At 53.9% G+C, this 117,894-nt stretch overlaps 14 protein-coding genes, 2 long non-coding RNA genes and 1 other non-coding gene across 21 annotated transcripts; 8 read left to right on the top strand and 9 right to left on the bottom strand.

Moving 5' to 3' along the window:
* The first annotated feature begins 1,536 nt into the window (after positions 1-1,536).
* SYVN1 (synoviolin 1) lies at positions 1,537-9,122 on the top strand. Of its 3 annotated transcripts, none has more exons than XM_047691704.1 (16): positions 1,537-1,678; positions 2,526-2,674; positions 2,921-3,013; positions 3,104-3,256; positions 3,398-3,446; positions 3,875-3,978; positions 5,010-5,136; positions 5,235-5,334; positions 5,423-5,488; positions 5,584-5,700; positions 5,810-5,973; positions 6,249-6,377; positions 6,471-6,623; positions 6,700-6,886; positions 7,651-7,802; positions 7,884-9,122. In XM_047691704.1, exons 2-16 carry the CDS (start codon positions 2,543-2,545, stop codon positions 7,988-7,990), a joined length of 1,833 nt encoding a protein of 610 aa, XP_047547660.1. In that variant the 5' UTR covers positions 1,537-1,678; positions 2,526-2,542; the 3' UTR covers positions 7,991-9,122. The 3 variants fall into 3 exon arrangements, with proteins under 3 accessions (XP_047547660.1, XP_047547658.1, XP_047547659.1); XM_047691702.1 differs by having other exon boundaries at positions 1,538-1,678; positions 6,468-6,623; XM_047691703.1 differs by having other exon boundaries at positions 1,644-1,866; positions 6,468-6,623.
* Positions 4,620-14,781, top strand: FAU (FAU ubiquitin like and ribosomal protein S30 fusion). 2 transcript variants are annotated; one of them, XM_047691708.1, is made up of 5 exons: positions 4,620-4,642; positions 13,177-13,259; positions 13,350-13,494; positions 14,364-14,419; positions 14,607-14,781. In XM_047691708.1, the coding sequence occupies exons 2-5, from the start codon at positions 13,185-13,187 to the stop codon at positions 14,730-14,732; spliced, it is 402 nt and encodes a 133-aa protein (XP_047547664.1). In that variant the 5' UTR covers positions 4,620-4,642; positions 13,177-13,184; the 3' UTR covers positions 14,733-14,781. The 2 variants fall into 2 exon arrangements, with proteins under 2 accessions (XP_047547664.1, XP_047547663.1); XM_047691707.1 differs by lacking the exon at positions 4,620-4,642 and adding an exon at positions 12,772-12,914.
* Positions 9,031-12,725, bottom strand: MRPL49 (mitochondrial ribosomal protein L49). Its single transcript, XM_047691705.1, has 4 exons — positions 12,568-12,725; positions 11,425-11,575; positions 10,458-10,582; positions 9,031-10,335 (listed from the first exon to the last, which is right to left on the bottom strand). The coding sequence occupies exons 1-4, from the start codon at positions 12,643-12,645 to the stop codon at positions 10,189-10,191; spliced, it is 501 nt and encodes a 166-aa protein (XP_047547661.1). The 5' UTR covers positions 12,646-12,725; the 3' UTR covers positions 9,031-10,188.
* A 3,112-nt stretch (positions 14,782-17,893) lies between the features above and the next one.
* Positions 17,894-19,350, top strand: ZNHIT2 (zinc finger HIT-type containing 2). Its single transcript, XM_047690316.1, has one exon. The coding sequence runs from the start codon at positions 18,110-18,112 to the stop codon at positions 19,301-19,303; it is 1,194 nt and encodes a 397-aa protein (XP_047546272.1). The 5' UTR covers positions 17,894-18,109; the 3' UTR covers positions 19,304-19,350.
* A 158-nt stretch (positions 19,351-19,508) lies between these two features.
* On the bottom strand, positions 19,509-23,970 carry TM7SF2 (transmembrane 7 superfamily member 2). Its single transcript, XM_047690314.1, has 10 exons — positions 23,759-23,970; positions 23,164-23,360; positions 23,027-23,081; positions 22,467-22,661; positions 22,284-22,387; positions 20,968-21,087; positions 20,713-20,881; positions 20,396-20,476; positions 20,187-20,309; positions 19,509-19,883 (listed from the first exon to the last, which is right to left on the bottom strand). Exons 1-10 carry the CDS (start codon positions 23,808-23,810, stop codon positions 19,723-19,725), a joined length of 1,257 nt encoding a protein of 418 aa, XP_047546270.1. The 5' UTR covers positions 23,811-23,970; the 3' UTR covers positions 19,509-19,722.
* Positions 23,971-24,114: 144 nt separating this feature from the next.
* Positions 24,115-42,281, bottom strand: VPS51 (VPS51 subunit of GARP complex). The gene is made up of 10 exons (XM_047690313.1): positions 41,881-42,281; positions 41,267-41,396; positions 27,908-28,054; positions 27,602-27,821; positions 26,786-27,503; positions 26,184-26,399; positions 25,779-25,997; positions 25,273-25,394; positions 25,093-25,180; positions 24,115-24,501 (listed from the first exon to the last, which is right to left on the bottom strand). Exons 1-10 carry the CDS (start codon positions 42,103-42,105, stop codon positions 24,241-24,243), a joined length of 2,346 nt encoding a protein of 781 aa, XP_047546269.1. The 5' UTR covers positions 42,106-42,281; the 3' UTR covers positions 24,115-24,240.
* A 1,042-nt stretch (positions 42,282-43,323) lies between these two features.
* LOC125078169 (uncharacterized) lies at positions 43,324-44,419 on the bottom strand. The gene is made up of 2 exons (XR_007120810.1): positions 43,981-44,419; positions 43,324-43,770 (listed from the first exon to the last, which is right to left on the bottom strand). It is a non-coding gene; the product is annotated as an uncharacterized LOC125078169 (long non-coding RNA).
* A 928-nt stretch (positions 44,420-45,347) lies between these two features.
* On the top strand, positions 45,348-46,809 carry TMEM262 (transmembrane protein 262). Its single transcript, XM_047690320.1, has 3 exons — positions 45,348-46,351; positions 46,457-46,556; positions 46,663-46,809. Exons 1-3 carry the CDS (start codon positions 46,178-46,180, stop codon positions 46,737-46,739), a joined length of 351 nt encoding a protein of 116 aa, XP_047546276.1. The 5' UTR covers positions 45,348-46,177; the 3' UTR covers positions 46,740-46,809.
* On the bottom strand, positions 46,616-50,865 carry ZFPL1 (zinc finger protein like 1). 2 transcript variants are annotated; one of them, XM_047690318.1, is made up of 9 exons: positions 50,723-50,865; positions 50,251-50,360; positions 49,847-49,958; positions 48,489-48,682; positions 48,300-48,372; positions 48,081-48,227; positions 47,742-47,865; positions 47,004-47,234; positions 46,616-46,754 (listed from the first exon to the last, which is right to left on the bottom strand). In XM_047690318.1, exons 2-8 carry the CDS (start codon positions 50,350-50,352, stop codon positions 47,048-47,050), a joined length of 939 nt encoding a protein of 312 aa, XP_047546274.1. In that variant the 5' UTR covers positions 50,353-50,360; positions 50,723-50,865; the 3' UTR covers positions 46,616-46,754; positions 47,004-47,047. The 2 variants fall into 2 exon arrangements, with proteins under 2 accessions (XP_047546274.1, XP_047546273.1); XM_047690317.1 differs by lacking the exon at positions 46,616-46,754 and having other exon boundaries at positions 46,785-47,234.
* Positions 50,866-50,965: 100 nt separating this feature from the next.
* Positions 50,966-57,703, top strand: LOC125078167 (sororin-like). The gene is made up of 6 exons (XM_047690319.1): positions 50,966-51,140; positions 51,345-51,439; positions 51,517-51,582; positions 51,681-51,716; positions 55,612-56,049; positions 56,219-57,703. Exons 1-6 carry the CDS (start codon positions 51,095-51,097, stop codon positions 56,297-56,299), a joined length of 762 nt encoding a protein of 253 aa, XP_047546275.1. The 5' UTR covers positions 50,966-51,094; the 3' UTR covers positions 56,300-57,703.
* A 6,898-nt stretch (positions 57,704-64,601) lies between these two features.
* On the top strand, positions 64,602-66,315 carry LOC125079893 (glutamine synthetase-like). The gene is given in 3 exon segments (XM_047693614.1): positions 64,602-64,610; positions 65,195-65,963; positions 65,966-66,315. Coding segments are annotated over 3 exon segments (930 nt in total). The 3' UTR covers positions 66,118-66,315.
* A 6,171-nt stretch (positions 66,316-72,486) lies between these two features.
* Positions 72,487-82,904, top strand: NAALADL1 (N-acetylated alpha-linked acidic dipeptidase like 1). The gene is made up of 18 exons (XM_047692637.1): positions 72,487-72,682; positions 72,769-72,941; positions 73,030-73,151; positions 73,479-73,601; positions 75,335-75,618; positions 75,716-75,820; positions 77,861-77,946; positions 78,064-78,183; positions 79,219-79,304; positions 79,388-79,451; positions 79,537-79,604; positions 79,833-79,924; positions 80,006-80,096; positions 81,376-81,457; positions 81,544-81,717; positions 81,792-81,879; positions 81,988-82,080; positions 82,421-82,904. Exons 1-18 carry the CDS (start codon positions 72,489-72,491, stop codon positions 82,605-82,607), a joined length of 2,232 nt encoding a protein of 743 aa, XP_047548593.1. The 5' UTR covers positions 72,487-72,488; the 3' UTR covers positions 82,608-82,904.
* Positions 82,850-85,256, bottom strand: SAC3D1 (SAC3 domain containing 1). Its single transcript, XM_047692638.1, has 2 exons — positions 84,478-85,256; positions 82,850-83,457 (listed from the first exon to the last, which is right to left on the bottom strand). The coding sequence occupies exons 1-2, from the start codon at positions 85,049-85,051 to the stop codon at positions 82,955-82,957; spliced, it is 1,077 nt and encodes a 358-aa protein (XP_047548594.1). The 5' UTR covers positions 85,052-85,256; the 3' UTR covers positions 82,850-82,954.
* Positions 85,257-85,765: 509 nt separating this feature from the next.
* Positions 85,766-97,898, bottom strand: SNX15 (sorting nexin 15). Its single transcript, XM_047692639.1, has 8 exons — positions 97,551-97,898; positions 91,991-92,026; positions 91,529-91,649; positions 90,270-90,385; positions 90,004-90,151; positions 89,536-89,679; positions 86,622-86,873; positions 85,766-86,323 (listed from the first exon to the last, which is right to left on the bottom strand). Exons 1-8 carry the CDS (start codon positions 97,647-97,649, stop codon positions 86,217-86,219), a joined length of 1,023 nt encoding a protein of 340 aa, XP_047548595.1. The 5' UTR covers positions 97,650-97,898; the 3' UTR covers positions 85,766-86,216.
* On the bottom strand, positions 92,276-92,378 carry LOC125080263 (U6 spliceosomal RNA). Its single transcript, XR_007121286.1, has one exon. It is a non-coding gene; the product is annotated as a U6 spliceosomal RNA (small nuclear RNA).
* Positions 97,899-100,514: 2,616 nt separating the features above from the next.
* ARL2 (ADP ribosylation factor like GTPase 2) lies at positions 100,515-106,686 on the bottom strand. The gene is made up of 5 exons (XM_047692977.1): positions 106,541-106,686; positions 103,675-103,785; positions 103,411-103,573; positions 101,836-101,916; positions 100,515-100,968 (listed from the first exon to the last, which is right to left on the bottom strand). The coding sequence occupies exons 1-5, from the start codon at positions 106,603-106,605 to the stop codon at positions 100,834-100,836; spliced, it is 555 nt and encodes a 184-aa protein (XP_047548933.1). The 5' UTR covers positions 106,606-106,686; the 3' UTR covers positions 100,515-100,833.
* Positions 106,687-106,808: 122 nt separating this feature from the next.
* LOC125079403 (uncharacterized) lies at positions 106,809-108,309 on the top strand. Its single transcript, XR_007121109.1, has 3 exons — positions 106,809-107,318; positions 107,891-107,946; positions 108,128-108,309. It is a non-coding gene; the product is annotated as an uncharacterized LOC125079403 (long non-coding RNA).
* Positions 108,310-117,894: the final 9,585 nt, after the last annotated feature.

Here is a 117,894-nt window from a genome sequence, read left to right as displayed (position 1 = left end):
AAGCCAGGGCAGGGGTGGAGGACTACGAACACCAAAATTTAAAAAAAAAAAAAAAAAAGATATTTCAGCTGGAGACCAGACCTGGGAGTCATCAGCACCTGGGTGGGAGTATGGAGTCCACAGGAGCAGAGGGCATTATGCAGAGAAAACAGACAGAAGGGACCAATATGGACACCAATATCTAGGACAGACGAGATAGGACAGAGGAGAGGGTCGGATGCACAGCCAGAAAGAAAAGCAGAGGCCTGTGGGATCACAGAATCTCAGGTATGAGACTTCTTGGGAGAGAGGTCGAGTCAGGCAAGAAGGGAAAGTTGACCGCTGGATGCAGTCACCACAAAGTAACACACGGCCTTGTCGGGGAGCCAACTCTGTAACAGGTTACAGGCTAAACTTGTCAGGCCAATTCAGGAGGTGATGAAGGTGGCTGAGGCCAACAGGATGGGAATTTAGCGTCAGACAGACCCCAACGCCAATCTGGGAACAGTTCTTGTTAAACCTCTGAACCTCCATTAAGAATGGAGAATGGCACCTCGTAGCCCATACGCTTTGGTGACTGATTGCTACACGAGACAGAAGAAATGCAAGATACAAATTGGGTGTACTGGCTTCATTCTGTCAATGAGCAGACTGGCTTGGCTGCGATTGAGACACAAACTGAAATAATGCGCAGCCCGAGACCCGTGGTAGCTGCGGTTATGGCCGGGGAGCGGACAATACAAGGCGGAGCTGTACGCACAGGGAAACTGAAGTCGATCCCTTTGCATAGAACACTCTTCCATATCAGCCGGTGTTAAAGATCTGCCTTCTTAGTCCTAGACACAACAGCTTGCGCCTCTCTTTTGTGGCGCAGCAAACGTTCCCCTTGGGCAGACACAGATCACCCGCTCACGGACTGTGCACCCCTCCACCCCACCCCTCCCAGCCAGCTGTCAGCCCACCCGGCTTGGACCTAGACCTAGGCAACGCTGCCTTTAGTACCTAGCAACCACTCACCTGCTACGCTCTCTCCATAGGCCGGCCAGTCTCCTTCCTTTTTCTTATTGGTCCGCGTAACTCTATCTCGGCCAATTAGCAGCAGCCACGGGGACCCAACACACTCCCACACAATTTGGGGGTGATCAAGGAGGAGCAAGTTTTTCTTTTCTGAACCTAGTTCTCCAGGAAAGCATCTGATTTGCTGTGAAATCTTCTGGAGTGAGACTCTAAGACATTTTATTTCTCTTAAGCCCGTAATGTCTGTCCCTGGCACACTCCCCCCCCCTCCAAATGGTACGGCCCGCACAAAGCCCCGCCTTCCTCCCCTCCCTGAGAGCCCGAGTCCTCCTCTAGGTTGAGTCCACTCCGAGACGGAGACGATACCATCTGGGACTAACAGTCGGGGGGACTCCAGCCACCTGCCGGGCTGCCCTATTCCGCTGCGACCACCTCTCGCATCTCTTGCTCCGGCCGTGGGCGCGACGCCTGGGTACAGTGGTGGGACCACCGCTGTCGGCCCCACGGAGGGTGCGCGTTGCGGCCAACGTAAGGGTGCACTTGGTACGACCCACTCGGCGCCACGCCGGAAGTGAGGTGTCTCACTCCCGAAGTTCCGGCTCGTAGGGGGTGGGCTGTGTTGTTAACCCGGGCCGCCTCCGCAGTCGCGGGGATCGAGCGGGCTCGCGGCGGTGGGCTCCTGGTGAGTCGGCCGGGGTCGGGCCCGGGTTGTGGTTGGGAGTCGGGACCTGGGCCCTCCCCTTGAGGGCTCCGGGGTCGGCGCGCCCCCTAAGCCCCGCTCGCGGCTTGTCAGCTGGTCGTGGACCTCAGGCGCCCGCTCTTCAGAGGCCGGGCCCCGCCTGCGACGCTCGCAGCTCCTGGCGATCACAGGTGCGGGGGCGCCCCGGGTCCCTCTCCGTGTCGCCGCTGCATCCCGGCGATCGGCCGTTTCTCCGCTGCCCCCGGGTGGACACTGCCCCGGGGGTTGAGGGGACGCCAGGGTTCCAGGCTGACGTATCCTGCCCGCTCCCGCGGGGCGCGCGTGGCCGCTGCCCACCCTGGCCGAGCTGTCACCGGCGCTGTCGCCTGCCCACCTGCGCCCCCCAGCGCCTGGCTTCTCCCGATCCAGGCGGCACGTTCCTGCTTCTGGAGGTTTCTGCGTGTGCATCCTCCCCATCATCTTCACTTTAGAGGCTGTGGTAGCGGTTCCCTCTCCTGCAGCACGTTTGTTTCTCCTCGTGCCTCCCTAGAGGCGGCGGCTTGGCAGGCGGCGTGGAAAGCTCTAGATTTGAAACAAGACTGACCCAGGCTCCAGGCCTTGCGTCAGTGGGCTCGCTTAACTCCATTTTCTTATTTGTAAAATGGGGGCGCGTATGCTGTTCTTGAGGTCATGATTGTGAGGGTGAGGCGAGGCGGGGTTTTTTGTGTTTTTGTGTTTGGTTTTTTTTTTTTTTTTTCACTCCTATTTGGTGACACTGCGTGTCGGGCAGGGGGCTGGGTTTGCACGGTGTACGCATCACACAGGTGATTCCTTCCCTTTCCCCACGCAGGTCTCCAGGCCAGGGCAATGTTCCGCACCGCAGTGATGATGGCGGCCAGCCTGGCGCTGACCGGGGCCGTGGTGGCTCATGCCTACTACCTCAAGCACCAGTTCTACCCCACTGTGGTGTACTTGACCAAGTCCAGCCCCAGCATGGCAGTGAGTTCCGGGCTGGGGGGGGGGGGGGGGGGGGGGGGGGGATCTCCCTGGGCGGGGAGGCGGAGTCTGCTTGAGGCAGGGGCGGAGTTAGAGGTCAGGTAAGTGGGAGAAAGGCCAAATAGCCCACTAGCTGCCTGCCTTTGAATTAATTGGGATGGGAACATTGCGGGGGGGTTCCCGAATGAGGAGCCCCAGACATAGCAGAGCAGAAAGTGACCTCAAACCATAGCTTCTTCTCACTCCTAGGTCCTCTACATCCAGGCCTTTGTCCTTGTCTTTCTCTTGGGCAAAGTGATGGGCAAGGTGTTCTTTGGACAGCTGAGGGCAGCAGAGATGGAGGTAAGATGTTTTTGACTCCAAAAGCGAGGGGCAGGGAGCTGGACAAGCAGAGTGTCTTGAGGTCCTCATCATTCCTTGTCCACCCCCCAGCACCTTCTGGAACGTTCCTGGTATGCTGTCACTGAGACTTGTCTGGCCTTCACCGTCTTTCGGGACGACTTCAGCCCCCGCTTTGTTGCACTCTTCACCCTCCTGCTCTTCCTCAAGTGTTTTCACTGGCTGGCTGAGGACCGTGTGGACTTTGTGAGTTGGGTCGAGGGCATTCTCCGGAGCAGATGGGAGCCAGGGATTGGCTTGGTGGGTGGGCTTGGGCAGGGAAGTCCGGGGTGGGGATGTGGGGTAAGCCCCGGCTTTCCTGATGGGCCCCTTTCTGCTCTGCCTCAGATGGAACGCAGCCCCAATATTTCCTGGCTCTTCCATTGCCGCATTGTCTGTGAGTGAGAGCCCTGGGAGGGGAGGGGAGGGGAGGGGGCTGGAGGGACGAGAGGCTCCGTGGACGATCAGAACATGACAAGTCACTAACCGTGGTCCTGTACCCTAGAGCACAGGCATCCCCCTTGACCCACAGCTGTACAGGAAAGATAAATTGGGAAGTTAATTTGCATCATCTCTGTCCTGTTCCACCCCAGGGCTCCTCAGCTGCCCAGCCCCGAAGCCCTTGGCCTCCTCACCTGGAGCTCGGGCCGCTCTAATACCCTCCTAGGCAAAACTGCAGTTCCCAGGGGGCTGGGGTTGGTGGAGTGTAGCGCCTGACTAGATGGCGAGGGCCATGGTGGGCCGGAGGGTGGGGTCTTACAGCAGGAGGTGGCCATCAGGCCCGGTGCTGACCCCACCAACCCCCCATTTGGGGGGTCCCCACAGCCCTCATGTTCCTCCTGGGTACCCTGGACTTCCTCTTCGTCAGCCACGCCTATCACAGCATCCTGACCCGCGGGGCCTCTGTGCAGCTGGTGTTTGGCTTTGAGGTAAAACCGCCTGAGGTAGCACCGAACGTGCCTCGGATAACCCAACAAACCCCTCCTGAGCACCTCTTCTGGGGCCGGGCTGGGCATCCGTCGGCATCAGCTCCCACCTTGCACACACGCACACCCAGGAGAGCAGGAAAGTGCGGAGGGAGGAGCGTGGGGAGGAGCAGCTCCAACCTGGAGCCCTGGGAGGGCCTCCTGGACGTGGTGGCCCGAGGAGTGGGCTGCTGCCCGCCGCAGGAATGAGCTTGACCAACAGCGGGGTGAGGAGGGGTGCTCGGTGCCGACGTTCCCACTGGTTGAGCGCTCACTTGGATGCTAGACCCTGTGCCGAGCACTCGACCTGTCGCTTTTCGTCGGCAAAGGAATGTCGTTAGAAAGGGACAGTTAGGGGCGCCTGGGTGGCTCAGTGGGTTAAAGCCTCTGCCTTCAGCTCAGGTCATGATCCCAGGGTCATGGGATTGAGCCCCGCATCGGGCTCTCTGCTCAGCGGGGAGCCTGCTTCTTCCTCTCTCTCTCTCTGCCTGCCTCTCCGCCTACTTGTGATATCTCTCTCTGTCAAATAAATAAATAAATAAATAAAATTTTAAAAAAAAAAAGAGAGAGGGACAGTTAAGGGGCGCCTGGGTGGCTCAGTGGGTTAAAGCCTCTGCCCTCGGTTCAGGTCATGGTCCCAGGCTGCTGGGATCGAGCCCCGAATCCGGCTCTCTGCTCAGCAGGGAGCCTGCTCACCCCACCCTCTGCCTGTCTCTCAGCCTACTTGTGATCTCCGTCTGTCAAATAAATGAATAAAATCTTAGAAAAAAAAAAAAAGAAAGAAAGGGACAGTTAATTCTGTCATTGGACAGACAGGCTGCCAGGGTTGGAGAGGTCTGGTGAGTCACCAGAAGTCCCAGCAGCCCGGGAGTGGAGGAGCTGGGGGGTGACAAGTCCCTGTCCATCGCTGCGCTCTGCCCTGCGGATGCCCGGCCCCAGCCTTATGTGGCTGCCGCCAGGGGGTGCCGTGTGCTGACGGCCCCCTCCTCCCGCAGTACGCCATCCTGATGACTATGGTCCTCACCATCTTCATCAAGTACGTCCTGCACTCCGTGGACCTCCAGAGCGAGAACCCCTGGGACAATAAGGCCGTGTACATGCTCTACACGGAGCTGTTCACAGGTGAGAAGAGCCTGGGCCTCCTGGACCCGGACCAGCGTCCCCGGCCCTGCCTCCCAGGCCCTGTGACTGCTGCTCTCTGCACTTCTCCTTGCCCCCAGGCTTCATCAAGGTTTTGCTGTACATGGCTTTCATGACTATCATGATCAAGGTGCACACCTTCCCTCTCTTTGCCATCCGGCCCATGTACCTGGCCATGAGGTACGCCCAGCCCAGCCCTCCCTGCCCCCGACCCACACCTGATCCTCTGTCCCCCCTCACCCAGCGTTCACCGCACCTGGTCTTGCAGGCAGTTCAAGAAGGCTGTGACGGATGCCATCATGTCCCGCCGCGCCATCCGTAACATGAACACACTGTAAGTGGGCTGGACTGGCTGCTGTCCCGAGCTCTGCCCCTGGTTCCCCCGACTCCGCCTCTGGTCTTGACCTAGCCTTGGCCTGTCCTCACTAGGTATCCAGATGCCACCCCAGAGGAACTCCAGGCGATGGACAACGTGTGCATCATCTGCCGAGAAGAGATGGTGACGGGGGCCAAGAGACTGCCCTGCAACCACATTTTCCACACCAGGTGGGGGGGGGTGCCCAGGGAGCCTGACATTGGGGGAGAGGCTCTGGAAGGCTCTGGAAGGCTGCCCCCCGGGGATCTGCGGACCATTGCCTTATCTTCGTCCCCCTAGCTGCCTGCGCTCCTGGTTCCAGCGGCAGCAGACCTGCCCCACCTGCCGCATGGACGTTCTCCGGGCATCACTGCCGACCCAGTCACCTGCGCCCCCGGAGCCTGCTGAGCAGGGGCCACAGCCAGCCGCTCACCCCCCACCACTCCTGCCGCAGCCCCCCAACTGTGAGTGGCCCCCTCATTTGGCCATTCAGCACACCCTGTTCTGAGCTGGGTATGGGAAACACGAGGTGAATCAGACTCTCTGCCCTCCAGGAGCTCAGTCTGGGCAGGGAAGGGGGTCATAGGAAGAGACATCGAATGGCTCGTAGTCATGGGTCATCAGTGCTGAGTTCAGACGGGCCCTTGGGAGCAAAGACAGGGTTCCTAACAGCCCCGCGGGTGGGACTTGCATCTGTCTCACTTGGATCTTCTCTCACTACCCTGTTCTCTCTCTGCAGTCCCCCAGGGCCTCCTGCCTCCCTTCCCCCCAGGCATGTTCCCGCTGTGGCCCCCGATGGGCCCCTTCCCACCTGTCCCACCTCCCCCCAGCTCAGGAGAGGCTGGGGCCCCTCCGTCCACCGGTGCAGGTGAGTCTGTCCAGGAATGCGACAGCCAAGGGGTGGGAGGAATGGAAGCGGAGGCCTCTTAACACTCGCCAAACTGTTCTTACCCTTCGGCAGCCCTTCCTCGGCCCAGTGGAGCCGCCACAACCACAGGGGCTGCTGCGGCCCCGGCCCCAGCCCCTGGCTCCGCCCCCGCCCCCGAAGGCGGCCCCGCCCCAGGCTTCCCCTTCCCTCCCCCCTGGATGGGCGTGCCGCTGCCTCCGCCTTTTGGTAAGCCGGACAACGGGCGGGGTTGATGGGGAGGAGGGATCGGTGGGACCCAGGCTGAGCCTCGGCCTCTCTCCAGCCTTCCCCCCCATGCCCGTGCCCCCCGCGGGCTTTGCCGGGCTGACGCCGGAGGAGCTGCGGGCTCTGGAAGGCCACGAGCGGCAGCACCTGGAGGCCCGACTGCAGAGCCTGCGCAACATCCACACGCTGCTGGACGCCGCGATGCTGCAGATCAACCAGTACCTCACCGTGCTCGCCTCCCTGGGGTACGTGCGCGGCCGCCACGGAGGGCCCCCGGCCGGGGTTGCCTCCGCCCACCTATCTGTAGGCAGACCAGCGGCTCCAGGTTCTCGAGGCCTCTGCCCTCTTGCTGCAGAAGGCCTGCCTGGGTCTCAGGAGGGCTGGCGGTTAGTAGGGCGCGGACTTCAGATGCCGTTCCTTCGGGTCTTCCTAAAACCGGGCGACTCCTGGTTCTCAGTGCTCAGTTCATCACGGGGCCCTTCTCGCAAGTGGTGACCCTGTGCCTTAGAACCACTGGCCCTGATCTGAGTCAGCAAATATAAAGGCCCCTAGAAGCACCCCGCCCTAAGTTCAAGTCCTGGTCACGCCACTCACTTGCCTGGAGACCACTATCGCCTTATTTTAATAAGTCCCGCCCATAGGTCACGTGCAGAGCGCCCAGCAGGGGGTGGGGGTGGGGGAGGGCACAGGCTTGGCTGGGTGCTGGAGTCAGAGATTTGAGTGGGGTTTTGTTCAGGGGAAAGTCTGCGGGTGTCCCTTGGAGCCTGGCACCCCGCAGTCTCAAACAAGGCCACCACCAGTGCTCGCCCGCAGGTGGCTTATGGCCCCTCTGCGGTGTGGGCCCACGAGGACTCCCACAGCATGTGTTCGCCTGTGTCTGCTGTTCCCTTGGGCCTCAGACGTCCCTCAGCGCTGATGCTACCCTGCAGGGCTCATAAGGGGCAGACAGATCTGCCCAGTCGTGCCAGGATGTCAAGGCCTCACCTGCCCCTTCTCCTTCTCTTCCCAGACCCCCCCGACCTGCTGCCTCAGTCAGCCCCACTGAGGAGACTGCCCCGGCGGTGGTCACTGCTGCCTCCCCCACCAGCATCCCCAGCTCTGAGACCACCACCCCCTCCCCTGGAGCCTCCCCACCAGCCCCTGAGCCTGAAAAGCCTCCAGGTAGTCTCGGTCAGCCTGGGGGTTGGGATGGGGAGTGGGGAAGGAACTTCTCTGGGTTCCACTTCTGAACTCTGTCCCCAGCTCCTGAGTCACTGGGCACGGAGGAGCTGCCTGAGGACGGGGAGCCTGATGCAGCAGAGCTCCGCCGCCGCCGCCTGCAGAAGCTGGAGTCCCCTGTTGCCCACTGACACTACCCCAGTCCTCCCCCTGCCTCCACTCTCTCGGGCAGCCCTTGCTGTAACACATCCTGCCACCAAGTGCCCGCTCCCTCTCCGTGTGCACCAGGGAGTAACGACCCCCAGCTCTGAGAGAAAGGAGGAGGCATCCCCTAGGCCAAGTGGAAAGACGCCTGAGGCCCCAGTTGACTCCAGCCCTTCCAGTCCCGGGCAGCCATGGGGATCTTGGGTCCATTCCAGCCTCCCTCTCCCCCCCCCCCCTTCAGCCTGTTCTGCTGGGGCCGTGAAGGCAGGAAGGCAGTCTCTGAGAAGCCCTCTCCCCCTCCCCCCTCTCTGGGAGAAGGGGCAGCCCCTCCAAGGCCCACTTGTGTGTGTGTGTGTTTGTGAAGTCACTTCCGTGCTAAACAGTATTAGCGTCCCAATCCCATGTGGAAACTTAAGGGGCTGGAGGCAGGCCAGGAACTTGCTCCCTGGGCCACCCACCAAGATTGGTACTGCTGTCCCTTTTCTTACGCTAAACTCCCTAGAGGCCCTTCGTGATGGTGGCTGTGTCACTCATGCCCTGTGATGTTTCCGTGTCTTACTGGCAACCGCCCAGCGCAGGGAGAGGCCTGCCTCGGGCTGGAGGAGCAGGGGGGCAGCACTGAGATGCCCTGCCCCTCTCCCCAGGGCCCCTTCTTCCTGCTGTCTATCAAGTGAGACCATTCCTGATCTCACCCAGCAACCACTGCCCAGCCTTGCGCCAGGCTGAGGGCCCGTGCGTCCGCTCCTGAACCACTGCAGGCCCCAGAATCTGTGGAAGCCACTTCTGGACTTACAGAATGTCTCTCGGGTTCAGAAGAATTGGAACTACTTCCCTGCTGTTGTCTTTTGGCTTAAATTTTGTCTTTGAACTTGAATGCTTGACCCTAGGAAAGAGGAGCAGGAGTGTCTGGCTCCTGGGCTTTCCAGTTTAGAAAAGGCACTGGGCCAGGTAGAGACCACAGGAGCTGAGGCCCGCCTGCCCTTGTCTTTTTTTCCCCCTCAGTTCTGTGTTACAAGAGTTGCTGGAGACCATTTCAGATGATTATTTAATTTGTAAATATTGTACAAATTTTAATAGCTTAAATTGTATATACAGCCAAATAAAGACTCGCCTTAGTGACTGGTAGAGCTGGGTTTCATGGGAACAGCATGCCAGGCTGCTGCTGCTTGCTCGGGCTGTCGACTTGAGAATCCCCAGGGGCATGGGTTTCGTTAGACAAGTCATTAACTGTTACGGAGCTATCCCCATTTTCCATATGAAGAAACTGAGCCCCAGAGAAATTCAATTCCCTGCCTTAAAAGACAAGTAGGGGAGCCAGGCTTTGAGGGTGGGAACTCAGGCCTCTGACCTTTGTAACTCCCTAGGATGGGGCAAGTGTGAAGGTTCATTGGCTGGGGGGTGGGACGGGATGGCAGGGGCAAAAGGCCAGCATCTTTCTTCCTGCAGAGCCCCTGTCTAGCCTTGATACCAGGCCACCAGGGAAGGCAGGCTGGGAGCTCCCGAGCACCCCCTTGTGGAGGCACCAACTCAAGCTAATCACTCAGCATCCCGGAGCTGGAGATGCAGTCAGGCCCAACTCTCCCAAGAATGGAGCCCAGGCAAGAGGCCTTCTACTTCTCCACGGGTAAAAGGAATGAGTTCAGGGGCTGACCAGGGCCCTCTAATGCCTATGCCCCGTGGTGACTTTACTCGGAGCTGAAGACCTCCGGGAACCACACCCGAGTCCTGTGTGTTCTCCACAGCCGCCACCGAACCAGGTCTGGCCCAGAGCAAGGGCTTGAGAGCTCTACAGCAGTGAGGGTGTGAAGGCCAAGGAAGACACGTTCTCAGTGGGTCTACTCTGCGCTACCCGCCCCTCAACTGGGTTGGGCTGTTACTTCCACCGGTCAACAACCTCCAGAATCTGAACAGTGAGCCCAGTGAGCTCCACCAGAGGCAGGGGCCCCACCGGCAGGCAGCCCTCCCCGCTGCGGGCATCTGTGGAGAGGGTCACGTTCCCCCTCAATGTGAGCGAGGCCTGCTCTGAAGCCCTTTAGCCTGGCTGCGCCCTGCCCAAGCTCTTAGCCCTGGCATTTATACCTTTTGTCCTAGTTGCTCCAACAGCCACCTCACTCCTCCCGAGACACCCCGCCCCCCAGACTCTAGTCTGGTGGGGATGCTATCATGCAGGCTGCTTGGCTGGGCCTCAGAAGCCCTTCTCCAGGAGCCAGGCTTTGAGCTGCTGGTCGAAGTAGCCCTTGATGCGCAGGGTACCTGTCACCTCATTGACCTGGGTGACCGGTGTCTTCCCCAGCAGTGGACTCAGAAAATCTTCCACATCTTTCTGCAGGGCCTGAGGAGGAGAGGGAGGACGATGACACATCAAGCCTGGTCAGATCATCCCCTCTTATAAGACTCCCATCCCTCCAGCCCCGAAAGGGTTAGTATCAGCCCCCAACCCATGTCCTCACTTACCCAGATGTCCCCCTCCACCTTCCGGATGACAGTCATCTGGCGGTTGCCATGTGTGATGTCCTTGTAGACAGGGATGTTGTGCATTCGAGAGCGCCGCACCAAGTAGGGCAGGTCGGGTGGGGGGTCTGTTACATGTAAGAACAGTGAGAAGCCAAATATCCGCAGGCTTTATGCCCCCAGCTGATGCACTTCCCCCGTGTACAGAGAAATCAGTGCACCCGATGGCAAAGCCACCTCTTGATTTCAGGTAAGAACAACTGCTCTTTCCCTAAACTGAAGCCAAGACCAGCTGCTTCGCCCTGGTAACCTCCCAGGCCTAGCACAGGGCCTGGCAGTAGAAGATGCTCAAGGAGAAACGAAGTTAGGGCCACGCCTCCCTATATCTTTAGGTCCCCATCTGGGGCCAATCTTTGCACTTCTCCCCTGGGTCAGGGAGGCTAATAGCAATCTCTGACACAAAGAAATGGGGGTTTACAGCACTGAACACCTGCCTACCACATGCTGGGCTCTGTACTAAGTGTTTTATGTACCGAGCAGATTATCTCCATCTTGCTGAAACTCCATATGGGAGAGGCTAAGTGACCAACTCGTGATCACACTGGCAATGAACAGCAGAGCCAAATTTGAACCCAGAAATGCCCAACTCCCAAGCTGTGTTCTCAAAGATGGTACAAGGTCTACAACTGGGGTGGGAGTGGGGGTCCCAGCTCTTAGGTCTTCTCTCTATGCTTCACTTCTCCGGAATGGGAAGACTTCATCCCAACAGTGTGGATGGATGGGTACCAGTAAAATAGGGCTGCCTTCCCAGGCCCTTCCTTTAACACGAGACAGATGCTAAGCCCTGAGACACCTCAACACGAGTCCTGAACCCACTGGGGAATCCAGAGCCTCAATTGGGTTGGTAGACCAGTAGGGAGAGGAAGGTTTCCCCCTATAAACCTCAAGCCATCCCGATCGCCCAGCTCACCTCTGGGTGGCTGCCAACCACTGGGAGTGGGATAGTGTTCATGCTTCGGTGGCTTTGGGATGCTGGTAGCGGGTAACAGGCGCTCCACAAAATGGTATTCATCCACAGACTCCACAAAGCTGGGGTAATCAGGAGGCTCCTGGGTTTGGCTCTGAGGCCAAAAACAACAACAAACAACTATGAGCCCACCCACTACACACCCACCCATCAAAGGAGAGGTCACAAGTAGGCAGAGAGGCCGGCAGAGAGAGAGGGAGGGAAGCAGATTCCCCGCTGAGCAGAGAACCCAGTGCCAGGCTGGATCCCAGGACCCTGGGATCATGACCTGAGCCGAAGGCAGAGGCTTTAGCCCACTGAGCTACCCAGGCGCCCCAAATAAATAAATAAATAAAATCTTGGAAAAAAAAAAAAAATGTCAATTTACTGTTAAGTCTGACCGACTAAAATTTTTCAGTATTTTAAAGCTTCCCCTAAACGTTCTACTGAAATATTCTAGTTCTGGATTAGGCACTTTCAGCAATCGTGATAATCCCACTCACAATCACCCGATGTGACCCTCGCTTACCTGGAACATTCTGGCCTCATATAAACACCCCCAGGCAATGGATGGACTAAATGTATTACGGGTATTTTGACTGAATTCTTACAATGACACAAGTTAGGTATTTTACTACCCCCTTTTTCCATGTAGGAAAAATTAAGACATTAACAAACCATCTACCTAAGGTAACTCTCCGCAAACTGTCCTCCCATTCTCCAGCCTGAAGAATCTTTTTGGACACTTTTCCCAAAAGATACCCTGGAGTCCTGATAGGCCCGGGGTTACGAGAAAAGGGAAGCAGATTGGAGTGGACTGTATATCATGAACTCTAGGTTCCCATTACTGTCGCCAATAATCTGGGGCCGACCACTACCCTGTGGAACGTTATCCCTTTTAAAAAATTAGCCGGAGTCGATGGGCAGCCCCTCCCAGTTCTGACTAACCCAAATGGTCCGCCAATCAGGTTCTAAGCCCCAAACACCGAGGCGCACTACAGGTCTTGCACCTTGCCTCTATCTCGTATCTGAGCTCCAGGGTTACAGGAGTAACAGTGAGACTCAACGCAGCACTCTACTCCCCATCTCCAGGCTCAGCGTTCTCACCAGCTGCCGTAGCCCGCAGCCCCGCTGGACGCCGGTTCTCCATCCTCTCAGCGTAGCGCGGAACATGGCCGCTGCCATCTTGAACTTCTCCCGTACACCGGTCTTCTGCGCGCGCAACCGGCCAGGTCCCTCCCCTTCGTGGGCGCGCTCCCGGGACCGAAAGAACGCTTGCGCAAAGCGTAAAGAGGCGGAGCTAGAACTGCTGTGGGCGGTACAAAAGCCAAAGGCTCTAGCGGTCGCCCAGCAGTGACGTGGCACGCAGCAGGCGGTGTGGACGTGCGCGCCCCTGCTTCTTCCTCTTTCTCGACTCCATCTTCGCGGTAGCGGCTGCGGTGCCCGCGGTTCGGGTAAGATTTGGGTCACCGCTGGATCTGGAGGGCCTAGTAGCAGGTGGGCCGCGAAGTCAGAGGGCGCGGGAAAAACAGGGGGAGAGGCTGTGTTCTGAGGGCCAGCTTCCGGTCCCCACCCGACCTCCCTGGCAGGCCCGGCCTTACCCACGTGAGATCCCGCGACCACCTATATCCCAGCGCGATCGGTGCCGGTCCGCTGCCTTCCCCCGACCCCCTTTCTCCCAGAGCATTCTTCTCTTACGAGCCATTCTTTCGTCAGTCGTCAACATGCAGCTCTTCGTCCGCGCCCAGGAGCTACACACCCTCGAGGTGACCGGCCAGGAGACGGTCGCCCAGATCAAGGTAAGGCTGCGTGGTGCTTCCTGGGCACCGTCCTTTTGTGTTCTTCAGTCTCTCTCCGCGGGAACGCTGATGAGTCTTATTTTACCGTAGGCTCATGTAGCCTCGCTGGAGGGCATCGCTCCTGAAGATCAAGTCGTACTCCTGGCAGGCACGCCCTTGGAGGATGAGGCTACCCTAGGTCAGTGTGGAGTGGAGGCACTGACCACCCTGGAAGTAGCCGGCCGCATGCTTGGAGGTGAGTTGGGGAGCATTGTACTTTGAAATGTCTGTAAACTCATAATATGGGTGTAGGGTGTGGGGTTCAGTGTTCTAACCCCAGGGTGGTGGTTCCTGTTTATCTTTCTCATTAAGAGGTCCATGGGAGACTGAGCTGGAGCCTAGTTCTGTTTCAATTACTTATTAGCCCCTTGTTTGCTCACTGAAATCAAGTCCAACTGGATTTCTCAAGGTGCTTTTCAGTTCTTGTTTAAAGTCGGTCTGGAAGATACTGAAGTGAAACCCTGGAACATATTGTACTAAACACTCTTGGTCAGAGGTCATATCTCTGCACCTTTGTTCTCAGCCCCTGTTGGTCCCTGTTGGTTTGTTTGTTTATTTATTTATTTATTTATTTTTTTAAAGATTTTATTTATTTATCTGACAGAGAGAGATCACAAGTAGACGGAGAGGCAGGCAGAGAGAGAGAGAGGGAAGCAGGCTCCCTGCTGAGCAGAGAGCCCGATGTGGGGCTCGATCCCAGGACCCTGAGATCATGACCTGAGCTGAAGGCAGCGGCTTAACCCACTGAGCCACCCAGGCGCCCCTATTTATTTATTTTTTAAAAGATTTTATTTATTTATTTCACAGAGAGAGATCACAAGTAGGCAGAGAGGCAGGCAGAGAGAGAGAGAGGAGGAAGCAGGTTCTCCGATGAGCAGAGAGCCCGATGCGGGACTCGATCCCAGGACCCTGAGATCATGACCTGAGCCGAAGGCAGCGGCTTAACCCACTGAGCCACCCAGGCGCCCCCCTGTTTATTTTTAAAGGCTTGAGTTGAGGAAGAAAGGATTCTGCCCGGTAGGGCCTTCTTGCTCTCCTGTGTTCTGATCTCCTTTCCCACCACAGGTAAAGTCCACGGTTCTCTGGCCCGTGCTGGGAAAGTAAGAGGGCAGACTCCCAAGGTAGGTGACTGTATTAGTGGTGTTATTTAGAGTTTGGGTTTTTGTTTTTTGTGTGCAGGTTTGGTTTTGTTTGTTTGTTTTTAAGCTAAGCCAAGACCTTTGGTCTTTCTTCTGTTTGCCTTCTCCCTCCCTGGAGGTAAGACTGAGGGATGGTATGGGAGGTCTGATTATCCTTCCCTTTTCCCAGGTGGCCAAACAGGAGAAAAAGAAGAAGAAGACAGGCCGAGCCAAGCGGCGGATGCAATACAACCGGCGCTTTGTCAATGTTGTGCCCACTTTTGGCAAGAAGAAGGGCCCCAATGCCAACTCTTAAGTCCATTGTAATCCTGGCTCTCCCCTAATAAAGCCTCTTAGTTCAATCATTTCATTGTTTCATCTTAACGTGCAGGGAGGGCCTCAGGAAGATACTTGTTTGGGTATCTTATAGGGCTGGTGGTGTGTTCATTAGAACAATGAGGCCTGGTTCTGGTTTCTTGGCACTGTCAGGTTGGAAGAGACGGGCCTTGGGTTGGGGAAGCAGTGGTAAACTGTAGGGAAAGGGTTACCATGAAAATTGGTAACTCCAGATGGCAGCTCTTCAGATGGAAATTGGGGATTTCCTAATCCAAATAACTTGATAAGTCTCCCAAATCACTTTTTACTGCTTTGGTTTTTTGTTTTCAGTATTTTATCTATTTATTTGACAGAGATCACAGGTAGGCAGAGAGAGAGAAGGAAACAGGCTCCCCGATGAGCAGAAAGCCCAATGTGGGACTTGATCCCAGGACCCTGAGATTATGACCTGAGCTCAAGGCAACGGCTTAACCCACTGAGCCACCCAGGCACCCTTGTTTTTTGTTTTTTTTTAAGGTGTGTTTTTGTGTTTTTGTTTTTGCTTTTGTTTTTAAGATTTTATTTCTTTATTTGTCAGAGAGAACACAAGCAGGCAGAGTGGCAGGCAGAGGCAGAGAGAGAAGCAGGCTCCCCGTTGAGCAAGGAGCCTGATGTGGGACTTTATCCCAGGACCCTGGGATCATGACCTGAGCCCAAGGCAGCGGCTTAACCAACTGAGCCCAGGCGTCCCTGTTTTTTAAAGTTTATTTGAAAGGGAGCAGGGGAGGGCAGAGGTGGAGAATCTTTGCAACACACCCCTGCCCCAGCTCCATCCCAAGCTTGGGGTTCTACACAGAGCTCCATCTCAAGATCTGAGCTGAAACCAAGTCAAGACATTTAACTGAATAACCCATCCAGGCACCCTGTTCTTGTTCTTCAAACAGAGGAGATAAGAATCCTTGTTGTGGGAGGATTATGGAGGCATCAGCAGAGAAATTTGGGTAGAAGATATATCAGGGAAGGGCTGTCTGACTTTTCCTGAACTTGGAACCAGCTATGGCCTTAGTGGAGTCCAGGGCACAGGTCCAGTATGTTCCTACTTGAGAAAATATGGGTCACCCCTATTGGGGGGAAGTCAGTGGTGCAGTCCCTGAAAGAGAATTCACCCAAGGCAGAACAAAGGAGATGAAATTTATTGAATACACAGCAAAAGAGCAGTGGGCAGGACAACAAAGGAGAGACTGCCAGGAGGCAGTGGTCGGGGGGCTGAGGTTAAGGGGGAGGGGGAAGAGTTAAGGGACCTTGTGGAACTTTACTTTTTTTAGTACCTGTGCATGGTTGTAAGCAGCCTGTTGCTCAGCTAGGACTTAGGGCTATTTCGAGGTGGACCTGTTTGCAGTCAGCCCGGTGGCGGCTGTAGGCCCTTTTATTTTACCTTACTGGGACTTCATTGCCCATGCCTGTTCTCTGAAAGTGGCTGTCACAGACAGCCTTGCCTGATGACCTTGGCATGATGGTGACCTTGTTTGTAGCTCCGCCTGTCTGGCTAACTTCATTAATGAAATCACAGCTCAGGTTGGTGGGTTGGTTGGTAGTGTTCCTGGGAGTGGATTCTCTGGGCTTGATTCAAAGTTCCCCTAGCAACATCGGCACCTACCCATTTTGTGAAGGTTTTCGAACCTGCTGGTTCTCGAAATACAGTATAACATGAGGTGAAGACCTTGTATCTAGACTTGGACTGCCTTAAGTTTGAATCCTTGCTTCATTTATTTTCCGACTCTCCAAACTTAAAATGACTTAATTTCTGCTCTCATGTCTTGAGAGTTGTGAAGAATATAAAGGATGTGGGGCACCTGGGTGGCTCAGTGGGTTAGCCCGCTGCCTTCGGCTCAGGTCATGATCTCAGGGTCCTGGGATCGAGTCCCGCATCGGGTTCTCTGCTCAGCGGAGATCCTGCTTCCCTCTCTCTCTCTCTGCCTGCCTCTCCATCTACTTGTGATCTCTCTCTGTCAAATAAATAAATAAAATCTTAAAAAAAAAAAAAGAATATAAAGGATGTGAAGGTCTTAGGTCACCTGCCACATAGGAAGTGTGCAAGGCTACAGGCTCTTTTTATCTCTAGTAATCTTTAGGAAAAGTCAGTCACCTCCCTTCTAGACATTTGGTTCTTGTGGGTTAAGTGAAGAAGATAGTTAACAAGTGGTAGAGTCTCAAAGAAAGTAAGGAGGGTGTTGCAAAGAAAGAGGGAAGGTTGGGGATGGACTGTGTGCAAAGGTGTGTGGTTTTGTCAGACCTGAACAGGAGTTCGGTTTTGAGTCCAAGTGCAACAGAGGGTCACCAAGTACAGGGAAGGGTTTAAGTAAGGGCCTGATGTGATCTGACTTGTGATCCAGTGCTTCGTCTGGCTGGTTTCTCTGAATGGCTGGCAAGAAAGGGAACCAGATAAGGAACTAGAAACTGAAACTGCCAGTAGTAATGGGATGTGGAAAACAAGCGGACTTGAAGGTCTTCAAATCCATCCAGATCTTGATAGGATTCAAGATCCATCCAGATCTTGATAGATGATCCATAAGGAGATAAATACAAGGGATTGTGAAGGCAGAACTTACTGGGGGTGGGACTAAAGAAACAGCTCTCTTTTCATGGGTGCGATGGTCCAAGTCCTGGGGGCCGTAGCATGGTTTGTGTGGGTTATCACCCCCCACTCTACAAACTAAGCTTCATCAGGACAGGGACCCCATCTTTGCTGCTCAGTGTGTTTCTGGCACCCAGTATGGATTCTGCACTTTAAAATTGGACGAACGATAGATTTGGAGGGGAAATCAAACAGGAGTTCAGATACCTGTTAAAGGTTTCTTTCTTCTCAAGAGGGGAAATGCCTCCAACACACACATAGAGTCTAGACCAAGGAGTCCATCTTCACCCTTTTTCTGCACTCCCCTTTGTGTCTGTGTCCCCTAGTAGAATAGCTGCCCTTCCAGTGGAGGGAGGCATCGCATCCCCCATAGGCCTGGGGCATTTAGGGGCCTTTGAGGGGATGCTTCGAGAAGATCCATTTCCGCCAGGTAAAGCACCGTGCTTCAAGGGAACCACTAGGGGGCGAGCTGGTACCAGCGAAGCAAGGGCCTCGGGCACCGGCCCTCGCTCCCTCACCGCGCAGGGCGAGGCCGGGGCGTCCCGACCCACTCCTGCGCCTCCTCAAGAGCTGTTTGACAGTGGGGGCGGGGCTTGGCTTCCGAGGGTAGGCGGAAGTTGCCGAAAGGCCTCGGGGGCTTTACGCTCCGTCGGCCTCGCAAGGAGGCGGAAGTAACCGATTAGCACCGGAAGTTGTCCGGGGCTGCCTGCGCTTGTTCGCAAGTGCGCGGGGCGCCAGTTGCCATGGAGCCGGCCGGGCCTTGCGGTTTCTGCCCCGCGGGGGAGGCCCAGCCCTCGCGCTACACCTGCCCGCGCTGTAACGTGCCCTACTGCTCGCTGCGCTGCTATCGGGCGCACGGCACCTGCGCCGAAGACTTCTACCGGGACCAGGTGCTGGGAGAGCTCCGCGGCCGCAGCGCCTCACCCAGCCGCCTGGCCGGCGCCCTACGGCGGCTGCGGCAGCAACGCGAGACCGAGGATGACCCCGAGGACGCGGGCCTCAAGCCTGGCCCGGCGCCAGGTGGCCTCACCAGGCTCTGGGAGCTGCTGGCGCCGGCCGAGAAGGCGGCCTTCGAGCGGCTGCTGAGCCGTGGCGAGGCCGGGCGGCTGCTGCCCCCGTGGCGGCCGTGGTGGTGGGGCCGCGGGGCCGGGCCGCGGCTTCTGGAGGAGGTGGATGATGCCGCGGGCCGTGACCCTACGGAGCTGGAGCCCACCCCCGCGAGGACCCCACCGGAACCCGCGAAGGAAGCCGCCGCCGAGCCCTTTCTCGAAGACGCTCCCGAGGCCCGCTCGCCCACCGTGCCCTCCCGGATCCCCACGCTGGCCAGCCTGAGCCGCAGCCCGCCCTCGCCGCTCGTGCGCTTCCAGCTGCCCAACGTGCTGTTTGCCTACGCGCACACTCTTGCCTTGTATCACGGCGGCGACGATGCGCTGCTCTCCGACTTCTGTGCCACGCTGCTTGGCGTGTCGGGAGCACTGGGTGCGCAGCAGGTCTTTGCCTCTGCCGAGGAAGCCCTGCAGGCCGCAGCCCAGGTGCTCGAAGCAGGCGAGCATCCTCCCGGGCCCCTGGGCACACGGGGCGCCATGCGCGAAGCTGCCCGCATCCTGATGGGCAAAGGCCCGGCAGACCAGAAGGGCTACACGCTGGCAGCACTGGGGCACCTGGCACAGACCCTGGGCCGGGCCCGGAAGCGAGCCGTGACCACAGAGGAGCGAGATCGCCTCTACCGGGCGCGGAAGAAGTGCCAATTCCTGTTGGCTTGGACCAATGAAAATGAGACGGCCCTCACGTCGCTGGCTCTGGACTGTGCCAGGGCCCATCGAGCCCATGCTGTGGCGGCAGAGGAGGTGGCAGCCCTCACCGGGGAGTTGGAGCGGCTTTGGGGAGGCCCCTTGCCACCTGCGCCAAGAATTCTCATCGAGGAACTCCCGGGTTGATCTGGGATCTCCCTGTCTTTAATAAAGCTGTGACTGGTCTGCCCTGTCAGCAGTGCCTGCTTCTGACCCACAGCTGCTGTCCACCCACCCCCACCCCCAGCATCCCCAGACTCTCAAGCCCAAAAGCCACCTCTCAGCTTGTCCTGGATCCGAGCTGACCCAGCCAATTTTTAAACACCCTGGCCCCAGAAAGGGAGGGAAGTGGTACCATGGCTTCCAGATGTTTATCCAGGAGGAAGAGCAGCACCTCCACTCCCATTGTTGGGCACTGGCTGCATTTCTTCTTGCTCCAGAGCCCTTGTCCCAGACTGTTCGTCCCTGCTTGCTGGAGCTCAGAGCGGCTCAGGGCCCAGGCTCCCGGTGCTGGCTGCACTGACAGACGGGTGGGCACCTGCCCTGCCTGGGTGAGCAGAGCCACTTCAGTAGACGTAGGGCAGGATTCGGTAAGGCACGCGCCGGCAGTACTCACGCCAGGCCAGGCCGTACTTCCGCAGGCACTGCTGCTCGTCCCGGGCCTCGCGGTGCACCAGCAGTGCCGTGAAGTAGAGGACGTAGAAGTAGGGCAGCAGGTGGGACACTCCTGTGGGGAAGTGGAGGCTGTGACTGCCCAGCAGCCCCCCAGTTCACAAAAGTTTCCCCATCAAATGGCTCACAGGGACACGGGCTCCTTTGGAAGGTCTGCAGCGCCGTGCTGGCTCGCAAGCCTGGCATGGAGGCCCGCCCCCTGCCACTCACGGAGTCCTCCCAGCTCCCTGACCCCTCCCTCCGCTAGGGGATGGGACATCCCCGTTCTCACCTCCACACCCAGACGGGGCATCCTGTGGTCACCACCTCTGTCCCCCTCATGTGTGGTCCCCATCCCGTGCCCCCCCAAGCCACTCACCACAGGGCAAGGACCAGGCCAGAGCCATGATGAGGTCTCCAAGGTAGTTGGGATGGCGGACCATACCCCACCACCCAGACACCAGCAGCTGTCGCCCCGTGGCTGTGGGGATGGTCTCAAGGCCTGGGGGAAGACAGGAGTGGGATGGGGGAACCGGCAGGAGGCCAGCTGCACTGCTTCGCTCATGGCTTCCTGGCAGCCCAGCTCACCAGCCACTCTGGGGTCAGAAGGGTTCTTCCGGAAGGTGTTCTTCTGGGAATTGGCTCCGCGGAAGATGTAGTAACCAACAGCTAGGAGAAGGCATGGGCAAGTGGTCAGGGTCGAGGTTTAGAGCCTTCTAGGTGACCCTGACCATCCACCCGCAGCCCAGACTCCATTCGCCTGGAGACCTAGGACCCAGCCCTTCCCCCAAACACACCCCCATCCCCACCCCTGTGTTAGAGGAGCACCTGAGGTTTAGTATCAACAGGGTGCTGAAGAAAAGGCAGGAATGAATGAAAGGGGGAGGAGCCCCGTCCTGACTAACCATTCAAGAGGCAGATGACAGAAGCCATGGGCAGCCCCAGGGGCTGCGGGTGGTGGAGCAGGAACTGGGCCTGCAGGCTGTAAGTGAAGGGGACCCACGCCAGGTCCCCAAAGGCCAGCATGAAGCCAAACCCATCGTGCGTGATGTCCATGGTGGTGAGGACGGCCTCCTGCAGGGATGGGACCCAGACACACCCGCTTAGTCCCCATGAGGTCCTCAAATCCCTCCCTGCCTCTTGGCCTGGTCCAGCCTCACCTCGTGCCAGAGAGCATCGGCCACATAGAGTAGCTGGAAGCCATTGACCAGCCACATGGCCAGTGAGGGAGTCCCCCGAAGCTCTGCTTCCTGCATCAGCAGGCCCAGGTTGATGAGGACCTGGGGACGTGGGAGAGGGGGGACAGGGCAGTCTGTCTCCAGCCCACCTCCACGGAGGTGGCAGCACCTGGGGGGGCAGTGGCCAGCCTTTCCCCTTATCTCTCTCTCGGCTCTCGGCCACTAAGTCCTCGGCCCTTTGCTGAATGGATCCAGCCCCTGTATCCGGGGCAAAGACTGCCACGGTTGCTTCCAGAGGGGCTCCCTGCCCATGGGCTCTCGCCTTGTCCTGTAATGTTCCTTTGAGGAGAGCAACATAGAAAGCCACTGGACATGTCAGGCTTGGTTTTAAATCTCCGCTTTCCCACTTGGGCAAGTTGCTTTCCCTCTCCAAAGGCTCCTTCCCCCCACGCCATGTGGTAAATGGAGTTAATCATGAACCTGCCTCACGTTGCTGTTGGATTTGTTGACACGAGGCATGTTCCTGGCTCACAGTAAATGCACATGAGTAAACCCATTCTGGTAGCGCTGGGTTGGCGCTGTCACTAACGTTACCACTTCTAACCCTCACCAGAACCTTCGCAGGAAGTTCTCACTTTATCCCATCTTACACGTGGGGAAATCGCCTTGGAGGCCAGGGTGCAGATCCACGGTGGACCCTTGGCCTCCTCTCACCTCTAGTCTCCAGGGTGACATGAGGGACGTTGCCCGAGACCCTTGGGGAAGCTGGGACCACAGTCCAGCATGGGTGATTATAACCCATAACCACAGTTGGCATGTCCTCAAGGCCACTAGTGATGGAGAGCTTGCTACGCCCAATGATCAGTCTCAAGTTCTATGCCACTAGGACCAGCAGGTGGCATAGCATCAGCCTCTCCTGTCCTCAAAATAGAGTTTGAGCTTGATTTATTTAAAGTCGCACCTGCTCACCTAACTCCCTCCATGCTTTTTCTCCCTAGCACATAGCACCCCTGCCGTGCTGTACAGATTTCACTTATGTTTTGTCTGTTTTTCCTCGAGTGTAGGCTCCATGAGGACCGAGTTTTGTTTTTTGGGGTTTTGTTTTTTTGCTTTCCTATAACTTTCTCTCTCTTTTGTCTCCTTGTACCTGGAGTAGTGTCCAGGGCACTCAACCAGTATTTGTGGGATGAATGATTAATGGTTTTTTTCTGTGCAGTAGTGGCCTGGCCCTGCCCTGCTCAAACACTGCTTCCCCACCCCGCCCCTCCTCCTGGCCCACATAGCCATGCCTAGCATACCCAGCCGATGAGGCCAGGCCGCAGTTCACAGAAATATTTGAAGTCGAAGGACCAGATGCGCGGGTTGAGCTCCCGTCCCAGGAAGAAGTCGTAGATGGGATTGCCTGGAGAACAACGGAGCCTGAAGACGCGAGCGAGCACCCGCATCTGCTTCTGTCTGCACCCTACTGGGACCCCTCTCACCTGAGTTCCCCCCAGGCGCCAGGGCTGAGGCAGGGGCCACCAGAGCCTTCAGATAGAGAAGGAGGCTGAAGATGAAGGCCGTGAGGGTGGCTGCAAAGGCCAAGGGCAGGAGCATTTCTGGGAGCGCCCCCAGAGGCAGCCCAGCGCACACAGCCAAGCCCACCAACAGGGCTGTCAGCACCAGGGCCTGGAAGCCTGAAACCAGTACACAATGAATCCTGGGGGCTGCGCCTCTACACCTGTGCCCTCGCCGCCCCCCCAACACACAGACACAGTCCAAAGCCCAAGGAGGTCAATGACCTTGCCCTTGGCTTTCAGGGGGTCACCCCAACCACTGCTCTGGTGCATAGAGGAAGAGCAAATGCTGCGGGTAGGTGTGGAAGAACAAGGGACATGGAGAGGAACACTGAATCCCCCAAGGCTACCCCGGGCACACAGCGTAACACAGGCATCTAACGGAGCTTGGGGTTGGGGGCTAAACTCCACTGGGTCTAGAGCTCCACCCCCACCGGCACAACTCCAGCGCGGGGATCCATCCCCCCGCCCCCTCGACCATGCACCATTAATGGGGTAGCACAAGCGACTCTTGTCCTTCAGTTCCTGTCCCTCCGCCACCTGTGAGCACAAAGAGGCTCTGATAAGGGGTGAGAGTGAACCCCTTCCCTCCGCCCGCCTCCCCCGAGAGCCGAGTCCACACCTTGCGCGCCGGCAATAGGTAGAAAGCCGCCTGAAGGCCGAGCCAAGTGAGCCACAGCAGCAGCATCTGCGGGCTCCACAGCACTTCGGGCCCCGGAAGGTAGGGGGGTAGGCCCAGGAGGCGCGCCGGGCCCGAGCGGGCCACCAGGAGCAGGTGGAACATGGTGGCAGGAAGCAGCAGCATCAGCGCCGCGGCGCCTGGAGACGCGGGGGCGATCGCGTCGGGCGTCCGCTCCGCAGCTGTCCACCAGGGCCCCCTCCGCATTCCCACTGCCCAGGACCCCTCAGGGCCCCCCACCCACATTCCCACTGCCCTCTTCCATACCCCGTTCTCAGCCCTCAGCCCTTTCCCTTCCATCTTGAGCCCCGCCCCCTTGCTGCCCCGAAGATCCTCCCGCTCTCGGTGCAATCCTCCATAGATCCGGTGCTCTGCAGCCCCTCCCCAGTCCCCCGCAACCCCCAGATCCCTCTGCCTCTGGACACCCTTCAAAGCTTTCCATTCTCAGATCCTGCTCCTCTGCCCTGCCCCCCGCAGTCGTTTGCAGTTCACCCCACTTCGCTGAGCCTGACCCTAGATTCCACCCTTGCCCCATTACCCAAGGGTCCCCCGAATTCCAGGGGAGGCCGGGAGCCCTGAGGAGAGGCCATGGTCTCCGCTCCACCGCGGGGGAGGGGGTACACAAGAGTCCGTCAGAGAAACACAGTCCACCTCATCCCAAGGACATGAGCCTGGTGACGCGGGGTATCAGACCGCTACACAGGAACCTGCTTGGTCCCCGCTCTCGGACTACCACCACTGGCGTCCCGAGGTCTTTAAATGGCCCCACCCCCGGCCCATCCTGGGCCCAGCAATCCAGCCAATCAGCTCGGGGGGCGGGTCGGCCGCGGGCGCCTCCAGAGCCACCTCACAACTCCACCCCGAGCCGGCCCTGCCCCCGCAAGCCAGAGGGAGGAGGAGACAACGCGTCTTTATTGCCGGGTCTGGAGGCCGGGAGGGGAGGGGCCGTGGACGCACTGGAGACCGGGGGATGGGGAGGTTGGGGCGACAGCGCAAGCCCGCGCATGGCAGCGGCCCCGCCTAGCCCCGCTCGCAGATGACCTCGACGACACTGGGTTCCATGGGCACTGGGTCCGGGCAGCGCAGGGCAGCCGAGGCCACCACTTCATCTAACAGCAGGTGCACAAGCTCCTCATCGGCCACGAAACGCCACAGGTAGAGCTGCAGGAAGTGACAGTCCACCTGCACCTGCTGCAGGCCGAAGCGCCCAAAGGTTCGCAGCCGCACGCATTCGAGCAGCGTCTTCAGGCTGATCTTGATGATGCCGGTTAGCACGGATACCTGTGGGCAAGGATACAGGAATGCAGCCCCGGGACAGCCAGCGTTGGGAAGGAGCACTGGGTCCCTGAGGGCACCCGCGTTTTGGGCAGGGGCCAGAGAGACAGCAAGAGGCCAGGATATAAAAGTCCCAGGACCCCCTAAGAGGGAGCGACAGATACAATGTTGGCACCATCTTCTGGAGAACAGACAGGGATGGCCCAAGGATCAGAAATAGAGGTGGGAGTCAGCACTAACATGGGGAGCCAAGAGGCTTGCTGAGTTAGAGACAAAAGAACACAAGGTGCCAGAGTGTGGGCTGGTTTGGGGCAGAGACGAAGGTGTGGACAGGAATTCCTGGGGAGGACCGGGACTACTTTAACGACAAGGACAAGAGTCAAAGTGGCATTCTAAAGCACATCCAGACCCAGGCTGGGAGCACACCAACGTCAGGGCAGAATATGGTGATAGTGGGGCTCTGAATGACCGTTCACTCCTAGAAACAGCCCAGAGATGGAGCCTGGGTAGGGACCGAGGTTCCCTGACTCAATATGGGACTGCTTCAGCCAACCTTCCCAAGGGCCTCTGGAAGGTGGGGTCACTGCGGGCTCAGACCTTGTTGAACTCCACAGGGCTGAACACGTCAATACGCTCAGAAAACAGCTTCTGGATGTTGCTCAAGAGATTAGTGTCCATTGGGGCGCTGGATGGTGGGGAAGACAAGCAATCAGAGCCCACCCTGCACCCCCCGTCCTCCTCTGTCCATCCCCCCGGGGTGACCCTGGCCAACCAGACCTGGGCGTGTAGCTAGGTGCGTAGCGGCCCTGCTGCCTAGAGCTGCTGTACACGGAGAAGGTCCTTTTGCTGGAGTCGCTGCTCTGGGCCTTGCGGACACCCTCTTCATACAGAAGCCCCACCTGGTGGCGAAAGGAGGCATTGCAAGGAGGCCAGAGCAAAGGGAGCCTCCAGGACACCAGGACACCCTAAATGACAAACTCATTCGTTAGGAGAATCACAGGGTAGTGGGGACCTGGTATCTAGTTGGTACCTGGTCATTGTTTGGAGAACCGGGGGAGTAGGGCAAAGGCGGGACATAAGACTTGGTACTGAGGCCCCATCTTCCGTGCTAGCCCTGCCCACCCTGATTCCCTGGATGAAATGGGGGCAAAGACACCCCCGAGCCAGGGCTGAGGAGGAACGAGGCCACAGATGCAGGCACTGATGTCTTCATTTTCCGAGGGCTGCTACCTCCACACCCACAGCCTGCATCAGGAGCCCCCGGCCAGCCTGGGGGGAAGCACCTGCACGTCAATCGCCGTGGTGTCCTCCACCACCCGCTTCATGACGGCACGCACGTTCCGGGGCTCCAGGGTGCTGAGCCAGTCCCGGGTCTCCACACTCTTGCGCAGCATCTGCGAGATGACCAGGCCCTGCACCTTCACATAGTGGGTCAGTAGCCTCCGTGCTGTCTCCCTCGCCTCTGCACACAACGTGCTCACGGGTGTTACTGGAGACTGGTCCTGAGCCAGGGGCGCAGAGAACAGAGAGACAGTGAGTGCTGGGGGCAGCTCAGGGGCCCCTGCCAGGCAGGAGCAGGGCACAGGCTGGGCCAGGGCAGGGCCTAGGCAGCTGGCCTGAGTCTGACCACAACAGCCCTGTCCGTGGGGGACCACCATCCCCGACCCTGCTGCGAGCTAGTGGTTCACCTGCACGAGAAACTGCTCATCAGTGAGGGTGAGGATGTAGGAGATGGTGGCTGTCTCATAGTCCAGGCAGAGGCGGGAGAGCAGCAGGAGCAGAGCTGGCGGTGTGGCACCCCCCTTCTCCCCGGGGCTGTCACAGAAGCTCTGCGCTGTCTGGCACATGGAGCGGATGAAGCCCACGATGAGGCCCTCACGAACACCCTGGCTGCAGAACTCGCCCTGTGAGAAGGAGGGCCCCGGATACATAGCAGGTCCCCTCTCCCAGGCAGGGGCTGCTAGCGACCCTCGTCTGGGACCCTAAATGCCCTAGCCCCTCTCCAAGGGACAGCTTCCTCCTGCATTCCAGGACCCAAGAGTAGCTCCCCTGCTTGGTGGGGGGTGGGGGGGTTGCAAAGGGACAAAGCCAGTGCTGGGGACCCTGCTTGCAGATGCCCTCCCAGCCTTCCCCTCCCCTCCAGGCTGTGCCAGCCTTCCTCCTGACAGTCTGAAACTACATCCAGAGCTCCTGGGCAAGGACCGGTGCCCTGCAAACTGCCAAACTCTAGAATGAATATAAGAATGCCCAGAATGGGGGTGGGGGGGATATGCCCAAAGGCAGGCCATACCCGGAAGTAGGGCTTGTTGGAGAAAGACACCTCCTTGGCGGTGAAGAGGTGCACAGCTGCTAGGGAGGCCTTGATGTGGCTCAGGATGGAGCTGGCCACGTTGGCCAGCAACTCGGCCAGGCCGGGGCCTTCCTTTCCACCCAGGCGAGGTGCAGCCAAAGCCTGCCGCACGTCGGTCAGGCAACCCAGGAAGGCGGCGCGCAGGCCCTGCAGGTGGTGGCCCAGGCGCTCCCGGGCCACCCGCTCCACGATCTCCGTGGCAGCCTCCGCCAGCCCTGCAGCGGCCAGCAAGGCCCCAGGCGCGCGCAGGCGCCGATGGAAGCGGTCCAGCGCCCGCACCAGCAGCGAGTTGTCGCCGCTGCCCTGCTCCTGTGCCAGCCTCCGCTCCACCAGCGCGAAGTAGCGGCCACCCAGCTCCCGGGCAAAGGCAGCCAGCTTCTCGGCACCCGCCGGGCCCTGGGCCGCAAACAGCTCCTGGTAGGCCGAAGCCACCTGGCAGAGGCCACCCACGAAGCCACTTCCTCCGAGATCCGTGAACTCTAAGACGTCGGGAGCGGGAGGGGAGGGCCCCAGCTCTGCCTCCAGGCTCCGCAGCTCGGCCTCCAGCCGCCCGCGGGCGTGCGCCAGGAACTCGTCACACAGCTCCTCCGCCGGCTCGCCCAGGGCCAGCAGCAGCTCCACGCACTCTGCCTGCTCCGGGGCACCCGAGCCGCCCTCCCTGCGAGGTGGGAGGTGGCGGTGAAGGACAGGCTGACACAAGGCGGGGTGGGGTGAGGGAGACGCCCAGCGGGGTGGGTCAGCGCCCCCGGGCCGCACCTGAAGCGCTGCCGCAGCTGCTGAGCCAGACGAGCCGTGATGACCTGGCAGTCGTCCTGGATGGCGCGGAACGAGGGCAGGTGCTGGTACTGCTGCAGCACGGCCCGCGCGCGGCCCTGGTAGCGCACCGCCTGCCCGTAGGCGCCCAGCTCCACGCACTTGGTGAGGCGTGAGGGCAGCTCGAAGAGGAACTGCAGCTTCCGCAGCAGCGCGTGGACGCCTGGGGGACGGGGACAGGTGGTGTGAGCCCCAGGGCTCCGGGCGGCCCACTCCGGCTCCGGCTCCGGCTCCGGGGGCCCGGCCCACCTGCTAGCTTGGTGATGCGCTCGTGGCGGTCCTGCAGAGTGGCGCTGATGCGCGCGCTGAAGTCCGTGATCACCGCCATGTTGGTGGCCAGCCGGTCCATCTCGTCCTCCATCTTCCGGAAGTCGTTCTTCATCTTCCGGATGGTGTCTGGGCGGGCAAGGGAGCGGGAGAGGGCAACGGGGATACTTGGCACAGGGGCAGCGCTCAGCTTGAGGCAGGGTCCAAATGTTCCCCCCAAACACACACTCATGCACGTGCACGTGCCTCTTTCCCAGATGCTCCCGAGCCAGCTCAAGGGTCACATTGATGATTCAGTGCAAAAGGGTCTGCCATGGTGCTTGGTCACAGTAAATGGAAGGGAGCACCCCTGGTGTGCCCTGGTGCAGTGGGGAGAGGCTTATGGACCCACAGTCCCTGCACTCAAGATGCCAAAGGAGAGCACAGAGCACTTGGCAGGAACCTGTCTGCTCCTGCTGAGGGGCATCCTCTGTGTCCAACCCACTGCCTGGCACAGAGGAGACACCTTCATGTCCTTCCCAGAACGCCCAAGCCCTTTCACTTCACCTTCTGGAACACAGCCAACCCTCTCTGAAGGTCCTTTCCCTTTTGTCTTAAGGGAAACCTGCCTAAGGAGACAGTTCTTCTCATCCCAGTGCCTCAGAGCCTGCCCCTTGACACCTCTAGATAGTTTCTACTCTTCCTCCCTTTTAAGACCCCAGCGCTTCTTGGAAGACCATGCCATCAAACTACACCCCTCTTGCTGCCATCCCTATTGTCCTCGGTGCCACACATCTACGTTGCTGATCACTGTCACCTCCTTGTGGACAAGAACATCCATCCATATGGGGATGCCTGGGTGGCTCAGTCGGTTAAGCGTCTGCCTTCTGCTCAGGTCATGGTCCCAGGGTCCTGAGATAAAGCCCCGCATCAGGCTCCCTGCTCAGTGGGGAGTCCGCTTCTCCCCCTGCCCCTCCCCCCAATCCTATTCTCTCTCACATCCTCTGCTCTCTCTAATAAATAAATAAACCTTTAAAAAACAAAAATAAAAACCCATAAAGAAAGAAATGTATTATTGGGATAAGGGTACCATTCCAAGTCAGTGGGCAAAAGATGAATTATTCAACAAATAGTGTTGGGACAAATGGAGAGCCATTTGAAACAAAAGTATAGCTGGATTCAGACCTCACACCTAACACACACACAATCACACACAGAGCAGATGAATCCAAGTTTAAGTGTGATTTAAAAATGTAATCACAGGGGCGCCTGGGTGGCTCAGTGGGTTGAGCCACTGCCTTCGGCTCAGGTCATGATCCCAGGTCCTGGGTTCGAGCCCCACATTGGGCTTTCTGCTCAGCAGGGAGCCTGCTTCCTCCTCTCTCTCTGCCTGCCTCTCTGCTTACTTGTGATTTCTCTCTGTCAAATAAATAAATAAAAAATCTTTAAAAAAAATGTAATCACAAAAGTATGTGAAGAAAATCAGGGAGAATTTTAAATAATATTAGGGATGGAAATGTCACTCTACAACACCTCAAACTCAGAAGTCATCAAAGAGGAGATTAATAAAATTGTTTGATCTGCAAAAACCACCATGAGCTAAATCAAAAGACGAACTTTTTTTTTAAAGATTTTATTTATTTATTTGACAGAGAGAAATCACAAGTAGGCAGAGAGGCAGGCAGAGAGAGAGGAGGAAGCAGGCTCCCTGCTGAGCAGAAAGCCCGATGTGGGGCTCGAACCCAGGACCTGGGATCATGACCTGAGCCGAAGGCAGCGGCTTAACCCACTGAGCCACCCAGGCGCCCCAAAAGACGAACTTTTTAAAAAGATTTTATCTATTTATTTGAGAGACAGGGAGAGGGAGAAGCAGACTCCCTGCCAGGCAGGGAGCCAGATTCGGGGCTCGGTGCCAGGATTCTGGGATCATGACCTGAGCCAAAAGCAGATGCTTAATCACTGAGCCACCCAGGTGCCCCAAAGATGAAATTTTTTAAAAAGGGGCACCTGGGTGGTTCAGTCAGTGAGTGTTTGCCTTCAGCTCAGGTCATGATCTGCTCACTCTCTCTCATGCTCTCTCGCTGTCCAATAAATAAAATCTTTTTTAAAATAATAAATAAGGAAATAAATAAAATCTTTAAAAATAATAATAATAATAAATAAGAGCGCCTGGGTGGCTCAGTGGGTTAAAGCCTCTGCCTTCGGCTCAGGTCATGATCTCAGGGTCCTGGGATCAAGTCCCACATCGGGCTCTCTGCTCAGCAGGGAGCCTGCTTCCTCCTCTCTCTCTGCCTGCCTCTTTACCTACTTGTGATCTTTCTCTATCAAAAAAAATGAAATCTTTTAAAAAAATAATAATAAATAAAATTTATTTATTATTTTTAAGAAGAGCTTTATATTTAAGAAAAGCTGCAAGTCATTTCACAGAGGGCTATTTTTCCTTAGTATATAAAGAATTCTTCTAAATCAATATGAAAAAGAACAGCCCTATAGAAAAATAGGAAAAAGACATGAACAGGCAGTTCAGAGACAAGGATATCAAACAGTTCTTAAACTGGCAAAAGATGTTCCACCTCCCTCACAGAAGAATGGCAACTACAGAGATTTTCACTTTTCACCTATGGGATTGTCAAAGATGAAAAACGGGGACAGAATCGACCAGGGTATTTACGAAGAGCTATTCTCTTAGCGGCCGGTGGTCATGCAAACTGATGAATGTTTATGGAAAGGAGCCCGGCAACATCTACCTGCAGTCATCCGTGAGCCTTCCTACCTATACCTGGTTTGTGTGTGGCTCCTGGGCCATGGGAATATTCCCTGAGCAGGCCTGGGGCAGCAAACCAACTTGGGGAGACAGCAAGAGAAGCAAGGTAAGGAAAGAAACATCAATGACTAGGAAAATCAAAGAGAACAGACACAGAAGTTGCAGGGAAAAAAAACAGAGAAGATAAGAAAGAACCCACAGAGCTAAAATCTATGGAGCAACTGAGAGGTTCTAAAAATTTACACAAGGAAGCCATGAATCAGCAAAACGAGCTGTTCATGTTAGCAACACGGTCTATAGCACAAGACCCACTCATCCTTATTCTTAGAGATGATTCTCTAGAGAGGAAAGTTGCTAAAAAGTAAACTCATATAAATGAAATGACTATAATACTCGTTGGGGCCCCACTGTGGAGGTGTTTGTATTTTGTTAGAAAAGGATGATTGCATTGACAAGCCACTGACAGTGAATTAAAGAACACAGCACACACAGTGCTGTGTAGTTAAAAACTGAAGAAAAGGGGGCACCTGGGTGGCTCAGTGGGTTAAGCCTCTGCCTTCGGCTCAGGTCATGATCTCAGGGTCCTGGGATCAAGCCCCGCGTCGAGCTCTCTGCTCAGCAGGGAGCCTGCTTCCTCCTCTCTCTCTCTCTGCCTGCCTCTCTGCCTACTTGTGATTTCTTTCTCTCTCTCTCTCTGTCAAATAAATAAATAAATAATCTTAAAAAAAAACAAAACAAAACACCTGAATAAAAGGAGAGCAAAGGCAAAAGAGGGAAGCTGAGGCACCAGAATGATCATGGGCAAATGGTCATGGAGAAGCCTGGAAGCCCAAGAGGCATTTCATCCTCCCCCAAATTCTGTTTTGCTTATAAACAGTGTAACTTGCTGACATAACCTCCTTCCAGGTCTGTCAAATGATACCATCAAAAGAGCAGATTCCTTTTTGGAGTAGGTATTTGGGTCCTTGAGGCTTAGGTTCAAGGAAATTTGAATCTGACTTCCAAAGGGGAAAAAAAAGAATCCAAACACTAAGTTGTCACTGAAACAGAGTAAAAGAAAACCTACTGCTGGTGTCATTGTTGCTGAATGCACAGAGCCATTGAAATGGAAATAAAAGTTGTTACCGCGTGAAAAAACAACAACACAAAAACCCACGCCACTGAGTAATAAAGACTGCAACTGCACGTGTTGAGCTATCTGCAGCCTGTTAAGAAAAGCAGCTTGCACCAGGGCAAATGTTTGGACACCGAGATCCTAGCTTGGGAGAGGAGTGGGTGGTGACTGGTAGGAGGTTGCAGGGGGCCTTGCCAGCCTGGGTGCTGACTGCAGATGGGTTCCATTCAGGAAACTCACACAGCTGTCCTCCTGTGACTTTTCTGTATGTCTGTGCATCTTCAATAACGTTTATTGTTAAGTTGCTTTGTCACTGCCTGGGGAAAGGAATGGGAAGAGGCTTTTCACGGTACAACCTTTGAGACCTTTTCAGTTTTGAAACAGATAAATGCAATATTACATAATCCAAATGTCGAGGCCAGAGGTTGGCAAAGTGCAGCCTGGAGGGCAAACCTGACTTGATCCCTGTTTAGCATTTTGGTTTTTAACTGGGATATGATCGGAATACCATAAAATTCAGTGGTTTTGGGGGCACCCTGGGTGGCTCAGTTGGTTGAGCATCTGCCTTCCTCGCAGGTCATGATCCCAGGGTCCTGGGATGGAGCCCTATGTCGGGCTCCTTCTCCCTCTGCCCCACTACCCCCACTCACATGCTCTCTCTCTCTCTCTCAAATAAAATCTTTTTTAAAAAATTCAGTGCTTTGGGGGACGCCTGGGTGGCTCAGTTGGTTGAGCAGCTGCCTTCGGCTCAGGTTATGATCCCAGCGTCCTGGGATCGAGTCCCACATCAGGCTCCTTGCTCATCAGGGAGCCTGCTTCTCCCTCTGCCTCTGCCTGCCATTCTGTCTGCCTGTGCTCGCTCTCTCTCCCTCTCTAAAAAAAAAAGAAAAAGAGAAAAAAAAAAAAAAAGAAAAGAAAAATTCAGTGCTTTGGGAGCCTGGGTGGCTCAGTGGGTTAAGCCGCTGCCTTCGGCTCAGGTCATGATCTCAGCAGGGAGCCTGCTTCCCTCTCCCTCTCTCTCTCTCTCTCTGCCTGCCTCTCCGTCTACTTGTGATCTCTCTCTGTCAAATAAATAAATAAAATCTTAAAAAAAAAATTCAGTGCTTTTCAATATTTTTAGTATAGTCACAAGATTGCGTAACTGTTGTAATAAGCACTAGTCTTATAGAAGACCAATGAAGCACAGATCTATACCCCAAAACAAACAATACATTCTATGGTAATTAACTGAATAATAAAAAAAAAAAGACTAAGCTAAAACTTCCAAAAAAAAAAAAATCGTATAACTGATATCATCATCTAGTTCCAGAACATTCGTCACCCCAAAGAGAAGCCCTGTAACCCTTGGCAGTCACTCCCCATTTCTCCCTTGCCTCAGTCCCTGCCAACCACTCATCTGTTTTCTATTTCTATGCATTTGCCTGTTCTGTACATTTAACACAAATGGAATTATACAAAATGTGGCCTTTTGCGCCTGGCTTCTTTCATTTGGCACATTTGCAAGGTTCTCTACGTTACTGCGTGAATCAGTATGTCGTGGTTTATTATGGCCGAGGCATGTTCTATTGTGTGGATCCACATCTGTCTCCCCATCCACCAACTGGTGGCCATCTGGATTGCTCCTTTGGGCTATTATGAATAATGCTGCTATGAGCATTCACATACGTGCTTTTGTGTGAATGTGTTTTCAGTTCTCTTCACCATGTTCCCACGAGCGGAATTTCTGGGGTGTATGCTAACTCTGTGCTTAGCTCTTTGAGGAATGGCCAAAGTATTTCCAGGTGCACCATTCTGTCTTCCTGCCAGTAATACGAGAGTTCCAAATCCTCCACATCTTCACCAACATCTGTCATATTCCATTTTCTGGAAATCCCAGTGGTGTGCAGTGGTACCTCACTGTTTTTGTTTTTTTAAGATTTTATTTGGGGCAACTGGGTGGCTCAGTGGGTTAAGCCTCTGCTTTTGGCTCAGGTCATGATCTTGGGGTCCTGGGATGGAGTCCCATGTGGGGCTCTCTGCTCGGCAGGGAACCTGCTTCCCCTCTCTGCCTACTTATGATCTCTCTCTCTAATAAATAAAAATCTTAAAAAAAAAAAAAAAGATCTTATTTATTTGTCAGAGAGAGAAGCAGGCTTCCCACTGAGCAGGGAGCCCAATGCAGGACTCAAGCCCAGGACCCTGGGATCATGACCTGAGCCGAAGGCAGACATTGAGCCGACTGAACCACCCAGGCGCCCCTCACTCTGGTTCTGATTTGCATTTTCCCAATAACAAATGATGCGAGCTATTTGGTCATTTGTGTATGTTCTTTGGAGAAACATCGATTCAACTCCTTCCTCCATTTGTATATAGGGCTATTTGTCTTTTTAGTGCTAAGCTGTCCAAGTTCTTTATATATTCTGGATATAAGACCCTTATTAGATGTATGACTTACAAATACCTTCTCCCATTCTATGATTGTCCTTTACTTTCTCAATAGTGACCTTCAGGGGGGCTCCTAGGTGGCTCAGTAGGTTAAAGCCTCTGTCTTCGGCTCAGGTCATGATCCCAGGGTCCTGGGATCGAGCCCTGCATCAGGCTCTCTGCTTAGCAGGGAGCCTGCTTCCCCCCCCGCCCCTCTGCCTGCCTCTCTGCCTACTTGTGATCGCTCTCTGTCAAATAAGTAAAAAAATCTTTTAAAAAAAAGTGACCTTTAAAACATAATTCTTTTTTTTTTTTAAGATTCTATTTATTGTTTTTGAGACTGTGTGTCCAAGCAGGGGAGGGGCAGAGGGAGAGAAAGAACCTCAGCAGACTTCACGCTAAGCAGGGAGCCTGACACGGGGCTCGAACTCATGACCATGAGATCATGACCGGAGCCAAAACCAAGAGCCAGATGTTCAACAGACTGAGCCACCCAGGCACCCCCACAAAACTTTAATTCTGATGAAGTCCAATTTGCCAATTTTTTTCCTTTGCTTACTTGTGCTTTTGTTGGTGTCTATAGGGAGGAAAGACACTCCTGTGTCCCCTCCACTCGCAGTCCTCCAACACGACTTCACATCTGATAGCAGACGTATGGGTTTTCCACGCATTAAGCAATTCTGCAACACCAACTGGGTGTCCTACGATTTAACTTAATTGTGACACTATTTACCTGGAGTTAGTGTCAGATCTTACGGGTTCAGGGCTCAGTCACAAAAGACTCCATTACCCCGGGGCATGTAGGTGGCTCAGCCCATTCAGGGGGCTTGATTTTAGCTCAGGTCATGATCTTGGGGTCATGGGATCAAGCCCTGCGTCTGGCTCCATGCCGGGCTGCAGAGAGTGCTTGACAGTCTCTCTCTCTCTTCCTCTGCTCCTCCCTTCACTTGTGCACACATGTGCACACTCTCTAATAAACACATAAATATTGTTTAAAATAGCAGATTTCAATCTTTCTGTAGTAAATTCAATGCCTGGGCTTCTCCAGAGACAGTTTCTAATAATTTTTTTTTTCCTTCCTGTATATTCCTTCATTTGCCAGTCTCAAAAAGTTTTGTTAAACAACAGAAATTTTAACAATATAACATGGTCAGTCTAGAAATCAGCTTCTCTCTCCTGCCCAGGGCATGTTCTTGTTGCTGTTTAATGCTACTGTTTGTTATTTTTCTGAGTTACTAAACCTCTACTAGTCTCCGAACCAATTCTGCACAGTCTGTGTCCTTTGTTGTGTACAGCCACTGAAATCTGTACTTGGTCGGCTTAGTGGTCGGCTAGTTATTGGATAGGAATTTCTTTAAATACCTGGAACGAATAAATCTCTTTAGTTTTTGCCGAGGGGCTGTGTGTGTGTGTGTGTGTGTGTGTGTTGGGCATACCTTAGACACTCAACCAGGCAGTTTACAACTCTGCCTTAGCCCTCACTTACTGCTTGGCCAGAGCCCGAAGGTGAGCCAGAGAGAACTAAGAGCATTCCGAGGTCTTTCTCTCTCTCTTTTTTTTTTTATAAAGATTTTATCTATCCATTTGACAGACAGAGATCACAAGTAGGCAGAGAGGCAGGCAGAGAGAGAGGAGGAAGCAGGCTCCCTGCGGAGCAGAGAGCCTGATTGGGGGCTAGATCCCAAGACCCTGAGATCATGACCCGAGCAGAAGGCAGAGGCTTAACCCTCTGAGCCACCCAGGCGCCCCCTGAGGTCTTTCTTAAAAGCAAGTGTACTACCTGATGTACGTGGCCTTCAGCTTTCAATATGGATGTCTTATTCTCAGCTTTTCTTTCTAAGCTTTTGAGTTAGTCTATTGTTTGCCGCAAGTGTTATCCATCACTTCAAGCAGACAAAAAAATTGCCCGTAATTGTTTTTGACAACAACCCCCCACTTCTCCGAGAGAGGCTTTTAGTACCGGGTCAACTTCAAGGTCAGGTCAAATAAAGAGAAATGTGTGGTGTGGAATCTTTCAGGGAACCACCAGACAGCTCACACAGACAATTCCTTCAGCATGAGGCTTTGAAAGAGCTCCAGCCCTGTTCTGGTCCTTCCACATGAGAAATAATGCGCTGTTTTCTGAGGTTACTACTGAGGAGATTGTGAGGGTAAGTTAAAACACCACAGGAGGGGCTCAGTTGGTTACGTGTCGGACTCTTGGTTTCAGCTCAGGTCATGATCTCAGCGTTTGGAGATCAAGTCCCAAGTTGGGCTCAGTACCAAGCTGAGATTCAATCTCTCTCTCTCCCCCTCCTCCTCATGCTCTCTCTCTTTCAAATAAGTAAATCTTCAAGGGGGAAAAAAAACCCACCAGATTCACCACTTTTACTAAGATATAGCTGCTTTTCTTAAATATAGGCTCCTCAGATGGTTGCAAACCTTTGATTAATTTTTAGAGTTCCGGAAAAAAGTTGATTCTGAGCATTTGGGCCAGGTTTTTTAGTTGCTTTTATGGAAGAGAGATTTCCCAATGCGCTTGCTCCACTATTTTTGCTGATGTCATCCTGGACATCACAGCTGTTCACGTAAACGCGCTTCGCCGGAATCCAGCCTTGTCCATTCCCGCACCTACAGCCCGCAGCAGCTCTCAGGCTAGGACAGCAGAAACAAGTACAGAAACCAGAGGGCCCACAAAGCCTAAAATGTGTACTTTACTCAGGAAAAGCGTGCCACCCCTCACGTATACCCTGTGCCATCGGTCCTGCTCCCTTCCTCTAGTTGCTCTTGCTCTGGTCAGAGCATTCCCAGGACCTTTGCACAGCTTCTTTTCTCAGCCTGAGCAGCTCTGCCTCCAGACCCTCCCCCAGTCAGCTCTGCATCATTCACCTTCATCATCACCTCCTTACAAAACCCCTTCTCTGCCCCCCTTTCTAAACCACTCCCGACCCCCCCCCATTACCCTATTTCATTTCCAGAGCTCTTGCTGAGCGAGAGGATCTCTATTTATCATCATCTCTTTCTCTAGAACATATCCTCTGTGATGGCTGAGAAACTGTCTTATTTGCAGCTACATCCCTGTGCCTAGAACAGTGCCTGGCACACAGTGATCAAATATTTAGCAAGTAAGTGAACAAACGAATGAGTCAGTCAAAGGGATGTAGCTTCATGCAGATACCACCTTCCTTCTACGACCACTTCTGTCTCCACTGCAGGCTCGGCCTCCTCTCCGGGGCCATCAAACAGGCATTCCTCAAAGCTCTGTCCTGAGCTCTCTGCTCTTCTCAGGTTCTATCCAGTCCTCGGGCAATCCCACCCACACTTCCCCTTGAAAACCTCCTTCTCTTCCCACTGGACTCGCAGGCTTATCAACTGCCAGCCCAGATCCCTCCTCTGAGCTCCGGGCCAACATACCCCTCTGCCTTCTTGTCAGCTCCTTTTGTATGACTCCCACCTCGAAACCTACCTCCCTTAGCCTCAACGTTATGAGAACCCACCCCCTCAATAAAGACTCCCCTTAGTCAGAAGGCCACTCCTTAGCAGTACTCCAAGGAAAGAAAAGATGGGGTAGACTAGATCCACCAAGATTCCTTCTGACATGGGCGCCTGGGTGGCTCAGTGGGTTAAGCCTCTGCCTTCAGCTCAGGTCATGACCCCAGGGTCCTGAGATCGAGCCCCGCATCGCATTGGGCTCTCTGCTCAGCAGGGAGCCTGCTTCCCCCTCTCTCTCTGCCTGCCTCTCTGCCTGTGATCTCTCTCCCTCTGTCAAATAAATAAATAAAAATCTTAAAAAAAAAAAAAAAAGGTTTCTTCTGACAGGAGATGCTGTTATTATCTGACATGCTTCGCCCCATAGGATCTCCCAGGTTCATTTCACACCCGGCTCCTCTTTAGAGGTAATAATCAAACCAAACCAAACCAAAACTCTAGCTCATCATGACCCTCTTCCCAACCTGATTTTCTCGTGGTTTCTTGGGCACCACACCCACCATCCGACCATCAAGCTGAAACCTCGGGGTCATTCTTTATGCCCAAAGCTCCTCAACACCATGGCCCATCGATATTGCCGCAAATATTTCTGTTTGTCCATCACCGTCCATCTCCACAGCTACCAACCTGATGTAAGTTCCCAGATCTCTAGCTTGGACAAGCGAAAAGGCCTCCCTCCAGCCACCTCTCCAACCCCACTCCTCCCAGAGCAGCTGGAGGGATCTTTTCAGAACAGAAATCTGCCATATCACTCTCATGTCTGAACTCCTTGCTTAGCTTAGTGCTTAGTATGGATAAAGGCAAACTTCCTTACTCTGTACTTACACAGTACAGCAGAGCCCGCCTGAATGGCGCCGCCCACGCGCAGCTCCCCCTGCTACAGCAGAGGAGCTCCTGACACTTGGTGAAGGCCAACCCCTTGCCCATGCACTGCTCTATCTCCTCCCCCTTTCCCAAAGACTCTGCCCCTGCCATTTCCCTCTCTCTGCACCATCCATCAGCACTCTCAATGCCAATGTTTCAGCCCAGCTTATCAATTCTATTTCTTGGAATGCTTCCCTCCTGTGGCTGCTCAGACACCCAGGCCCCGGACTATCCTCAAGCCTCTGCAAATGCTGCCTCCTTTGCAAGATCCTCCTTCTCTTCAAGACTTCTGAACGTCAGGATGCCCCACGGCTCAGTCCTTAGACCTCTTCTCTCTGTATACTTTCTCCATCAGAGAGCCCCTCCTACCCCCCCGTACCTCGAGTTCCAGCCTTCTCTGAACTCCACACCCTTCAAGGAAGCAATTCAAAACCAATTTCAGATCCTTCCACTTTCCCCTGCTGCCATCATGGTCCATGCCACCAGCATCTCACCTGAACTGCTGCAACAGCCACCTAATGGGGGGCTCAGCCACCCTTGCCTCCCTATAGTCCCTTCCCCACAGAGTGGACAGAGGGGTCCTTTTGAAATAAAAGTTAGGTTACCCCATTCTCCTCATTTCATCTCATTCCGAGTGAAGAGCGGGATCCTCATAAACACTTTTATGTCCCTACAAAATCTGGTCTTCTATAAAACCCTCTACCCTATCACCCACCACTCTCCTCCTCCCTCGCTCCCCCTTAACTTCCTGCCATACTCTGAATACACCTGACATGACCTCTCTTCAGAGCCTCTGCCCCTGCTGCTTCCTCCCCGACCAGGGCTGGTTCGCTCTCCTCAAAGCCCTGCTCAAATGTCACGACCTCCAACGGGTCTTATACTTACTCTAGCTAAAGACAGACCCACACATACATCACTCTTTTCTCTCTCCTCTATTTTCCTCTTCTAGCACTTACTACCGTCTTTGTGCATTCATTTATTGACTGTCTCCCCAACTAGGATACAGGCTGCAGGGAGAGCTCGACCTAGCTGGTTCATTACTATATCCTCAATATGCAGAACAGCTCTTGGCAAAAAAAAAAAAAAAGAGAGAGAGAGAGAGAGAGAGAGAGAAAAAGAGGCATTCAATGAATACTTCTTGAATGGATGTAAGACCTTAAAGTATTTATAGATTTAGAACCCCTGATTCCAACACTCACTTTATAATTTTCTCCCTTTCTTAGGAAAAAGATAAAATAACAAGCCATCCTCGTTAAGCAAGAGCTCAATGTCAAAACTATACAAATTCTAACACAGGGAAAATGCAGGGGCGCCTGGGTGGCTCAGTGGGTTAAGCCGCTGCCTTCGGCTCAGGTCATGATCTCAGAGTCCTGGGATCGAGCCCCGCATTGGGCTCTCTGCTTCCTCCTCTCTCTCTGCCTGCCTCTCTGCCTGCTTGTGATCTCTCTGTCAAATAAATAAAAATAAAAATAAAAAAGAAAATGCAATGCTTGCAAAATTCTGGTGGGAAATTTCGTAGCTCAGAGATTATGATGATTTCTTAAAAACGATTTATTTATTTTAGAGAGAAAGACCATGGTGGGGGAGGGGCAGAGGGATAGGAAGAGTGGGAGAGAGAAGCAGACTCCCCACTGAGCTTGGAGCCCCAACACCAGGCTCAATCTCCATCTCGTGACCCTGAGATCACAGCCTGAACCAAAATCAAGAGTCGGATTGTTAGCCAGCTGAGATGCCCAGGCCCCCTAGAAATTCCTTTTGGTGGACGCTATTAGCAAATAAAGGATGCCTACTCATTGAACCTGCTTCACATGGGACAAAAGAACAATGACCACACCCAGCATTGTGACAGTAGTAGGGTAAGAGATGTCAGAATGAACCTCACAAAGGTTCACCCAACATTCTCAGGGACCACAGACAGACCCTGAAGACCCGCCTCTAGGACTAAGTACACAGGGGTCCAAAATTATCATGAAAGTCTGAGTAGTGCATTTCACCAACATAAGAAGAGTAGTTACTGTGACTGATAGCTGAACATTGTCTAGCACTGTCCTAGACTGAGAATAAAGGGGGCAGGAAGGGGGGAAAAAAAAAAAAACCTTGATCTTTGTGTCCCTTAATGTCCTAAGTTTTCTGTTTCTTTGCTTGATTTAAAAGGGGGAAAAGGGGGCGCCCGGGGTGGCTCAGTGGGTTAAGCCTCTGCCTTCGGCTCAGGTCATGATCTCAGGATCCTGGGATCGAGGCCCATATTGGGCTCTCTGCTCAGCAGGGAGCCTGCTTCCCCTCCGCACCTCTCTGCCTGCCTCTCTGCTCTGCTTGTGATCTCTCTGTGTCAAAAAAATAAATAAAATTTTTAAAAATAAAAGGGGCCAAAGGATAGAGGAAGGGAGAGAAAGAGAGACAAGCCCAGCCACAAGACAGACCTGTGCAAGAGAAGAAAGCTACCACTAGTAAGAGAAACAAACTCATCCTTAAACATCCTTAGTGTCAGGGACTCCAAGTGGTTCAGGTAACCCATGTCAGTCTAAAATTTCATTTTGTTTTTTCCCCCCTTTGATCCTTAGAGCAACCCTCTGAGAGCAGCTATTACCTCTCTAGTCATTCGACCACCAAAGCTCTGAGAGAGAGATGAGAAGGGATTAATGTCAGGGAAAGACTAGAGTCTGCGTCTCCTCCCCCTGAATCCCCTGCTGGTTTCCCCAACGCAGGACAACAGGTAAGCAGCGGGACTGTGTGTCCCAGCGGGAATCACCTGTGGCGGAGATGAACTTGTTGTAGTTCTCATAGACCAGGGTCTGCATGTCGCTGTCCAGAGCCCGGATCTGCCGCACCATGTCTGTCTCACTGTCCATCAGCTGGGCCAGGGGGCACTCTCTACGCAGCTGGAGGAAATCGGGGTGTTAGTGCTCAGGTCCGGGGACCCCCATGGCCCTCGGCTAACCCCTACCTGGTCGGCTTTCGGTGCAAGAAAACCCTCATCCGACCCCTGTCAGGAATCCTAGACATGGGGCTTATCAGTGACATAGGTCAGGAGTTACTGGATTCGACCCTGTTTGGGGTTTGTCAACCTATGAAATGCTCAGACCCAGCCAGGGCCCAGTCCAGAGCCCATCAGCGCCCGGGCCACGCCCCCTGCCGCGGGCCTACCAGAACACCAGCCTCGGACACCTCACACGCCACACCTCCTCAGGCCAGGGCAAGTCTGCCCATGCCCCCCTTACACTCCAGCTCTGCCCCCGCTTCCTCCCCGAGGGTCGTCTTGTTTTTAGGAGCCCCTGCGTCCCTCACCCCCGCAACAAAGTCGAAGTCGTGACCTGGGGGTGCAATGTATCAGGGGTTTGGTTCCCCCAACACACAAACACACACCTTGTCCAGGTACACTTCCGGGTCGAAGTGCGCCCCGTTGAGATCCGTCGGGTCCAGGGGGTCCGACCCTGGGGGGCGCCCCGCCGTCTCCCCCTCCGAGAGGCCGTAGTAAAGCTTCAGCATCCCGTGCGCCTTCCGCCGACGCTCCTGGGCCTCTGCCTCGGGCCCCTCCGGAGAGTCCCCAGGTCCAGACCCCGTGCCGGGCCCAGCGGCTGCCGCCGCCATCGCTCCAACTGCAGCCCACGGGCGAGAGGCTGGGAAAAGGACCGGGAGGAAGCACTTCCGGGAGCCATAAAGTTCTTGTTGCAACGAGGCAGTCCTTCAGCTGAAACGTCCCCCTGCAACCCTGGGTCCTTCGAGACTAGCGTTCCCCCGTCCCTTTCCTCCGCGAGCGAAGAGGTTCCGGGAGAGCCCTAGGTTCCCCCCAGCTTCCCGAGCGGAAGGATTGACTGGAACTTGTGGGGTGCTTCCCTCCCAGAAAGAAAGCGAGTCGTGGCTCCCAGTCCCGCAGCCCCGCACGCAGAGGCCCCCGGAATACGTCCCTGGATGCCGCGGACGCAGCGCCGACCGTGGAGCCAGAGAGCGTGTGCCTGACATCCTGGCATTGGCTCGTTACCTGGGGGGCGGCTCAGTTTGCCCCATTCCTAATCCGGGGTGGGGGGGGGGCGACTTCACAGGAGTCTGCGAGAAGGCCGAGAGGGTTAGATGCCCGTACAGGGCGTGCGGTGCCTCTAGCTGCTAATGCTTTTTCTTCTTCTTTTCTTTTCTTTTTTTTTTTTTTTTTTTTGAAGTCCCCAAGCGCAACATACGTGCTTAGAAGCCCAATTCTTCAGATGTCAGGAACGGTGGGCCATACTGAGTGAGGGGCTGATGGAGATGTTGAGGGTCATTTTCAGGCATCCAATTTCATCAAAATGCAGGTGTTCACCAAGGTGCAGCGCTCAGTCAGACAGGAACGAAGTTCAGATTGAAAAAGGATGAGTTTTAATAGAGAAAATGACTTTATCGAGGCGGTCCTTGAAACATTGCTTGTGATTGGCTGGCGGCGGTGGCGGGGTGATGGAATGGTAACCACCTTGTTTAATCATTCTTTGGCAGGGGTCCCGCAGGCCAAACACATCCCACCACCTGTTTTCATTTGGCCTGTGAGCTAGGACTGGTGTGTTGCTTTTTTTGTTTGTTTTTAATGGTTAAAAAATATATAAATGACATTTCATGAGGTGAAAAATTTGTAACATTCATATAATCAGAGTAGATCTTTAAAGTTCTCATCAGGAGAAAAACAATTGTAACTTGTAGGGTGACAGATGTTAACTAGACTTATGATCCTTTAAAAATACATACAAATATCAAATCATTACATTGTACACTTGAAAATAATGTAATATGTCTCAGTTTAAGACAATTTTCATAAAATATGAAAATCATGTGAAAGTATATGAATTATGGCAGTGTCTAATTTTATTTGAACAGTCAGGCCCCCTTGTTTACATATTTTCTATGCCTGGTTTTGCATTACAAAAGAGGTGTTGAGTAGTTGTGAGAGAGACTTTATGGGGGCTCCTGGGTAGCTCAGTTGTTAGGTTGAAGGTCAGGGTCCTGGGATGGAGACCCTCATCAGGCTCCATGCTCAGCGGGAAGCCTGCTTCTCCCTCTCGCACTTCCCCTGCTTGTGTTCCCTCTCAAGCTGTGTCTCTGTCAAATAAATAAGTAAAATCTTAGAAAAGAGAGAGACCAACCAACCTTATGGGAACTAAAACCTAAATGATTTACTATCTGGTCCGTTACAGGAAAAGTTTGCTGACCCCTGCAATCTGTGTTCAGAAATGTTCCATTTATGTTCCAAAGGATGTTCAGAGGCTGTTTTAAAAAACACGGTGTCAGGGGCGCCTGGGTGGCTCAATGGGTTAAAGCCTCTGCCTTCTGCCTTCAGCTCGGGTCGTGATCTCAGGGTCCTGAGATCAAGCCCCACGTCGGGCTCTCTGCTCAGCGGGGAGCCTGCTTCCTCCTCTCTCTCTGCCTGCCTCTCTGCCTACTTGTAATCTCTGTCAAATAGATAGATAAAATCTTTAAAAAAAAAAATACAGTGTCAGAGGGCACCTGGGTGGCTCAGTGGGTTAAGCCTCTGCCTTAGGCTCAGGTCATGATCTCAGGGTCCTGGGATCAAGCCCCACGATCTCTGCTCAGCGGGGAGCCTGCTTCCCCCTCTCTCTCTGCCTGCCTCTCTGCCTACTTGTGATCTGTCAAATAAATGACTAAGACCCAAGAGTATAGCATGTCTAGCTGGTGCCATTCCTAGGGCCTTGTTTAGTTACTCATAGGAACGAACATTTGATGTTGCTATTTACCATTACATGTTCAGATGCTGATATTACAAGTAGGTATTGTCCAGGAGAAATACAAAACATTCATAACTGGTAGAAAAAATAACTTGAGGGGCAGCTGGGTGGCTCAGTTGGTTAAGTGTCTGCCTTTGACTCAGGTCATGACCCCGGGGTCCTGGGATCAAGCCCCACATCAGGCTCCCTGCTCAGCAGGAAGCCTAGTTCTCCCTCTCCCATTCCCCTGCTTGTGTCCCTATCTCATGGTCTCTGTCAAATATATATTTTTTTAAGATTTTATTTTATTATTCATTTGACAGAGAGATCACAAGCAGGCAGAGAGGCAGGCAGAGAGAGAGGAGGAAGCAGGCTCCCCGCTGAGCAGAGAGCCCGATGCGGGGCTCGATCCCAGGACCCTGAGATCATGACCCGAGCCGAAGGCAGCGGCTTAACCCACTGAGCCACCCAGGCGCCCCATCTGTCAAATATATTCTTAAAAGAAAAAAAAAAAGGGGGGGGGACCCAAAAGATGCCCACTCACCAAACTGTTCAGGGGATTACCTCTGTTAGGTAGGTAGGAGTGGTGGGAGGGAGGTCATTGCCTTTTCCTCTGTATGCTTGTGTGTTACCCAAATCTTTTACAAGAACATAGTCATATGCTACTTAAACTTTTAAATGGCGTTGAGCCAGAAGCCCTAATGTATGAAAGTTTATTCGTAGTCACATGAGACTAGAGGTGCAGTGATTTCAACAGTGGGCCAATGGCTGAGCATTGGGTGAGTCACCCCTATGTCAGAATGTGGGGTCTGAGGGACTGTGGTGATTAATGACACTGGGAAGCAAGCAAGGAAATGGCAGGGCATTTTGGGTCTTGACTGTGAACCTAACTTCTGTGGCTGGCAGAGAGGAAGGAGGCCAGGGGTAGGGCAGAATTCAAGTACCCTTCTTCTACTCTAGTCCCTGGGAGTTTCATGTCCCTCCACACCATTTCTGCCCATTTTTCTGGATGATACTTGTGAGTTCTACAGTTTTCCTCTCTTCCATGTATGGAGGAAATGTTTTCTTGTTGCTTGGAAGGGTCCCTACCCAGTCAGTCACAGCCTCGGGCAGAACTAGACCTTCATTTCAGTCCTCAGTGAGTCCCTCACTCATTGGCCAGGAGCGCCCGGGCTGACACTCCCTCTCTGTACCTCGGATTTGGGTGCAAAATAGGATTTATGCCACCAGCCTCACCTGGGACTCTTGGAAAGGACGGGGCAGATGGCTGTGAAAGTGCTGAGTGCTGGAAGGTGACAGACGGTTGAGCTGGTTGGCATCAGGTCCTCGGACCTTTGAGGGAGGATGGAAAAGCCAAGTGCTCTCTGGGCCATGCCAAGGGAGGGAATTGGCGAAGGCGCCAGGACAGCTGCGGGCAAGCTCTTCTCTCTCCCCTTCGCCTTGCTCTTCCCCATTCGGGAATGGAGCAAAAACGTGGAGCCATTCGGCCCAGGCCTCCCCTCACCTGGGGGTGCCCTCCAGCTACACAACCAGAGCCTAGTCTAGACTTGCCATGGACCTAGGACATGCCCTCCCACATTCTGAGCCTTGGCTCTGTAGACATGTGCCCACAGTGCCCCCTGTGCGGAACCATCGAGGGGCTCAGTGAGCAGATGGGCACGAGCACACGAAGCGTGCACGCAGGCAGGATGGTGAGGGACGCCGTTCCTTCCTCAACGCTCCTGCCGGTCTGTACCGTCAGCCCTCCGTCTGACCTTCCGTAACCCGGAGCTCCCCCAGCCACCCGTGAACCACTCCCATACTGACTGGAATCAGCCTGTATTCTAGAATCTTGTCCCCCTCCTATGTCCTCGTGGTTCTAGCATCCCACCACAATTCCAGACCACGCACTCAGGACCCGGAAGGGTCAGCTGCTGCTCCCGAACGGGGCCGGCTTGCTCAGGTGCCGCTGTCGGGCTCGCGTCTATGCGGCCGCCACGATGCGGTGGGTGGACCGGCTAGCTGTGCTCTTCTTCCCACAAGGCATGGTGCTCACCGCCGCTGCCCTGATGATCTTCTTTATACACCTCGGCGTCCTTGCCAGCGACGTGCACAACTTCTACGTGACCCACCGCTACGACCGCATGAGCTTTCAATACACGGTGGTCCTGATGGTAGCCTGGGGCCAGGGCTCAAGGGCTGGTCGGGGGAGGCCCAGGGGCTGATGGAAGCCCCGCTGTTGTCTCAGGGGCCACTCTCCCACTGGACGGGGCCTACAGTTCTCCCAGGTGATCAGCATCTGCTGGGCCGCCATGGGATCACTCTACGCTGAGATGACAGATGACAAGTTTCTTCGGTGCTTTGCCCTGACCATCCTGAGTGAGTGGGGGAGGGGGTCGTGCTGAAGGGGAGGGGGAGCTCTGGATCCCCAGACATGGCAGAGAGCGGGCAGGGAATGCTGATAGGGGCTCTCTCGTCTGCCCAGTCCTAAACGGAGTCATGTTCTTCAACCGCCTGTCCCTTGAGTTTCTGGCCATCCAGTACCGGCAGGAGAACCACTGAGGCCTGAGGACTGGCCTGAGAAGGGGGAAAGAAAAAGCGGCTTCGGTGTTTTAATAAAGTCTGTCATTTATTTCCACCTGTCATCTCCTTTGTGGGGAGGGTGGGGGGCTGGAGACTGAAGGTAAGCAGGTCAAGACAAACGTTTGCCCTGCAGGGGCCCCAGGCCCAGCCAGCAGCCATTCTCGTGGACTGGACTGGGCCTGAGATCTTAGTGTCTCAGGCTTGAAGAAGAGGAGCAGAAGGAAAGTCCCTAGACCGCCCTACCTCAGGCCCCCAGGTCCTAGGCTGGCCCGGCTCCCAGCGAGGGCTCAGGAGGGACCCACACGGATGTGAGGGTTCATGAGGGGGTCCAGGTTGGGATCGCTGTCAGCTGCGGCTCGGCCCAGGCGAGACATGAGCACGAGGAGGGCCAGAAAGCCCAGCAGCCCCAGGAGCAGCAGCAGCCCTGCCCGCTGCAGCAGGGTCAGCGGCCGCTTACGAGACCCAGCCCGGCTCCTGGGGGGAAGGAGGGGGAAGTCAGGTCAGGGGCCCCTCGGCCCAGAGAGGAACCCCAGACATGATGCCTGCCTTCTGGCCCCGGTGCCACTGTCCCCAAGCCTTGCCACTTCCAGTGTGCAAGCTTATCCCCACGCCGGCTTGTTACGCAGCGGATGGTGCAGCTCCAACCGGCGGAAGCAACCACCGTTCTGCAAACCAGAACGTGTCGGGCACATCACAGTCGCTAGGCTCAGGGGCTGTCAGAGCAGGAAGGGGCCTCAAAGAGCCCCACCTCAAGCCTCAGATACCTAGCAAGCGAGGAAAGAGCCCTACAGTGGACTAGACTCAAGACTCCCAGAGCTGAGCAGGGGCCTGAGTAGCCCAACACCAGGTACTGTGGTTACCCATCTACCCAAAAAGATAGAAGCCCATCTTATCTATCAACAATGATCATGCCTGGGGCCTCTGACTCTCACTTCCTCTCCTCCCCCTTTCTGGCAGCCGGGCCCACCTGACCCTGCGTACCTGAGCAGCTGGGCCAGCCAGCCCAGGGCAGGCCGGCGACGGTACTTGTCGTCATCACAATCCCCGTGGAGGCCTGGTGAACGGTCATCATCCCGCGTATCATACACCTTCCTCGGGGCTGAGGCTGCAGGGGCAGAGCCACCGGTATCCACGGGCTCAGTGAAATTGGCCGGCACCGGGTGGGGAGTGGGGAGGGCAGAAAGTCCTTGCCCTCTCAGCCCAACAGAGCATCTCAGAATTGTGGGGAGGTAATGCCTTTGTCAGAGAGAGGAGGGGGGCCCCCCAGGGTGGCCCATTCCCTTTCTATCCTCCCCTAGACCATACAATTCTCTGGCTCACCATGAGTCAAGGGCTCAGGATTGCCCATGTGAATCACTGTGTGCTGCTCGGGCCGGCTCGGGGAAGCAGGGGGCCGGGGGACTTGGCTGTAGAACGATGGGGCAGCGGAAGCGCTGATTATCTCCGCCTGTTCAGCAGTACCATTGGCTGTGGCAAGAAGGGAGAGGTCAGCAGAGCAGGGGGCAAGGGCCTCCAAAGGCAGTGCGGACCGCCACTTACCATTAAAGCTAGACCAGTCAGAGAAGTCAGAGGTGTTGAGGGGCTCGGGTTCCGGGCTCACCACCTCATCGATCTGCAGGAAGGAACCTGTATCACCAGCCGGCCCGGGGCTGTCCCTACCCACCCATCTGTCCCAGGTGGGACCCAGGGCAGATGCTTAGTCAGACAGACAGATAGACAGGTTCTCACCAGAGGAAGGCCCAGTCCTGCCCGGGCCCAGTTGACCGTGGCCAGCTTCTCTCTCAGTGCAGAAGCCACAGGGCCAGCCAGGTTGCTTGAGGGGAAGATGGGGCCATTGCAGGTGGGACACTGGTAGCCAGCAGGCGCTGTGTTTCGGGGTAGCTGGGCAGCACGTTCATTGAGGCAGGCCCAGTGGAAGAGGTCTTAGGGCCCATGAAACGGGAAGAGAGGCATGAGGAAGAAGACACTTAGGACATCTAGCCCAGCAACAGCCCCTAGCCTGCTTACACGGACGTATGCACACCCACGCACATAAGCCCACAGCCTTCTCCTTCCTGTCCTTGCTCAGGTCCGTTTCAATAGTGTTCCCTAAGCATGTGGCCTTCTTGGCCACCATTACTTGACCCAGTCAACCAGATGCTAGCAAGATCCCCAGCGCAATAGAAGGGAGAAGCCCACTAGGGTGTGAAGAAGACGTCAGCGACCCTTAAAGTGAGTCCTCTCTGAACACACACTCATCAGAAGCTCCTTGGGCTAACAGCTAATCAAGAACAGTTTCAGAAAAAGTTCCTAGACACACAGAGGCACACGTATGCCCACGAGCGCATACACACACATGCTTGTACACCTACAATCAAACACAAGTACCATCCCCTGCATCTATATTTGGGGGCACACTGATTCCCACACGTACATGCCTATACATTCACGTTTGCTGAAAACTCAAGCACTGTCACCCACACATTCTCCTGCAACCTCCCAACACACTTGTGTTCATACGTGCACATGCATTTCCCCATTCATTCATCCGCAGGTACGAAGACACTACCACACGTAAAGTCATAACACATTAAATTCATGTGCATATGCCCACACATCACACTGAGAAACACACACATGGAGCTCTTTTGCACTAGCTCCTTCAAAAAGTGGAGTTAAGCTTCTTACACCAGCGTCAGGTCAAGGTCATGGAACATGTGAGTGCCAACTTCTTTTGGCTGAATGTACTGTGAGAAACTCCCTTCCTGTTTAATTGGAATGAACAGCAGATCCCAAATGTCCAAAAGCCTCCTGCCTTCAGCTCCCTGCTGGTCCAGCCAGCTACTGCTTACAGCCAAAATGATACCCACAAGTTGGACTGGCTCTCACTCAACCCTCAAAATGGGAAAGAAATAAATTAAGAGCTTTAATTTTTAGGGAAAAACACGGGAGGCCTAGAAGGAAAAATGACTTGCATGAGCTCACACAGCAGGTAAATAACATAGAACTAGAATTTGGGGCTCCAGCCTCCCAAGCCTGGGAAGATCTCGTTGCCCTGCTGCTTAGAGAGGACCCAGAAACTGGTCACCAAGCTGGGCAGGCCTCACCATAACAGACAAGGCGGGTCGTCTCCCGGTTGGCGAGGGGTATGTTGCACAGACGGCAATTCGGATTGTAGTCACTATCTTGGAGCCACTGCAGATAGGACTGGACGATGCACTGGAGTGGGAGAGAGAGGTCACAACGGGGGCCCATCTCCTCAAGGCCCAGCTGCTTGTCTCTCATCATAGAGGAGAATCATCCTTTCGTTTGTTCCATCAGTAAACATTTATTGAGCACACACTGTGCCAGAGTCTGTCTTAAGGGCTGGAGATAGAGCCGAGCACAAAAGATACCAAGTTCCTGCCCTCCTGGAGCTTCATGCCAACCCCTGGCCCTTCACGGAGTTGGAGAAAACCAATCCTGCCTGCCCACCCACTGCCCTGCTCAGCCCCTCCCCTGAAGGCCCCACCTTGGCGTGATTGGCTACCAGGCAGTGCTCGCAGACGTTGACCCGGTGTTCGAAGCAAAACAGATTGGTCACCTTCCTCTTGGGGCACTTGCAAAGTCCCATATTCGACCCTGAGAAAGGGGTCTGAGTTGACAAAGAGCCAGGTTCCGATGTCCGCCACGACGAACTCACAAGCCCAGATCGTTTCCACTCTTAACTCCCCTAAACATCTCTCATAATCGCCCCAACCCCCAGTTCCTGCCTACTGCCCCTCTACATTCCGGGCCACGCCCCCCGAACGAATCCCGCCTGCGGTGACCCCTCCTCATTCCTCCTGGCTCCCGCCCCCGGCCAGGTCCCTCCACCAGCGAGCCTCCGAAACCACCGGCCCCGCCCCCAGGGGCTCCGCCTGAGCCCCACCCCCTCCAAACTCCGCCCCCACCTTCAACACAGGTTTCTCTCCCCCCCCCTCCCGCCCCCGCCCCGTGTTTACCGATTGACCTCCGCACCGGTGCCGATGGGCGCGAGTGCTGGCCCGAGGCGCGGAAGGAGAGACACCGCGGCCAGCCGACCTCCCGCTCTGCGCGCTCTACCTCGGGCCGCTCCGATTATCCCTCCGCTGCCACGTCTCTTCCGGGTGCGGCGCGCGCTGATGACGCCAGCGCATCGCTGGCCCCGCCCCTGCTGACGCTAGACGTGAAGCCCGAGGAGCCGGGAGAGAAATACAGCGGCCCGCCCGCCTTACGTCACTTCCGCTTCCTCCAGGCAGGGCGGGTAATTCGAACGTTTAGGTCTCCGTCGACCCTCCGGGTTGGCGCGAGCCCGGGCGGTGAAGACCGCGGCGAGGGTTGAGACCAAGGCTAACATGTCCGAGAGGCGAACGCGGTCCGGAGGAGCCGCCCAGCGCTCCGGTGAGCGGAAGGCGCGCGGGAGCGTGGGGCCGAGCCGTTTGAGGGACGGAGTCCCGCGAGGAGTCCCTCCCACACCGCTCTAGGAGGCTCACTCCCCGGGAAGCGGCTTGTTTGGGAACCGTCTCTCGCTCACTCCTGATCCTATTCTCCAGACTCTGAGGCCTAGAGTCTTCCTCTACCTCCTAACTTTTTTTCCCTTCCCAGGGCCGGGGGCCCCGTCTCCTACTCAGTCTCTGCGGAGGTCCCAGCGGAAATCAGGCCCTGATCTCCAGAGCACCGTCCCCGAAATCTGGCCCAAGGTGAGCCCCTGCTTCCTCGTTTCTGCCCCGGAGGCCGCTGGGCTGATGTGGAACTCATACTCACTCCTCTTTTCTAGGCACCCCATGCGGCTCCAGTCAGAAAGCCCATCGTTTTAAAGAAGATCGTAGCGCATTCTGTAGAGGTGAGGACTGAGAGAAGGGTTGTGGGTTGGGAGCCAAAATTGGGGTTGGCAGCCAAAATTGGGGTTGGCTATGTTATCAGTTATTATTTTCTCCACAGGTGCCGCCTGTCCACACACCTCGAAGGAGCCCAAGGGTGAGTTCATTTTTATGTGCTTAGTGGAATGGAATCCAGGGCACCCTAGAGATGGGCAGGACATACTGGCTGCTCACATCTGCCTAGGGAGCAGTTTTGAGGTACAGATCTTCCTCCAGAGATTATGCTGAATGAAATAAGTCAAGCAGAGAAAGTCAATTATCATATGGTTTCACTCATTTATGGGACATAAGAAATAGCACAGACGACACTAGGAGAAGGAAGGGGAAATGAAGAGAGGGGTTCAGAGGGGGAGATCATCCATGAGAGACTATGGACTCCTAGAAACAAACTGAGGGGAAGGGGGTGAGGGGATGGGTTAGCCCAGTGATGGGTATTAAGGAGGGCACCTGTGGCATGGAGCACTGGGTGTCAAATGCAAACATTAAATCATGGAACACAACATCGGATACTAATGATGTACTGTATGGTGACTAACATAACATTAAAAAAAAAAAAAAAAGCTCTTTCTCCAGTTAGGACTGGAGTTACATCCTGGTAAACCTATCATAAGTTGAAACTATTATAAAACAAAAATCCCCTTAATACGCCGAATCTATCAAACATCTTAATTTGGCTTAGCATGCCTTTAATGTGTTCAGAACACCAACGTTCGCGTGCAGATGGGCAAGTTATCTAATACAAAGTCCGTTCATAATGAAGAGTTGAATATCTTTTATTTTCTTGAATACTGTACTGAAAGCGAGCAATGGAATGGGTATAAATTTATCAGTTGTTTACCCACGTGATAGCGTGGCTGACCGGGAGCCACAGCTTCCTGCCATTGCCAGCATCACAAGAGAGGATCTTACCACGTATCACCAGCCTGGGAAAAGATCAAAATTCGAAGTATGATTTCTAGTGAATGCCTATCAGTTTTGCTCCACTCTAACATTGAAAAACTTCTTAAGTGAAACCGTCACTGGGTCGGGAAGCATCTGTATTTTGAAACAGTTTGCCTCTGGAGACTCACATGCATTGCCAGTCTTGCTCACTTCCTTGCGGATTTCATACGTTTAGGTCTCGATGTCCTGATGTTCCCCCACTGTTTTCCTATGAGAGCTGACTTCTCTCTAGTCCTGTCTCCTCAATTTGTGAGAACAGGTTGTTGTAAGATACGTGTACAGCATTTTTACTGTTTTAGCAGAAGTAATTAAGCATGTTTCGTGAATAGAAAACGTGCCTGAAAATATAAGTGAGAAATGCTAGCTACCTTTTAGGGGTGGGGGAAAAGGTGAACAAGTGATAACAGCCGCATGCCAAGGACTGCAGTAAGAAAAGTACTAGATGCTACGAAGGCACCTAACCCAGACCAGCTAGCCCTGGGGCCAGGTAGTCACTAAGGTATGCTTGAGTGTTTCGGAAAAAAAAATCTCTCTGGGGTCTGGGTGGAGACAGAGGTGGAAATAGCCTGCCAGGGACCGCAAGCCCAGGTAGGAAGGCTTGCCAGGAATCCTGCAGCGAGATGGCGGAGGCCTGAAGTAAGGTGAGGGCAGAGTGGTGCTCTGTCCCTCCTCTCATCACATGACCTTCCCATCACACAATACTGCGCTGAAAGGACACCTTCCAGAAGGCTTCCCTTTCCACTTGTGCCCCGTCACACACACCACTTGTGTCCTATTTCTCCATGTAGTTCTCCTTAGGCCTTCTCCACATCTGAATGTCTGTGTGTTGTCCCACGGGCAGCGACTTGTGCCTCCCTTGTAATCACTCATTCTTGTGGGTCGAACGATAGATTGATGAGATGGAGCAAGAGAAGCAACAAGAACTTGTGCGAGCGCTTACTGTCGGGGATGAGGAAGGGGTCGTCAGGGCTAACCCCCATTTTGGGCAGCATCCCTTTTACTCAGACTCGTTACTAAGACTCCAATTGCCTGTGCTTGTAGCCAGGAAGAGTCTCTCTCAATAATCAACGCTATTCCTTCTGTTAGACCCCAAGAGTGACCGCATTTGTCCTGTTTCCTACCGTGTCTTGGCTGCCAGAAAGCTCAGTGCTGCGTTTGGGGTCCATTAATGTATCGAACACCTGTTCCACGCAGGGCTCTGCGGAAGGTGCTGGCCGGAGGCCGGGTCCAACGGACAGATGAAGACCCCTGCTACCAGGAAGTTCGTGTTCTCGTTGGGGTGATAGGTGACTGGTGTATAAGAGAGGTTGTTGGGCCAGGAGTAAAGAGCAGGGGTAGCGGGGCTGGTCCCTATTCTGTGGTAAGAAACGGCTTCTCTGAGGAAGCAGTATTTGAGCCAAGAGTGGAATTTTAAGGAGCAAACACGTGAACCTCTTTTTTGTTTGTTTTTTTTTTTTTGTTTAAGATTCTATTTATTGATTTGACTGAGGGAGACACAGCAAGAGAGGGAACACAAGCAGGGAGAGCGGAAGAGGGAGAAGCAGGCTTCCGGCCCGAGGCAGGGCTCGATCCCAGGACCCTGGAATCATGACCTGAGCCAAAGGCAGACGCTTAACGACTGAGCCATCCAGGCACCCTTATGAGATTAATAAGCATATGAGATTAGGCTTTTTCCCGTTCGTAACCTTGCCGTGGCTCCCTGGGTCTCAGAGCAAGGGTTTCCATGGCCCTCCCCTTCCAACATCCTACAGACGGCCCTCTAGTGGTCCCCATCACCTCTCGAACCCCATCTTCAGTTCCTCTCCTCACTTCTCTCTCTCAGCCACCCTGCCCTTGTTCCTTTACCTTTCCCTGTGCACCTGTACCTCAGGACTTTGGCACCTCTGTTCCCTCTGTCTACAACACTTGGCCTCCATGTGACTCACTCCCTCACCTCCCTGAAGTTCTAGCTCACATGGCTCCCCAGTGGGGCCTACATTGACCTTGACCTACTTAAAATCCCAACTTATCCCCAGTGCTATCCTGTTCTTTTTTTTTTTTTTTAAAGATTTTGTTTGTTTATTTGACAGAGAGATCACAAGGTAGGCAGAGAGAGAGGAGGAAGCAGGCTCCCTGCTGAGCAGAGAGCCCGATGTGGGGCTCGATCCCAGGACCCTGGGATCACGACCTGAGCTGAAGGCAGAGGCTTTAACCCCCTGAGCCACCCAGGCGCCCCTCCTGTTCTGTTTTTTTCCAAAGCACTTAACACTTCTTTTTTTTTTTTTTTTTTTTTTTTTAAAGATTTTATTTATTTATTTGACAGACAGAGATCACAAGCAGGCAGAGAGGCAGGCAGAGAGAGAGGAAGGGAAGCAGGCTCCCTGCTGAGCAGAGAGCCCGATGCGGGACTCGATCCCAGGACCCTGAGATCATGACCTGGGCCGAAGGCAGCGGCTTAACCCACTGAGCCACCCAGGCGCCCAGCACTTAACACTTCTAACATGCTGCATGACTTTTACCTGTTCATTACCCGTTTTGCCCCCGCCAGAATGGAAGCTCCATGGAGACAGGGCTTTCTCTGTTTTATTCCTGGCCATTCTCCCAGTGCCGAGAAAGTACCCGGAACTGGGCAGGTGACTGGGAGGTACTCGTTGACCAGATGGATGTATTAGGAAAACCATTGCTAGCTGTGTGACACATGGACCAGAGGGTCCAGGTGGAAGCAGGCAGAGACGTCAGGAGCTTGTCGAACTGGTCTAGATGACGTGATGGGGGCTTTGGTCAGTAGGGGTGGCTAGATTCTGGTCGGTTTTTGTTGGGAGGCAGAGCTGGTAACATCTGGTGGTGAGAAGTCTTGCATTACCAAAGTGGACTCAGAAGTGAGGACAGATTCTTCTTTTCTTCCCGTCCCCAAATCTGTCTCAAGGTCCGACTTGGTGCCTGACCTGTCTTCTGTTTTCCTTTTGAAAATGTCCTATGGGTTTTCTCACCCTGAATCTCCTCAGACCTTTCTGGAAGTAAGTATTACAGCTAACTAACAAGGAGGTGTTCTCTCTTCTGGCCCGGTGCAGATTGCTTTTTTCTTGGAGAAGGAAAACAACCCTCCCAGCAAGGAGCCTGCAAAGGAGGACCACTTCAAGGCATGTGGAATTCCTGTCACGCCCACCACCACCCCAGTGCTCTGCCCGCTGAATGCTGAGTCCAGCTCCAGGGAAGGAGAGCTGGATGCCAGAGACTTGGAAATGTCTAAGAAAGTCAGGCGATCCTACAGCCGCCTGGAGACCTTCGGCTCCGCCTCTACCTCCACCCCAGGCCGCCGGTCTTGCTTTGGTTTCGAGGGGCTGCTGGGGTCAGAAAACCTGGCCCAGGTCTCGCCTGTGGTGTGTTCCAAGTTAACCGAAGCCCCCAGGGTCCCTGTGAAGCCCTGGGCCCCAGATACGACTCTGCCCGGAATCTCGCCGCCGGCCGTGAAGGAGAAACGCAAGAAGAGAAAGGTGCCTGAGGTCCTGGTGAGTGAGGGCCAGGGCTTTCCCCCACTGTTGCCCCAGATGTGCCCGGAGGCCACCAGGACTTGGGCCAGCCTGGGGCTCAGTGCCTGCAGGGTCTGGGTACGTGTGCTCTGGCCAGCACCCCCCCTTCCCCCGTCCTCCTCACCTGCCCCTTTTTCTCTCCCCCTAGAAATCGGAGCTGGATGAATGGGCCGCGGCCATGAACGCGGAGTTTGAAGCTGCTGAGCAGTTTGATCTCCTGGTTGAATGAGATGTCGGGGGGTCCCTGGCCATCCTCTCCCCTCCCCTGTACATAGCTCCTCCCTGTGGAGAAGACACTTGGGGTCCCCTCCTCTGGCCTTGTTCCATGTACATAAGCGGCTACTATGCGAGGCCTGTGTTCCTCAGGGGGCTGGGGCGGTGACAACAGCCGTCTCAGGAAATGGGGCTCCCTGGGCCTGGCCACGCTCTGCTGTCCTGTGTCTGGTCTGACCCCCCCCCCCCCCGCAGCCTCCCCCTGCCTCCCAGTGGAGTCTTGCCGTTTTACAGCCGGGCCGCACACTAGGGAGTAGGAGCTGCTGGCTCAGCCGGAGGAGGGGAAAGGGCTGGGACTACAGGTGAGCGGGGACCAGGGCTGTGGTTGGGAAACGCAGCTGCTCCTCGCCAGCCCAGAGGCCCGGTGGCCTGGTTCCCAGCCACAAGCCCATCTACGTAAAGAGGCTCTCAGATTCTGTAGATGGTCCAGGAGAGAATTCATGGGTTGGGAAGAGTTTAACCTGTGAGAAGAAGACACTGGACACTGTAGAATTTTACATTTTGAAGGAGGTGGGGAAGCCTTGGTTGGGTCTCAGACCAGAAGTATTTGCTCAGAGATGCTGTGTTTAATCGCTCTGCCCTGCTGCTGACATGTTCGGTTAAATGCCAGGCGGGAGGAACACAGGCTGCTTGGGGTAAAGAGGGTGCGTTTCCCGGTGTGGCCGTCAGGTCCCAGAAACTGAGGCCCAGGCCTCTGGACCAGACACCTGCACAGGGCCAGGAAAGGGGTGGTGGCGGGAGGTGCCCCACTTGTCACACACACCTATTACAAAACAAAGTGCACAGAGGCTCCTCCCCCTTAGAGGGGAAAACAGGGTTGTATGCTCCTCCCCCTTGTGCTAGACCTGCTAGCTTTGCAGTTACGGCTCGCTGGTGCATGTTTTGACATTTCCAGGGTCATGGCAGTAGAGGCTGAGAGGAGCGTGTCAGGGCTGGTGGGGAGAATATCGGGGAGGATGCACTCATGCTTGGTTAGGGGACCTGAGACTCCAGGCCACACCTGGAGGGTGCTAACAAAAGCCCTTGCAGGGCCTGGGAAGCCTGGGCTACTTGTTCAACACTTTGTGATTTGCCAGACCTCCCTGCCCCAAGCAAGCCCCACTGCCAGGGCAGCCCAGATGCCCCTGAGCTGGACACCTAAAAAATTCTTGTCCTCCCTGGCTGGTGGGGCAGAGCTCCTGGGAAGTGTCTTAGTCCTGCAGAGTAAGGAGTCACCAGGTGGTGTGGAGTTGATGTCATCATGGCAAATTGTCTCTGTCCCTGAGCAATTAAGACTGTGGGGTGTAGGGAAAAACTGTGTTGTGTTGTTGTTTGAATTAAAAAAAAAAAAAAAAAACCCTGATTAAAAAGTTTCTGCCTATTTGAGACTGTTGTTTTATGGAGGCAGAGGCGAAGGTGGGAGGTGCAGGAAATCAACCCTTCTTTGGGCTGTGTCACCAGGGTTGTCCCCTTGTACAGGAGGTCGTCAGCCTGGCCCCCAGTAGCCCCGTGATCACTGCTTGGCCTTCACATCGGGTTTTTTCCGTGCAGTCCCAGCTGCTCCTCCAAGGTAGGGCTGCTTGCAAAGGAGGCCTCCAGGGAGCCCCAGCCCCTCCTGTCCCGGGAGGAAAGCCACTGGTCCTGGGGTGGGGCTGCTGAGAGCCTCACTCTGCCTGGAGACCCCAACCCCACAAGGTCCAGCCCTCTTCCCCTGCAAGCCAGCTCCTCCCCCTGGCTCAGCCCTGTGTGCTCTACAGCGATAGACATCCAGAGCCTCCCGGGGAGCTAGTCAGAGATCCAGGTTCCTGGGAATTCTCCCCCTCAGCCCAAGGAGGGGCTCAAGGAGGCCTAGAGACGAATGTGCAGCTTGCGGCAGGTGCCACAAACTAGCATCCCTCCCACCTTGTTACACTCGTCCTTGCCTCCTAGTCCTCAGAACAGATTAAGTTCTTGAAAGCTTCAAATTCTCCCTACAGCCTCCCCAACCCCCGCTTCTACCTCTGGCCCCCAGGAGAGCAGTCCTCTCCTCTCAAGACCAATTTCCCACTTTGTCTTTTGATTCAGTTCTCATCTCTCGGACCTTGCTCAGTCCCGAACAGTCTTCTGTTCATTATGGTAAAAACAACCACCAAAAAGTCGACCAGCGTCTGTTTTTAACTACTACCATTATTCCTTTTAGGGCTAAGCTGTTTGAAAGAATGTTCGGTGGCTCTCTGCTTCTGTCCCACTTACTGTGAGTGCCATCGCCGCCCTGTTCCCTTCTCTGTCAGAAGCAACCAGCAACCCCATGATGACCCAAGTGACAGGCTCCGGTCTCCACCACACTCTGCCTGGCTGAGAACACCCCTTTCACCCCTTTCAGTGCCATGGCACTGCTGGACCCTCTATCTTGACTTCCCCTAAAATTTCAGGGCACCCAGGTTCAATCCGGGGCCCTCTTTCCAGCCTGCTGGCTCTCTCCAGATGAGGACAGGCTCTCTGGGCCGCCTTCCTGTTCATTCATGGCCAGTCTTGATCTCCATCCCATACCTTCTTCCCGAGCTCTGAACCAGAATCTAAAACTACCCTTTGAATCAGAAGTCCTCTCAAACTCAGATCATCCACGAGCTCTCCTCTTCCTGTGCTCCCTATGACTTCCACGTTCCCCCAGCTGACCTCGCCATACAAGCCAGGAGCCTGGGGATCGTGGGCAGCCCTACCCTCTCCCTCGCTCCGTCCTGTCAGCTCTAACTTCAATATCTCTCTCCCCCGTAGCCACTGGACAGCACCGGCTTCCTAGCAGATCTCTCCTTTTAACCTCTCCCCTCTCCAAACTGTCTATACAGCAGCCAGACTGCGTCTCCTAGAAGACAAAATGTGATCCCACTTCTCCCGCTTAAAATCCTTCGATACCATTCCACTTCTGGGTGTGACACCCAGAAGAATGGAAAGCAGGATCTTGAAGAGATATTCGTACAGATCATCGTGAGGCTTCCTTTTGTGGTGTCGGCAGCTCCTGTGCGCGTTCCCTGGTAACCGCCGTGCTGACTCTGGTCACATGGGGTAGCTTGTCCTTGCCTCTCTCCTTCTGCACGACCTTCGGCTTCCCGGCCCCAGTGTCTCCTTGTCCCAGTTACGGCCCAAACGACCCACACAGCCACAAAGGTTTCCTGTGCCTTCTTGTCACCTGGGGGCCACGGCCCAGGCCCCCTCACGCTGTCCCAGCGGGAGTGCCCTTGGGCACGAGCCCGCCCCAAACTGCTCCCTCCTTCAGAGCGTTCTCTTGCAGGGTCCCCTACTTCTTGATGCTCCAGGCCCCCTTTCGTGGTGGTCTCCAGAGCTCTGAGCCAAATGTGTGGTTCCCTTCTTTCGTGGCCAGGGCTATCTGTATGGCTTCTGTTAGGGCCCATCTCCCTGCACTGGGGTCACCTGGGAACCTAGGGCCTCCCCCAGCCCCGGGAGCTTCTCCTGAGCAGAACTGGGTCCCAATCACCTATCTGTGTATTTCTCAGGACCCTGCCGAGGTGTGTCCCCCGGATGGCATTTGGTCAACCTTTTACCGCAGAGTGAATGGTGTTCGATCATGTTCATGCCATTCTTTACTGACCTTGTCTTATATATTGGCCCCTTCAGGCTGCTTCTGGTTTTTCTTCTTGGTGTAAATTGGCCTCTGTGTAAATTTTTTTTTTTTTTAAGATTTTGTTTATTTTTTTGACAGAGGGAGGGAGAGAGCACAAGTAGGCAGAGAGTTAGGCAGAGAGAGACGGGGAAGCAGGCTCCCTGCTGAGCAGACAGACACTTAACCGACTGAGCCACCCAGGCACCCTTGGAGTTGTGTCTTTAGGCCTAGTTACCAAAGTGATGTTACCAGGGGCAAAGGTCCTGGTTAGTTTCGTGGATCTCGTTACACACTGGCAGCTTGCCCTTGGGACAAATCAAACATGGTGATGCGAGCACTGGTATTACCTTGGAGCTCAGTGAGTCCCCAGAATTAGGCAACACCCCTTTCCCAGCAGGGTATTGCTGGCCACTAAGATCCTGTTACCATTGGGGCACCTGGGTGGCTCAGTGGGTTAAAGCCTCTGTCTTCAGCTCAGGTCATGATCCCAGGGATCGAGCCCCACATCAGGCTCTCTGCTCAGGAGGGAGCCTGTTTCTTTCTCTCTTTCTGCCTACTTGTGATCTCGGTCTGTCAAATAAATAAATAAAATATTTTTAAAAAAAGATCCTGTTACCATCATGCAGACAAGAATTAAAAAATTTTAGGCCATCTGGAAAGGCTCGACCGACGTACTGCAGAGAGCACATGACGTGGGATCCCTGCCCCAACCCGCGGGCCTATCAAAAGCCCAGATGGAAGCTCTGTGTGAAGGCCACATCTGAGGTCACTATCTGCCATGGGATTGGATTGTCTTCCGTTGCAAGGCCCGCAGATGTACAAGATTCTTCTGGAAGATCTGGGAGTGAAAAATGGTGACGATTCCATCTCTTGACTTGCGACCTTCTGTCACTCGGGGAGAAGCTGCTATTTCAAGCCTGCTCCGGGGGACATCTAACACTGCCTTGTAGAGACAGATGCATCCTCAGACTCAACCCAACTCTGGCTCCACGAGAACCTATCCACGGGATCCGGATCCGAGGGAAGGGGGTCCCAGGGGAGGCACATTTGCTCAGCAGAGAAAAGAGCGGGTCTGGCTCAGATTGCAGAGCGGGGCGGGAACGGGAGAGGGAAGAACAGCATAGGCGAGAGTGTGGAGGTGGGTAAAGTTCGGGCTGGTGCTGGGTGGGAAGTGAGGCTCCTGGGCAGTCTGAGCAGACGGTTGTTCAGGGACAGCGAAATATTAAGGGGATTACGAACGAGGGTACTCATAACGCAGGGGCTGGAATGGCACACTCTTTGCCTCTCGTGTCCCATTGATAGATAATTTCTACACCCAAAATGGGAGGGATTCTCTACCTTTTTACAAGCTTCTATAGGATTCCTTTCAATAGGGGGCCCCTCGCGCCCCCACACCCGATAATTTGCATTTGCGGGGATTCAGTTCATGAAATATTGTCAACATGTGGTGTGTTGCCACCTAACACATGGGCCACCTAGCGAAATTTGAATTTCACACAAATAATGAATCTTTTGTTTAGTATAAGTACTGCCCAAACATTGCATGGCATACTTAAACCTTTTTTTTTTTAAAGATTTTATTTATTTATTTGACACAGAGAGACAGAGATATCACAAGTAAAGTAGGCAGAGAGGCAGGCAGGCAGGGAGGGGAAGCAGGTTCCCTGCTGAGCAGAAAGCCTGATGCGGGGGCTCGATCCCAGGACCCCGAGATCATGACCTGAGCCGAAGGCAGAACCTTAATCCACTGAACCACCCAGGTGTCCCACGCTTAAATTTTTTAAAATTGCTTGCTTTTCGTCTGATATTCAGATCGCATCGTGTGTCCTTGTATTTTCCTTGCTAAATGTGGTAACCCCAATTTTGAGGGGTCCGGTTTGCTGGACAGAACTGGTCGTGGAGGCTGCCCCAAGGAAACCAGACAGGGCTGGCAAGAGGGAAACTGGCAGGACTGGTGGACGCGGCTCGCCAACTGAGCTTCTGTGTCCTTCAGTCTCCCAGGGGCAGACAAAAAGCCTACTCTAAGCCAGTGGTAAAGCTGGAAGTACAGCCTGCGGAGAAGCCAAAGCCAGAAGTCCCTCAGGTCTCCGGGGAGCCAGGCTTAGAGGTGATAGGAAGCACCGGGGCTCCCCAAGGCAGAGAGCAGGGGCATCAGGGATGGGGACATCCCCCCATGCTACCAGCCTCATGCTGTGCCGTCACCATGGCACCTTCTCTGCCAAAGCCATCCTCTTCAGAGCAAAAGTTAGACCTGCAGCCAGAACCCACTATGACCTTCCTGTGTACCCTCCTGAGCACAGCGGAGCCCACGGAGTCCAACGAGCCTGAAGAGTAAGGCTGCGTGTGTGTGTGTGTGTGTGTGTGTGTGTGTGTGTGTGCAGGGCGGGGAGGCGGAGGGGGCTTCCCTCTGCTAACATTCAGACGCGGGCCAGGACTCAGCCTGGGGTGGGCAGAGGGAAGACCCATGCACGGGCCCTGGGCCTGGGGCTGCCTCCACCCCTTCCCCAATCTGCCCAGCCCACCCTCCCCCAACCTCTAGACTCTCTGGTCCCACCCTCTCTGTGTGCTCGTCCCAGGGTCTTAGAGAACCAAGAGTGCCAGTTCCTGGACAAGGAAGACTGGGGCCCCCGGCGGACCTCAAAGGAAATCAGCCATTTGCAGAGTGATTGCAGGAGGTGAGCTGGGTGGGGACAGGTGGGGGCAGATAGGGGTGACAGAGTTTTTCCCCACTGAGGTCAGGTCCTGGGGCTTGGTGGCCCTGGGTTTGCATCTTCCCTTCACCCTCCTCCTTCCCTCCTTCCCTTCTTCCCTTGCCTTCTCACCATTCTGCTCTGGATGACCTCCTCACTGGCCAGCAGGTCCCTTCCCTCCCGAGCATCAGTGTCCTCCTGTGTGAGCGGAACCTGCCCCACAGCCTTGGGGGCCACAGCTCTTCCCCATCAGTCGACTGTGTGCCCGCACACCTGATCTGCAAGCAGTCTCTGGCTGCCTCTAAGGGACCCCCCTCCTTTAATTGCCCAAGAACCAGATGGGGAAGTTTGGTCTGTGAAGCAGCAGGCGTGGGGTGGTCTGGTCTCGGGGTGGGGCAGTGGGACACAGTACCTCGGGGCTGCACAGGGGATCCCAGAGCATGGATCTGGGTGGTCAGCACTTTCGTTCATACCCAGAGCACTCAAGCAGGACTGGTTCCAGGCTTGACCCTCTTTCTAGCCTGGAACCACAGAGAATTCTGTCACCGTCCCCACTGCAGCCCGACAGGGTGGGATGGCTAGCCCGCTCCCTAGAGCAGCCGGTCCTTCCCTTGCTAAAGAAGAGAAAAAAGACACGTCATCCCCGTCTGCGTCTGCTGCTGCCAGCCACTTGGGAAGAACAGTTCCCTCCCTGCCTGTGGCTTTGCCACGACTAGAAGACTGGGCTCCAATGAAACCCTGTTCCCAGGCGGCTGCTCCAGGCCACACAGCTCACGCAGGAGATGGGAGCCGGGGCCAGAGGACGCTGCTTTGGACAAGAGCCTGTGGGCTGAATGGATATTTTTCAATTCTAGACTTTGGGAGTCACTGAGCACTATCCAAGCAGACAACCGAGCCCTGGGGGAAAAGCTGCAAAACCTGGTAAGGTGCTCTGCCCAGGCCTCCTCCTCCCTGCCTCCCAGCCCTGCTAGGGCACCTCCCACAGTCCTGCCTGGGGTCGCTACCCACCTCTGGGCACTGCAACCTTCTGTTCCAGCCAACCTTGTCATATGAGAGCCTAAGGAAGGAAGCAAAGGCCCTCCAGGAGGAGGTGAAGGCTGTCGCGGAGGGAGCCCAGGCCGTCCAGGAGGATGCCCAGGCCATCCAGGGGGTGGCACTGTTCCAGGTGCAGGGGCAGCCCCACTGTGGCCCGTAGGGAGGAAGGACACGCCTTCCCTGGCCGCTCACTCAGCTCCCCGAGCCTGTAGCAGCCCAGCTCCCGGAAAGTAGCACTGTTCATCCTGTAGCCTGGGGCTCCCATGACCCACAGACACCAATATCAGCCCTGGCCGGGCCCAAGGCTGGAGACTAGACACTTCCCTGGGGAGCCACGCCAGCAGCTCCTCTCCAGGTCACAGTAATAAACTTGTCTGAAGCTGAGCCGCCACTCACCGCCTGTTTGTGGGCCCTTGGAAATCAGATAGGTGGGAGGTCAACCTCTCCAAAATGAGCTTGGTCCCTGGGCCCCCTCGGACATCCCCGCCCCCCGCACCTTACTCCTCTGGTCCTGAACACCCACCACCCCAGAATAGGTTCCAGGTCTGGTCGGTGTCAGCCTCAAGGGCAACGTCCCAGTGATAAGCGCTGGGGTAGGACTGGAAGGGGGCCACGCCCCTCTCCCCCAAGGTTGGAGTCCCCTGGTCTAACTCCAAAGGGCAGAAAGAGACTAGGGAGCGGCGGTCAGAGCCTGTGGCTGCCTTGAGACTCTGGATAAATCTCTTCCCCTTTGTAAGTCAAGTCAAGGGCAGGGATGGGGACTGCTAGTAGGAGCTCCCTGAGGGTCCAACACCCAACACAGGCCACACTCCTGAGTCCTCACACCCTTCCCCCGTGGGACCATCCTACCCTGGACGGCAGCTGGCTACCTGACTTCCCACTGAAGCAGAGAGAGAGAGAGATAAAATTCCCATACAACTAGACAGGGAGCATGCTTCAGTTCTGTGAGGAAGTTGATGGCGACAGTAAGATGACAGAACCAGTTTAAAGGAGGTTATGAGAAAGCAATCCAATCAAGAAATCTCTTTCTCTCATTCTCTCTCTCTCTATTATATGGAGAAAACAGAAGGAATCCTGAAATAAGATTGTGAAGTTAGATAAAAATTGGTCAATATCTTCCGGAACAATTTTTCTCAAAGCCCCATAATCCTAAGGGGGATTGAAACGTTTATCACTGGAATGTTGCCCTTGAGGTTGACACCGACCAGACCTGGAACCTCTTCTGGGGTGGTGAGAATTCAGGACCAGAGAACCAAGGTGGGGTGGATGTCAGAGGGGGCCCAGGGACCAGGGACGGTCTCATGAAGAAGCGACACTGCAGCAAAGATGCGGGGGACCTGAGGGAGGAGCCCGGAAGATGGCTGGGGGAACAGCATTCCAGAAAGCCAGAACAGCAGACTGATGGTGAAATTGCCCTCTAGGAGCGAGGAAGAGTGAGAAGGCCGGGACCAGGCGAAGACCGTGGGATTGCTGGGCAGTGCTGAGGGCTGGCTTGAGGTTTGGGATCATAAACTTAAAGTGAGACCAGTGAGGTCCTGTGACTCGGCAGGCCCATTCAGGGTCAAGGGTACAGGTGCAGAGTGCGCAGAGGGACAGGATTTTTTCCCAGTGGAGGTGGCCAAGACAGAGAGGAGTAGGCGGGTGGAGAGGCTTTGCAAGGGGCTGGGCTGGAGGGAGGACAGGGAAAGCGGGAAGAACTGGCACCAGAGGTCAGGGGTCCTGGAGGGACCCGAGAACTCTTGCCATCAGTGGGATCGCTGAGCAAAATGGGAAAAGAAAAGGAGATGAGTTTGCTACCTTAAGTGGTTTCCATCAGCACCACAATCCAACATGCTCAGGGAGGGCCCCAAGGCCATACTGCTGTGGCGTGGGAGCAGAAAAAGCCTGTGACAGGGATGTCTTGGGGACTCACTACCAGGTCTGCTTGTACGCCAGCATCGGGATTGCTGGGACAAATGCTGAGATTATGCCCGTCCAGTGGGAAGTCCAGACAGGACCCAGAGAAGGAATCGACTCGGGAGATCATCTCAGGGTGGCCTCTTTCATCTTGCATCATGTAGGTGAAGACTTTGCAGTGATAGCAACCTTGGATCCTGGGCCCATTCCCAGGAACCGGGATGTCTATGCCAACTTCAGTGCCAAGGCCACGCGAGAAGAGAATGTTCGGAAGTACGTTGAGGAGTCCATCGAGAAACAGAGCAAGCGACACCAGTACGACATCAGAACCTACAGTCCCAAGGGGAGCCTGGGTAATGCTTGGCACCGGACTGGATTTCGTGAAACGTCCAACATCTTTGACTTTTCCGCCGGCGTGGCCAGCTGGGGGCTAGCATCAGCGTTACCTGGACTGTCGGTCAGGAGAAGACCCCTGCCAACCGTGACCCCTTTCTGGTGACAAGAGCCCTCACCCACACGTGTCTTCTCAGCAAAACTGGCAATAAACCCTTCCAGAACAAAAACGAAGTGGACTAGACTTGTAGCCATCAAACCCCTCCTAGTTCTCCATCTTGCCTCCATGTTTGCCCCTTCTTGGCTCTCCTAATAGCTGTAACTCAAAGGGTGGAATATCAAGGTCGCTTTTATCCCTCATGCCAGGTAATATCTCTTGTTTTCTTTCGCCAGGGTCAAGTTCTTAATCTTCTTACAGCCCCCACCCCTTTCCTCCCCGTCACTGAAGCAGTCTAAGACGTTAGCAGGGAGGGGTAGGGAGACACACCACTTGTTTCCATTCAGTCAGGGGCCCCTATAACCAACTTTATATTAAAAGGGAGATTTATCAGAATGGCTAAAATTAAGTCAGGAAATGACAGATGCTGGAGAGGATGCAGAGAAAGGGGAACCCTCTTACACTGTTGGTGGGACTGCAAGCTGGAGCAACCACTCTAGAAAACAGCATGGATGCGGCGCCTGAGTGGCTCAGTGGGTTAAGCCTCTGCCTTCGGCTCAGGTCATGATCTCAGGGTCCTCAGATCGAGCCCTGCATTGGGCTCTCTGCTCAGTAGGGAGCCTGCTTCCTCCTCTCTCTCTGCCTACTTCTCTGCCTACTAGTGATCTCTGTCTGTCAAATAAATACATAAAATATTAAAAAAGAAAAAAAAAGAAAACAGCATGGAGATTCCTCAAAAAGTTGAAAATAGAGCTACCCTACGACCCAGCAATTGCACTACTGGGTATTTACCCTAAAGATACAAATGTAGTGATCTAAAGGGGTACGTGCACCCGAATGTTTATAGCAGCAATGTCCACAACAGCCAAACGATGGAAAGAACCTAGATGTCCATCAACAGATGAATGGATAGAGAAGAAGTGGTATATATATATATATATATATATATATATATATATATATATATAGGAATATTATGCAGCCATCAAAAGAAATGAAATCTTGCCATCTGCGATGAGGTGGATGGAACTAGAGGGTATTATGCTGAGCGAAACAAGTCAATTGGAGAAAGACAATTATCATACTGATGAAGTTCTTGAACCTAGGTGAGGTTCGGTGGGGTGACGGCTAAGAAAGAATTCTTAAGATGTCTTTGGTGCAAAAAGGTGGTTTATTAGAGCACAGGGACAGGACCCGTGGGCAGACGGAGATGCTGCCCAGGGGATGAGAGGAGTGGCTGATTATATACACAGGAGTTGGGTAGGTGAGGACAAAGGGGGTGTTTAGAAGGGCTATCGGGGTAAAGAAGACTGTCAGGATATTGAAGGCCTGGTTACTATCAAGCCAAAGCCGTTTTCCCTCTAATGAGGCAATAACATAAAGACAATTGGGAGTCTCCTGGTGGAATGTCACATTCCTGTTATCAAGCGTCCTTGTTAGTGAGATTTAGGTTTAGAAGAAATTTAACTTTATTTACTTTTCCTTCTATCTCAGCCTCCTTCAGTTTTGTTTATGGAGGGGAGGGCGACATTAGGGCTTGAGGAACTGAGTTCTGTGCCTCTGGAAATTGGGCTATTGATAAGGTAATTTCTTTGTTGTAAATCTCAAGGACATTTGTAAACCAAGGGAGACTCCTGCCTTGCAGGATTGTGATCTCTGCAGGTTAACTATTTGTTTTTCTTTTAGGGCAGTCAGGGGTGCCTGAGGGATGTGACACATATTACTGAGGGGAGGGGAGCGGGTGGAGAGGGGGTACAAGGTGCCAGCTTTTGCTTTGTCCTCAGCCAGCCTCCTGCTCCCTCATCAATATGATCTCCCTGATAGGAGGAAGTTGAGAGGCAACGTGGGAGGTTGGGGCATAGGAAAAGAATAAATGAAACAAGATGGGACCGGGAGGGAGACAAACCATAAGAGACTCTTCATCTCACAGAACAAACTGAGGGTTGCCAGGGGGAAGCGGGTAGGAAGAGGGTGGTTGGGTTATGGATACTGGGGAAGGTATGTGCTATGGTGAGTGCTGTGAAGTGTATAAACCTGGCGATTCACAGACCTGTACCCCTAGGACTAATAATACATTATATGTTAATAAAAAAATAAAAAATTTTAAAAAAATAAAAGGGAGACTTAGGAGGGGCGCCTGGGTGGCTCAGTGGGTTAAACATCTGCCTTCCGCTCGGATCCTGATCCCAGGGTCCTGGAATCGAGCCCCACATCGGGCTCCCTGCTCCTTCTCCCTCTCCCCCGATCCTGCTCTCTCTCTTTCTCTCAAATAAATAAATAAAACTTAAAAAAAATAAAAGTGAGACTTAGGAGAGAACCAAGCAAGAAATGCCCCTCCCCCCATCCTCCTGGTACAGCTTCCCTCACCTGGGCCAAAATGGCCCTTCCCAGAAGACAAGAGCGTCGTGAGGAAGGGATGACCCCGTTCTTAAAAGAAAAAGTCCTTACTGCTTGGTCCTCCATTTATAACACAAAGCAGGGTAGTATTTTCATATTTAAATGTAGAAAATTATATATATGGGTGTGCAGGTATGTGTTTTTTGTTTTTTTTTTCCTAAAGGAGGAAAAACACAGCGGTTGCTGGGAGCCGGATATGGGGTGCATAATAGTCCGGTTGGACATAAGGTTCTCCTGTTGAGTGCGGGTGAGCGAGGCAGAGCTGGCAAAGCTGGCGATCTGGGGCTGTTATTCCCTTGTTGCCACTTCGGGGTCCTCTGTGCTCTGCCCACCCTTGTGGGGGGCAGGGAGGTGGATACCCGTCAGGTAACAGGTGGAAGCGCGTTGTAGAAGGGGCAGTCACCTGAGTCCTATGGCTTTGGTTTAAAAGACACACACGTACATGTGGAGGTTTAGTAAGAAGAGTTAGCTGGTCGACCTGAGCGTGGTACTGACAAGGAGCTCCTGGGAATGTTTTCTAGCATGTCGCTAATGCAGGTCTTCTGATACATTAACATTTTTCAAGAAGCAAAAGAAAGAAGCTTAGCTTTTAATCCTATCTGTAGTGCTTCTGAGCCTTTGTCTTTGCAGAAGCCCTTGTAGGCTTCAACTGTCCCCTTCCCATCTCTGCTCTATGAGGAGATGGGACAGCCCCGGTGTCATAACCCCTGTCGTTTTGTGTCCTCGTGTCTATTCTCTGGGGGTGAGATACGCCTTTTCTCTGTTAAGATTCCTGAGAATTACTTTTTCTTTTACAATAAAAAACAAACCCCACCTTCGTCCCTACACTTTGCTGGCTGTGTCTGGCTGTTTTCAATGTTGGTTGTACCAGGCCGGCAGTGGTTTTTGCCTGCCACGATGACTTTTCACTGTCACGTGCAGTAAGTTCAGAGCTGGACAGCTCCTCGTGGTAAACAAATTGTTTACCCCCCAGAGAAGCTCCTATAAATCAACCAAACATTCCTAAGATCGATTCTTTGTGTTTCTTTTCCTACCAAAAAAAAAAAAAAAGGGAAAATTTTTAAGAGACAAAGGAAGCTCAAGTTTACTTGTTCAAGGGATTTTGAGAAATCTGTCTTGAGTCGTGCTGCCAACGAGCTCTTCCCTGCGCTTGCGGTGTTTGGAAATCTCAGGATGAAGGCATTCCCCGGAGCTACAGGTTCGTGGTAGGGTTCAAACCCCAGCCCTCCCCTCCCTGCGCTCCAGACCTTGGCTTTGACTTATAATGCTATAACACTGTCTCAAAAAAGGTAATGTTCAGGGAGGGGTCACACCTTCCACCCAGCCAAGATGGGGAAAGGAAAACTGACCAGGCTTATGTCCGTGCCTACAGCTGTGTGAACACCAGCTGACTCCAACAGCCAGAGCTGGAGATCTCAGATGTCACATACAGCTGTCACACACTCTTGTCCACATATCCTGTCTGGAACATCCCATGTTTAAGAGGCAAAATTCTTCCAGGAGCGGGCGGTGTAGAACACGCGGCAGCTGCTTCCTCGTGTTTTTACCACTGTTCTTCAGCTTATCAGTGGATCTTGATGTCCCTCCCACTGCCTGCCTCCCTCCTGTGTCTTCAGGAATGCATCCACTCCCTACCCAGACTGGCTTCTGATAAGATCCAAGGTCATATCTGGAGTGCTGATAATCACCCAGCCAGAAACTGTGGCTTCCTGGTGTGCCTCCCTGAAGTCACTGATCACGCTAGGCCCCCTCTGTAGTCCTCCCACACTAACATGCTAATCCTCCTGACCAGCAGCACGCAGGGAGATGGACATGGAGAGTGAGGGGCAGGTGGTGCCCATGAAACAGGGTTGTGAGCAGGAAGGAGGCTGATCTGATCTGAGACTGGGCAGTGAAATATCACACACACACACGCACACACACACACACACACACACACACACACACACATGTTTTCCATGGCCTGGTTCCCCCAGCTCTTCGGGCATCTTTGGGACAACCAATGGCTGCCAGAGGCCCAAGGCAGGATAGATGATGGTGGGTAGGAGGAGTCACAGCCCAGGGAGCTCCTCAACCCAGCCCAGCTCTCTGAGGCCCGGAGGAGGCTCAGCATTTGTACTGAGGAAGTACTCTCCCTCTCCCTGTGCACACGCTGGGCCATTTGCATTGACCCTTTTACCCCTTGCTCCTCTACATGCTGAATGCCGTCTCAACCTTGGAAGATCCCCTCAAATGTTCCCTCTTAGACAGAAGTCCTCATCCTCCCCAGTGGAAACACACTGGTCCTCCCTTTATAGGGGCGCTTACCACACGGTTGAGCCCAAAGCCTGCCAGTCTCCCTACTAGACTTGAATTCCTGGGTCTCCCAGGACTTGGATCTGGACACCTTCTCCTCCTCAGGGGCTGGCATGGGTCTTGCACAGAGCCAAATGAATGAATGAAGTTTGCAGGTATTAGTGAAGGAGTGAATAAATGAATGGATAGATGGGTGGGTAGGTAGGTGGATGGATGCGGGGGGCAGGTAGCTGGGTGGATGGATGGATGAAGGGATGGACTGATAGACAGCTGAATGGATGGATGGAAAGTAGGTGATTGTGGGGTGGTTGGGTAAGTAGGATGGATGGATGGATGGATGAACAGATGAATGGATTCCAGATAAGGTCAGGGGATGGAGGTCACCTAGCCAAGGAGCAATGGGCTTCCCTGGCTCTGACCTCTAGAATGGCCTCCCTCTCTTAGAATTCGATGTCCTGCCATAAGCTGGGACCCCTACAAGATAAATAAGGAGAATTCTTGTGGAGCCCTCTTCACATTTTAGGGATCCAGATGAGGCAGGAGTGGCTAAAACTTCTTGAGCTCCCACTAGGTGCCAGACACTGGCTAGATGTTTCCATGGATGCAGTCTTCTTTAATGGAAATAGCACCAGTTCTGCAAAATAAGCCTATTATCCCCATTTTACATCTAAGAAAACAGGTTTAGAAAAGCTAAGTGACTTGCTCAAGGTCACACAGCCTATGTCTAGCAAGGATAGCAATTTGAACTCAAAACCTGCTCTAGCAGTCAGGGATGGAAATGCTGGAAATCAAATGACACTGAGGAGGGGCCCCCTGGGTGGCTCAGTTGGTTAAGGGTCTGCCTTCGGCTCAGGTCATGATCCTGGGGTCTTGGGATGGAGCCATGCAAGGGACTCCCTGCTCAGTAGGGAGTCTGCTTCTCCATCTCCCTCTCTTCCTGCTCACTCTCTCTCTCTCTCTCAAATAAATAAAGTCTTTAAAAATATATATTAGAGGGGCACCTGGGTGGCTCAGTGGGTTAAAGCCTCTGCCTTCGGCTCAGGTCGTGATCTCAGGGTCCTGGGATCGAGCCCCGCATCGGGCTCTCTGCTCAGTGGAGAGCCTACTTCCTCCTCTCTCTCTCTCTGCCTGCCTCTCTGCCTACATGTGATCTCTGTCTGTCAAATAAATAAATAAAATCTTAAAAAAAAATATATATATATATATATATTAGAGGGGCGCCTGGGTGGCTCAGTGGGTTAAAACCTCTCCCTTCGGCTCAGGTCATGATCCCGGGATCCTGGGATCCAGCCCTGCATCGGGCTCTCTGCTCGGCGGGGAGCCTGCTTCCCCCTCTCTCTCTGCCTGCTTGGATCTCTATCAAATAAATAAATGTTTAAAAAAAAATATATATATATATATATATCAGAAATGACACTGAGGAGACAGGTAAGGATGGCAGGGAGTTGGCCCCTTCTTGCTCTAACCGGGGCTCTGAGTTCCCATTTGGGCCTTGCCCTCTGTGTTACCGGGAGATCTGGCTGAGCCCTTGTCTCTATCTGGGCCTCAGTGTGCCTGTGTGGACTTGACACCCCTGGGGGTCCCTTCCAGGTGACTGATGCCGGAACTGAGATGGCTGTGAACCACTCCTGGCCCTCCCTGCAGGATGCTCCAGTACTCCCCCTACGGCTGGGGGCCAAAGGGCAGGGCCACCCACCAGGTAATGGTTAACTAGACCTGACACCCGTCTATAAGGAGTGACCACAGCTTGCCAAGACGCCGCAGGATGCAGTGGGTGAAGGTGCTTGCGGGGATGGTGGGAGCCACTGCCCTCTTGGGGCTGGGGATCATCCTGGGCCACTTTGCCATCCCTAAAGGGGCCAATGTCCCAGCCCCCAGCCTCTCCCAGGACCTGGACCTGGAGATCCTTGAGACCGTCATGCAGCAGCTAGACGCCAGCAGGATCCGAGAGAACCTCAGGTGAGAGGGCTGGCTCGCCTCCCCGCCTGTTTGCCAGTGCCACCCCCCACCCCTGCGTCTGCCCATGCGTCTGCCCCACCCTGCAGAGAACTCTCCAGAGAGCCTCACTTGGCCTCCAGCCCCCGGGATGAGGCCCTGGTGCAGCTACTGCTGCAGCGATGGCAGGACCCGGAGTCGGGCCTGGACGCAGCCGAAGCCCCCGCCTATGAAGTGCTGCTGTCCTTCCCCAGCCAGGAGCAGCCCAACCGCGTGGCCGTTGGTGAGGTGCCACTCAGGCCGGGGACACCTGTGAGGGCGGGGCGGGGGGAGTTGCCAGGCCCAGTCCTGATGCCTCCTCCCGTCCACAGTGAGTCCCACCGGGAGCGTCGTGTTCTCCTGTCGCCAGAGCGAGCAGAACCTGACTGGGGAGCAGGCAGGGCCCGACGTGGTGCCCCCCTATGCTGCCTACGCTCCCCCAGGAACCCCACAGGTGGGTTTGGGACATCCCCTCCCTACCCAGCGCCAGCGTCCCGTTCCCTCTGCCTCCATCCCAGCTTCTCCCTTCCTGACCCGGAGCCCTCCCCCCATACTCCATTGCTGCTCCTTTTATCCATCACCGAGTCATTCTGCAAACCCTAGTGGCCTTTACTCAAGACCAGACCAGGGGTGACTCTGCTTCTGGGGAGCTTACAAGCTCTGGCTGAGGCAGGAAAATCGAGTCCAACGTCGTCACCCTGCCACACAGCAGCCACGCTCTCCTGTCCTCATCCCCTCTTTCCTGGGCCGGGCTCTGAGGATCACCTCCTCTTGCTACCAGGGCCTCCTCATCTATGCCAACCGCGGAACGGAAGAAGACTTTATGAATCTACAGACTCAGGGCATCAAACTGGAAGGCACCATTGCGCTGACCCGCTACGGAGGTGCAGGACGGGGGGCCAAGGTGAGCAGCCGCCACCAGGGAACTGGGGGCTGGGAACCGGGCAGGGAACTGGGTGGGCCGGGAGCCAGCCCATGACAGGATGGAGTGGTGTTGGGTGGTGCACCGAGCCCTGGGTGGGGACAGAAGTAGCGGGCTCCATTTCTACTGTTGGCACTCAAGATGTGCTGTGTGACCCTGGAGGCCTCCTCTTACCCCTCTGAGCCTTGGGAAATCAGTGGATCAGGCAAAGTGTTCACCTTTGTTATTCTGGAGTCCAAGTTCTCCTGCAAAGGAGTTCTGAATATTTAGCTTAAATCCCTCTGGTATGCCTGCCTCCCAGACCGCATCTTTTCAACTAAAAATTTTGACTAAGTATGTCATGTCTGTGGTTTTAAAAAATTAGTTAGTTTTGTTTTTTTTTTTTTTTTTTAATTAAAAAGGTATAGAGTGAGGGAAAGGACTAGGGATTAGTGTTTGGTGACTCCAGAGTTTCAGGTTGGCAAGATGAGGAACTCAGTGGGTGGTGGCAATGGCAGTATAGTAACATGTATGTCCTTCATCCCGCTGAACTTTGTGCTGTAAAGTAGAGAGGGCAGTAAATTTTACGTTATCTGTAGTTGAAAGAGGTGCCCAATAAAAGCTGCAAAAAAAAAAAAAAAAAAGGAGGGAAGAGGCATGGTCTAATTATACAGATCATAGAAATTCCCTTTAAAAAAAAAAAAAAGTCAAGTGGAAAAGTTCTCCTGTAATGCCATCCTCCAAAGAGGTAACCAGCTGATTTGTTTGTTTGTTTTAGTTTTCGGGAGGTCAACCCACAGTTTCTTTTGGAAGAGGTGCATATGAATATAATTTTTTTATTTCCCCCCTTCTTCTATAAAAGCAGCATACTATACCCACTGTTTCAAACAGTGCTTTTGTTTGTTTGTTTGTTTACCTTAATACATCCTGGAGATCATTCTCGACTGGTGCATAAATTGCGTCCTTGTTCTTTTTCTTTTTCTGAGGTCCTGTTTTGTTTTTATGGTACTAAAACACGCCAGCATAAAATTAAATCGAATCGAATTATAAAATTCATCTCCAGTGTTTAATGCTGGCCCTTAAGCACCTTTACAGTGTTGGACAACCATCCCCACCATCCATTTCCAGGACTCTCGATCATTCCCAATGAAACTCTGTGCCCCTTAAACACTCAGGCTCCCCCCATTCCTCCCCAGCTCCGGGGAACCTCTCACTCACGTTCTAGAAACGTATGAATTTGCCTGTTCTAGAAACCTCACATAAGAGGAATCAAGCACTATCTGTCTTTCTGTGTCTGGCTTCTTACCGATCGTCATGTTTTCAAGGCACATGGATGCGGATCCCAAGCATCATTGCTTCCAAAGGCTGAATGATACTCTCTTGCACATGGGGGCCCACTGGCTCGTCCACTCCTCCCAGTGGGCACTTGGGCTGATCCCCGCTGTTGGCTCGTATGAACAGGGCCACTGTGCCCATGGCCGCACGCGCATACCCTGCTCCCCTAGGCAGCTGCCTGGCGGCGGTGGCTCAATACTCCATGTCTGTGCCCTTCGCGCTGATCAGCATCGGCCCACCTATGCCTCATGGTCCGTTGCTGCCTCCAGCCGCACTGCAGTCAAGGACTGGTACCAACATCCTCTTGCCTGTGGGAAGACAGATCTTTCATAGCAAGGAAGGAAGCGGGAAAGGGACCGCCTCCCCCTTGCCCTAAACACAGTCTCATTCACCTCCCGCAGGCTGTGAACGCCGCCAAGTACGGGGTCGCTGGGGTGTTGGTATACACGGACCCCGCAGACATCAACGATGGGCAGAGCTCTGCCAACGAGACCTTCCCAAACTCCTGGCGCCTGCCTCCGTCTGGGGTGGAGCGAGGCTCCTATTATGAGTATTTTGGGGATCCCCTGACTCCCTACCTTCCAGCCGATCCCTCTTCCTTTCGCCTGGATCCTGATGCTGCCCCTGGATTTCCTCCAATTCCCGCTCAACCCATTGGCTTCGATGATGCCAAAATCCTTCTCTGGTAAGCTCTTGTGCCCACCCCCGTCCCTGGACGGGGACCCCTACCCCCCCTCCAGTGGCCCCAACCTTCAACGCCCACACCATTCACCCCTCCCCAGTAACATCCAGGGACCCGCGGCCCCGGCTGCCTGGCAGGGAGCACTGGGTTGTGACTACAGATTGGGGCCTGGCTTCCGGTCTGATGGTGACTTCCCAGCAGGCAGGTGAGCTGGGGCCCCTCCTCCTCACGGCTCCTTTTCTCTTCCTCCTCTTCCCTGGTTATGCTTCCCTGTCCACCTCAAGGCCTAGCCTTTCCCTTTCTTCTCTCTCCCAACCTTCCTGACTCCAGAACACCTACCTGTCCTGTCTTGGGGAAAACCAGTGAAGCAGCTGCGCGGCCCACAAGGCCCCATGGAGTTTCACACCCACTTCACCTCTGACCTCCACACTTCGGCCACCCCCTCTCTTGAACATGCCAAGCTCATTCCCAAACCAAGACTTCCACACTCTCTGTTCCCTCTGCCTGGAACACCCTTCCCCATACTCCTGCCATTCCTGGCCAGCACTAACCTTCCCACCTGCCACCAGGTAACCTCTCAGGGGTGGACCCCTTAGTGTCCTCCCCATTTCCCTTCAGCCAATTCTCCCTGCAGTCGCTCAGTTCCTCAGGCTTCATCTTGCTGGAGGAGAGGGGGATGGGACGTCCCACAAGGGTAGGGCTGTGTCTGTCTCAGTCACTGCCCAGTGCCTGCTAAATATCCAGTAAGTACTTAACTGAACGAGTCCATGGAAAGAACTGGAATCAGAAGAGTGGGGCTTGCTTCCTCTTTTTTTTTTTTTTTCTGGTGAATAGAGGACATTTATTTTTTTAATATTTTATTTATTTATTTGACACACAGAGAAATCACAAGTAGACAGAGAGGCAGGCAGAGAGAGAGGGGGAAGCAGTCTCCCTGCTGAGCAGAGAGCCCGATTCGGGGCTCAATCCCATGACCCTGAGACCATGACCTGAGCCGAAGGCAGAGGCTTAACCCAATGAGCCACCCAGGCGCCCTAGAGGACATTTAATATTAAGTGCTGATCAAACAGAACACAAGTGGAGAGTTCATAGGGGAGGGGTGGCTTGTGCAGGGGTGTGTGTGGAGGAGGAGTTCTTGGAAAGTAGTCCCTGGAGTCTCCTGAGCAAAGGGGCCTGGCCTGGGGTATCATGAGCATCCAATGTACCCAGTCCTTGGCCTAAGTTGGGGCCCCCCACAGGGTGTCTGTGGAGTCTCACCTTTTTTCCAGCTCCTTTGCTGGAATCCACACTCCCAGCGTGATGGGGTACTTGGTCCTTGCGAGGGGTCTGGAGGGCGTCCAGGAAGCAGGCCAGGGTTGGGACTAGGGCTCAGGGCCCACTGCCCGAGGACATGAGAATCCCTAGGGCTGTGCACCTTTTTTCCCTCTGCCCCCATTCCTTCCTCCAGGCTGGCCAAGAGCAGAGCGGGGGTGAGCAGGGCCCCCAGCCTCTACTGAGTCCCAGGGTCCTCAGAGGCTGGGGTGGAGGAAAGGTGGAGACAGGGTCTGGGCCACCAGCTGACACCACCAGTTTAAAACTGTAACTTAAGGGATCCCTGGGTCTTTGCTCAGTGGGGAGCCTGCTTCTCCCTCTGCTTGGGCTCAGCACTCTCCTTCTCTGACAAATAAAATCTTAAAAAAACAAAACAGGGGACCTGGGTGGCTCAGTGGGTTAAGCCTCTGCCTTCGGCTCAGGTCATGATCCCAGGGTGCTGGGATCAAGCCCTGCATCGGGCTCTCTGCTCAGCGGGGAGCCTGCTTCCTCCTCTCTCTCTGCCTGCCTCTCTGCCTACTTGTTATCTCTCTCTCTATCCAATAAATAAATAAAATCTTAAAACAAAACAAAACAAAAACCACCTGTAACTTAAGTGCAGAGAGGGCTTCCAGCCTGGGGTCAGGGTGGGAGCAAGGAGGAGGAGCTGGGGTGGGAGTGGGAAGCGGCAGAGGAAAAAGCGAACAAAAAGTTTTGGGTTTTGCTTCCGGCATAAGAAAGATTTTGTTTTTGGATCTTGGTCTTTGGATTTACTGGGGTGGTGGGAGGGGGCAGGGAAGGATGGTGCGGAAGGTCCTTGCTGCCTCTCTAGTTACCGGCGGGCCAGAGACTTGGTGGTGTCCCTTTCTCGTTCTGGGTCTCAGTTACCCCTGCATTGGGTTGGGAGCGGGAGTGGGCAGGGCCAAGCCTCTGGTCGCCCCCTGGGATCCCCAAGCCAGGTGAACGTGAGTGTCCACAACCTCCGGGAGCTGCGGAACTCCTCCAACGTCCTGGGGATCATCCGCGGCGCTGTGGAGCCAGGTGAGTCCCTCGGGCCGGGCCCCGCCCCGGGCATCTCTAGCCACGCCCCCTGCGCCCGGCCTGGCTGGCCCCGCCCACACTCCCAGGAGTTTTCTGAGTGTCCACTCCTCTCGCCAGACCGCTACGTGCTGTACGGAAACCACCGCGACAGCTGGGTACACGGGGCCGTGGACCCCAGCAGTGGCACTGCCGTCCTCCTGGAGCTCTCCCGAGTCCTGGGGACCCTGCTGAAGAAGGGTGAGGCAGCCCCGGTCCCTGGTCTAGGGACCGTCCCAGCAGGTGGTCACCTCCAGCCCGAGCCTCCCTACGCTCGCGGGAGTCCTGTCCTACCTCCTCTGTCTCCCGCTCCAGTGCTCACTTGTGCCAAGTTCGAGGGCGCCGGGGGCCGACCCTGGCCTACCTCAAGTCGCCCGGTGGGATGTGGGGGAACTCGTGCAGTGGCGAGGCCGGGTGCCGCCAGGAGTAAGGCAGTCCCCAGACTCTGCCTTCAGGGATCTTCAGCAGAGTTGAGGCAGGGATAACAGACAGTCGTTAACAAATATGCCCCGTGTGCCTGCTGTATGCCAAGCCAGTTCCAGGCACAGCAGACCCCCACAGTGAACACCCGAGTTGCTGCATGCAAAGACGTCGCCATAAGGAGAACTATCTAAGGGGCTCTCCGGCACAAGCCTGAGCTCAGGAACGCCTCCCTATGGAAGTGGCAGTTTGGGGTGGGGTGGGGATCCAGGTGGAGGGCATAGCATGTGAAAAGGAGAGCCTGGACCAGGGGGCCACCCAGCTGGGGAGTTTGGAGTTCAGTCCAAGGTTGGGGGGAAGATGGCATGGGATTTTTTTTTTTTAAGTTTTTAAAAAATATATTTATTTATTTATTTGAGAGAGAGAGAGAACGCACAAGTGGGCAGGGTGGGGGGGATATGGGGAGGAGCAGAGGGAGAGGGAGAAGCAGACTCAGCGCTGAGCAGGGAGCCCCATGCGGGACTCCATCCCAGGACCCTGAGATCATGACCTGAGCCGAAGGCAGATGCCCAAATGACAGAGCCACCCACATGCACCTTCTTTCCCTCTGCCCCCAAGTGTACAAATCAGTGGCATTAAGTATATTCCGTGTTGTACACGGAAGGATGGCCTGGAGAGGCTGGGGGACCTAGACCTCCTGTCACTGGCTGCCCCACCAGGGCCAGCCCTTCCTCCTCCCCACGTCCCCAGCGTTCCCCCCAAGCCACCCCGAAGATCCGGCCACCCTGTCCTCCAGCCCTTTATCCCCCTCCCCAGGGACCTGGCGTCCCCGCAGATCCATAGTGTTCGCGAGCTGGGGCGCAGAGGAGTTTGGGCTCATTGGCTCCACAGAATTCACCGAGGTGAGTGAGCCTGGCGAGGCGGGCGGTGGCCGGATTCCCGAGGCGGAGGCTGGCCGGGCTCACGTCGGCCCCCCGACCCGCAGGAATTCTTCAGCAAGCTGCAGGAGCGCACCGTGGCCTACATCAACGTGGACATCTCGGTGTTTGGTATAGTGGGCGGCGGCTGGGCTGACTGGGACAGGGAGAACGAAGGGGCGGCGGCCCGAATAGTCCCTCTTCGGTCTGCCCACAGCCAATGCCACTTTGAGGGCGCAGGGGACGCCCCCGGTCCAGAGCGTCATCTTTGCCGCCACCAAACAGGTGAAAGGGGCGGGGCAGGGAGGATGGCGAGGGCGGCGTGAGGGCGGGGCGGGCGGGGCTGGAGCGGGTCCTGATCCGAGGGGCCTGGCGGGGGTACTGAGGCTGGGGCCAGGCCTTGTAGGACCCTCAGGCCTGTGCTTAGGATGGATACTCGGGTGGGCCCGGCGGAGGGCCACCTTTTAGGCCTGGGGAGGGGCCGGCCCCAGACTACATTCCCCTCTGGGTCAGATCCCTGCACCAAGCCCGGTTGGCCTCAGCATCTACGACAACTGGATCCGGTATTCCAACCGCAGCAGCCCAGCCTACGGCGTGGTCCCCAGGTGAGCCCAGGGCCAGGACAGGGGCCCCGGGAGGGCAGCCTGGCCCAGTACCCTCCAGCCCGACCGTCTTTCTTTTCGCAGCCTGGGCTCTCTGGGCGCTGGCAGCGACTATGCCCCTTTCATTCACTTCCTGGGCGTCTCCTCCATGGACATCGCCTACACCTATGACCGGGTGAGTGCGTACCCCTCTGTCCCCCAGCTCGGTACGTTGCTCCCCCAGCCCCTTCCTCTCTTAGAGTCTCTCTAGTGAGTCTGGCTCACTCACTCAGTAGCTTAAGAAACTTAGCCTCTCTGAGCATCTGTTTACGCTCGCCTATGTTATTTTATCCAATTTAAGCTACTACTGATATTAAGATGCAACACTGTGATATGCACCATTGGCGGAGGGTGGGGGCGCGTGGACACACTGCCAGTTAGTTGTAGGATGACACTGACTTGAAAAGCATCCTGGCTTTTCAGCTCTTCAAGAAGCATGCAGGGACGCCTGGGTGGCTCAGTTGGTTAAGCAGCTGCCTTCGGCTCAGGTCATGATCCCAGCGTCCTGGGATCGAGTCCCACATCGGGCTCCTTGCTCGGCGGGGAGCCTGCTTCTCCCTCTGCCTCTGCCTGCCATTCTGTCTGCCTGTGCTCGCTCTCTCTCACTCTCTCTCTGACAAATAAATAAAAAAATCATTTAAAAAAAAAAAAAGAAGAAGAAGCATGCAACTCTTGATCTTGGGGTCATGAGTTCAAGCCCCACGTTGGATGTAGAGATTACTTAAAAAAATAAAATCTTAGGGTCCTGCGTGGCTAAGTCATTAACCTTCAGGTCGTGATCCAGGGGTCCTGGGATCGAGTTCCACATCAGGCCCCTGCTCAGCAGGAAGTCTGCTCCTTCCTTCTCCCACTTCCCCTGCTTGTGTTCTCTCTCTGTCTTTCTCTGTCAAATAAATAAATAAAATCTTAAAAATATATATATAATAAAATCTTAAAACTAAAGAGGCATCCTGATTCGAGATCTTAAAAAATGAAAACATGTTTACCCCAGAATAGATTAAAGAACAGTATGAAACAGGGATGGATTGGTAGCACTGGTGTGCAGGGTGAAAGGAGGTAAGGGACATGGGGTGCCCAGCTTTGTCTCCCTGCCTGATGCTCCAAAAGCTTCTTCTCCCCCTCATGGCCCTACCGCTCCTGGGTGGTAGAGTTGGGATTGGAATCCTCTGATTAGAGTCCTGAGCCTTCCCCTTCATATGAAATGAGAAACTGGCAGCTGACCCAGTTTGGCCACTATTAGCTGTGAGGTCAGGCAGATAATTTAATCAGTTTCCTCCTCTTTAAGTGGAGTTCTAGAACCTAACATGGCTGTAGCAATGATTTGAGATAATGTCCTTCTGCTGTAGCTCACTGTTGGTACATCCCCCTCGCCCCCTTCTTATCCCAAGCCTGTCACCATGGCATTGTTCCCCTAGAGCAAGACCTCAGCCAGGATCTACCCCACTTACCACACAGCCTTCGACACCTTTGGTTACGTGGACAAATTTGTGGACCCTGGTGAGGAGGGGGCGGGTAAGGGGAATCCTGAGGTTGAGGGAGGAGGGACCGAAGACTGAGCCCTGGCCTGGTCACCCTCCCCGCAGGCTTCAGCAGCCACCAGGCTGTGGCCCGGACAGCAGGGAGCGTGCTTCTTAGGCTCAGTGACAGCCTTTTCCTTCCTCTGAACGTCAGTGACTATGGAGAGATCCTCCGAAGTTTTCTGCAGGCTGCCCAGCAGAACCTGGGGGGCCTGTTGGAGCAGCACAGCATCAGCTTGGGTATGGAGTCCCCTTGACATGGAGGTGTGGGGAGCTCTGCCCTCCAGGGCTAAGATGCTGGCTGTTCCCCACAGGGCGTCTGGTGACTGCAGTGGAGAAATTTGAGGCTGCAGCCGCGGCCTTGGAGCAGCACCGATCCGTGCTGCAGAAAGGCTCCCCTGAGTGAGCAAGGGCACTAAGCAGGTGTCTGGGAGGGCGGCATCTGGGGCAGGAGGCAGGCTGGCCACTGGGCTGCTGGTTCCGGGGTGACAAAGATCCCGCCGCTTCCAGCCCCCTGCAGGTCCGGATGCTCAACGACCAGCTGATGCTCTTGGAGCGGACCTTCCTAAACCCGAGAGCCTTCCCAGAGGAACGCTACTACAGGTGAGCCTGTTCCAAAGCTCTTGAGAGGTACAGTGTGGGGAGGCTGGGCAGGGGCAGCCACTGGAGGGAGGAGGAGCTAAGAGATTTCCTGGCCTTTAGAGCCCAGCCCAGCCCCTTGAAACAGTTGGGGAATCAGGCTCAAAGGACGAGTGCAAATCCGTCAAGGTCACCTTGGGACTATAAGTGGTCTCTCACCACCACTGCTTTAAGGATCCCAGATTTCAGAGGCAGTGGGGAGGCGCCTCTGTGCCTTGCTATGTACAGATGAGCCCATTCCAGGCTGAAGCCCCTCTCTTTCCTGGTCCCTGAATGACTATGCTTCCCCCACGTCTCCTGTCAGCCATGTGCTCTGGGCACCCCGCACCAGCTCTGTAGCCACATTCCCCGGCCTGGCCAATGCCTGCTCCCAGGCCATGAACACCAGCCTTGGATCGGAAGCCTGGGCTGAAGTGCGGAGGCAGCTCAGCATCTTGGTGGTGGCCCTGGAGGGTGCAGCGGCCACCCTAAGGCCTGTGGCTGACCTCTGACCCCAGCTCCCCATGGCCTTCAACCTGATGTTCTCCCACTCCAGTTTTCCTTGGGTGTGTCCCAGTCTTCCTTGATGCCAACCTGAGGCCCAATCACGGGACCCTATCAAGCTTCTGAGACAACAGCTTGGGGTCCCACCAGTTGGGGACACTGGATGGGAATGAGATGCTTTCCTCAGGGTATACCCCTACCCTGTCTCAACTCCTCCCTGCCCTCCCGTAAATCAACCGAACAGAGTTACTGTCCTACAAAACAAATAAAACACTTTTACTGTGTAGGAATTATGAAAAAAGAAACCTGAGGGCTCAGAGCAGTCCTGGGCTCTGGGAGAGTGCCTGGCTCCTCCTCATGCCGGGGACTTGGGTCTGTCCACACCCTCATCTTCCTCCTCAGCCATGACCACCTCCTCCAGGGTGCGCCCTGCAAGTTTGCTCCCCACCAACACTTGGCAGGTGCCAGCAGGTGGCAGCCCTTCCTCAGTGTAGCGACCTCTGAGAAACACAACTCTTTCCTGTCCATCTAAGGGCAGTCCGTGGGCCTGGCACAGGTCCCGCGCCTCTTCGGGCCCATCCAGGGCCAGGAGGTGGACCATGAAACCCAGAGGCAAAGTCTGGCCTTTGGGGGTGCTCAGGGCACGAGCGAGGCGGGCCAGGGCTCCCCGGCGAGCACGGCCTACGTGGCACCGGACAGCGCAGCTCTGCAGGTAGGGCAGGACGCGGAGCAGGCGGAACAGGCGGGCGGTGTTGCCTTCACGAAAGGCCGAGTCCACAGCCAGGGCCCGGCGCAGGGCCGGGCAGGAACGAAGGGCGTCAGGCAGCTGCAGGACCTCATGCAGGGCCTCCATGGAGCCTGTGAAGGCAGAAGCCAGGGTGAGCAGAACTTTTCTTTCCCATACTCGGCCACCTTCCATCCCGTCCCGTTAGGCCTCCCCGATCTCTCCTTTCCTCCCAAAGGCTCGGTCCTCAGCCAGGCCCACCTCCCGCCTACAGCCAAGCGCACCTCCGACCTTGGCCCGCCTACCTTCCACTTTGGCCACGCCCCTCCCCTGGGCCAAGCCCACCTTCCCGCAGGATTTTTTCCAGCAGCCCCCTCCAGAGTCTTATCTGAATGAGTTGCCAGAGCCCCTTCAAACAGTCTGGATCCTCATAACGAAGGGAGGCATTGTTTTTGGATGAGGGAGACAGGCCCAGATAAGTTCACGACTTGCCCGAGGGCTGTCTCAGAGTTCCAATGTAGTAGAATTTGACACAACAAAATCCAGGTTTTCTGACTTCAAATCCACAGCCCTTTCTCCACTTGCCCTAAAAAGCTGGCTCAGGTGTCCACCCGGTTAAGGCCTTTTCTTCGAGGACATTCTGCCTCTGCTTCCCCTCCAGGAGAATCATGGACATTAGAACCTTGGACCACTTTTGTAAACTGAGGCTTCTGATCCATTAGTGGGGTTTGATACCAAGAGCATCTTATTACAATTAAATACGACAGAATTTACTAGAATGCACCGTCCATTCATAGGAAGGATGTAATGTCTTGAAACTTGTGTGTCAGATATATTCTTGGCTGTTGTGCAGTACTGAACAGGGAGTTAAAAAAGTTTGAAAACCACTAGGCCAATCTTTCCTTTCCAACCCCGTCCTCTCCACTTTTATTACCCCCCCAAAAAATTGAGACACAAATAGGGGAAGGGACAGACCAGAAGGCCCACATGGGGGTTCAGTGGATCCTGTGCATTGACTCGACACACATTTAGAAGGCAGGGATGGAGAGGGAGCTAATGGTGAGATTGCAAAGCTTCTCTTTCCTTCCCCGGCCTCCACTGTCCCCACGGAGGCACCACTCCTACCCCGTACCGCCGCGGAGACCCCGACTCACCCAGATTATAGAGCAGAAAGAGACCCTGGAAGGCGGCCTGGCGGGGATGCGGCCCGGCGCCCTGCGCGTAGCAGCGCCGCAGGGAACCGAAGCCCTCCTGCACCTGGGCCTGCAGCAGCACCGGGTCCGCCGGCCCGCGCGCCCCGTCCGGCCCCAGCCGCGCCACCACTGCCAGCAGCACGGCCAGCGCCGCCTCCAGCACCGCCGCTGCCTCGGCGTTGCCCGCGCCCTGCAGGGCCAGGTCCAGCCGCACGGCGCGCAGCCGGTCCGCCACGAAGCTGGCTACCTCGGCGCAGGATGCGTCGGCGCGCTCGGCCACCTCGCCGGCCAGATAGCGCACGGTGGCCAGCAGCACGGACGGCGGACGCAGCTGGCTCGGCGGGGGCCGCGCCTTGCCGGCGGCCGGCCGCTTGTACTCCTTCACCGCGCGCTGCGGGTCCGCGCGGGGCGGGTCGCTGCCGCACCCCGGCGCCACCTCGAAGCGGTGGAGGCGGCGCTCCTTTTCGCGCTCGGCGCGCTCGGCGGCCGGACACATGTCTGGGCAAGTGCCCATGGGCAGCTCGCAGCCGGCCATGGCGGCGCTGAGGGGGAAGGATAGGGACTCAGCATCCCGGAGACGACGGCGGCCGCTCGCCCCATTCTACGCGAAGGCAGGCGGAGGGCGGCCGGAGCTCGAGCGCCGGGGCGGACGGATCCCAGCTGGGCCCCGCCTACCCGCCCTACCGGCCTCCCGCCGTCCTCTCACCGAGTCTTGTCCCCTCCCACAAGGCCTGGAGTAGGCCTCCCGAGACACACTGCGTTGTAGTTCAGCGCCGCCACTTCCGACTCAGGCGCCGCCAAAGCGCCCAGGATGCACCGCGCCCAGCCCAGCCCAGCCCAGCCCCATGATGCACCAGCCTGTAGTCCCTGCCGCAGCCAATCGCTTTGCCGGAGAGGCGGGGGAGCCATGAAGCCACGCCCTCCGGGCTTCAGCTCGCCAAACTGTGAATCCTCGCGCTTAGCTTTTGGGCACCTCCCAAGATGGGTAACCCCAGTTTCGGTACCTCTTCATCCTCCCCTTCACCCAGTAACCTGGCTCAATGGGCCTTACTGTCATTTTCTACTCGTTTCCCTGGAGACTGTTCTCCCCATTTTCTAGTTCAGGGGTCAGCAGACTTTTTCTGCAAAGGCCCAGATAGTAAGTGCTTTGGGATTTGCAGGTCGCAACTGGGCGACTCGGCAACTATTCACCTCTGCTGGTGCAGCGGGGAAGCAGCCACAGACAGTATCAAGTGAATGAATCTGACTGTGTTCCAACAGAATTTTATTTTCAATACTTAAATTTCATGTAATTTTCATCTGTCACAGAATACTATGCTTCTGATCTTTTTTCAACTATTGAAAAATGTAAAAACCATTCCAGCTCATGGGCCTTTCCAAAAAAAAGGCCTTGGGCAGGATGCAGCTGCAGGCCATGGTCAGCAGACCCCTGTTCCAGATGGGTGAACAGCTAGCTCAGGACCATGGGTGCGGCCCCCACAAGATACACAGGCGGGATCAGAAGTGTTTTGTCCTGATTCCAAAGTGGCAGTGCGGTCAAGGAGCTCTGAATTCGTATTTGTCTCATTGTTGGTCCAGTTACATACAGAAATGACCCCTAGAGTTACAAGACCAGGACCCTGGGCCAGGCCCCAGGGAGCGTGAAAAGGAGTGGCTGGCAGTGCTGGAGCTAGAAGTCCTGGGCTGGGGTTCACTCCTTCTCAGGAGGGGAGCTGGGACAGGTGCTTGTGCAAGATTTCTTCCGCTCTCTTCAAGTACTCAGCTGCCTTCTTCTTCACACCCTCCCGGCGGGCAGGTGATGGGTCACCTGTGGAGAGAGAATGGCTCAGTTGAGATCCCTGGGTTCAAAACCCTTAGCCAAGTCCTTAATGGCTCACAGAGCATCAACATGTGTCTCTCCCCACCTCCCTGGGAACCCCGTCTATTTGCCCCATTTTACAAATAAGAAAACTGAGGCTACAGGAGGTAAAGAAACTGCCCGAGGTTATGCAGTTGGTCAGTGGTGGCAATTCTGATCCTTGACTGGTTTGTCTCTCACTTTCCGTTCCCTTCACACCACCACCCGAGACTCCAGGCCTGACTTTCTGCCTTCCAGTCGTACTCACCAGGAACACCCTGCAGCAGGATGTGCACGCCGTCCCGGTAGCCCTGCAGAGCTGCAGCGAAGGCACCTGCCTTCTCATCCCGCAGAGCCTGGGTGATGAGCTCTGTGGCTTGGCTCAGATAGGTGGGGGCTGGCTGGCCTTCCTCGTCCTCCTCCTGCCCTCCAGGCTCCCAGGGTTCCTGGTCCAGACTTTCAGACTCTGCCTCCATCGCTGCCAACTCACCCATGTGGGTTGGACTGGGGCCTGCACCTTCTACAATCAGATATGGAGGGGTCAGGCCAGGCTGCCCTCCATTTCCCAGGGCCTGCAACCCATCCCCAGACCTCTCTTGTCCAGCAGGGTACCAACCTGCCGCAGATGGAGGGAAGCATTGCCAAACGAAGTCAAAAGCCATTCATATATAACAGACTGGCCACGATCGATTTAATTGGTGGAGTTTCTATGCTTTTGTAAAAACAGTATCACCTTCTGTCTGTATTAACATTAGTTTGCAGGGTCTGGGTCACTGGACCTACTTCCTTCCTGACTACAGTTGATCTACAAATCTAAGAATTCCCATCACTAAGTTTAACTGAAGGATGCCAAACCAGGGCAGAAATGCTCCAAACCCTGGAATGTCAGAGTAACAGATACAGAGAATCTCACATCTTACAACTTCAGCTGAGGACCCAAACAGGAAGACAGTGGGTGGTGGGTATCCTCACATTCCAGAGAGGGTTCCTTATAGACCCCAGGAATGGCAAAAAGGAGGCCAAACATCCCCTCTGCAGCTTATACAAGAGAAGGCTAGGGGTGCCTGGGTAGCTCAGTGGGTTAAAGCCTCTGCCTTCAGCTCAGGTCATGATCTCAGGGTCCTGGGATCGAGCCCTGCATCGGGCTCTCTGCTCAGCAGGGAGCCTGCTTCCTCCTCTCTCTCTGCCTGCCTCTCTGCCTACTTGTGATCTGTCTGTCAAATAAATAAATAAAATCTTAAAAAAAAAAATAAAGCTTCTTTAAAAAAAAAAAAACAAAAGGGAAGGCTAGCGATTTGGCCCATCTTTGGAGAAAAGGCCTTTGGCGGGAAGGAGCCAGAAACAGAAGCACCAGGGCGCACCACTGGCCTGGAGGGGGAGGGGCGGGCATTTCTTTTAGCTCCAACCCAGTGACCCTGGGAGGAGACTGGGGGGCCTCCTGCAGGAAGTTAAGATGACCTCTCACTTCCCAGCTGGATATACAGCCCTCCCTGTGTTGCTCATGGAGCAGAAGGCAGAGAAGTTCAGAGGATGCCCTAGCGTGAGTTCGAGAGTCTGATGCATGTGTTGAAGAGAGAGACAAGTGCCAGCTCCTTGCTTGGATGATTCTGATGGTGAGGGACTGGCTAGAGGTGCCCACAACAGTGGGACAAGGAGGCAACGCAACATCTGAGGGAACGGTACTTCCAGGCTTTGGCAGGGCAGGAGTTGGGGAGTTAAAATTTTCTTTCCTTTTTTTTTTTTTTAGGATTTTACTTATTTGACAGAGAGAGAGATCACAAGCAGCAGGTGGGGAGGCGGGGGGGCAGGCTCCCTGCCGAGCAAAGAGCTTGATGGGGGGCTTGATCCCAGGACCCTGAGATCATGACCTGAGCCAAAGGCAGAGGCTTTAACCCACTGAGCCACCCAGACGCCCCAAGTTTTCTTTTCTTTTTAAAGATTTTATTGATTTGTCAGAGAGAGAGAGAGCAAAAGCAGGGGGAGTGGTAGGCAGAGGAAGAGGGAGAAGTAGGTTCCCCACTGAGAAAGGAGCCCGATGCGGGACTCGATTCCAGGACCCTGATGCTTAATCAACTGAGCCACCCAGGCATTCCAGAATTCGGGAGTTTTCTTATGGGGTGAGGGAATGTCTGATGGGAGCTACTGGCAGGAGTCTTGACAGTTCCAGTCAGAGTATCTGGCCACTGGGCACCCGTGGGGGTTCAACTGGGGCAAGGCAGGCAGGTCCCCGTGACACCACTCCCTCCTTTCCCCCTAATCCCTTCTCTCCTATCCCAGCTATGGAGGGGCTGAAGGAGCCCCTGGAACAGGAGGAAGCAGAACGAGAAGAGTAAAGGGACACTCCTCCCAGGAGAGTGGGGTGGCAGTATGGAGCTGAATAACTGGGCCGAAGACTGAGGTCCCCATTTGGATCGGACCCGGCGGGGGGAGTGAACCCAGATGCCTGAAACCGATCACAAAGCTGACGGTCTGCCCAGGAGGTCACCAAAGGCCAAAGAAGAAAAGCCAACAAAATGGGCTTCAGAATACGGCAGGATTCCAAACTGAAACCCTTTCACAATGATCCTGAAGCAGAAGAGCCGCTTCCACACCCTAGCTGGAGGAACAGCACAGTTGGAGACTTTGAGAATGAAAAGGTCCAGTGTCTCAGAGCCTGGGACTCTCAGCTCCAGGACCCAGACCTCCACGGGAAGTGGGGAGGCTTCCCCTTCCATGGCAGGTCTGGGGTGCCCCCGCCATGCCTACGCCTCCTGCAAGAGGGCATCCTGTGCTGCTCTCTGAGTCCGAGCCTCACCCCCCTGACCAGAAGCCTGTCCTGCCTTCCGGATCTGCAGTGTGACCCCGAGCCGGCCAGGACACCCTGACCTTGGGCTTCCAACGGAAGGAACTCAAATACTACCAAGACAGTGTGACCCCTGACTGTTCCAAAGCTTTCTTAGAAGACCCAGCTCTCCCTGAGCAGACCTCCCTTTCCTTCCCCTGTGGTTGCTCACTGTCCAGGGGCATCCAACTCATGGGCCCTAGCAGCAGGGCACCTGCTTCCACTGCTCACTGAGGCTGCTCACTGCCCGCAGGGGCGGCGTGTTTCTAGGACTTACAGGTGCTACGCATGTTGGTCAGAGGCTCTGCCCCTGTCTCCTTGCCCCTACCGCAGCCCCCCTCTGCTTGTCCCAGCTTGTTACCTTCTCTGGAGAAGGGGTCGAAGAGGGCGAGCTCAGCCTCTGTGAGGGGGCCTCGGGCAGGGGAACTGGACGCCTCCTCGATGCTCCCGCAGTTAAAGAGGAGATCCAGGGCCTCCTGGGCAGGGCTGGATGGTGGGGGATCCACTGTGGAACCAATCATTGGGGACATTCATGCCTATTCTTATCATTTCCCAGCTTTCAAAATGCAGTTACCCTCTCACTAACTCCTTGTGGCGGCACCCAAGGGCATAGACAAGCCCACTCTTCACATGGGTTGTACCCCTTTTACAGATGAAGAAACTATAGCCTAGAGAAGGAAAATGGCCTGGCTAGAGCTTCTCAGCACTTTAGCAGCAGAGGAGCTGGGACAGACCCCAGAATTTTTACTAAGCTCACCGAGGAGGGAGTGTGTCCTCTCCAACACCCCCAGGTCCTCCAGCCCTGGCTCCCACTCCAACAGAGATGTACCTGGCACCTCCAGTTCCTCCAGGCCTCTCCTCTCTGCAGGGAGCGGCTGGGGCAACCAGGGCTCCTCAGGGGGTGGCGTGGGGATCAGAGGGGGTGGCAGGATATGGAGGTCTCTGGACATGTCGGAGGGCCGGGTCACCTCCCCACCCTGCAGAAGAGAAAGACAGGGACGGGCAGTGGGGAAGGGGAGATGGCCTCAGGGTGCAGCCCAGTGGGCAGGGAGCTCTCCCAGGCGCTGGGGAGGAGGGACAGGCAGTGACACATACCCGGAAGAAGGCCTGGAGCTGTGGGCTGTTGTTGAGCGCAGGGATGTGCACAGTGAAGCGAAGCAAGTCCTCGGCCCCCTTCCGCCGCTCTTCAATCACTGAGGCCTCGAATCGGCCTGCAGCCCCCAGGATGAGAAATGGGGAGAGAAGCAGTGATCCACAGGGGCCACTTTCCTTCTTCTGCCACGGAGGATCCCAGCAGCCAGTGGCTCTCCTCCCCATTCTCCCAGCAACCTTCCCAGGCTCCCCCAAGGGGGCAGGGACCAAGCTCCCTCGTCCTCCGTGTACCAGATGTTTATCAAGCACATACTACGGTGCAAGGTTCAGCAGGTGAATGGGAGGAGGGCACGGTGTCCGCTGTCACAGGTTCACATCTCAGGGGAGGTGGGCAACCCACAAGAAACAAAATAATTTCAGATGGCTCTGATGCAACGGAGAGGAACGTTAAGACTCAGGGAGAAGTGACTTGCCTAAGGCCACACAGCAAGCGGCTGCTTTTTCCCAGTCTCCCTGCTCTGTTCTAGGTATGCTGCGGAATTAGCTACCTCGGACCTAGCAGCCGGCTACAGTGCCCACAGCCTGGCATCACCCGCCGGCAGCAACCCTTTACCTTGCTGTGAAAGAGTATCTCCCGCTAGTCTAGAGATCCAAACAGCAGATCACTCCTGTCCACCAGAAATACGTCATGAGTGGCATGTGCAATTACTAATTTTCTTTTAGCCACGTTAAAAAGAAACAGGTTAACTCAACTTTAGTAATACATTCCACCTAACCCGGTATATCTGAAATAGTCTCATTTGCACGTGTGATCGATATATAAATTATTGCCACAGTTTACAGTCTATTTCAGTGGGCATTCGACCCATACGGCAAGCCTCGGCTCAGACTCACCACCTCTGGCTCACAGCTGCTGCTTCTGGACAGCGTGGGTCTAGAGGTGACACCAGCTTCTGGGGAGGAATTCTGGTTCTGCCACTGACAGGCCAAGCCCCTTTAGGACCCTGAGCCTCAGCTGCCTTGTCCTGGAAATGGGGCTAAGGAAGATGGACTGCTGAAGGGCTCCACACACACTGAAGGCTAGGCTGCTCCGAGCCTGCCTCAGTTTCCCCAGGTGTGAAATGAGGCTGTCTCTAAGGGCCCCCCCAAGAAGTGCTTCTGCTGGAGGTTTTGGGCCCCCATCAGGCTCCCTCCACCAGCAGGGGTCCCCTCTGCCCACCTCTTCCTCTATCTCTGGCCTGAATGCCTAGGTCAACACTCACCAAACACCTGGGCGCGGGGGAAGGCCGGGAACTCCTCCAGGCGGCGGAAGAGGTTGCGGTGGGTGTAGGCCAGGTCCCCGTGCAGCTTGCGGAAGTCGCTGTACCGCTTCCAGACCACCACCTGCCAGGGACGCAAGACTTGACCTAGGCTGGCAGTGGTGGCGGAGGAAAGAGGCTTTCCCCATTCCCAGCCTGGAACAGCACATGCGTGCCTGTGTGCGTGCGTGAGTGCGTGCCTGTGCGTATGCGTGCTCGTCTGTGTGCGTGTGTGCCTGTATGCGTGCGTGCCTGTATGTGTGCGTGAGTGCGTGCCTGTGCGTATGCGTGTGTGCCTGTGTGCGTGCATGCGTGGCTTGGGGGGCAGCGCCAGCTCCTCCCAGGGCTGAGGAGTTACCAGCTGTTCCTTTGCTGCTCCTGCATCTGGACCTGGGGAATGGTCCCCCTTCCTCCCAGGAGCCTCACCTCTTTGACATCCTCTGGGTCCTTCTTTGAGATGAACTGAGGAAGAAAGGCAAGAACCAGGTAAGACCAGAGGCTGACATCTGACACCCCCATTTCCCAGTAAAATCCAGCGACACCCCAGGTACCTCCCAGCCCTCATCGTGGCCTTTGGCTGTTGGCTACTGGTATCAAGGGGTCCTGGTTTCAAGGCTTTGTGTCATCTGAAGCAGTTTTTCTATCACGTGCTAGTTTTTTCATCTGCCAGATGGAAGGATCCCATCCAGACCCCTTGGTCCTCAGCCCAACTTTTATCTCAGTTCCTTCACAAATTTGCATGTCATCCTAGCACAGGGGCCACGCTGATCTCGGCATCGTTCCCGTTTTCTGTGTGTGCTGCCGAAGCGAGCACTACCTCCCTTCCTTCGAAGGCCCAAGTCCCTGCATCTCCTTCTGAAACTAGAGACCCTCCAGTTCTCTAAAGAGTGAGGTTCTGTCCCAGGAGCCACTCCTTCCTTAAGTGAGAAGTCTCTGTGGGCAAACACTCCTGAATGCGGAAGACAGCATCACTGGGGTTGCGACTCCTGGAAGAGAAGACTGGGGTCTGAGCTGGAAAGAAGACTCTGTACTCACTATGGTGTATTCATAATAATTAGAAAATAACCCTACAGCGTGGACTACTTGATAGTTTTCCAGAATCCCCTTTTAATTATCCTAGATCCCAAGGCAGCAGATACGATTAATATGCCCATTTACCAGATGAGGAAGTGGAGGGGCAGAGAGGGGACGTGACCTGTGCAAGATTACACAGCACATTTTGCAAATGACCTATCTGATAATGAGCTGATATCCAAAATATATAAAGAACTCCTACTCAACACCAAAAAACCAAAACAATCCAATTTAAAAATGGGCAGACGGGGGAGCCTGGTGGCTTAGGTCATGATCTCAGGGTCGTAAGATCGAGTCCCATGTAGGGCTCCGTGCTGGGTGTGGAGCCTACTTAAGATTCTCTCTCTCTCCCACTGTTTCTGTATCCCCCACTGGGTCAAGGAAGGAAGGAAGGAAGTAAAGAAGGGAGAGAGGGAAGAAGGAAGGAAGGGAGGTAGGGAGAGAGGGAGGACACGAGTAAAGGTAACTAAATCCCAAAAAAGGGGGGGCAGAGGACCTGAATAGATGTTTCTCCAAAGAAGATATACAGATAAGCAACAAACACATGAAAAGATGCTCCGTATCACTAACCACCAGGGAAATGCAAATCAAAGCCAAAATGAGATACTACCTCACGCCAGTCAGAACAAAAAGGTAAGAAATAACAACTGTTGGTGAAAATGTAGAGAAAAAAGAACTTTCAAGCACTGTCTGTGGGGATGTAAATCAGTGCGCCACTGTGGAAAACAGTATGGAGTTTCCTAAAAAATTAAAAATAGAAATACCACTGGATCCAGTAATTCCACTTCTGGGTATTTACCCAAAGAATACAAAAACACTAATTGGCAAAGATATATGCACCCTTATGTTTACTGCAGCATTATTTATAATAGCCAAGATATGGAAGCGCTCTACGTGTCCACCCATAGGTGAATGGATAAAGAAAATGTTGTAGATACAGACAATGGAGTATTACTCAGCCATAAAAAAGAATAAAATCTTGTCATTTGTGCCAACATGGATGGACTGAGAAGATACTACACTACGTGAAATACATCAGACCCAGAAAGACAAACACTACGTGATTTCACTGATATGTGGAATCTAAAAAACAAAACAAAATAAACAAAACCAGGAACAGACTCATAAATACAGAGAAGAAACTGGTGGTTGCCAGAGGGGATGCGGATGGAGGGAATCAGTGACAGAGATGAAGCAGATTAAGAGGTACAGACTTCCAGTTCGACTATAAATAAGTCATCGGGATGAAAAGTACAAACAGGAAACACAGTCAATAATACTGCAATAACTTTGTATGGCGACCGATGGTGAACTACACTTACCATGGTGAGCATTTCCTAATGAAGATAAATGTCGAATCATTATGTTGTGCACCTGAAACTAACATAATATTGTAATATTCTATGTCAACTGTACCTCAGTTGAAAATAAAAATGAGAAAAAAAAATCACATACCAAGTAAGAGGGACTGCTAGGCTAGGACCAAAACCCTGGCCTTTGCTTTTCATGCCAGAGTCAGCCTGAAATATCTTGGGTAGAAGAAACTAGATTTAAAAACTGCTCAGGAATATATATGCCTGACAAAGAAGTCAGATCTAGAATATAGAAAGAACCAGAGATCAGTACGAAAGACAAACAACTCGACTTTCAAAACTGGGCAAAATATGTGAGCAGGAAACTCCCACAAAAGAAGGTGTTTGAATGGGCAGTAAGATAACGAAAATATGGGGGCACCTGGGTGGCTCAGTCAGTTAAGCGTCTGCCTTTGGCTCAGGTCATGATCCCAGGGTCCTGGGACTGAGCCCTGCTCAGCCGGAAGCCTGCTTCTCCCTCTTCCCCTCTGTGATCTCCCTCACTTTCATGCTCTCTCAAATAAATAAATAAAATCTTAAAAAAAAAGATGAGAATATGCTCGATATCATTAGTCATCAGAGAAATGCAAATTATACTCCAATGAGTTATCACATACCCACCCACCTAAAACGCGGAAAACTGAAGATGCTTAAGTACTCGTGAGAATGGGAGTATAAAACGGTACTTTGAAGTACTGTACCACTTTGGAAAACTAGTAAATTCCTTCCTTCCTTCCCTTCCTTCCTTCTCCTCCACTCCCTTCCCTTCCTTCCTTTGTTTTTTAATGATTTTATTTATTTTTTTTTAAAGATTTTATTTATTTATTTGTTCGAGAGAGAGAGAGAGAGAGAGAGCGAGCACATGAGCACAGGCAGACAGAGTGGTAGGCAGAGGCAGAGGGAGAAGCAGGCTCCCCGCCGAGCAAGGAGCCCGATGTGGGACTCGATCCCAGGACGCTGGGATCATGACCTGAGCCGAAGGCAGCTGCTTAACCAACTGAGCCACCCAGGCGTCCCTGTTTTTTAATGATTTTAAAGCAATCTCTACACCCAACGTGGGGCTTGAACTCACAACCTTGAGATCAAGAGTTGCATGCTCTAGGGTCCCTGGGTGGCTCAGTTGGTTTAGCGACTGCCTTGGCTCAGGTCATGATCCTAGGGTCCTGGGATTGAGCCCCACCAGACTCTCCCTCCTCTGTAGGAAGCCTGCTTCTCCTTCCTCTGCCTGCCACTCTCCCTGCTTGTGCCTTCTCTCTGTCAAATAAATAAATCTTTTAAAAAAAAAGAGTCACACACCAGGCACCCCAGAAGCTGGTACTTTAAAGAGATGACCTAGATAAAAGTTCCTGGAGAAGATCCGGTAGCACACTTAACATCTCAGAGGCACAAGGAGGAGCCCTTGGAGGTAACAGGGGAGGTTTAGGGATCAGTTTAAAAAAAAAAAAAAAAAAAGGCCGACTTTGAATTTTCCGGAGCCTCACCTGTGGTCCTGTAAAGACTCAAGGTGTAAAACAAGGACAGCTGTTTTTAATTCCTCAGGGAATTAAAAGATATCAAAAGACTGATAGATCCATTTTTGTTGGAAAGTTCTTCTGTCCCTTTGGGTACATTTAGCATAGGGGTAAAGGCCAAAAAACAAAGACAAGAAACAAGTTCTTATCAGGCTCTGAATATTAGCCACCAACCTGGCCAACGTCCAACCACAGAGCTACTTAAACATTCTTTTAAATATTTTGTCAGTTTCAGTTAGGATGAACAGCAAAGGGCACCTGGGAAACGTAATTTCTAAGACAACTACATATGTAGCTATCAAATGACTGAGCAATTCCGCTCCTAGGAAAAAATGGGTGCACAGGGTGCACACCAATGAAAAATGGGTGCACGGGTCCCTAAAAAGACTTGTACATGAGTATTCACACAACTCTACTCATAACAACTAAAAAAATTTTTAGACACAACTCAAATGTCCATCAAAAGGAGAATGAATAAAGAAATGGTGGTATATTTCTATAAGGGACTACTATCACATGGCAATAAAACTTACACATGCAACAACATGGATGAATTCCAAAAACATTACATAGAGAGTGAAAAATGCCAATTACAAGTACTTGCTGTGCAATGATTTTATTCGGATGAGGTTCAAGAACCAACAAAACTACTCTTATAGTGAAAGAAGCCAGGACAGTGGTTACCTCTGTGGGAGAACTATAGATGGAAGGATACAAAGTCAGTCTCTGGCGTGAGGGAAATGTTTGTATCCTGATCTGAGCACTGCCTACGCAAATCTATAGGTATGAGAAAATTACTGAGCTGTACACTTAGGATTTATGCACATTACTTATACAACTTATGTCTCCGTTTTAAAAGATTTACAAGGGGAAACAACAAAAAACTGAGGAATACCGGCATGTGACTTGCGGAGCTGTGCGTAAATGATAAACTGGATACTCATATCTGCTTTTACATGTAGGGTTGCTGTGCAAGGATAAACAAGGAATTAGCAGCATTGGTTCTCACCAAGATGGCAGACGAACGGGGATAGTAAAGGAGGGAAAACTATTTCTCTTTCAAAGTCATAAAAACATACCGATGTAATGCATGTTACTTGCTTAAAAACCAACAGAAAGATTTACAGGAAAAGGTTTAAGTCCCTTGCCGCACCCTTCCCACCCCCAGTCCGGTCTTCCTAGGGACTGTGTGTGTGTGTGTGTGTGTGTGTTTGCAGAGGCAAGGGAGACATAAAAAATATGGGGAAAGCTGTTTTAAACATCTAAGATTCTGCACTTAAATCGCTCTGGAAGGAGGGTCTTTGTGTTTTCACTTCCCTTTAATAGTTACTAATGCATCAGTTTAATAGTTGCCTAATTTAAAATGCGAAAGGTACGAAACAATTTACAGTGAAAAGTCTTCCCCCAACCAGTTCTCGGGTATCATTCTGCAGATAAATATTACACCGTTCCTTTTTTGAAATTTCTCATAGTTTCCTCCCTGTATCTATAAAATCTGCTTATAACGTTGTTACTGCTTCGTAATCAACTTTAGTCTTTATTGACTTCCTGCTGTGACCGTGAAGATAGAGACTTGAAAATTTCTCGGGAGCTGTACGAATTTTTAGGCATAGATAGGTTTGTTTGTTTGTTTTTAAGTAAACTCTTTTAAAAGGGGTTTTTATGTAAATATCAAACAAACCAGTTAACACAACTTACTCCAAGAGACTGGAGAAATAACTAAAATGTGGACGGAGCCAGAGTTTTCGCGTTAATTTACAGAAATTCACAGTCTGATGAGCAGACACCACACATTGGGCGTGGGAACCCACCCCTCCCACTCCAAGAGCCGCTGTCCACGCCCTTTTAAAAGGACAGCGCCCTTCCAGAGCCGCACCCCCTCCCAACCCGTTGAAGAAGTAAACGCAGGCTCCTACCGCAGCCTCCTCTTAAAGGGGAAATGCATTTCTGCCATCTAGAAAGGGAGCGTCCAGCAGTGCCTTGCCTTAAAGTAAAACACTGCCCCCCCCTTATTAAAAGGGTAAAGGTCCCCTCCGGGCCCCACCTCACCTGCGCGGTCACTTTATACTCGGTGTAGCCCTTGGGGTGGGTCCGGGGGTCGGAGACTGTGTAGTGCCGCAGGAAGTCGTCCTTCGCCTGGCGGGACATGGCAGCCCAGCAGGAGTAGAGCTGACCGCCGACCTCTGCCTCCTCCACGCCGCCCCCGCCCCTCCGGGTCAGTCTCCGCCAGCCGCCGCCGCTCCGGGGCCTGCGCCCGCCTTCCTCCGTCCCAGGGAGCCGGTTGCAAGTGACGGCGCAGTTCTCGGCCGCGGTGTGCGGCCAGGGAGCGTCTAAAAAGTTATCGGTGGCTGGTAAAGCGTAAACTAGGTGATTTGAGAGTTAAGGACGGGGGAGGTTGGATCACTCCGCTCTGACCAACGTTTAAGCCCGCCCCAGCCTACGTGTCCAAACGACATCACCTCTGCTTCCCGGTTCCCTTCTTTTGGCTACCCACCTAACTTTTTATCGTGTCCAGTGCGTGCCAGGTGTAGCCAATCATTTCCCTGTCTCCTTCCTTAGGATTCGCTAGTTCATGTTTTCTGCAAGGGTAGAGGGGGCAAAATTGACCTCCAGAGCAGCAGAATGGCTTCACAGGTTCTGAAGTCACACTTCTTACCGGCTGCATGAGTTTCCCTTAACTACTGGAGCCCAAGTTTCTCATCTCCAGAATGTTTATAATGTTTATGATAGGAGATATTTTAATAGAATCTACTTCAGAGGATGACTCCCCCCCCCCCACTTTCTTGGTCTGTCCAGCGTTCACCGCCCCCTCTCCATTAGAACCGTATCTTTGGAGGTGGTTCTGTCTAGGTGTAGCCCTTCAGCTTCCTACCCCAGAATCCAAAGGTGCCAGCTCCTTGCCCCAGGTCCTGTGTGGGGCAGGTCTCTTCTGAAGCCTGAATTTGAGTTTCTTGAGTGAGGGATAGAGGGCACAACGCCAGGGCCAAGGGACCACCTTGTTCCTGATGTGCACTGTTGGCTGCGGATTGAGCCTCTGGGCACTCTGCTTTCCGAACCTGATGTCGGGCATCCGGAGTGTGCCATCAGGATGCTGTGAGTTCTTAGTATCCTTCCAAGAACCATCCTTTCTGCTGAAGGCGGTTGTGATCCGTGTCTAGGGCAGGCCGCTGGGGACCCTGACCAATACCAGGACAGCCAAGTTGTGAAGGTTCAAAGTGGTAGTGTGTGGGTGAAGCGTTTAAAGCTCATGGCCACTCTTACAGGGGACACTGTATGGCTAGTTTCCAGAAAGATACAAAGCCAACTCCCAAATGAGACTCGTGGAAACTCGGACATGGGGTAGATTATCCAGGAGCTGTTTGTGAGGAGGCTTAGATGGGGTGGTGTCCCCTTGAACAACACACACACACACACCTCTAGAAACCCCTTTTAGCATCACTTTTGTTCTCTCAAGCTCTCCCAGCAGGACTGGCCCCCAATCTCTTTCTTGCCCATCATTCTCTCCCCTCCCTGGCCCTGCATTGCATTTCCCAATTCCCCAATTCTCTTCTTCTCTTTTGCTCTGTCTCCTCCAAGCCCATTCCTATTTAGATCAGTCCCCCCCAACCCCACTACCCCTCCTGCCTGCCCGCCCTGCCTTCGGACTCCAACTCCACCATTTCCATCACCAGAATAGGAAACAAAAGAGCCCTCCCCGTGGGTAGGAGAGAGGAAAGCTGCAAAGGCACAGCTGCCAGCCCAGCTCCCCACATTCCCACCCTTGCGGGCCTGACCACAGGATGCAGACTTGCTGCCACAGCTCAGACACCCCCTCCCCTCCACAGGCCTTGGTAATGAGTACAACCTTGTTATTTCCTTGTCTCCAACCATGCAGAATTCATGCTTTATTATTTTTTTTAAGATTTTTTATTTATTTATTTGACAGAGAGAGAGCACAAGCAGGCAGAGAGGCAGGCAGAGAGAGAGGAGGAAGCAGGCTCCCTGCTGAGCAGAGAGCCCGATGCGGGGCTCGATCCCAGGACCCTGAGATCATGACCTGAGCCGAAGGCAGCGGCTTAACCCACTGAGCCACCCAGGCGCCCCAGAATTCATGCTTTAAACCAAGAATGCTGCTTACTAAGCTTTGATCAGAGACAAAAACCTGGAATAGTATGGTGTAGTCGTTGAAAGTGTTGGGTCCATATCCCAGCTCCCCCACCTCCTCGCTGGGTGGCCTTGGGCAAGTCACATTCTCTCCCTCCTGGAGGCTCAGTTCCCCTATAGACGGGATCCAGAGAGTCTGTACTGCTGAGGGCTGTTCTTCAACGTGATGATACCGGGAAGAGCTTTAAACAGAACCCAGCGTTGTTAGTGGCCACCGGTAGGACCAGGGCAGGGAGCCCTGTGAAAACAGCCACCTGTCCGGACATCTGTGGGGCAGCCCTGCTCCGGAGAGCGCCTTAGTCTTCAGAAGACCCTTTCCTGCTCTGTTTGCTTAGCAAGCTCTGCTTGACCTTGTCCTCTTACACCTGAGTCCTCTCCCCTCCCCACTTCCAAGAGTCCTTGAGCTTCATTTCTCGGTCACATGGTTCCCACTGCTTGAACCAGAGCTGCCCGCAGAGCTGTACAGGCAGTCCGCTGCCTCTGGGTTCCTGGCTGTGGTGGGGAGTTGGGAGCTGAAATTCAGCCCGTATTCCATTCAGCAAGTCATGAGCCCTGATGGGGGGCTGTGTCCCTTTTCCTTATTCACTGTTACCGTAAACTGCCCCTTCCCCTTCCTCTACATAGAGAACTTCTACTTGGCCTTCACACCCCATGTTAATGTCACTTCCTCCAGGAAGCCCACCTGGACTCTTCCAAATGGAATTAGTTTCGGCCCCAGCCTGTGCTCCTGTAATTCTTCATGTGTCCCTCTGACACAGCAGCAGTGAACCCTCTGACTGGAATGACCTGTTCCTTTCGGTGCCCTGCTACTCTGTGGGCTCCTGGGGGTCTCGTAGAGCTGTGGAAGCAACAAACAACTCTACCAGGAACTGGGGCAAGGAACGGTTTATTCTCACAGCGGAGTGCAGGGTGAGGCCCAAGCCTTGGTAGCAGCAGAGGCAGCCCCCTCCCGGCCCCAGCCCTGTCCCTTCAGTATGGCAGCTGCCCGTGGTGGGTTGGGAGGCAGGGTGACAGCCTGGGGCCACAGAGCAGCAGTGGGCAGCATTAGCAGCAGCGGCAGGTTACAGAGTGGGGTCGGGGCATTGGTCAGGCTGGCTGACTCCCATACCCCCCATGGATGGTGCCTGAGGAGGGCTGGGGTGGGGGTGGGGGAGGGCCGGATTGTGAGGTGGGGGGCATCCGGAGTGGTTCAGTCAGCTGTGAATATGCGGCTGGAAATGTCATCCAGGAGCCAGTCGACACCGAGCAGGAGGTTCTCACCGGTGACGGCACTACAGCCCCGGATGCACCAATGGTGGCTGTGGATGGAGTCCAGTTCCAGGGCCTGGAGAGGTGGGGGTTGGGGAGAGAGAGAGCAGGGAGGGACCCCCGGTGACCACAGGCCCTGCCACCCACAGCCCCTTCCCTCTCCTGGCCCAGGAGAAATCCGGGCCTCCCTCAAAGGCTCTCAGAAGTACCCCCCTGGCCCCTGGTGAAGATCCATCAGCCCCTCAGAACCCCTGGGCCCTGTGTACACCCCCAGACCAGCACTACCCCTCAGTAACAGCACAGCACCTGCTGTGGATCCAGGAGCACCTGCTAGGATCCAGGCCTTGTGCTCGGTGCCACACAAACAGCCTCCCATCCATTCTTTCCAAATCCCAAGGAGCCACAGGGATTGCTGGCCATTTCATGGAGGAGAACACCTCAGAGAGGTTAAGCAACCTGCCTAAGGTCACATAGCTCGTAAGAGACAGAACCCGAGATTCTAACCCCACTCTTTCTCACGCTGGTGCTCATGCTCTACATAGGAGGTTGGATACAATCTGGGGTCCCAAGGGCTGGCATGGAAACCCTGGCTCTGCATGACCTCGCTTCTCTAAACCCGCTTCACCCTCTGCAGAAGGATTGTAATGGCTCCTCCTGCAGGAGCCGGGGGTGAGGACCGAAGGGGTTCATCCACACCAAGATCTGGCACAGAATGAGGATTCACCACTGGGCCGGCCGCTGTTACCCTGTAGGGTAAGGTTTGCATGTCTGCCTTCCCCCAGCCTGGGCGGGGATAACAGCTCGCTCTTGTTAATCGCTCAATCTCCAGTGTCTTGCATACGTCCTGCCCCAGAAGAAGAGCTAACACATGCCTTATAAATAAGTTAACCAAGAAATGTGGGCCCCTTTTCCTCCATGGGCCTATGCCAAGGCCCGCACTCACCTCACGGATGGCGTTGGAGGACAGTGCTCCAGGCAGGTCCTGCTTGTTGGCAAAGATGAGGAGGGTGGCTCCAGCCAGACGCTGGGGGGAGAGAAATGGGGAAGGTGGGGAGTGGGGACTCAGAGGGCAGCCCCGCCTCTCCTCTGATCACCCAGAGCAGGTGGGGTCAGAGAGCAACCTGGAAAATTAGGGTAAGGCCTCAGGGTGTTTGGAGAGGCCCAAACAGGGTAATGAATGTAGACGTGCCTTGTGAGTCCAGCCATATGTGAGGAGGGGGCAGGGAAGGAAGGAGCCCTAGGTGGGGGCCCAGCAGGAACCTCTCTCCTCCATGCCTCAGTTTCTTCCTCCATAAATGGGAAGGGGGTGATGGACAAGATAATGAGCCCTTTGTTCTAGATTGTTCTGTGATGGCCTGAGCTGTACAAAGAATGCAATCATCCCAAGGCCACGGGGTCTGCTGGGAGTGACCCTTCTGTCTTCCAATGTCATGTAGCTCTTCCACTGTTCACTACCCTGCTGGGCCTCTCTCTCTGCCTCTGCTTCCAGTTCCTTCCACGCGTGTTTCTGACTGGGAGTCCCTTCAGGTAGGTAGGTGAATCTGGGCCTGATAAAAGGCCTCCAGGTGCAAAAAAAAGAAAAGGCCTTGAGGTGCCAGGCCAGGGCTGAGCACAAACAGTCACGATCTCACTGGACCTGCCTGACACCCCCTGGAGGTGGCTAGTGCTAGACCAGGTGACCGCGCCCCTGTATGCCCAGAATGGTCCTGTTTGTCTGTTGTCCCTGCATAATTAGGAACAAGTCCCTCTTTCGTTCTTAAAAGTGTCCTGGTTTTCAACTAAATTCAAGTGTTGTAAGCTGGATCAAGTCCTGGGGCAGAAAAAAAGGGCATTAATAGAAAAACTGGTGAAATGTAAGTAGAATCTACAGTCAAGAATAACTTGCCAATGTTAATTTCTTTGTTTTGACAAATGCAGGTAGTTATGTGCGATGTTACCACTAGGGGAAGCAGGACGAACAGCAGACAGGGTATCTCTTCAAACTCCTTGCAACTTTTCTGTAAACCTAAAATTTTATTTAAAGAAAACTGTTTGGGACCAGATAATGAGTTATATGATCCCCCTAATTCTAATGCCCATCTTAAAAATGAGGACATGAGGGTTCAGAGAGGCTAAGTGTCTTGCCTACAGCAAAGAGTCCAACTCCTGAGCCAGGCTCCACTGCCTCCCAAAGCTTCACACACTGGCCTCGAGTCATCCTCCTTAAAGCCCCATTCAGGTGCAGAACCTGAACTCAGGGCAGTGACATCAGAGGGACATGAACCCAGGTCTCAGTTCATAGCACGTCCTGCCCACAGCACTTTGGGGCTTCCTGGGACCAAGCATACAGGTGGTCTCGGTCTCCTAAAGGGTGCTCCGAGAAGAAAGAGACCCCGCCCTAGGTGTTCCTCTGGGGTCATGGGCCCCTCAGGGAATCCGCTGAGGAAGGGGTTCACGCATCCACGCCTGGGCACCGAGTCTTGGGGGCTGGATGGTGCTGGAAGCCTGGCTTCCCAGGCTTGGCAGGTGCCCCGCCCACCTCCTCCACCAACAGGCTCTGGAGCTCCCGCCGGCAGTCCTGCATGCGTTGGCGGTCAGCACTGTCCACCACCCAGATGAGGCCATCCGTGCTTTCGAAGTAGTTCCTCCAGTAGGACCGCAGGGACTTCTGGCCACCCACGTCCCAGATGTTCAGCTTGAACCTGGGCAGGAAGGGGGGGTGGTGGCGAGAGGCTCAGCCAGGCCCCTCAACCATGCTCCCTGCCCTACTCCAGGGCCAGCCCTCCGCAGGGTCCCCGCTCACCCTCGGTGTTCCAAGGTCTTGATGTTGAAGCCCAGCGTCGGGGAGATGGTGTCAATGTCTTCCCCATTGAACTTCTTGAGGATGGTCGTTTTGCCAGCATTGTCCAGGCCACTGGGGCGCAGCAGGTTAAGGAGAAGTCCCCAGGCCTTTCTTTCAGGGGAGGAGTTGTTTCCCACCACGTAGCATATTAGTTGAGCCCGTGCCTGACACACACATTTATTGGCCCAGGATAAGTGGGAAAGGTTGGAGCATTTAAGACTTTCTCACCTCTGCCTAACCAAAGGCTGCTCAGGTTACTCCACGGTATTTAATAAATGCTTACTATGTGCCGGGCTCTCTTCCGGTGCCGGGGGTACCCCAGAGCCAAAGTCCCCACCCTGGGCAGCTCCTACTCCAGTACGGAGACAGTCGACAGAGGGCAAACAAATGAGAAACAAGGCACCGTCAGCTCGTGGGGAGCATAAGAAATATAACTAAGGAGTTTTCACAGAGGGCCGCCGCAGGAGCCTTCTTTAGCTGGGGCCCTTCTAGACCTGAGGCCCAAACTGCAAGGATCCAGCTTTCCAGAGGACTAAGGGAAGAGCCTTCCATACAGAGAGAACGGTAAGAGCAAGTATTTGAAGGTAGCCACCTGCACCTGTTTCTAGAATGTTCCAAACCCTTTGCTGCTGAGTGTGCAAATGAATGGGTGAGTTCAGTAGCTAGTGGAGCCCCACCCCCCCATCCCATCCTTCCAACGCTTAAGAGGGCTGGCACCCGAGAGGGGGCCCAGGGGACTCAAACCAGTAGAATGACGGTGGGAAAAGCTGTCTGGAGGTCCAGCCTTCATCTCCAATGCCCACGCCCCTCCCCCACCGCCATCCTCCACCAGACCATTCCCATCAGCTGACAAGCTGGAGTCTCTCCCCACAACCGCTCTTGATCCCTCTTCCCCTCTACTTACTCCTTGATTTCTTTCCCTTTATAGCAAATCTCCCCCCAAATGCTGTCCATACTCACCCTGTCCCATTTCTGTCTTCCTGCTCTTTCTTGAACCCGTGAGACTTTTGCTCCCACTGCTTCCCTGAAACTGCTCTGGCCAAAGTCCCTAAAGACCTCACGTTCTTCTCCGGCTGGGCCATCCTCAGCCCCCCTCTTCCTCCCCATCTCCAACCTCCATTCCCTTGCCTGGTTCCCACTGCCCCAGCCTATTATCCAGGCATGCCTCAGTGCTCCTCTATCCACATTCATCCCTTAGTGCTCTCACCCAGGATCACGACTTCAAATACCATCTTTATGCTCATGACTTCCAAATGTACACATCCCACCCAGCTCCTCCCCTGGACTCAGTCCCTCTATCCAACTGCCCATCTGACACTTACACGGGAGTGCCACACCCCGAGTTCCCATCTTTCTGAACCTGCTCCCTATTCCTTCCCCATCTCAGCAAGTGGTTCTTCATTCTCTGAACTGCTCAGGCCAGAAACCTAGAAGTCAGACTTGACTTCACTCTTCTGCTTACACCTGAGTCCAATCTAGTAGCAATGCCTGCTGGGCCTCTGGTCAAAATGTCCCCCAACACCCATAGCTTCACTGCTTCCATCCTGGTCCAAGCCATCATGCTACAGCGCCTGTGTGTGGTGCAGCAAGCTCACACTTCATCTCACATCACGCTCCCCAGCACTTGTCATTTAAAGGAAAAGCCAAGAACCAAAAGGCCTTACATGAAGTGGCTCTTCTGTCCCCTCTGTCCTAATCTCCTTGCACACTCTCTCCAGCCACCAGGCCCTCCTCGACACACCAGCTGAGCACCTCCTTCCAGACCTTCCACTTGTTCCTTTTGCTTAAACAAATTTCCCCAGATAGCTACATGGTTCATCCCTCATCTGTCTTTACTGTCATTTTCCCATCGTGGCCTTCGTTGACCTTGTTTAAACTGCATTCTTCTCCATGCATCTTATACATTTATTTGCTTTGTCAACATCTTTCTCCCCACAGCATTACAGACCGTCCCTGACGTTAAGGATTTGTTTTGCTGTTCTACCCCAGCCCCTAGGACAGTGCCTAGCACAGGGTAGGCACTCAATAAATATTTAATCGTATGAATGAATTCTCTGTGCCTTTCTCTGAGCTCTTTATAACAAACACGATGTGAATATTATAAAGTTATCTGCGCACTTCAGTGTCTTCTCTGCCGGGATACGGGAGCCCCGGGTAAGACCCGCCCAGCTCTGGGATTGCAGAGTCGCAATGGCGCCTGGAACGGAGAAGAGGACGCGAGTGCAGGCGCCCGCTAACCAGACTCAGAAGGTCGGCGGGGCCCTCGGGCCTACAAACCGTCGGGGTAGTGGTGCGGCTGGTTACTGACCGGCCGTGCGGTCACAAAGACGAGATATTGCACACACGAAAAAAACAAACCGCGCGGTCTACACCCACCTCGCTAGGAGCGCAGGGTGGGCCCCACACACCCCCGGAATTCCGACCTTGAGGGCGGGGCCGGGGCCTGGCACCCTCGGACGTGGGGGAGGAAGGTCAGAGCCAGGGGAGACAGGGGCCTCACGCTCGAGCCAGACCAACGGGTGGTGGCATCCGAGACGCCTCCGAGCCCCCCTCCCCCACTACATAAGGACATCTGGCCCGGCCGCTGCGCCTTTAGGCCCTCACCTTTGGCCTTGGGAACGGAGCCCCCCCGCCCCGAGCCAGTGGTACGGCCTCCTCCCGGCCCCGCGCCGGGGCGATTGGTAGGGCCCACGTGCGTGACGCACAATGGGCAGTTGGTGCGCGCCGGCCGCGCCCCCCGCGCCCGGTAGGGGGCGCCTGGCACCGCCCGCCCGGCGAGGCTTCCCCCACCCCGCTACCCTCGCGGCTCCGGCGTCCGGGAGGATACAGCATGAGCAGTCGCAGCTCCCGCTCTTTCTGCTTCATCTTCTTCAGAATGGTCAGAAGCCCCATGGTTCCTGTAGCCCCCTCCCGGCCGCCGTTTCTTCCTAGTCCCGGGACTCCTCTCCCTGCTCCTATTGGCTATCACGCCCACCGACCGCGCAGCCTATTGGTTGGCCTCTCGTTTGGTCCCGCCCTCCCTCCCACGTGACCGCGAAGGCGCCCGGTCGTGCTGGTCCCTCTAGCGGTGCTGGGGGCTTCTGCGGGGCCACCCGCGTTAACCCTTCGCTTCCCAAGGGCTTGGGGTACGAGGGCCCCGCCATTCCTTCCTCCCCAGAAACCCAGGCTCGGCTGGGAACGGTAACCCGGGTTGTATCTTGGCTGCATAGGAAGTAGGAGTTGTGACCCAGGAGTCGGAATTCAGAGCCCCAAGGAGGTTGACAAGCTCGTAATTGGCCCCGTTCCCCGGAAACAAGGTCCGGATCTTGCTCGTCTTGGACCTCGGCATCATCCTCAACTTGCCAGTTAGCGGGCTTCCCCCTTCCCCCGCCTCCTGGGTTTGTCGAGGGTGGGCGGGGGATTCTACATCGCGGGCGAAAATGCCCCCTAGGGGCGGTTTCGAAATGTGCCGGGGCATTTTTGGGGTGTCCCAATTGCAAGGTACAGCCCCTGTCGTTTTGAAGGTAGGGAGCAGGCCCGCGTGAAGAATTGTCCCGCCCAGGACGTCCGTGGTCTCTCGGTTGAGAAGCCCTTTCACATGATGCTTATACCGTGGCTGGCATATAGTAGGTACTCAATAAATATTCGTTGAACGAATGACCTTGTTCAAGAGTTTGGTTCTTCACCTCAGCGCTCAAGTCCTGAAGACGTGGAGAAAACGAGGACAGGGAGTAGGCAAATTGTAAACTCAGAATGGGGAGATAAGCTTATGGTCTTAGGCTGAGCCCTTTCCCCAGCCCACCGCAGGGTAAATGCTAGTAGAAGGCTCTCTCCTGCTTGGAAAGAACAGTTCCGCCGGAGCTGAAGATAATGGCTGATTTCTGTGAATTTTTTCTTTTTTTTGAAATACTGTTTTCTTTCTTTCTTTTTTTTTTTTTTTTAAGATTTTATTTATTTATTTGACAGACAGAGATCGCAAGTAGGCAGAGAGGCAGGCAGAGAGAGAGGAGGAAGCAGGCTCCCTGCTGAGCAGAGAGCCCGATGTGGGACTCAATCCCAGGATCCTGGGATCATGACCTGAGCCGAAGGCAGAGGCTTTAACCCACTGAGCCACCCAGGCGCCCCTGTGAATTGTTTATAAAGCACTCCACGTTTTCTACTTCATCCCGCTGGCAACCTTTTTGTTTCCTTTTTGTAGATGTGAGAGTGGCGTGGGGAGAATCTAGAAGGAGCTTGGGCAGCAGGGAAACTCAAGTCTGGTTGACAGGAAGATGCTCCGTTTTTTCAGGGGCTCTTCATAGTGTTGGCCTAGAGAGGGAGAAGTCTGGAGCAATCCCGAGCTTCCAGTCCTGGAGAAGAAGGTTGTGGACAGATGAGGGCTGGACAGAACAGGGTGCCTGAGGGAGCGCCCTCAGTACTGTTTACCCTCCACCAGGCACACAAAAGGGGAGACAGCAGCCCAACTCCTATCCAAAGGCTTTGAGACACAACTAAGATCACAAGATGCCTACCACCCTGCCTCCGAGAGTCTATGCTCCAGAAATTCCAGCATCAGCACAGGAAGAGTTACGATAAGGAAGTTCACCGTGACAGGGTTTGGAACAACAAGAAACGGGGAAAAAAGTAAATACCTCCAGTGGGGAATCAGTTACCTGGGGTACCCGTGTGGTAGATCCCATGAAGCTTTTGAGAAGGGTGAGATGGAGCAGATGTCATGCCACATTAAGTGAAAAATCCATTTTCAATCCCATTTTAATTTCAAAAATAACAGTAATAACAATGACTCACAAAAGAGTGTTTTCCTATGGGGTGCAGCCCATTAAGCAGAATGAGAAACTACTTTAGGGTCACAAATTCGTTGAACCATAGGAAATCACCCAGATCTGACTGTTTTGACTATAAAGATGTCAGTTTCGTATGGTTCAACCTGGCAGCATTAGCAAAAAAATTACGTGGGGGGCGCCTGGGTGGCTCAGTGGGTTAAACCTCTGCCTTCGGCTCAGGTCATGATCCCAGGGTCCTGAGATCGAGCCCCTCATCGGGCTCTTTGCTCAGCGGGGAGCCTGCTCCCCCACCCCCACCCCCGCCTGCCTGCTGCTCTGCCTACTTGTGATCTCTCTTTCTGTCAAATAAATAAATCTTTAAAAACAAAAACCTGGAAGTTCTGTGAAATAGTGGGCCAGGATGTAGCTGTATTTAACTTTTTTTTTTTTAAAGATTTTTCTTAAAAAAAAAAAAGATTTTACTTTTATTTGTTTTTTTGAGAGAGAGAGAGAGCAGGAGAGGGGAGAGGTCAGAGGAAGAAACAGATTCCCCGCTGAGCAGAGAGCCCGATGCAGGACTCCATCCCAAGACCCCAGGATCATGACCTGAGCCAAAGGCAGATGCTTAACCAACTGAGCCACCCAGGTGGTCCTATATTTAACTTTTGAATAATAATTGCCTAGGGAGGCACCTGGGGGGCTCAGTGGATTAAGCATTGGATTCTTGGTTTGGGTTCCTGTCACGATCTCAGCATGGAGTCTGCTTGAGATTCTGCACATGCACACTCACTCGTGCTCTCTTTGAAATAAATAATAAATCTTAGAAAAATAACAATCACCTGTAGCTAGAGATCTAGACGGGAGGGTAGAGAGGAGGGGCGGAGCGGGTTTTAAAGACAAGGACAGGGGCCTCGTGAGTGACAGGCGGTATTTTCATTTGCCTCATCGAAAGGAAGAAAGGGTGCTCTTAAGAAAGTCAAATCTTTAGGGAATACCTTTGGAAGAAAACTGGAAAGATCCATATAGCTGTCGCTATATATAAAACTGTGAATATATATATATTCACAAGAGAGAATCGGGAAATTGAAATACCAAATCTTAACAACTGTGAAACCTGCTGTTGGAGGGATAGTTTCTTGAGGCCCAGTAAATGGATTAGAACTTGAGGATGGAGCTCTAGATGCCTTTTAAAAAGGCACATGTGTTTACCCAATGTCTGGGGAGGAAATTTTGGTATTATTTTAATTGTAAGAGGTGCACCCTTTCTGAGTCGGCAATACATTTCGTGTATCACCTTTAGAATCATAAAAGAAAAGTAACAGAACTCTTTTTATCCTGGAACAACAGCAAGCCGGGCAAAAAGACCCTGCCTGGCTTAAATTGCTAGTCATGAAGCACTGGCCAGAGTCGTACCTAAGTATTTTATTTATTTATTTGTGTATATAAATATTTATTTTTAAGCTTGCCCTCAATGAATTTTCTATTTGTTTCTTCTGAAGTATAACATTCATGGACGTTGTTTAAAGCTATAGTTTTGATAAGAGAAAGCCTATTTTTTTTTTCCTGGTGAGAGTCATCTTTGGAGCCCAGGCGAATGACAGAAGCATCAACTATCACTTGGTGGCAGCATACCCAAGTGTAGGTCTTGTCCTACTAATCAGTAAACGGAGAGCTAGAAGGTGGAGTGCGTATGCTGGAATGGCCATGGCCTTCAGACCACAGTTCTGCTCTGGCCTGTTCTAGGACTCCCACCCCTGATCTTCCTGTAAACCACAAGCACCCAGGAAAGGCGCTGTCCCCGGTGGGTGTGTACGACGTGCCGGCCCGGCCGAATGCCTCATAGGGCAAGCAGGAGTGTCCAAGCCTCCTCACTCCAGGCCTCGGCCCAGCTGCCTCATTCCAACTTACAGATGACAAAACAAAGTCTTCACGCACACCTCCGTCCAAGGGCACATGACATCCTTAGACTTTTCCAGAACCTTTAGAGTGGCGGAAGGACTTGAGAGCCTGAGCTCTTCCAACAAACACGTCCACGTGTGCCTGTGGGGTCCTTGAGAGCTATACTGTGCCCAGGCTTCTCGTGGCCATGGTTCCTGGCGGGGTGAGCGGACTGGTGGGATGCATGGTAGCTATGCCTTCCCTTGGCAACCTGAGAGGCAAAATGATTGACCTCGGTCACCGCATAAGTTTGAGGTCTACAGCATGATGGTTTGACCTGGTGAAATGGTTGCTGCGATAGGTTTAGCTTCTCATGTAAATACAATAAAGAAAAGAAAAAGAAAAGGAGAAGAAATTCTCCTTACGATGATAACTCAGGATTTATTCTCCTAACTTCCCTATACCTCATGAGGCACTGTTAGCTCTGGGCCTGGGGGGTCTCACCTTACATCGCCCCCAGTACTTCTTTATCTTGCAACTAGAAGTTGGTGTGTTCAGACCACCTTCCTCCATCTCCCCCTCCTCGATTATCCACCTCTGGTGTTGGATATGGATTTTTAAATACTTTTTTAAAAAGATTTTATTTATTTGAGAGAGAGAGAGACAGAGCATGAGCCAGGCGGTGGAGATGTGAAAGACAGAGGGGGAAAGACACACAGACTACCCGCTGAGCAGAAAGCCCCACTCGGGGCTCCATCCCAAGAAGACCAGGTGGGCAGTCTCCGGAGCCTTCTGACCTCGACTTATGGCCAAGCTGCCTTGCCAAAGTTCTTGACGCCCTTGGTACAGTACTTGGGATGGGTCAGCCAAGACACGTGCTCTCTTGTCTCTTGCTTGGGGGACACTGGCCACACTGAGCTGGGCTTATATATCCCACCCCACTAAGCCTCTCCAGACTCTGGCTTGTGACCCTGCCTGGCCGTCCCCACCATCCATTAGCCTCCATACAAGGCCCAGAGCTCTTATGGGAACCAACACCAAAGACAACATGAGGGAATGCCATTTGGAGAGTGGAGAGGCTCCCTCAAAGGCCAAGGTGACAGTCCCTCCTCTCGGTGTCTACGATCTAAGCAGGGTTCCCAGCCTGGGCTTCTCTGCCATCTGCAGCAGACAGTGGAGATGGGACAAGGGAGAGCTGGCCAGGGACTCTGGGAAAAGAGGGAAAGAGGGAATTTGCTGGTGACTTCCTTCCTTCTTTCCTTCCTGATTTTATTTTCATCTATTTTGAGAGAGAGAGTGTGGGCAGGGGGAGGGGCAGAGAGGAAGAGAAGGAGACAGAGAATCTCCAGCAGACTTCACACCGGGAGCGCAGAGCCGGATGTGGGGCTTGATCCCATGGCCCTAAGATCATGACCTGAGCCAAAATCAAGTGTCGGACGCTTAACCCACTGAGCCACCCAGGCACTCCTGGTGACTGCTTTCCATCCATGGTTTCCATCATCATGACAGCTCTGGCCAGGGTATTACCCCCTTCTACAGACAAGGAAACTGAGGCCCAGAGAAACCACGGGCCATGTTTAAGGGCCATGTTTAAGGTCATACAGCTGGAAGTGGCAGAGCAGGGATTTGAACCATAGCCTGTGTGGGACTTGGGCCACCTGAAAAATCCAGGAGCTGCCGTCCCCCCGGGCCACATCCTGCAAAGCCCTGGGAAGGTTTGCTGACCCTAGTACTCACTTGTTGATTATTTATACTCCCTGCCCACTCCCAAAGTTTGAGTCCACTTCCTGGAAAGATGTGTATGTTCAAGGAACAGAGAATCAGAAGCACAAAGCTTGGGGGCAGCAGGGGGCCCGGCAGGACAAGGGCTGGGCACTTGCCCCAGATTCCACTAACGACTGAGCAGTGATGGGGTCACTGAGCCCTGGTGAAGTCACCCAGTTCCTGGGAAGCCCGGCTATTTGCAGATTGCAGCTGGGACGGGTGTTCACAGGGTGCCGTGCTAAAGTGAAAGTCCTCTCCTCCCTCGGCCCTGGGGAGTCCCCACGATGTTGCTGCCCTAGTCCCAGCCCAGCATTCGGTTCATCTGGAATCTTCCCCTCAGCAAGCCACCACTTTTCCACCCATGGGTCCCTGTGAAGCAATGGAAAGAGGGGGTACAGGGTTGATGTCAGAGATGGGAGGCATGGAGTCCATCCCACCTAGGGATGTAACTCCGCCAAGGGATGGACGGCTAGCAGCAGCCTCTACATATCTGAATCTGAGCCAAGATGGTGGCGTCAGCCCAGTATCCGTTTCCCCTTCTTCTGCCAACAGCCCTGTGGGGGTTGCCTTTCCCTCACCCCTCATCCCTTGGGTTAAGACAGGGCTGACCCCTTCTCCTGGACTCCAGGATGGGCCTGGGACCCCAGCCTTTCCTATCTTTCCTTACCACCTGGCCACAGTGACTGACGTCAGGAATAGCCACATGACTTAAGCCAAACCAAGTCCTGGCCCTTTGTGGAAACATGTGGGAGAGTGGCTGAGGGTGGAGGGATGCACCCTCCCCCTGCCCATCTTACTAGAGGAGCGAGGGTGAGACACTGGCTCCTGATGATGTTGTCTGGGCTTCATGATCCAGCTGTGCCTGAAGCTGGTATCTCTAGACATGTCAGTAACATAAGCTGGAGTTAGATCACTTAGAAAACTAAGAACCAGAGAATCCTAATTTCCCACCTTTTATTAATACTCCTTTATAAGCATCATCAATTTTGAATAAGCATCATCAATTTTGAACAATTGACTTCAAGGTTTTTTTTTGAAGATTTTATTTACTTATTTGACAGAGAGAGATCACAAATAGGCAGAGAGGCAGGCGGTGGGGGGGGAGCAGGTTTCCTGCTGAGCAGAGAGCCCAGCTCAGGGCTCGATCCCAGGACCCTGAGATCATGACCTAAGCCGAAGGCAGAGGCTTAACCCACTGAGCCACCCAGGCGCCCGGAGCAACTGATTTCAAATATTAAGTACTGCTGCTTGGACAGGGACAGCAACACTTTTTTTTTCCACTGAGAAGGTATTTCATTAGGGGGAAAAAAATCTCATCCCTCATGGACTCCACCTTTTTTTCCTTTCCTTTTCTTTTTTTTTTTTTAAGATTTTTTATTTATTTGAGAGAGTGAGAGATAGGGAGAGAGAGAGAAAACGAGCAGGGGTAAGGACAGAAGCACACGCCTCGCTGTGCAGGGAGCCCAACATGGGGCTCCCTGCACACGCCTCGCTGTGCAGGGAGCCCAACATGGGGCTCGATCCCAAGACTCTGACTCCAGGATCATGACTTGAGCCGAAGGCAGACACTTAACCGACTGAGCCACCCAGGTGCCCCTCCACCACTTTTTTCTTAAAATACATAATAATAATGAAATAAAATACAAGCCTTTGGTTATGTGAACAAAAATTTATCAGATATTTATTGAATACCTTTGTTAAAACTTTCACCGATGTTTACGTGACTATGTGCCAGGCACTGTACTAAGCCCTTTCCATACGAGTTCATCAAATTCTTTTTTATCATGCCCATTTTACGGAAGAGGCATGAAGAGTTAAGTGACTTGCCCGAGATCAAGTTCCAGGTCCCAGGGGCACCTGGATGGCTCAGTGGGTTAAGCCTCTGCCTTCAGTTCGGGTCATGATCCCAGGGTCCTGGGATTGAGCCCCGCATTGGGGTCTCTGCTTAGCAGAGAGCCTGCTTCCTTCTCTCTCTCTCTCTGCCTGCCTCTCTGCCTACTTGTGATCTCTATATGTCAAATAAATAAATAAAATCTTAAAAAAAAAAAAAAAAGTTCCAGGTCCCAGGATGGAACTTGCCTGTCCTTCAATGTCCCTGCTGAAGAGTTTCTTCTTTGGAAGACCTCTGATCTCCCCAGAAGGAAGTGCCCTCTGTTGCTGTGGACTCCCCACCCCTCCCTGCCAGCTGATATGCTGGGTGTGTGGCTCCTGTCCTGGGCTGAGTGTGAACCGACGTGGCCGAGGCTTCACTCCCAGGCAGGCCCATCCACAGTTGCAAGTGGGAGGTCGATAGCCAGTCTCGGCTCCATCTGCAACCACTTGGCCTCTTTCTCTGCTCTGCAGACAAGACCAGGCTCAAGTGAGGGGTGCATACGGCGGGGGAGAACTAGCCAGAGGCTCCTCATTCCTGGATAACTGGAGATCCCCAGCATCCCTCCAAGCCTGTAAGGTGTGGGAAGGAACTGGGCAGGGCGTCTCTCAAGCCAGCTGGGGGACTCTATCCTCCCTGTGCCTCTGTTTCCTCACTGGTAAAATGAGGAGGCTGGCTAAGGAGAGACCCCCAGGAACCCAAGGCAGGTCCTATGGGAATGAGTAAGGCAAAGCTTCTTTACTCGTCCAGGAAGCTTCTGGGGTTTCTGACAAGCTGTCGGCGGGACTCGTTTGTTCATTCATCTGTTGAACACCCCCTATGTGGAGACAGTGTCTGAGGCCCTGGGGATACTTCAGAGAGTAAGACAGGAAAGACCCATTGCCCAAGGTCTCACTCTGTAGCTCTAGTCTGAGGAGGTCTCCGAGCCTCCCCCTGTGGGGGCCGCCGGCTTTGACCTAGAGGATCAGGCCCTTCCAACCTGGCTGTCGAGGAGGACTCAGGGCTCTGAGGAGAGAGGCGTGCCCTGCCTCCAGCTCTGTCCCCTCCCCCCAGGCCACCTGACCTCTCCTGGCATTAGTGTCTTCCCCTTCTAAGTGAGAAGTTGCCCTGGGGGACCCTGAAGCCTGCCCAGCCAGTCCCGGGGAAGCCATGCACAGCCATTCGTGGTTAAACATTACCCATTCTGTGTCCCTCATCCCTGCCACGCCTCAGGGAGGGCCAGCCATAAACGCCGCATCCTTCAGACTTCCTCCAGGGCTGTGGCCTCTGGAGAGGGGCCACAGGCACACTAAATGACTGTCTCCCTTCCACCCAGGGCTAGGGTCTGCAGAGGGAAAGACTGGGGGTCCGAGTCTGGAGCTGGGGCTGAGTTGGGGAACGATGGGGCCCTAGCCACTGCCCCCTGACCCACAGGTATTTTTTCTTGGTTACATTATGTGTGTGTCTTCCCCAGATCCTTCCCTTTGGAGCTCATGCACTGGCTTACTGAGCCCATAGGGGCCCGCCTTGGGCACGATGACCTGGCCCTCCTGGTTTCTGAGGAACAAAAATCCTCCAGAGACATCAAGGCAGCCTCCCTGCCGGACATGCCCCACTTCAGCCTCTGCTCACAGGCCCCTTTCAAGCATGGAGGCCCAGCGGTCATTGCCCCTCCCACCCACCCGGGTGTTTAAAATTAGGAGGCTTCGTTAATCCTGCGTTCCCACCAGTCTCGCCAATGGGAATGGATTCTAGTGGGAGAGCACTTTGCAATATGCAAAGAGCTTTCTTCTCAGCTCATTCTTTTCCATTTTCAAAGCAACTTTGTAAACTAGGTATGATCTCATTGTCATCTGCAGCGTACATATGACAGCACTGACGCTGCAAGTCACCGACCTTCGAGTGCCAAGTATCAGAGTGGAGCCTGAATCTAAAGCCCAGACTGGTTTGGTGCCGGATTCTAGGCAGAGCAGCGCGAGATCCTCTCTGCCAGCCCCACCTGCGACAGACATCACTAATCAATCACCGCATGGCAGATGCTGCCGCTCATTCACAGGGCTCTTTTTTTTTTTTTTTTTAGATTTTTATGTATTTATTTGACAGAGATCACAAGTAGGTAGAGAAGGAGGCGGGGGAGGGGGGAGAAGCAGGCTCCCTGCTGAGCAGAGAGCCCCATGCGGGGCTCGATCCTAGAATCCTGGGATCATGACCTGAGCGGAAGGCAGAGGCTTTAACCCACTGAGCCACCCAGGCCCCCCAGGGCTCTTTTCTGAGAAGCTCAGAGGCAGCTGTGAAGTCCTCGACAGAGCATTGCAGGACACTATTACCTATCAGAAGATCACATCTATGCTATTCGCCATTCCTATGATCCCACACCATTAGCCTAGAACCCTCAGGACTCAGGCACAGTCCCCAGGTGCTCTAGTCACCAGATCCCAGGACCTGGGCACTGCCCATCAGTTGCTATGCTCTTCTCCGACCAGGAATAGTAGCTCCTCTGTCCCTCAGACAGATGTCCCTTCCATGCATGGTCTCCCTTAGAGAGAGAACAACCTTGGATGTTTCCCTGAGGCTTCAGGGCTTGCTAGGTCTTTTTTTTTTTTTTTAAGATTTTGTTTATTTGTCAGAGAGAGAGGAGAGCGAGCGAGCACAGGCAGACAGAATGGCAGGCAGAGGCAGAGGGAGAAGCAGGCTCCCCGCCAAGCAAGGAGCCCGATGTGGGACTCGATCCCAGGACGCTGGGATCATGACCTGACCCGAAGGCAGCTGCTTAACCAACTGAGCCACCCAGGCGTCCCCAGGGCTTGCTAGGTCTTTAACAGAGGTTTTTATTAGGAAATATATCAGGAATGCCTGGGTGGCTCAGTCAGTTAAGCCTGTGCCTTCAACTCAGGTCATGGTCCCAGAGTCCAGAGATGGAGACTTGCATGGAGCTATTTGCTCAGTGGGGAGCCTGCTATTCCCTCTGTCTGCTTGTCGCTCTCTCTCTCTCTCTCTGACAAAAACAACAACAACAAAAACCTAAAAAAACAGGTATACCCCAATGTGTAGGTAATAATATCATCAGGGTTTAAGCCACAAAACACCACAGACACAACTGAAATCCCTGTGTGTTAGTGTACACATTCTGAATTTCATGTTTCTCATTCACATGCACATTTTTAATAAAGATTTTATTTATTGGGGTGCATGGGTGGCTCAGTGGTTTAAAGCCTCTGCCTTCAGCTCAGGTCATGATCCCGGGGTCCTGGGATTGAGCCCCGCGTCCGGCTCCTTGCTCAGCGGGGAGCCTGCTTCTCTCTCTGCCTCTGCCTGCCTCTCTGCCTACTTGTGATCTGTGCCTGTCAAATAAATAAATAAATAAAATTTTTAAAAAAAGATTTTATTTATTTATTTGACAGAGAGAGAGAGATCACAAGTAGGCAGAGAGGCAGGCAGAGGGGGGTGGAGAGGCAGGCAGAGGGGGGTGGGGAGGCAGGCTCCCTGCTGAGCAGAGAGCCCCACGTGGGACTCGATCCCAGGACCCCGAGATCATGACTTGAGCTGAAGGCAGAGGCTTAATAACCCACTGAGCCACCCAGGCACCCCACAGTTTTATACTTTTATTACAAATTTGCGTACCCATATGATTACACCTTACAGAACTGGTGTTGTTCGGACCTTGCTGCAGCTTGTGATTTTCAACCAGCTGGACACGATGGACTCGCAGGCACGCGATGCTCAGTGCAGCTCCGAACCGGCCACAGATCGTGGCTGCAAATACTTGCTGAACTCTTCCTCTGTACCAAGCACAGTGGCAGGTGCCTTGCCCACTCCAACTCATTTCACGTTCCCAACAGAACTATTTTTATCCCCACTTTATAGATTTGAAAGCAAAGGAGCAGAAAGGTGAAATTCTTATTTTTTTAAGATTGTATTTATTTGTTTGAGAGAGCGAGAGGGAGCGAG

This window comes from Lutra lutra, chromosome 10, assembly GCF_902655055.1.
Source record: "Lutra lutra chromosome 10, mLutLut1.2, whole genome shotgun sequence".
NCBI lineage: Eukaryota > Metazoa > Chordata > Mammalia > Carnivora > Mustelidae > Lutra > Lutra lutra.
This window is presented reverse-complemented; position numbering and strand designations above follow the sequence as displayed.

Bases quoted from the DNA above. Each gene is read 5' to 3' on its own strand.
- ZNHIT2 (XM_047690316.1), top strand. From the start codon at position 18,110: ATGGAGCCGGCCGGGCCTTGCGGTTTCTGCCCCGCGGGGGAGGCCCAG.
- SYVN1 (XM_047691702.1), top strand. From the start codon at position 2,543: ATGTTCCGCACCGCAGTGATGATGGCGGCCAGCCTGGCGCTGACCGGG. The intron at 3,447-3,874 runs GTGAGTGAGAGC...GGGTCCCCACAG, and splicing joins CTTCCATTGCCGCATTGTCT to CCCTCATGTTCCTCCTGGGT. The intron at 5,701-5,809 runs GTGGGGGGGGGT...TCGTCCCCCTAG, and splicing joins AACCACATTTTCCACACCAG to CTGCCTGCGCTCCTGGTTCC.
- SAC3D1 (XM_047692638.1), bottom strand. From the start codon at position 85,051: ATGGCCGGCTGCGAGCTGCCCATGGGCACTTGCCCAGACATGTGTCCG. The intron at 83,458-84,477 runs GTGAGTCGGGGT...CTGCCTTCACAG, and splicing joins CTTTCTGCTCTATAATCTGG to GCTCCATGGAGGCCCTGCAT.
- MRPL49 (XM_047691705.1), bottom strand. From the start codon at position 12,645: ATGGCAGCGGCCATGTTCCGCGCTACGCTGAGAGGATGGAGAACCGGC. The intron at 11,576-12,567 runs GTGAGAACGCTG...TTTTGGCCTCAG, and splicing joins GCTGCGGGCTACGGCAGCTG to AGCCAAACCCAGGAGCCTCC. The intron at 10,336-10,457 runs GTAAGTGAGGAC...TCTCCTCCTCAG, and splicing joins AGGTGGAGGGGGACATCTGG to GCCCTGCAGAAAGATGTGGA.
- FAU (XM_047691708.1), top strand. From the start codon at position 13,185: ATGCAGCTCTTCGTCCGCGCCCAGGAGCTACACACCCTCGAGGTGACC. The intron at 13,260-13,349 runs GTAAGGCTGCGT...ATTTTACCGTAG, and splicing joins AGACGGTCGCCCAGATCAAG to GCTCATGTAGCCTCGCTGGA. The intron at 13,495-14,363 runs GTGAGTTGGGGA...TTCCCACCACAG, and splicing joins AGCCGGCCGCATGCTTGGAG to GTAAAGTCCACGGTTCTCTG.
- LOC125078167 (XM_047690319.1), top strand. From the start codon at position 51,095: ATGTCCGAGAGGCGAACGCGGTCCGGAGGAGCCGCCCAGCGCTCCG. The intron at 51,583-51,680 runs GTGAGGACTGAG...TTTTCTCCACAG, and splicing joins TCGTAGCGCATTCTGTAGAG to GTGCCGCCTGTCCACACACC. The intron at 51,717-55,611 runs GTGAGTTCATTT...GGCCCGGTGCAG, and splicing joins CACCTCGAAGGAGCCCAAGG to ATTGCTTTTTTCTTGGAGAA.
- VPS51 (XM_047690313.1), bottom strand. From the start codon at position 42,105: ATGGCGGCGGCAGCCGCTGGGCCCGGCACGGGGTCTGGACCTGGGGAC. The intron at 28,055-41,266 runs GTGATTCCCGCT...TTGCCCGCCCAG, and splicing joins CAAGTTCATCTCCGCCACAG to ACACCATCCGGAAGATGAAG. The intron at 25,998-26,183 runs GTGAACCACTAG...CCCCTGGCTCAG, and splicing joins ATGAGCAGTTTCTCGTGCAG to GACCAGTCTCCAGTAACACC.
- TMEM262 (XM_047690320.1), top strand. From the start codon at position 46,178: ATGCGGTGGGTGGACCGGCTAGCTGTGCTCTTCTTCCCACAAGGCATG. The intron at 46,352-46,456 runs GTAGCCTGGGGC...CGGGGCCTACAG, and splicing joins AATACACGGTGGTCCTGATG to TTCTCCCAGGTGATCAGCAT. The intron at 46,557-46,662 runs GTGAGTGGGGGA...TCGTCTGCCCAG, and splicing joins CTTTGCCCTGACCATCCTGA to TCCTAAACGGAGTCATGTTC.
- ZFPL1 (XM_047690318.1), bottom strand. From the start codon at position 50,352: ATGGGACTTTGCAAGTGCCCCAAGAGGAAGGTGACCAATCTGTTTTGC. The intron at 48,228-48,299 runs GTAAGTGGCGGT...TTCTTGCCACAG, and splicing joins TGACTGGTCTAGCTTTAATG to CCAATGGTACTGCTGAACAG. The intron at 47,235-47,741 runs GTACGCAGGGTC...CCTTCCCCCCAG, and splicing joins TGGCTGGCCCAGCTGCTCAG to GAGCCGGGCTGGGTCTCGTA.
- SNX15 (XM_047692639.1), bottom strand. From the start codon at position 97,649: ATGTCCCGCCAGGCGAAGGACGACTTCCTGCGGCACTACACAGTCTCC. The intron at 92,027-97,550 runs GTGAGGTGGGGC...TTTCTTCCTCAG, and splicing joins AGTATAAAGTGACCGCGCAG to TTCATCTCAAAGAAGGACCC. The intron at 91,650-91,990 runs GTGAGGCTCCTG...CGTCCCTGGCAG, and splicing joins ACCCAGAGGATGTCAAAGAG to GTGGTGGTCTGGAAGCGGTA.
- ARL2 (XM_047692977.1), bottom strand. From the start codon at position 106,605: ATGGGGCTTCTGACCATTCTGAAGAAGATGAAGCAGAAAGAGCGGGAG. The intron at 103,786-106,540 runs GTATCCTCCCGG...GCTGCGCCCCAG, and splicing joins GAGCTGCGACTGCTCATGCT to TGGCCTGGACAATGCTGGCA. The intron at 103,574-103,674 runs GTGAGCGGGGAC...CTTCCTGCCCAG, and splicing joins AAGACCTTGGAACACCGAGG to GTTCAAGCTGAACATCTGGG.
- NAALADL1 (XM_047692637.1), top strand. From the start codon at position 72,489: ATGCAGTGGGTGAAGGTGCTTGCGGGGATGGTGGGAGCCACTGCCCTC. The intron at 73,602-75,334 runs GTGAGCAGCCGC...CACCTCCCGCAG, and splicing joins GTGCAGGACGGGGGGCCAAG to GCTGTGAACGCCGCCAAGTA. The intron at 79,452-79,536 runs GTATAGTGGGCG...GTCTGCCCACAG, and splicing joins CGTGGACATCTCGGTGTTTG to CCAATGCCACTTTGAGGGCG.
- TM7SF2 (XM_047690314.1), bottom strand. From the start codon at position 23,810: ATGGCCTCTCCTCAGGGCTCCCGGCCTCCCCTGGAATTCGGGGGACCC. The intron at 22,388-22,466 runs GTGAGAGGGGTC...GTTGTTCTCCAG, and splicing joins GGCGCCTGGGGGGAACTCAG to GCAATCCCATCTACGACTTC. The intron at 20,310-20,395 runs GTGAGCTGGGCT...GTCTTCCCCCAG, and splicing joins TTCTGACCCCAGAGTGGCTG to GCCTTGAGACCATCCCCACA.